This window comes from Pogona vitticeps, chromosome 4 (genome assembly GCF_051106095.1).
Source record: "Pogona vitticeps strain Pit_001003342236 chromosome 4, PviZW2.1, whole genome shotgun sequence".
Lineage (NCBI taxonomy): Eukaryota > Metazoa > Chordata > Lepidosauria > Squamata > Agamidae > Pogona > Pogona vitticeps.
In genome coordinates this window covers 190,732,787-190,876,965 of record NC_135786.1, presented here as the reverse complement: position 1 = coordinate 190,876,965, position 144,179 = coordinate 190,732,787, and the positions used below count along the sequence as shown (strand labels likewise).

The 144,179-nt window shown below is 39.9% G+C and overlaps 1 protein-coding gene and 2 long non-coding RNA genes across 3 annotated transcripts; 1 reads left to right on the top strand and 2 right to left on the bottom strand.

Moving 5' to 3' along the window:
• Window positions 1–27,356: 27,356 nt before the first annotated feature.
• LOC144589318 (uncharacterized) lies at window positions 27,357–32,819 on the bottom strand. The gene is made up of 2 exons (XR_013545372.1): window positions 32,712–32,819; window positions 27,357–27,724 (listed from the first exon to the last, which is right to left on the bottom strand). It is a non-coding gene; the product is annotated as an uncharacterized LOC144589318 (long non-coding RNA).
• A 9,750-nt stretch (window positions 32,820–42,569) lies between these two features.
• On the bottom strand, window positions 42,570–47,458 carry LOC140706926 (uncharacterized). The gene is made up of 3 exons (XR_012086857.2): window positions 47,399–47,458; window positions 45,334–45,762; window positions 42,570–42,683 (listed from the first exon to the last, which is right to left on the bottom strand). It is a non-coding gene; the product is annotated as an uncharacterized LOC140706926 (long non-coding RNA).
• Window positions 47,459–47,901: 443 nt separating this feature from the next.
• KLHL14 (kelch like family member 14) lies at window positions 47,902–143,005 on the top strand. Its single transcript, XM_072998891.2, has 8 exons — window positions 47,902–49,110; window positions 72,137–72,258; window positions 112,904–112,993; window positions 120,268–120,346; window positions 135,017–135,207; window positions 135,316–135,474; window positions 140,329–140,486; window positions 141,614–143,005. The coding sequence occupies exons 1-8, from the start codon at window positions 48,131–48,133 to the stop codon at window positions 141,752–141,754; spliced, it is 1,920 nt and encodes a 639-aa protein (XP_072854992.2). The 5' UTR covers window positions 47,902–48,130; the 3' UTR covers window positions 141,755–143,005.
• The last annotated feature ends 1,174 nt before the right edge of the window (window positions 143,006–144,179 follow it).

The following is a 144,179-nucleotide window of genomic DNA, read 5'->3' as shown; positions in this document are numbered from 1 at the left end:
ACCTAACTCAGTGGCCAGTATCCCGATTGATATTTATGTGCATGCAGAGCTCCAACTATGAAGCTGCCACAGTGATCTGAGAAGCTGCTACTTGTATGAGACCAGGCACATTAATTGGCACCCTTTCAGATCCCCCTGGCAGCTTCCACAAATGAATGGGATATAGTCCAATGTTGCAATATGTGACCAGCACTGGCTCTCTAGGGTTTCTGGCAGAAGTCTTTCTGGCTCCATCTGGAGACTCCTAGTGTTATCCGACAGTCTTCCCTCCAAGCACAAGTAGGCCCAATATTGCTTGGCTTCAAAAAGCAGACAAGATTGGTGTGGACAGAGGACTGCCAAAGCGCGTAAAATTATTACAGTGAAAAGAATCCAATTCTTTGTATCCTGATTTCCAGGCCCATATCAATCTACCTGGCTTTTCTCTGTGTGAAAAAACTGCTTCGGTTTTTTCCCCCAAGTGTATGAACTGCAACATTTTTAGTAGGAAGGCACAAGATGCATTCCATTCAGAAGTTTCCTGGTCAGCATTGATAGTAGAAGAACTTCCAATTCTAAGTGAAAGGAAGTAAAAACAATGCTCAGCTAGGCAACAGATCACTCACTTGCCAGTATTTAGAGGAGTGGAATAGGACAGAGGTTGAAGGAAGCAGCCTGAACAGGAGCCTGAAATCTGTGTTCTTGTTTGAAAAACAGGACCCAGGTACAACTCTGGTGGAATGTCAAGTGCCTAAGGAGTAGAAGTGGCCCCAACAAAACTTTGTCTTATTTCTATTTACAGTAGGAGCGCACACACATACACACACACATCCATGGGATCCACTGATTCACATATCCATTGCCTGAAAATCTTAAATAAAAACCCCCAGAAATATGTATTTATACATATTTCCAGGGTGTACTTACCAGAACTGGCCACTAGATAGACCATGCAATGTTTAGTGTTTGATATCTCTGTGGTTTATTTATTTATTTATTTATTTTGCCATCCATAGGGTTCGAAGGAGAGAGCTTAAAACTGATCCCCTGTAGATAACTGCATCCCTACTGTAATGCAAGCCTCTTTGAAAAGCTGGATGGGTGGAGAGAGAGATTTACTTGCAGCGCCAGCTCTAAAAATCAATTACATGCAGTCAGATATGTTATCTTGTGACTCCCATTCATATGAGTCTGCATCTCTTGTGTTGTTCAGCATTGTTTTACCACAGAAAAGCAGCAATGTAGGAAGTAGTTTCCTCTATGTTTCTGATTGTTCTAACAATGTCACTGCAAGCTTCCTAAAACTAGGGCTTCTGATGACACATTCAAAATTACTGCAAACATGCTGGAAATCCATTAAGTAGTCCACTAGGGGAATCATCCATAGGTATTTAAAAACTTTGACATTATTTTGTCAAAGTCCAGGCTTTAAACAGGCAGCATTTTAAACAATACTGAGATTTCAAATGGTATCAAGTTCTGCTGATGTTAATAGCATTTGTTTCCATACAGTTTGAGGCCTTGGAAAGTGAGGACTATCTAATCTACATTCTTCGTTTGGGTTGTTTTTTTTTTTCAAAAAGAAAAGAAAAGAAAGATCTGTGTTTATGGACATTTTGCGCTGCATCCTCTCTAATCTCATTTTTATGCTTTGTGTAGTAAGTTTAGCTGAATTGACACCCACTGCACAGAAGTTTGTCCCTTCCATTCAAGCTATCTTGGATGATATCAAGAGGAGAATGAGAAAGGAGTGTAGCTGGAAAGACAGTGATTCCAAAAACATAGAAAAGTATGCCAGAGGAAATAGCTATCAACATAAAGTGAACAAGCACCCAGACTATTGATTACATGCTGCTCACAGAACACTGGGCATTTCTGCCAACTTCTTTCTACTTGTACACAGAGCTACAGGCAGCATGTGGTACTTTGCATCATCAGTTTTGATGAATAATGCACTGATAAACACTGCAGCCAATATTCTGCTAGAGCTGAGAAGCCAGATGTCATCTGGACCTCCAATAGTTTTAACTCTGGGCCAGAAACAGAGAGTGAAACAAACACTAAACTGCACCGCAAAATGCACAAATCCTAAATGCAAGATTATATGTAATACTATTTTTGAGTTAAAAGTATGGGAAATTAAGAGCCATTTCAACTTCTCCCCCAATACATAAATATAATGACGTAGCTTTCCTTCCCAAGCACAAATCTGCCAAAGCAGGTTGCTCCTGAGTCCTGATCTCCAATACTGTCCATTCATCCCCTATATTTGACAGATAGGGTCTCATTTTAAATCGTGATGCTTAGGAGAGCTAATATCTAATGTGAGAAAAAAATGAAGTCAGGCACTGAGCGTAAATCATGGTTTTTACTGCTCTAAAGAAAGCAACTGTAAAAGATCCTGGGATGTAATATGTCCCCCTCAGAGGGGATCGCCACAACAACTACATTGGTAATGTGAACTGAAGTGACCCACCTTTGTTGCAGCTTAATTTGCAGCCTATTTTACACTTTTGGTAGTTTGATATTTTTTTAAAAAAAAAAACTTCAAGGTAACTAGGGAGAAAAACATAGGGATGGGTGTTTCTGCTGTCCAAAACATCACACTCTTCTTACCAGGATGCCACCGACAAAATGCCCACCCTCTCCTTTTAGAGAATGAAAGAACTAATCTAATGGTGAAAATGCTGTTTTAATCATTCTGGCTTTTAAAAATGTAGAAATCCCCAGGGGCAGGGGGGGAAACTCTGCATATGAAATGAAACAAAACAGAACGGCTGGCCTGATTTGTATTGGCCATTGCATCATGTAATCAGTTCTAAAAGTTTGAACTCCTCTGTTCTACTTCCCCGGCAAATCCCATGCTCTTTACCAGTGTAGTTACAGCCTGATGGAACCTGGCTCTAAAATACAAAGATTATACTACTACTTCTTCCAACTAGTTCCAAGACTTACCCATGGCAACTGTCTGATAAAGGTCTATAAGTTTTCTAGGGATAGACAAGAAATATTCAAATAAATCTCATGGTTTTAGAGGTATGATAATCTGTCTGAGTGCTTGAAAACAAATAACAGACCAGACAGTCAGGAAACAGACATACTGCATTATCGGAAACCACAATTTTTAAAAAAAACAATGTTATTGTTCAGGCACTCATGAAAATGGACAGGCTGGCATTCCTGGATACCCACCAGAAGTCTCTGTCCATGCCTTATTAATTTGTTCAAGATCAAACTTTCTCCTTTGTCCTCTCTCCTATTTCTAAGCCTCTCTTTCTATCATCTTTGTATTTCTATTTTGCTCTCTTTTTTTAGGGAGATAGGTAACACTCAGGAGCCTACCACTGACATTTCCCCTTTGCCAGGCCAGCTACTTACTAGTCTAGGGAAAAGTAAGGGGCAAAGGATTGTATAGTTGCCTAGCAACTACCCATGAATACAAACAAACAGAACCCGGTTGTTAAAATTGACATACAGTGCATCACAACCTGATTTTTCTCTTTTGCCACCAATGACATAACCATTAGGACCAGGGCTAGATTCAAATATGTTGGGTGTCTACGTATGTTACGCTTAAGAGCATTCAATTAAATATATTAAAATGTAAAAAAAAATAATACAAAAGCCCTTCACAATCTAAGTCCCTGAGATAAAGTTTACTTAGCTTTTGTATAAGTAATTTTATGTATAGCACCTAATGTCTCTTGCTTCAAACAGAGAACACCTTCCAACAAGCAGTGTACCTTGTAAAGTTGGACATACAGCATCTTAAAAAGTACTGTAGGTGATTTAGGACATCACAAACCCCCAAAGTGCCCCTGAGGAGGACAGTTATTCAAAACATTCTGAACTAAATAACCCTTTACTCGTGTTGTTGGATGTTTCTTCTCTTCCCTTCCCAGTTAAGGTAATAATAAGTTTAATATATTGAGCTAGACTGATGCAGGTGTAAGTGTTAAAGATCAAAGGCCTGCTGGCCCTGTTAGATTCTACTTGAGCCTGTTAAGTCAAATGCATTGCTCAAAAATAGCTAATGTACTTGAAAATATCTTGCACACATACACACACCTTATAATGCTTGCAAGTGAAGTGAACATTTGATGCTCTGCACAGCATTTGGGGAATTTTAAATGGCATATTAGGTTACCATGAGTACACTCGAAAAGTGAAATGTATGGGAATGCCATCTTCCTCTCACAGCAGTGGTGAACCTTTGGTGCTTCAGGTGCTTTGGGCTACAGCTTTCACAGTCCTTTATCATTGGCAGTATAGGCTTTGGATTCTAAGAGTTGTAATGCAAAACATGTGGAGTGTCATAACAGTGCATGAAACCCTCAAATTCTCTGACTCTATCTCTGATCCTAATATGGTAAATAGGAAAGCCAATTAACATTGCATACACCTGGGAGGCAGGAAAGTTTTAAGGGTTGGATCATAGTTCCGCACTATTAGAGAGCAGGCCGGGTAGGTGGGGCTTCTCAGCCATGGAAGGCAGCCCATCTAGGAGAAGGGAAACTTCAAATTCAAACCTCCACTGCCTTGTGGCTATATCCACTCATGGAAAAGGCTTCAGGAGTTAACCTAGAGGCAAAATCCGGAGCTGGAGTCCTGAAGGCAGTTCGTGTCGTTCTGCCAACTCCTGCAACGTTGCTGGAACCAGTTGTATTGGCTCTTGCCTTTCCATTGGACCATTTCAGCAATGTGGAGAGGAGGGATTTGCTGCTTGGGCAACAGCCTATCCTCCATAATCCTTTACCCAGGCCTCATGCTCTGGAGAGGACACTTCTCGATACAGAGTATGTTACAATGGTCTCTCGAGACTGAAGGATGCCTATGAGGATGAGGAGTGTCAAAGGTTCACAACCTCTACAGAAGGGTAATGTAAAGTGGCCCATGTAACTGACAATGGCACTCAGCAGTGCAGTCCTTTGGCACATCCTTACATCCTGTTCTCTAAATATCCAGGTTAATTCATTTCATAGAATCATGAAACATGAAGTTGAAAGGAACCTATAATGCCATTGAGTCCAACTCCCTGCTCAGTGATTATAGCTCAGTGGTTTCGGTCTCTGGTTGCAGAACCAGAGGTTAGGAGTTTGATTGCCCACTGTGCCTCCTTTGGAGAGGCTGGATTTTATGGTTCATAGGGTCCCTTCCAGCTCTGCAGTTCTAAGATTATGATGAAATATATTTCATGCAGTAGACCCAGCAAAGTTATTTATTTATTTAGTTAGTTATTACATTTCTATCCCACCCATCTAGTCATTTTGACTGGCTGCTAAGTGTACTATAATGTCTCAGGTGCACACAAGCCTGGAACCATAGATTAAAATGAAGGGAATAGTGAGGGCCTTCTATGTCATACATACAGTTTTCCTGGAGCTCCTTGCTTGCATTTTTATTTAATTCCCTTGTCCAAATAGAGATACCCCCTCTGTTGAAGTAAATGAAGCAGCCTTAGCAAGAGAAGGTGTTGTGCACTGGATTTTCGATAACAAATTGTGCAATTAATGTTCTCAATGGTTTGTTGACAAAGGAAAGAAGTAAAAGCACTGCTATAAAGACAAAGAGAGAGAAAACCTAAATGGGGAACCTAGCATAAGAGGATGTTTTGACACTTTTTAAAATTGTGAAGCTCCTCTTCAAGGGATAAGTGGTTTGGTCAATTCAAGCAATTGCAAAAGCATGGTTGCATACTATCTCATAGTGCTGTTTACTATTTATTTCTGACCTTGCTAAACTCTACATTTTCAGATTATTATTAACTTGTTAACTGAACGGTAACTCATTCATTCATTTGACCATGTTTCTGAAGTCAGTTTATAGAGGAGAAAACAAGGCCTGGTGGAATGAAGCTTTTGGCTATTTCATCCCGGAGAGACAGGCAAACTGGCGAGTCCCCTACATCTCTGAGTGGTAAATGCATTTCCACCGAAACTGATGAGTTAGGACTTGTGGCCTTTAAGTACTAATTGCTCTCCTAAATTCTGAAGGAAAGAAAGCAGACAAGTGAAATGGGAGCTGAAGCACAACATCCAAGGTCAATCAGCTAATCTGTCATGAAGCAAGGAAGCTTAGCATGCTAAACTCAGAATCAGGCTTCTCTTCAACTTCACTTGAGGGGTGCTTCTTCTCATTAAACCCTTCTTGAGAGTGTTCTGTTTGTCCCAATGGCCATGTTTTGCTTTGTTGAACAGTGTCCTCAAACATGCCTCTTACTGTGAAACTTAACAGGAGAAAGCAAGCATCAAGTAACTTGAGATTCATAACAATTGTGCCTGCATTTGATTACCAAAAGGCCAATGAAAGCAGAGCAAGGAGCATCACCCTTTAAAAGGGTGTAAGACAATTAGGGATAAAGTGGCATTAAGCATAGAATGCACAGGACAAAATGGCAGGAGAAAAAAATTATATAAATAAGGAATAAGCTGTAAAGAGATACAGAGGCAGTGACTATAGTGGAATTTCAATTACCCTGACACTGATGGGTATAGCAGCAATAGAGTCATTAGAAACTGGATGCATGTTCCTCAATGTAATATAGGGCTATTTCTTCTGTTTGAAGAGCAATCAACAGGACCAGGGGCTATTCTGGACTTAGTCCAAGGAAATGAAAGTAGGTGAAATGAATAGCATGATACTAATAAACCCTTAGGGCTGTGTGATCATAATATCACCAGATTGGAAACATTTCTTCGAATATTTGTATGTGAGTGAAAGTACAACACTGTGAGTGGAATGGGTTGGAGTAAGTTGATTGGAATCAACATTTTGTGTGTTGTAATGAGTGGGGGGAAGAGTGCATTAGTTTAAAAATGGAAAGCCCATGACATTTCTATTCTCTTTTGGTTTAATCAAAGCTGAAATGATAAGGGAGAGAAACCAATGTGAACCCATAAAAACATAATAAAGGTATCAAAACATTTTCCTATTCAAAAGGAGGAATGCCCTTGAGACACAGAGAGATTTGGCAGTCTCAGAATGAATAGGGGCACATTACGAGCATACCAACAAAGAACAACACGCATGGAATATTTCAATCAAAACTGAAGCCAAGTTGTTCATGTATATGTTATCAGTGTGAAAGGTTTTGGATAGCAGGTTGGGAGGTGGTGGCAGTGAGATAAGGAAGAAAGCCAAAAATGTAGTGGCTGTATATAAGAAACAAAAACAAATTGTCAGTCCTTTAATCATACCAATACCTCTGTCAAAGTTTGACATTTTATATGTATAGAGAGAGATAATAATTAGAGGGGCATACTAGAAAAAGCAGTTCTGAAAATGAAAGTGGTTTTAAAATTGAATCTTGAACAAGAGTTTACTATAATCATTTCAAAATAATTAGCCAGCTCTCCAGCTGAGCAAGCTCACCCAACAGTAACAATCCTGACCACTGAACTGTTTAGGGGTATGTTACAATATGTCAGTTTGGTGTTTCCTGTAACTTACACTCTTTGTAGTTCCAGTTCCTTGGAGCTATTATATCCTGGCAATCCAGGATCCTGTTGCAACAAGCTTTTATTTTCTGCAAAAATGTTAGTCATAACAATGATGTTATCATCATAGTGGCAGCTTGCCAGAAGTTACAGAACTCAGGAGTTACAGGTAGGTGCAACAATTAAGAACCCCATTAAGCTCAAGACCCCTGGATATCCAGGCCCCTGAAAAAGATATTGTTTACAGATGGGGAGTTGTAAACAACTAAAAGAATTATAAATATAGAGAGATAAGATGCATCCACAGGCATTCAGGAATTCAACTGATCGTCCCTAGGCAGCTGCATGCCATGTCACACACATTGGATACCAACAATAATCATCATGGATTTTCCCTCCATAGATGTAACCTTACAACCTAAGGCTGGCTTGACTGGGTGAGAACATTATTTAAAATATTTTTCTGTATGATATTAATATGCTTAAAAGCTAAAGATTACTTCATTACAGTGTTTTTTTACTTTTTACTTATGGAGACGTATCCTCTTTTGGTTCAAGATGCCTCTTCTAGGCTATTAGTGCCTTTATTTCTGAATTCGGATATGATTTGATTTAATTTCTCCCTACAACTTAAGTTTTATTTTTGGATTATTTCTTATTTCCAATTCCAATTCATTTCCCAGCATGTGTTTTCAACATGTTAACTTTTTACTTTATGAAATATTTTTGTGCATCTGGAACACAGAAGTAATGTAGAAATAAACCGCAGAAGCCTGTGCTGCAGGGTCAGAAGACCAAGCAGTCGTAAGATCGAATGCACGCGACGGAGTGAGCACCCGTTGCTTGTCCCAGCTCCCGCCAACCTAGCGGTTCGAAAGCATGCAAATGCGAGGAGATAAATAGGTACCATCTCGGTGGGAAGGTAAACAGCGTTCCGTGTCTAAATCACACTGGCCATGTGACCACAGAAAGATTGTCTTAGGACAAACCCTGGCTCTATGGCTTGAAGAGCGGGATGAGCGCCGCCCCCTAGAGTCGGACATGACTGGACAAAAATTGTCAAGGGGAACCTTTGCCTTAATTACCAAGCTGATGTTGCCTGGAATCATTACAATAATGAAAAGACTTATATCTTGACAATCAGATGAATTTTGAATGTGTGTCAATGATTGTTGGTTTCATTCTGAAATTAGCCCTTTTACGCCAGCTGTGATGAACAAAAGGTTCTGATTTTTCCCTAGAGGTTGATAAAGTACTGTAGGTCTCTTAGGGGTATCATCAGGCACCAGAATCACTAACCTGATACCCCCGGTGATTATATTGGCTTACAAAAATAATTCTCATCTCACTAAAAGATTTTAGAGATACATCACTTCAAGATCAATCAGAAAAATTCCTACTTGATGAGCTAAAAACCAAAAACTATTAGACAGAAATAGTAGCCTTTTATTAAATATAAGAATTTGCCATTTCTTTTTTACCCATCCTAAACAATCTATGAGGGTTAACCTTTTAATTTATTTTATTAGTTAGCCTTGCTTTGCACTGTATTTCAGTGGCTAGAATTTAGCAGTGTCACTTACACTATGTAAGGTTGATGATGACATCAGCCATGGAAGTTTTTTCAAATTTAAATGGTCAGGGTCCCAAAGGTCCTGAGGTTCCCTTGGGACCTTTCATTATGAGGAGGCTGTTGGGGATTGTAGGGTGGGGAGGGGAAGTCTTTAATTTCTGAAATGTTGATGACAGTAGAGTCATCCTAGCCAGAAAGGTGAACTAGTGGGTCTTGGATCAAATCAAGCCTGAACTACCTCTGGAGACAAACGTGTTGGAACTGAGGCTGTCCTACTTTGGGCACATCATGAGAAGGCAGGATTCACTGGAAAATACAACAGTGCTGGAAAAGGCGGAATGCAGCAGGAAAAGAGGAAACCCGAATACAAGATAGATTGACTCCCTAAAATAAGCCACAAGTTTCAGTTTGCAAGAACTGAGTAGGGCTGTTGAGGACATGACATTTTGGAGATAACTCACTCATAGGGTCAACATACGAGGCAACTTGATGACGCATAACAACAAGTATGTCATTACATCACAAAGGAACTGTATGCCTTTGGCTGCTACAAATTGCTAACTTTAGCATGTTTCCTAACCAGAAAGTTGCGGGGGGGGGGGCTAAGCAAGCCTGACTGACTAATCAATAGTATATCTCATACCCCCTTAGGAATGTATTGTCTAACTGGCAGGTCCAAAATGCTTTGCTACCTATTAAGAATAATATCCTGTCCCATGGCATGTGAGAGCCACCCTCTCAGCCTCTTCTCCAAGCAGATAAGACAACTCTTCAGTAGTGAAATCTTGTCCCTGACTTTCCCTATAGTTTGAAAATATTTGGTATTCCACTAAAGATATCTTGTAATGCAGATCTATCTCCTTAATATCCCCAAGAGTTGAATCAATAATCTGTATGATAAAGAAGGGCAGATTTGGGCATAATATACCTAGATTTCTGACAGGACCTGATTACAGCTTCATCCCCGGAAAATTACATGGGCAGTTAATTCTGATTTAATATTGCTATGTACATGCACTTGAAAGATCATCCTGCGAACATCAGACATTGTATAAAAAGCGGCTTTGAGCAATAACGTTATTTCAATTTCATCCTTTATAAAAGAAGAGAGGAGGTATATCTTTTCCACTGGATTCCACTGCTGATGACTGCTCAGGAGAACAGGGTTTAAATTCCTGCTTGGCCATGGAAGCACTGGAGGGTGTGAAGCCATTCCTTAAATCTCACATACCTTGAAACATCTGTTATGATTACCACAATAATAATAATAATAATAATAATAATAATAATAATAATAATAATAATAATAATAATAATAATAATAATAATAATAATAATAATAATAATAATAATAATAATAATAATAATAATAATAAAGGTAAAGGTGAAGGTAAAGGTAAAGGTAAAGGTTCCCCTTGACAATTTTTGTCCAGTCGTGTTCGACTCTAGGGGGCGGTGCTCATCCCCGTTTCCAAGCCATAGAGCTAGCGTTTGTTCAAAGACAATCTTCCGTGGTCACGTGGCCAGTGCGACTTAGACACGGAACGCTGTTACCTTCCCACCGAGGTGGTCCCTATTTATCTAATTGCATTTGCATGCTTTCGAACCGCTAGGTTGGCGAGAGCTGGGACAAGTGACAGGAGCTCACTCCGTCGCATGGATTCGATCTTACGACTGCTTGGTCTTCTGGCCCTGCAGCACAGGCTTCTGTGGTTTAGCCCACAGCGCCACCACATCCCTTTATAATAATAATAATAATAATAATAATAATAATAATAATAATAATAATAATAATAATAATAATAATAATAATAATAATAATAACAACAACAACAACAACAACAACAACAACAACAACAACAACAACAATCATCATCATCATCATCATCATCATCTTAGAACTGCAGAGCTGGAAGGGACCTCATGGGTCCCTGAGTCCAGCCCATGTCGAGGAGACACAATGGAGAATCAAATCCCCAGCCTCTGGCTCCACAGCCAGATACTTAAACTACCGACCCTGCAGTGGATAGATGTGATGTGACAACATATAACAACAAATAAATAAACAATAACAAGAATATCCAATTGTGGATCTCATACAACAGTGATGGTTTTGCTCTGAGACTTGGAGTTTAAATCCAGATTTGCTCCATCACATCACAGGCAAAATATCTATGTATAAAATCATAAAAACTCCTCCTGATTTTATATTTTATGACTGCACTTCTTAACCAACTGGACTATAATCCCTCTGATTTCAGCTGACCAGAAAAAATATTGGAGAACAGGGTTTCAGAAAAGTAAGCAGCCTCCATGGGAAAGGTTCAACAATCTTCTCTCAGTACCAGTACAGTAGAATCATAGAGATTGCCTCAAAGGACATCTAGTTGGACTCTCTTCTGAGGCAGGAAGCCCATTCCTGATACAAACCCATCCAACTTCTGCTTGAAAACCTCTAATGAAGGACAGTTCATCACTTTCTACAGCAGTCTGTTCCATTGTTGAGAGATATTTTCCTAACATATTTTTGATATCCCTATTCTTGTAAGGTCAACCTTCTGGTTTGGGTATTGTCTTCAGGAGCAACACAGAAAATTTTGCTCCATCATTTACTGTATGACATACATGTTTATACATGTGCAAATAAGTAGTAATATATTCAATGTCATGCACTCACCAAAAGTCACCGAGACCTTCACACATTTACCATGAAGATTTGAAGAGGTACCTGTAAGTGCATTCATCATCATGGGAGTGTTGCAAGCATAATAAATAGACCTGTAGACAACTATAACACTTCAGATTTTTGCACTAAACAGGACAAGGACTGGCTAATTTCTCAGAGGAGGATATTGGGGCGGAATTGACTTGCTTCCTGCATCCCAAAGATGCTCAAAGCCCTAAATGATCTAAGTTTGTAACTCCTGAATAGAGCTTTAGTATCCATAGTCCATGCAAACATTGTCATCCTCTTCTGGACACAGTCCTGTTAGTCAACATCCATCTAAACTCTAGTGCCCAGGACTAAACTCTAGGTGAGGACTGACCAAAGCAGTATAGCATGGTGATGGTACCATTATTCCTTATCATCTGCATATCTGGACGTGCCTGGAACTGCACTAGCCTTTCCAGTTGTGGCAACACATTTTTAATGCCTAAATTGCCTATTTTTTTTTAATCACCACAGTTTAATGACTAAATAAATCCCTAGATGCATGATGAGGGATGAAACTGAAGGACCTGCTACTGATCTGAGGAGCCTGAGACTAGCTACTTTACATATAAAGAATGAAAAACATACACAGTTATCCTCATTGTGTGCCTGATTATGAGTTTCATGAAAGCTTTTAAAAGGAAGAAGTAAATGTAGCTAGAGTATACAATTTAAGGTTTTGTTTCATTTATAAACTGGAATGTACCACTTCAGATTTGGGTGGAGGGCTGGCTAGAAAGCATTTTGGAATTTGACTTGCAACCCTCACCTGCCCCCCCAAAAAAATTATATCCTGCACATAAGAATTATATTGAAAGGGAAAGGGACTCCAGCAGTTTCACGCACTGTCTGCTATGCCCTTGGTTTGCTTCTAGACTAGGCTTTTCTACTGTAATCCACATAGTTCACTCACAAAAATTTTGGGGCTGGAGTCCAGACTTTGTTGTATTCTGCTTGAAACCCTCCTGTGTTTTCCATCCTGTGTGCTTCTTTCATTCTTTGCATTGAACATACATAGACAAATATAAATCTGTTCAAGAAAAATGTGGGATGGCTGTGCCTGTGTGAGCTTTCACTGGGTAGTGCTAACAGTGGTTTGCCCAAAATAATTCCACTTGATTAATAAACATGAACACATGAGCAAAGCATTTTGTTAATAGACATTATTTGTCTGAAATGACTCAAAATAAATTCTGTTTCTTCATCTCTGTGTCCAACCTGGCAAGAGTCATCTATCATGCTAAAATTGATATAGCCATCAAGGTCTTTGGGACAGCATCAAAAGGATTAATGCTCACAATTTAAAGAGAGGAATCAGTATAGAAATGGGAGAAAGCTGCTTCAGAATTTCACAGCCTTCTGGCAGGGTTCATGCTGTTTTGCAAAACCAATCAACCAAAACAAACTAACAAAAATTAGTTAGTTCCTGAGGGAGATCTATGTGGTGATAACGGCAGCTTCAGGCTGGATAGAACAATGTATTGCAAACTGCAACAGGATGTACATATAGTTATAAATAGTAAGCTAAAACCTTGATAAATGACAAAGCTATGTCACCATTCTTTGAAGAAGCCTGAAAGCTGGTTATAGATTTCAACCCTTTCTGCTGCTAAAGCCAGGTTGTTTATCCATTGAGATGCTGCATAACCAATTTATGTGGCCTGTTGGAGCTTAGACACTCCTTAGCGGGCATTACTGTGAAAGGGCTTGAGGAGTTAGCTTTCACCATGTCCACAGACTCATGAAACCCTGTGGAAATTACAGACTTGTGATAACGATCCAAATTTCCATGAAGCTTAACTCACAAACAGCTTTGAAAATGTGTGTTCTTGGTTGGAAGAGTTGGAAGGAGGAGGGGGAAAGCAAGACCATGCATACCTGTGCAGTATTATGTATTTACTATGCACGGTATGAGAGAAGAGAATTTAAAGAAGTAGGCACAAATATCACAACACAGTCTCAGCTACATTTCTCTTTGGATTTCAAAGCCGAAGAGGCAGAGACATCTGCTTTCACATGCCCTGTGTGTCTGCATATGAGCGGATAGAAATCTCTTGAAAACTGGACTGTTTTACTAGGAAAAGGCAAATAATAAAACTGTGATCCTGTTGAGCATCCTTCACCATCCTGTTCTGTGTGAAAACATGAAAGAGTAACAACAGAAATAAAATTAAAAGGGTTTTGTTGTTGTTCATTTGCTTTTTTGTTTGTTTCAAATCAAGAGTTACAGCATAACCCATATCAGACTGAAAGATTTTCGACTAGCTTTATGACTTCAGAGTAAACTACGTATTTGTTCTAAGTAGCAAGCTCAGAGGAGAGGTTTAAAAGACTTTGTATTGTTCATAGAGTCTCTCAAGCATACTGAGGGTGGAATTCCATCTGTTCAATCCAGTTCAGTTCAGTGAACTGGTTCACTTTCAGTGGTTCACTGGGCTGTGACACTTTGTAGAAATTAGGCTAAATTAGAAAAAAGGCTTTACATTATCATTTAAGAGGCTGCATAGCAAGATAACCAAAAGGTACCATTGCCTCAGTTTTCTCTCCTTTATGGTAAAGGCAATTTAGCACATACCATTAAGGATGAAGGATGTGCCCATTTGTCTGCTGCCTTAAACCCCCATATTGAAACAAAGTTCCATTGAAATTAATAGGATTCGCTTCAGTGTAGTATGTTTGGGAGTGAGGTACAAGTTTGATTTGATCTCTCTCTCTCTCTCTCTCTCTCTCTCTCTCTCTCTCTCTCTCTCTCTCAATCTCCCTCCCTCCTCTCCATTCTTTCTCTCACACACACCATAATGAATGTGGTTCTCTCTCAGTCCTCTTCCTCTCTCCTGTATGGATTTCCACACAGTATGAGAGATTTAGCAGCAGCACAACCGTTTTGGCAACTTGAATAGGAAGTATGTTCTCTAGCTGATTGACCAGAATTCCATTTTGTTTCACTGAATGCCCTTTTTAATCAAGCAATTCAGCATAATCCAAATTCTTTATCTGACTAGCAAAGCACTACTGAGGCGGAGGGGACAGGGATGAAGTGCCAAATATGAAAAGTACATATTTTTCTAATTGCCGTAGTTCAATCCTAAATGTAATTGCACAACTGTAAATCCTGTTGATCCCAATGGAATTCATAGTCATGGGAATATCAGTGAAACACAGTGATTTAAGCCCTTTATGCTTAAAAGCAATCCCCAAGAGTTTATAAGGCAGGAAGAAGATACACTGGAACCTGAGGCAAAAGACAGGAGAGGAGCTGTCTCGTAGATGGGCACTTGAACCTTACCTCAACACTGGAGGTAGGCAGGAGGAGAATACATCCAGGAGATGGGGTCCTTTGCCATATCTGAAAACTGTAAGCTAGGTTAGGAAGTGAAAGATGGACTGTGTACACATAACTCTGTTCTCCATTAGAGTAGCCAGAAGGTCCTAGGGGAAATGGCTGAGTGACCATCACTGCATCTCCCTGAATCTGCTGCCTGAGGGAGTAGCCTCACTCTGCTTAATGATAGCGCTGATCCTGAGAGTTCCACAGCCAGTGCTATGCACATGTAATGGGGAATTTTCAAGGGATGAGGTGCACCTGTGCTATGCAAACTTCTCTGTAGATTCCACTAATAATTGTATGTCTTTTATGATTATATTCCATTAAATATTCCAAGTTTTGTCTTTTTTTCAGAAGGGGCAAAAGAACAAATAATTCTAGTACAGTCTTCATCGGCACGTCTATGTATCTGAATGGGTTTTATATTCTGAACATTCAAAGCACAGTATTTGGAGCTTTCTTTATGAAAACAGCTAGAGCAGGGTTTTCAAACCTTTGAGGAATGGTGGGCACAGGAAGGATTTTTACAGAATGCTGGAGACACTCTTACAAAAATATCTATCATGGTGAACATGCCCGGTAGTGAAAATACACATTTCCTAGAAGGGAAAGGGAAAGGGAAAGAAAGGGAAGAAAAGACACCTTTCCTAAAGGAAAAGAGACTGCCTAAGAAATTTAAGTACAAAGCAGAATTGGGATATGGGCAGCACATTGGGCACTCAAGGCCTAGAACAAAACTATTCTACATCCATAAGGTATTATGAGCAGTAGTGATTTTCCATTTCTGTGTATGACCCCAGACACTAGGAAGAGAAATAAGCAGTGATGAATTCTCTTTTCACTGTACAGCAGGCATCACAGTTTATATAAATATAATTTCCCAAGACTTCACCATACAAAAGACTTCTGTGTTCCATCTTCTTATTTCTCTTGAGCCTTTTGATTTCTTCCTAATTTCCTTCTTAGAGCAAACCGAAGGAGGGGTGTTTCTTTTCTTTTCTTTTCTTTTATTCCATCTGAATAGAGCCAAAATACAATTTGGAGAATTCTTGAGACCTCCCCAACCCTAACCTCAGATCAGAGGCTGATATAATGGCTTGATTTTACTCTTTGGTTTGGAGGCAAAACATTTATCAAGGTATGCTAGGAGAAACAAGATGAGAAAACACAAAAAGAAGAGATGAATTATAAACATGCAATATGCTCTTTATGAACCAAACCATAGTTTGGAGGAAAAGGAACATTCTGGTTAAATCAATCCAATGGATCTAAGTTCTCACCACCTTCAACCCCATCAAAAGTTGAGAATTCCTCCAGCACTGATACGTTCAACACAATAACAATTCTTTTTAGTTTCTCTTGTCGGTGGCTAGAGTCCCATTTACAACCCCAAATCTCATATTTCCACACAGTGATTCGATCCTTTTTTTTTTCACCAGTAAAGTTGCCTGAAGATGAAAATGTAGTAGGTTGCAGATGGGTTTGCAAGCTGAGGGCACAGACAGATAATACTGTACCCTGCAAATAAGGCACTCAAGATTTTACATTGTAGCAAGAGTGAAACATTATAAGTCAGAATGCCGCAAAACCCTTGCTAAAGCAGTGGAATGGTGTGAAAAGAATGTTAAGATATTTGAAGGGAGCCATAGGTTGCAAGTTGAAGTTATATGCATCTAACAATCTGAAATTAGAATGTTATGCAGATTCAGATTGGGGTTCATGTGAAATTGATAGGAAGTCAATTTCAGGAATGGGCTTTAGGAGGGGCTTTAATAAGCTAGAAGTCTAGAAAGCAAGGTTTAGTTGCCACAAGCACAGCGGAAGCTGAGTATGCGTCATTGAGTGATTTATGTGGAGAAATCACATGGTTTGTTCATTTAATTAAAGATGTAAACATGAAAGTTGTTTTACCTGTCACACCGCAACTTGCATTCAGTTGGCAACTGAGGGTCAAATGAAAAGTAGAAGCAAGCATATTTGCATAAAGTAGTGCAATGTAAAGGGTGCTGTGGATCAAAAACTGATAGGTTTACATTATTGTCCAAGTGAAAATAATATTGCAGATATTTTCACAAAGCCATTTACCGTACACAAACATGTTTATCTATGTCATAAGATTGGTCTATACAACAATTAATTTAAGGAGGGGTGTTGAGATTTTGATCTCAAAACATATTAAATATAAATGTTGCATAATGAAAGTAAAATGGCTGATTTTACCTAAGTCATGTACTGAGTGTATTCAGGTGTGGGTACCAAGGTTAAGGATTTGATGTTGTAGAGCTGCTGTACATGATATAATGTTATGTAAATAGAAAATGAAGTAATGTATTTTCTGATTGGTCCAAAGAATGTATATAAGTCATGTGTAAAGGGGATATTTTGTCTGCTGTAGATCAGATTACTTTTTTCCTATGCTATGTATGATGCTATGTAATGTTATGCTGCCAGATGAATGTCTATTCTCTCTTTATATATGTTAACAGACTAAGTTGGTATTTTAGTCTCTCAGTGTTATAGCGTCTTTGCAACCTGATATCTCCTAACTCTGCTTATTTAACCAAAATTCTCAACAAACTATTCTCCGTGCTGCTCTTCCCAGCTACACTGGGCTCCTTTCTCTCTGTAAATGGAGGCCATTGAGAACAACTTCCCAGTGAAGAACAGCAGGGTCATCAATAGCTGGAGGGGGCAGTCTTGTCTGTGCTCCCTGAACCTGACCTGCAATGATGGATAAGAAGCCAACTGGTTCCAAGTAGCCCTCAGAAGACTGACTGCTTCTTGTACAAACAAGAACTTCAAGCATCCCTGGAATAAACCAGAAGAGAGGCAGTGAATTAAGTATCTAGTTATGGAGCTGGAGAAGAGTCAGCAGGTGAAGCCTTCAGCAAGGACCACCATCTCAGAGTGTCCCTAGAAGAAGGAAATGGTGAACCATTTCTGAGTACTCTCTACCTAGAAAAACCTGGAAAAAGTCACCGTAAGCCAGGACTGGAGTGACAAGACATGATAGTAATTATTATTAGGATCTTCCAGCCCAGGGCTGCTTCTGAGGAATCAGACTCCATTTGGTGCTCTATAGTCAAATCCTGAAAGGGATATCACAACCTTAGTGATTCCCTTGCAGCCTTCCCCCAACACGGCACCCTTCAGATGTATTAGATTACAATGCCCATCATCCTCAGCCAACAAAGCCAGCAGTCAGAGCTACCCACTGTTACCCATGTTACCTTTGCCAGTCTGATACCCCCCAGATGTGCAACCAGATAGTTTCAGACTAGAGAAGACTACCTGAAGCTGAGTGGACAAGTGCTCTTAACAGACAGGTAAAGCATTGCTTTCAGAAGCTACAGTAACTGAAGAGACACAGTAAGTATATGTATACTGTCAAAAATATCTTGCTTGCGAATTGTCATAGTTTCCCCCAAATAATACTCAGAATCGTTAAGTGTAAATGTGGACAATTTCCTTTACTAGCCAAGAATCAATGGCAAACAACCATTAACCAATTTACAGAGTTGACATACTTTTTGTGTACTGTAAAAAGACCTGCAACCAAGGACACTGGAATAAGCCAGGAGACTGAGGGAATAACATTTTGTTTGGCACTGCAGATACATATCCCCAAAATGAAGATGGGCATGAAGTAAAAACTTAATTATTAAATTTGACTCATTCATCCATTCGTATTCATATGAATCAATGACCTTGACAAATACAAATCAGTGAATATTTAGGGATTTCTGATTCATTGATTTGTTTGGCTATAAAACAAGGGGGAAGGCATCTAGAGGTGCTAAATCTTCAGGGAAACTTCCTTTGACTCTTCTCTACAATCCCACCAAGACTGGTGAAGATAAGATTTCAGATGTCCATGTTATACACCCACAAAGCGGGTCCCCCAGGAACGTTTCCTCCAGGCACCTAGAGATGCCAAAATCACAGAGAAGCTTCTACTGACTCTCCTGTACAATCCATCCTAGTTTGGTGACAATTGGGTTTCCCCAAGCCAGTCATTAAATGGCACTTTCCTGGGGTGACCCAATTTGTGGATGTATAACCTGGATGTCTGAAACCCAAACCTCACCAAACTTGGTGGGATTCTAAAGGAGAGTCAGAGGAAGCTTGCCCTGTGAATCTGGTGTCTCTAGGTCCTGGTGGGGCATTTTACAGGATTTTAAAGTTAAAAAAATGAATTGATAAATCAATTCATTGATTTGTCAGAAAAAAATCATACATTAATAATTTGTGATTTGTCAACCTTGACCAATCATGAATCAAAATGAATCATGATTTTTCTGATTCATGCTCATCTCTACCCCAAGACTTCATTTTCTGAGATAATGCAAAGTGAGCAAGAAAATGAGCAGCAAACTGAGAGCAATCAGGCTGGGGTACTTAGTTCTTTCCAGTGCTCCTAAGGGCTGTTTTTGAAAAGCTAGACTTACTTCCTGAGCCTGGCTGGGAGAAATCCTTTAAAAAAAAAAAACTCTGAGTGAAGAGATGTGCAGGGGGAAATATTTCTTTACAGGAATAGTTAAACACTGATTAATTCTCTCCCTACTCTCCAAAAAGGAGAATTCTCACAGAAACATCCCTTAGCAGGAAGAAAGTAATGCTGTTTGCATGGTCAAACTGCTGGACAGAAGGACCCTCTAGGTTTCAATAAATTCTGTATTTTCTCTACAGTTTCAAATATTTAACCCACCTCCTCTAAAAGATAAAGAGGGACATCATTTTTAAGAGTTGGATGTGAATGTTCAGTTAGAGTAAGACATGATTGAATGTTCTAGGGTATCCCAGAACCAATTCCTAAAATCAGTTTTAGGAATTGTTCCAAATATATACCCTAAGCCCTGATTAGTTTGGGATGTTGGGATAATGTCCTGTGGGATTAGAAGTGAGAATTGCTGGATAGCTCAGTGGTAACAGCTGCCAATAACTGCAATTCTATATTATGGTTACAAGAGTAATCTCTCTCATGGGAACACGCTTTACAAAATGAAAAGAATTTACAGAAAGAGAAAAGATTATTGCCATCATAAAACTGATCCTTAAATTATGGCACACTGCCACAAACAACTGCTAATGCAAATAAAAACAAATGAACAAACAATATATGGGAAGAACTGCCAGAATAAATGTCTCCAACCATGTAAATAGGCTTGTAGGTCTGCATAAATCCACATGAAGAAAGCATATATGCTGTGTATTTTCAGCAAAACATAAAAAGCTGCCTCAGACCAAGTCAGACCAATAGTACTTCTTGTTCCAAACTGTCTGCACTGCCTTGAGTCGTTCTCCGTGATTTTAGACAGGGGACTTTAAGCAGCTCTACTTAGCGATGCTATGATTTTTAACAGAGGATCAAACAATATGTTCTACCACCATGCTAGAGGCCATCTTCCTGAAGTCAGGAAAGTTGAACTTGGGGTTTTACTAAACCAGAACAAGCCCTGGAGTAGATAAGTAGACCCAAGCTATGGAATCATAGAGTCGTAGAAGCATAGAAAAGTGAAGATGGAAGTGGCCTACAATTGGTCCAGCCCCCTGCTCAATGCAGAAATACAATCAAAGCATATCTGCCAGGTGATTATCAAAGTTTTTCTTGAATGCCTCCAGTGTCAGAGTACTCACCAACTTCTGAGGTAACTGGTCCCATTGTCATACGGCTCTAACAGTTAGGACATTTTTCCTGATATTCAACCGAAATCTGGCTTCCTTTAACTTCAGCCCATTGTTGTTTATCCTGCACTCTGGTATGACCAAGAACAGATCCTGCCCCTCCTCTGTATGACAGCCTTTCAAATATTTGAAAAGTGCTAACATATCACCCCTCAGTCTTCTTTTCTCAAGGCTAAACATGCCCGATTCTTTTAACCTTTCCTCATAGGGCTTGGTTTCCAGCCCCCTGATCATCCTTGTTGTCCTCCTCTGAACTTACTCCAATTTGCTAGCATCCTTCTTGAAGTGTGGTGTCCAGAACTGGACACAATACTCAAGGTGAGGCTAAATAGAGGGGGACTAGCACCTCATGGGATTTGGAAAGTATACTTCTATTAATGCAGGCTAAAATAGCATTAGCCTTTTTTATAGCCACATCACACTGTTGGCTCATATTTGTATTAAGCCTTTAAGTATAGTATATACTTGATTGGGGCTGTACACTTCATGCATTTTTTTGATATTTCTCTCAATGGAAATCATGGTTGTTATTACATGTCCTCAAATTGCTTGTGACTTACATTGACCTTATGAATGAATGATCTCCAAAATGTCCTGTCCTCAACCACCCTGCTCAATCCTTGCAAACTACACTTGTGGTTCTTTTAGGAAGTCAATCTATCTCATATTTGGTCTTCTTCTTTTCCTGCTGCTTTCAACCTTTCTCAGTATTGTTGTCTTTTCCAGCAAATCTTGCCTTCTCATGAAGTGCCCAGCATCAGTTTCATCATTTTTGCTTTGAGAGATAGAGGCCAGGCTTGATTTGCTCCAAGACGCACTTGTTCATGTTTCTGGCATTTCCAGGTATCTGCAAAGTTCTCCTCCAACACCACATTTCAAACAGATCAATTTTTTATTGATAGCTTTCTTTACTGTCCAGCTTTTTCACCCATATATGGTGGTTGGAAATATAAGAGTAGGGATCATAGTATCATAGAATCGTCGTAGGGTTGGAAGGGACCTTGGATGTCTTCTAGTCCAACTCCCTGCCCAAGGCAGGAGACCTCATACCATCCTGGACCTCATACCATCCCGGACAGAAGGCTGTCCAATTTTTTATTGAAAACCTCCAGCGATGGGGCACCCACAACATCAGGAGGCAAGCTGTTCCACTGTTTAATGGTTCTCACCTTCAGGAAATTCCTCTTTATTTCCAGGTTGGATCTCCCTCTAACACGTTTCCACCCATTGGTTCTTATCCTACCCTCAGGCACAATGGAGAATAAATTAATGCCCTCTTCCCTGTGGCAAACCTTCAGATATTGGAAGATTGCTATCATGTCTCCCTTCAGTCTTCTCTTTGTTAAGCTAAACATACCCAGTTCTTTTAGTCATTCTTCATAGGATTTAGGTTCCAATCCCTTTATCGTTTCTGTTGCCCTTTTCTGCACCCCTTCCAGGGCCTCAGAGTCTTTTTTGTATTGTGGTGACCAGAACTGGACACAGCACTCCCATTCTGGTCACCAGAATCCAAATCTTGATCCTTGTCTGTAGTGTCACATTGTTACACTTGATGATCTTTTCTAACTCTTTCATTGCTGCCCTTACCAGTCTTCTTCTGATTTCTTGGCTGCAGTCTGAATTTGAATTGAGGAGAGTATGGTACTTGGTGGAAAATTTAGTATCTTAAAACCCACAGGTTTTTCTTTTTCTTTTTCCTTTTCAGACAAATTTCAAACAATAAGGATGATGAGATCAGTTAGAAAATGTGCATATATTTCAGTTATGTTTTTAAACATCACTTTATTAGCTACTTCAAATGTATTTGAGAGGCATGATCTAAATATTTTACTTCAAATGAATAAATAAAAAATTGGGAGATAGTTTCTGTGTATTCTGCACTTAGAAAAACCTGAAAGGGTCACCCTTAGTCGACAACATATTTAAATATTAATGTATGTTGAAATCTCGCAGCCAGACAGGGGATGATGGAGACTAGGTGGTTAGGAGAATGGAACCTTTTCATAACGTATGGAGTCCTTGAGTGCCAGTATAGTATACAAGGTAAAATGTCACATTAGGACTCAGCAGACTTGTGTTCAAATCCCCAGTCACCCACAGACACTATGGGTTGGCAATGATAAATTATTACTTGAGCATCTCCCATATGCCAAAATCTTGTTTAGTTTGCTACAAGTCAGAAGTTACTTGATAACATGTAAAACCAAACTGTGCTGCTTATATACCACCCAATAAGGCTTAAAGGACTCTCTGCAGGGTTTACAGTTTTTAATTATGTTGGCTGCACATTGCGCGTGACACACACACACACACACACACACACACACACACACACACACACACACACACACACACACACACACACACACACAAGCTGCATATTCAACTTACTGATCTCAGAAAGATGGAAGGCTGAGTGGACCTCAAGCCAGCTATCTGGAATTAAACCCAGGTTGTCAGCAGAGTTTTGGCTACAGTATTGCAGTTTAACCACTATGCCACAAGAACAGAGCTCCTTGGCTATTTACCGACACTTGCTTTATATAAATATACTTATCCCCAATCTTCATATTTCTCTTTCCTTGATTTAAAATGCAAAGGTATCTTGCATTTAGCTGCAAAATGGTATGCAGAATACTATTGTGCAAATAAGAAACAACTTTAGTGTACATTGAACATTGTACATTTACATTGAACTTTTATTTTTTATTTTTTTAAAAAAATCTGAACTTAGAATCTGGACTTTCATAATGTAGAGTGTTGGTTTTTATTTGCATTTGTTGATGCAAAGCCTTGACTACATGTAAGAGTCTTCTAATAACTCTAATCAAAGGCAGGCTCCTTCTTAAAATATATTGTCAAAACTTTTCATACTGAGAAAGCTGTGGTTTCTTTGTGTACAAACCTTTCTCATATAAAACAATTTGGGACAAAGAGTTTTGCATATCAGGATACAACTTATTTAGCTAAATTGTGCACCTGAAAAATGTAAATGTCCTGAATAAGTATCTGATGTGCAACAAAATTATCCATTCCATTGCTTTTGAATAAAAATGAGCAAAAGCCCGATGACAGTAATAAGCCAAAAATGTGATTAATAGAGAAAGTGAGTTGCTGCCATTTTATTTCCTATCTTCTCCTGTGACTCCTCTTTAACATTCAGGTAACTGTCAGAAATGGACCTAGCCATTATGGATGACAAGGGGTAAATGCCTTCATGTTGTCCTCCAAAGGTTAAAGTTTACCAGCCTCAGTTGGAAGTCACAATCTCCAATAACCATTAATCCACTAAACTCCAGTAGAAGCGAACATATTTATTGCTGCAGTCACTAAAGGGTGAAATAAAGATTAGTTTTTAGTTAGGAACGCAAAGCTTTTTAGATCAATAGAGACCCACTGCTGGAATCAATCTAAAGTTTGAAATTTTCAGGTAAAGATTTACAGAGCTTTGTTTTACACAGTTAATATTCCAAGTTGGGTGGGGGAAGCTAATGGTTTCTGCTACATTACCTACTACTCAAACAGAGTAAACTCGAGTCCGTTCATAAACTGACCTCAGCTATGCACACAGCAGTTGACTGTATGGTGATTTTAAATACTGTACAGTAAATAAATACCCATAACATGGATTGTAAATTTGCCAATAAACAGGAAAAGTTTTGTTTTTAAATGCATACACAGAATAACATGATAAAATTGTTGTTGCAATAATACCAATCTTGCATGCTTTTATAACACTGGGTATCAGTAGGAAAAAGACTTTTAGGACTTAAAGGGGTTTTCTCCTTTCTCACTAGCCTGCATAACTATAGATCGCAACTGTAAGAAACATAACTTATTTCCTACTTTAAATGCTTCTACAATGATTTTATACCGACAAAGTGCTGGTCTGTGCGGGGGCTGGGGGAGTGATGAGACTGGGTTGACCTCTCCACATTTCTTGCTCAGCTAATGAAAAGGAAATAACTAAAATAATTTTCCCACAGGGGTCAACCATCTCCCCAATGTTGTTTAATAGCTACATGAGGCCATTGGGGGAGGTCTTCAGAAGTTTTGGAGCTTCATGTCACCAATATGTGGATGACACCCAGCTCTATCTGTCCTTCCATCCTTCTGCAGGTGATGTCATCCCATCCCTTGAGGGCTGCTTGGATACCGTGGTGGGGTGGATGAGGGAAAATAGACCAAGGCTGAACCTGGACAAGATGAAAGTCCTATGGTTGGGTGCCCTTAGTGTTTGCGGTCTGGGTGTCTCTCTCTCTCCTTGGGAGGTCACTCTGTTAAGGATGAGGCTCACCACTTGGGTGTACTTCTGGACCCAACATTATCAATGGAGTCCCAGAAAGCATCTGTAGCCCACTCTGCCTATTTCCATCTAAGGTGGATTGCCCAGCTGCGTCCCTACCTTGACACTGGGTTCCTCATGACACTGATCCATGCATTGGTAGTCTCAAGAGTAGACTACTGCAATGCTCCCTACAAGGGGCTGCCCATGAAACTGCTACAGAAACTTCAGCAGGTGCAGAACATGGTGGCCAGACTACTGAGTGGTGTAAAGAAATATCAACACATTTCTCCTACTCTGGCCGTCTGCACTCGTTACCTGTGCATTTCTGTGCCAGCTTCAAGGTGATGATGTTAACCTATAAGGCCCTAAACAGTTTGGGACATTGATACCTGGCAGAACGCCTCCTCCCGACTAGATATGCCTGTCCTATATGATCCTCCCAGGCCAGGCGGTTGAGAGTATTGACCTCGAGAGAAGCTCAGAAAGCAAGGACTAGAAACCAGGCCTTCTTAGCGGTCACCCCTCAACTTTAGAACAGCTGCCCAGCCGAAATTCACTTTGCCCCCTACACTGGGAACTTTTAAACAATTGTTAAAAACATAGTTTTTAAGACAGGCTTTTCCGAACCTTTAAAATATTAATATAGTGGTGCTCTTAACACATATAGTATCTATCCTGCTCCTTCATTTATTCATTTTAGTTATTATTAGTTAAATTTGTTGATATGTTTATTCTTAATTCTGATTTATTTTATTACATTTTTCTTTTAAGCGTTGTTAGTGATATGTGGCTCAGCCATGTAAACCACCCAGAGTGACCTTGGTAGCCAGATGGACGGCATAAAAATCAAATAAATAAATAAACAAACATTATTAGCTATAGGTGCCTGTTTGAAAACATAAATAATCAATGGTCATCAATACAGAAGTTGTTATTACATTACATCATTACTGTGCATATTAAGCATGCCAGCTATTTCTGGTTAGTCTGACAGATAAACAAAGACACAAGTTTTGTGTAAGACTTGTAAGAGCATTGGGGTTGCTTTTGAAAACAGAAGCAATAGATGAAAAAATCAGTGGGCTGGAAATACATAATGTGTTATGCCAGTCTGTAATTCACGTTTGACACATGTATACAACTTATAATGTAATTTCTTCAGATTTGATAAAGTAATTGTCTGCCAAACCACACAAAAGTTCTGAAAATGGAGCAGCAAAATGACTTTTTAGATCAGTGTTCACAAATGGTATTAAAGATATATAAGAACATACATACATACAAACTTTATTGTTTCTGGCCATAGACCTTTACAATATTTTGACTACTGTAGCATATAAAATCCAATTAAAACAGGTAATTACCTTAAAACCATTAAAACCAATAAAACCAATATAAGAACATAAGAACATTGGAAGGGCCTTGTTGGATCAGGCCAAGGGCCCATCTAGTCCAGCTTCCTGCATCTCGCAGTGGGCGCACAAGAGGCAAATAGATACCTGTCTCCTGATACCACTCCCCTGCATCTGGCATTTTGAGGTAGCTTCCTTTTAAGCCTGGAGATTACAGGTCCTCATCATGACTTGGAACCTGCAGTGGACTTTTCCTCCAGGAATCTGTCCAATCCCCGTTTAAAGTGATATAGGCCAGATGCCATCACCACATCCTGTGGCAAGGAGTTCCACAAACTAACAACACACTGGGTAAATATATCTTTTCCTTTGTCTCTTCTCACTCTCCCAACACTCAACGTAAATGGATGTCCCATGGTTCTGGTATTGCATGAGAGGGAAAAGAGCTTCTGTCTATCCCCTTTATCCATCCCCTGTATAATTTTATACATCTCAATCATGTCCCTGCTCAGGCGCCTTTTCTCTAGACTAAAAAGCCCCAAACACTGTAGCCTTTCCTCATAACGGAGGTGCCCAGCCCAGTCATCATTTTAGTTGCTCTCTTCTGCACCTTTTCCAGTTCCACTATTTATTTGTTTGTTTATTTGTTTTGCTGCAGCAAACAGAACTGTACGCAATACTCCAGGTATGGCCTTACTAGAATTATAGTCTTTTCCTATGAATCTTAACTTCTTATTATGTGCCCAAAGTATGATAGCCTCCATTTAGTGATTTTTGCTTCTGGAGAGATTTCAGGCTTTATTTGATTTAGCACCTACTTATTTGATTTTTCTGAAGATCTGTGGGGGCTGTAAAACACCATATTTTAAATGCATTGACTCCTGCCCCCCCCCCCGTTTGCTTTCTTCACTGTCTAGCTTTTTCATCTGTACCTAGTAACTGGAAATGCCAAAATGCCAGATCATGGCCTTGGTCTCTAGTGACACATTTTTTTACTTTAGGATATTTTCTATTTCCTTCACAGCTGCACTTCTGAATCTCGTCTTCTTCTCATTTTTTGGCTGCAGCATCTATTTGGATTGATGATTGATGCAAGGTACAGAAAAACTTTCTTCACTGTCAGCATTAAAGTCAAAGATAATTCTGTAGTAACTATCTTTGTCTTAATATTCCACTGCAAGTTTGTTTTTCCACTTTCTTTTTTCATCTTCATCAGAAGATATTTCAACACATTGCTGCTTTCTACCGGAATATGGTATCATCTGCATATCTTAAATTATTGTGCTTCTTCCACCAGTTCTTACTCCTACTTCATCTGAGTTTAAGCCACTTTTCTGTATGATATTTTCTGTGTGATATGTTCTGTATACGTTCTGCATATGGATTGAAAAGATAGGGAGATAAAAGTACACCTTGACACCATTACCTGTGGAAAAGCAATCTGTTTCTCTAGATTCAGTCCTAGCAGTAGCCTGTTATCTGGAACATAGGTAATGCATCCAGACAATCAAATGTTGTGGTACACTAATTTCTTTTAAAGCAATCCACAGCTTTTCAAAATTCACAGTCAACAGCTTTGCTGTAATCTAAGAAGCACACAGTGATTTGCTTCTGGTCTGTGTCACAGTCTGCTGCTCATCTTGTTTTGACAGAAAGAATACAACTTCTCCACACCTACTTCTAATAATGTAGGCTATTTCATCTTTATAGTGGCCATCAGTTGACATCCATATATACAGCTGTCTGTTTGGTTGCCTGAAGCATGTATTTGCAATTAACAGATTACTGGTGTAAAAGAATTCTATAAGTCAATATCCTACTTCATTTCTCACTCCTAGGCCAGATTTTACAACAATGTGTGGTTCTGCTTTATCCCCTACTTTTGTGTTGCTTTTTCCTCAGCCTCTATAGTTGGAGCATAAATTTTAAATATGGCTATGTTGATAAGTTTTCCAAAAAGTCTGATTGATATTATTTGGTCAGACTTTGTATTATAATTCCTAAATGCTTCTGTTACATTGTGCCCCAGTAGTAGAGGCATACTGTTTCTTCTGAATTTCTTACTTCTCTGCACATTTTTAAAATATTACCAGCTTAAGTTCCCTCAATTGACCAGTAGAGAGGCACAACAACGGTTGTATTTTCTAAGGATTCTTAGAAAGCAACAATTGACTGAGAGTTTGTTAATCACCTTCTATCGGAGTTCAATTGAGAGTATATTATCCTACTGTCTCTGTGTATGGTTCACGAGCTGCACAGTGGCAGAGAAAAAGGCAATTCAAGGGGTGATCAAGACGGCCCAAAACATCATTGGCTGTTCACTCCCCTCTTTGGAAGAATTGTATAAGAACAGATGTAAGAGGAAGATATCTAACATACTGAAAGACTCCTCTCATCCGGGATATCAGCTCTTTAAACTATTACCATCAGGAAGGAGATTCAGGGTATTGAAAGCAAGGACAAGCAGATTCAAGAACAGTTTTTACCCAAGTGCAGTATTGAGTTTAAATGCGGGGCCATAAGTTTTTGGTGGACTTTTTAATTGCTGAGAGAAAACGGGGTATCTATATTTGGATGGTGAAAGTTGTGTATATTTTAACTTTTTTTTTGTAGTGTTGTCCAGTTTTACCTTGGGGAAGAGCACCTCATTTCGTTGCACCCACTTGTGAGCGCAATGACAAATAAATTTCTTATGTCTTATGTCTTATGTCTTATGTCTTACTTCTCTGCACATTTTTAAAATATTACCAGCTTAAGTTCCCTCAATTGACCAGTAGAGATGGGCATGAACTTCCAGTTCAGTGGTTCATGCTGGTTCGGTCAATTGCTCAATGGGTGTGCCGTGGTTTGCCACCCCATCCCCTCCAGTGGGTGCCCATTCAGAGGCAGCACTCTGGCTTCCCTGTCCTGCCTCTTCAGGGTGCTGTCACTGAGGGGGTTCCTGCTGAATGAGCACAAATTGCCAACTGGCAGTTCATGTCCATCTCTGCTCACCAGGTTTTCTGGTACTGAATGTTTCTACTTTAAATACCTTTATATTGCTATCATGGCTAGGTTTTCTTCCACTTAAGATTTTGTCCTGGCACCAGTTCTCAGTACTTTAACATATTTACTTCAAGTTGTATTACTAAATAGCAAATGAGAGCACCGGGTATGTGCAAATATGGCACTAAAAAAGAACGCCAAGAAAATGCTTTGCCTCAGATGTAATTCATGAGCTTCCATTATAAATTATTAAAACATGCTGGTGGAGACATATACAGCATACAAAGGTCGGGGGAACTTTGGCTATATGTGCCTAAATTAGGCCTGTATGTTCTGTTATCTAGATATTTTCAATATTTTCAGACCATGGATAAGTGAAACTCTGGATACTGATCTTGTGGATATGGAGTCCTACTGTATTTGAAATGGCATAGAAACAGAAAAAGTGATTTACGGAAGACTTGGTGGGCTGTTTGTTTATTTTTTTTCTTAGCATATTAAAAGTGTTGTGAGCCTATTTTAAATGCACAAGAGACTTATTGTATGATACTGATACCATCAAACACTGATTCATTAAATTTAGCTCACCTAACATTTTGGAAAAGTAGGAAAGCTTTCTCAATTCCTCATCAGCTGTATTAATGATGCCCAAACACTAGAAACAGGGAAATATGCCAACCTCATACTCATTTAAAAGGTTTAGTGTCATTATTTGAGCTAATCATCAGTTACCTGTTTGTTATTGTCATGACAATCTTGATCAACTTGGCATCCTCCAAATGTTCTGACCTACAACATCCATTACTCCAAGCTAGCATTGCTATTAGTTGATCTGGCTAAGGATTATGAAAAGTTGTAGTCCAGCACATCTAGAAGACACCAGGTTATGAAAGGTTGTTTTTAATACAGTGGCTAGAATCCTATTGCCAATGCATGCTAACATTAGGGAAACCTTATGTCTTGGTGGCATGTTGCCACTCTTTAACAAGGTGCTTCCCTGGGTAGCTGCATGCCTAACAATGCCACCAATACCTCATTAATGAGCTATTTGCTACCAAGGCTGATACGATTTCCCTTATAGAAGTATACATACATCAGTAATAGGATTCTGACTTGCTATCTGTTTAATTTTTTATATGGGATTAATGTTATGATCTGCCTTGGATGTTCTTAGGAAAAGATGGTATATGCATACTAGGCTGCCTAAATGGCAGATTTAAACCAAAATGACATTTCTGCATTTCTTTCATACCACATACACATATGTTCCTTTTGTTTGGAATGGTATGTGGACAATAATTAGTAATAATAAGGGTCAAACTTCATATTAAGGGAATGTGTTTCCCTGTAATTAACATGCTTTCTGTCCCATGATGTCCTTCGGGAATTCTAACGTAAGCCTGTGTTTATCAACTAATCATAATGACCAATTAATTTTGAAAAAGATGAAGTGAAAAATATGAAGATGAGAAAAGCAATACTTCTGACCAACAGGTGTCTTTCATCACCCATGGGGGTACCTTTTAAAAATATGTGCTAAGTATATTGTACAATTTGACCATCCACCCCCCCTCCCCTTTGTTTTTGAATTGTTTTTGCAGTATGAAGCACAACTATTGAAGCCACCAATTCATCACATCCAAGCTCACAGCTGCCATAGTTCGGTAATTATTTTCAGTCTCTCTTGACCTAAGCCTGATTTCAACTGGTGATTGGAACATGAAAGGTTCCATAAACCATTATCAATTGCCTTAGGCATCCAGTTCTTCTATTGTTTCTTTGCGTAATTTAGCTTTTTTTTTTAGAGCCCATGAAAGTTGAGCACCATAAAAAAGAAAAGAAAAAGGATAACTCCCTTTAAACAGGAGGTTTTCATAAAATGTGAAGCAAAAGAGAATCTAACATGAATCACAGATATTATTTCTCTTCTGCAATGTACATGCATCTGTTACAGGGATAATCCAAAAATAATCCAAGTTAGGTCAGGACAAAATATAGATGAATAAGCAAAGACAAAACTGCATACGGTAGGGGAAATTGTCAATTTCCCTCTATAAACATTTTATTTCTCTCACTCTCTGCTCATCAAGAGACTACACAGGTCTTAGTGGGACACATTATTCCAAACCCTTCTTCTATACAGGGATGCCTAGACACTGATCCAAAAAATGGGGGGCAGGCCGGGAGATCTCCATGGCAAATTAAAATATCAGCTTGTGCTTGTTTTCATCCTTGGCAAATCTCTTTTGCGACCAAGAGGAATTTGATAAACAGTTCTGATGTAGTTCTGATATCTGTAGCCCAACAAACTGAATTCGCTCTTTGAGTCACCATCAGCATATAGACCTTAGCATTATACTGCAGAATTTTTTAAAAATGAAGAAATACATGTTGTTAGAAAAAACTTCCAGAAAATAGTTGAGCATTCTCATAAATAACACTGGATTTTTCTGCAGTATATTATTATCATACACAGTAAAAGGGCGGTCCTTTGGAGCACTGGTTCTTAACCTTGGGTTACTCAGGAGTTTTGGACTGCAACTCCCTGAATCCTTCACCACCAACTGTGCTGGCTGGTGTTTCTGGGAGTTGCAGTTCAAAAACATCTGAGTAACAAAGGTTAAGAACCACTGCTTTGGAGTAAGGTTACATGAATTCAGGAAGACTTGCTTCTCAGCAAACATGCATAGAAAGGGGCAGGCCACATGTGGCCTGCAGGCTGCATTTGGGCTTCTGCCCATTTTAATTCCCTTTCCAGTTCTGTTTCTCAGTAGGAGAGCCCCTCTCAGGAGAATATGAATTTAATCAAGGAGAATACTGGAATTATTACCTGGGCCAGGAAATACAAAACATTTACAAAGTTAAAGATGCCAGATTTGGCTTTTACAGCCATAATACTATGGAATCATACTATCCAAAGCAGTGTTTCCCAACCACAGAAGCATGACTCCCATGGAGGTCACAAAATGTTTTCTTGGGGGGCGGGGCACGAGTCAGCCTTGCCAAATAATTTCTTCCTTGACCTTTTGGAGTGGGATACTAAAGTTAGTGTGTATGTGTATGTATAAGAAAAAGGCCCTTTGGGGGCAGAAAAAGTGAAGTGTGCTGCTTCTACAAGAAAGAAATTTTAAGTATGATGTGTTGTTTCCAGAGAGCCTAAAGAACAGAATGAAAAGGAAAAGAATACAAACAACAGCACCCCTGCAGAGGGGCACAAAAATGAATGGCCTGCCTCTTCTGGAATAGCTACAGGGAAAGCTGCAAATAGGTTTATGAGGGGGATCCACTCTGTGTGAAGGTTTTGCTCCATCCTTGGGTACCATGATGTCCTCCCATCCCCTGGCCCATCTTTGAAGTCCTTTGCCTTCTCCTTACCTTTAAACTCTCACAACGTGTTCTTTCCCCAGTTTTGAAGTGGTGGCAGCAGAGTTGGTGGCAGGAGCAGTAGGAAAGTCAGCAGCAGCAACAACAGTGTTGCCAAGTCTGGGAATGATGTAAATGGCTTATTTTTGCAAATGTGGCAGGGTTTGCAGGTTACCTGGCTATTATAAAAGGGTGTGTGTGAATCAAAAAAGGTTGGGAATCACTGATCTAAAAGATAATCTATACTACTATGAGTCTACTCAAGCGTTATGATCAACATTGAAAGACCCACCCTCTGACCCACCGGTAGAAACCATTAGGCTGGCAGATTCTAAAGAAACAGCTTTCCTGGTGGTGGTACCACACCACTGGAATTCTATCACCAGAGATAAATTAATGGACTTTTTTGATGTGTAAAACAGCACAACACACTGAAGATATATTTATTCAACTTTGCACTTGGTGCCTAAAAATTTTACCACACTAAATGTGGCAAACAATAGCAACTCCAAAATACATTGAAAGCAGTAAGGTACAGTCCATTTTAAAAACTCTACTCAGGCAGCCGATACTAAGGGGAAGCTTGCCTGAAGAGAAAGGTCTTTGTGAGCTTGTGGAAGGACGGCAAAGATAGGGTCAACCTGACTTCCTGTGGGAGGGATTTCCAAAATTGGATAGCAGCAATACAGAAGTCTCTCTCCCACATCCCCACCAAATGCACCCATGCAGGTGACTGAGGAAGATGTCTCCTGATGTTTTTAACACCTAATCAGGCTCATTAGGGAGATGCAGTCCTTGAGATAGCTTGGACCAAAGCTGTTTAGGGCTTTATAGGTTAGAACCAACAGTCTGAATTGTTCCTGGAAACGCATTGGCAGCCAGTGGAGCTGCTGTATGTATCAAACACATTTGTATGTTTGGCTTTTGAGATTTTGTAAGCTGCCTTGTAAAGTCATTATGCTCCAAGATGAGGGTTAAAAATCTTGATTGATAACTGATAAATGTGCAAATATTTGCATAGTTGATCAGCTAACAGAAAAAAGTTAAGGATAAATATTAATTAAGAACCAAAGTTAACTATGAGTAGCATTGCTGGAAAAGCTCTATTCCCTGTACAAAAACAGGAGCACGAGCAGACTGCAGGACAAACAATTAATAGTTAAAATCAAAACTTAGACATAAAGCTGAAAACTAGAATCATCATAGTCCCAAAATATAATTTAAATAACTCCTGGTGAATTTAAAGACAATGTATAGAACAGATTTTCATTAATAAGCTCAATCAACCATTAACCAGAAAAATTGTGAATTGAAACAAAACATATAGCCAGGGAACAATGCAAAAAGTCTGTTCATGTAGCCTAAACAGAAGAAATACATCAGTGGATGACTGATGAAACTATTAACATTGTTAAAGTCAAACAAGAAGGCTAAGTGACAGAAATAGGATCAGAATCCTAAATGCAACATTTTAACCAATCTCATATACAGACTAAAATAACCAATCACTGCAAAGACATGGAAGAGAATTACCAAAGAAAAAGAGATAGAAGGAAACATAGGAAAATTTAAACCAGTGGTTCTTAACCTTTGTTACTCGGATGCTTTTGAACTGCAACTCCCAGAAACCCCAGTCAGGACAGCTGGTGGTGAAGGCTTCTGGGAGTTGCAGTCCAAAACTCCTGAGTAAGCCAAGGTTAAGAACCAGTGATTTAAACCATGATTGGGGATCTTGAAAGGACAACTAGGAATATCTTATCTGATAAGGATAAACAAAACAATCTGGAAACAATGTACTGAAGATCTATGTAAAATAAATGAAAACTGACATTCTTCCAAAGCAAGATCTTTGGATGAAGAACACACAATTTTATAAAGTGACACAAAAGCTATTCTCAAAGAACCTGGAAGAAATTAATCATTAGAAGTGACTTAAGCAATGGAAACTGGATCTACCAAATCCGAACAAAAATATGCCAGCAAAAATAGAAAACAAAACAATTGCCCACAGATGGCAAATATTTCATATACATTAGAATTCCAGAGAAAGGAAAAGCCAAATCTTGCAAGAGTTGTGGGCCTGTTGCATTAATTTCCAGTGCAAACAAAGTGATATACACAATTTTACAAGGAATATTTTTACCATATATTGGCTGAAATCCTGTTGCTTAGTACAAGACAAATCATAGCTTTCAGTTTGTTCTTCCTTGGTAGACACAGCATGTTGTGTGATTCTTTGGGCATGCACATACATATCCATTTTGATTTTATAATTACTGTCATTTTAAATTGTTGTTTGAGGTAGTTTTATTTAATGCGTAAATCACCCAGAGTGGCCTTGGCAGTCAAGGGGGGGGGTATAAAAGTCAATCAATCAATCAAACAAACAAACAAACAGATAAAGCCAGTATGTGCATGCAATGTCAGGAATGACAGCAAGGTGGTTTGTTCATCCAGGATGCATGGACTGAAAAAGTTCACACAAATGGGTTTATCCTGTGCCTGTGCAGGACGTTTGGAAGATTCTAGTGCTTGGGAAAAAAGAGTCAATTAGTTCCCCCCCCACACACATACACACACACAGGGTATGAGCTCCACCTCCTCAACCTTCCTTCAGTTTCCCTGGTCCACCATTACCGTATGGAGTAGATCGATAGAACCATGACGGACAGAGAAGAGTAAGGGAGGGATGTGTGGATTCACAGAGGTCCACTAGAAGAACCATGGTTACAGGTACGTAACCTAATTTTCTTCGTAGTGGCCTCTGTGAATGTACACAAATGGGTGATTAGCAAGCTGACTCACCAGAAAGCTGACTCACCAGATGGAGGGCCGTCATGGCAAGAGGGATGACAGGATCGCCCTTCCAAATGCGGCATCATTTTTAGCCCTGACATTGAGGCGGTAGTGCCTGGCGAAGGTCAGAGGGTTGGACCAAGTGATCACTTTGCAGATGTTGTAAAGTTGAATGCCACAATGTAAAGCAGTCGATGCAGAGGCAGTTCGGGTAGAATGAGCTTTAAGATGTTCCGGTACCGGTTTGTTGGAAAGTTGGTATGCCAGCTGTATCAATTGCACTATACACCCTGATAATGTTTGTGGAGAGGCAGGTGCACCCTTGTTCATGCCATGGTAGCACAAAAAAAAAAAAAAAGACATGGGGAATGTCTGAAAGGTTTGCTTCTGTGGAGATCGAAGGCAAGGGCTCTTCTCACATCTAGAGCATGGAGCTTACACTCAATTGGTGTGGATAGAGATGGAAATAAGGTCGGAAGCACGATGGATTGGTTTACATGGAATTCTGACACCACCTTGGGCAGGAAGGACACATCTAGGTACAGCGTGACCTTTTCAGGGTGCATCTGGAGACAGGGAGAGTCTGATCTGAGAGCAGCCAGCTCACTAGCTCTCTTGGTGGATGTACTTGCCAAGAGGAATGCCACCTTCAGAGAGAGTAACTTTTCCTTACAGGTAGCCAGCGGTTTGAATGGTGGCTTCGTAAGAACCTCAAGAACGAGCTGCAGAGACCACTGAGGCACAATTCTCTGTGATGGAGGATGAACGTTCTTTAAGCCCTTAAGGAATCTCCTGAGTATTGGGTGTAGTGGAGCTAGATCCAGGAGGTTGGTGAGCAACTACTGCTGCAATGTAAACCTTAATTGTGGAGTGTGCCAGTCCAAGGTTAAAGAGATATATGATAAAGGTAAGTAGAGTCAAAAGAGACAAAGGGGTAAGGGGTAAGTCCCTTAGATGCAGTGAACGTGAGGAAAGATTTTCATTTGGAACTATACAGGTGAGAAGTGGATGGTTTCCTGGCTTGGTTTAAGATTGCACAGAATTCGGGGTTATCTTCCATGCCATCAGATGTAGGGATCGGGCATCTGGATGAAGGATTTCCCCGTTGTTCTGGGAGAGAAGAGACGGTATCAGAGGTAAGTGGAAGAGTTCTTGTGTTATATCCCTCAGGCGGGTGAACCACAGTTGTCACGGCCACCATGGGGCGATGAGAATCGCATCTGTCCAGTATTGGACAATCCTGGTTACTGTTTTGAGTAACATTGGTATTGGAGGAAAGAGGTAAGTAAGTTCCCTGGACCACAGTACCATGAGCACATCTCCGAGAGATGCTCTAGCCCTGCCTGCTCTTGAGCAGTACCTGGGGCACTTGGCATTGGTATGGGAAGCAAAAAGGTCTAATGTTGACTGACCCCATCTGCGGCACATGTCCAGGAAGAGAGTGTCATTAATGGACCATTCGTGCTTCCTGATGGGAAGTCTGCTTAGGTGGTCTGCCAGGTAGTTCTCTTCCGATGAAATGTGTTTTGCCTGTGGGGCAATACGATGGGTACGACACCACTCCCAGAGCTTTATGGTGAGATGAAGCAGAGGAAGTGATTGAGTTCCTCCTTGTCTGTTTATGTAGCACATGACCCTGGTATTGTTGGTCACGAGCTGTACTGATTTTCTCGTGATTCTGGGTAGGAAGGCCCAAAAGGCCTTTATGATGGCTAGCATTTCCAGCTGATTAATGTGGAGCAGTCTTTTGCCCCTCAACCATAGTCCATGCATCTGCAGTTCCTGACAGTGAGCTCCCCAACCAGAGGGGCTGGCATCTGTCTTCACCTGGATTGACAGGGGAGGCGGCCGGAACAGTCTGCCGATCAGCAAGTTGTGGGGGGATGCCCAGCATGCGAGTTGAGTTGCCAGTCATGGCGGTACCACAAGCTTTTTTAGGTGGGAGTCCATTTCGGGGTCAAATTGTGACAGGAACCAGGATTGGAGTGAACGGAGTTTGAGCCTGGCGTATGGGACTACCAATGCTGTGGAAGCCATAAGGCCCAGCAGATGTTGAACATTGAGAGTGGTGACAGTACTGAGGGATCAGAAAGGATGTAGTGCTCAATAGATTTTCTCTATTTGGTCGAGTGGTAGGAATGCTTTTGACCCACAGGCATCCAGTCACGCTCCTATGTAAGTCACGAGTTCTGACAGTGCTAGGCGGGATTTCTCTGAATTTATTTGTAGGCCTAATTCATGTAGGACCTGAAGGGTAGTTCTTGTGGCTATGATGGCCTCCTGATACTGTAAGTCCTAGCAACAAGGAGCCAATCATCGATATACGGGAAGAGTTTTATCCCCACAGTACGGAGGTAAGCCACAACAGGGGCCATGCATTTTGTAACTGTCCTGGGGGCTGTAGAAAGCCCGAATGGGAGAGCGGCAAATTGGTAAGTGGTATGCTGGAACCTGAACCGGAGGAATCTTTGATGGGACGGATGAATTGAAATATGAAAGTAAGCGTCCTTGAGATCGATGGTGGTGAACCAGCTTCCCTGTGACAGAAGAGGGAGAATGGAATCCAGGGTTAGCATACAGAATTTTTTGTAGAGAATGTATTCATTGAGTTGCCGGAGGTCCATAATAGGCCTGATGCCCCCATCTTTCTTAGGGACGGCAAAGTACCAGGAGAAAAAAAACTCATCTGAGTCATTAGGTGGGACTATGACTATCACTCTTGTACTGAGGAGAGCCAAAATTTCCTCTTGTAAAGGTAAGGATAATGGGGTGGGCTTGATGGAATTTGTCTGGGGAATGTGTGCAAATTCTATGGCATATCCCCTCTCAATGATAGTTAGAACCCATTTGTCTGATGTAATTTTCTTCCATGAGGGAAGGAACAGAAATAGTCAGGTGAAAATACCAGGGCAATTAAGAATAGGGCTTACCCCTGTGTTGGAATTTCCGAAAGGGTTGCCTGGAGCTTTGATATTGTTGCTGCTTAGATTGCAACACAGTGGATTGAGGCGGCTGGTAGGCATGCTCATGGTGTTGCCTGCTGTACCGAAAGGACTGGTACTGAGGGAGTTGTTGGTAGAATGGCTTCTTATAGAAAGGTTTCGGTACGGGATGTAGGATTTAGCAGTCTTTCTCATTTTGTGGATATTCTCCATTATGTCATCTGTCTTAGAATTGAATAGCCCGACCGCATCGAAAAAAAAGATCTTCGATCTTAGTCTTGGTATACTCCAGGATGTTGGCCGCTCGAAGCCACGTGTGTCTTCTGAGTGCTATTGAAGTAAGTAAAGATTTGGAGGCAGTATCATTGGTATGCTTTGCTGTGTGCCTTTGTTGTCTAGCGAGGGTATTGGCCTCTGCATAGGTGTTGAGAGCTTTGGTCTTCAATGGATCCGAAAGGGTTTGAAGCGAGGGGAGAATCCTATCCCACAAATGCTTTTGGTAGGCATCCATTGTGGCTTGGTAATTAGAAATCCTAATAAGCAAAGCAGCCAATGAGTAAAGCTTTTTACCAAAGGAGTCAGTTTTTCTGCCCTCCTTATTGATCACTGTGGTAGAAGATCTACTGCAAGACTTCTATTGAGTAGCCTCGACCACAATGGAGTTGGGAATGGGATGTTTCCATAGAAAATCTGAGTCTTAACCATGCATTTTATAATGGTGTTCAATTTTGTGCGGGATCTGGAGAGTTGAAGGAGACTTCTCCCAAAAGTCCTTAACCAAAGTAAGGAGTGCTGGTATAAGGCTCAATCTAGGAGGAGGTGTTTTATCCTGCTCATGAAAAACCAAGTCCAGTTCTTGTTGAGGAATTTGTGCATCAAATTTTAGCGTCTTTGCCATGCGCAAGATAAGTTGTGCATAGGATGTATAGTCCTTGAGAGGGGACTGCAAGATATTGCCAGTGGTATCAGCATCAACAGCTTCAGATTCGTCAGATGATGATGATTTGGCACCCCTAGACGACTGGGAAGTCAATGGTGGTGAACGTGGTACCGGGGCTGATATATAGGGTCAGCATCTGGTTTAGTAGATATGGAGAAGGGTTCTGCATCATGGTCGTGGGGACCAGAGCACATCATGGTAGCCTGTACCGAGGAATGTCCCTTATGGAGTTTGAGTCATTCAGCCCTCTGTATTGATCAAATATTCATAGTTCTGGTACAGATAGAGATGGTACCAGTCAGGGTACGGGTGACCATAAGGAGGTAAACCCTCAGGATGGTAATATTGCTCCTCAAGCCCGAACGGCTGGTATGGAGAGGCATGTTTGCATTTCTCCTTACTCTTCCTAGGAGTGCAATGAGCAGACTCCTGTTCTGACTCAGTCTCAGTATCTGCCCACCCTGAGGATTGAGGGCTAGAAGGGGCTATGGCTCGGTTGGATGGTGCAACAGCCCCAAATCGGACCGAACTTGGAGACATGCTCGGGATATCATGAGCTTGTTCAGCTAGACGTATAGTGTGTTCCTCCCTGTTGGAATGCCCAATATTGTCCCTCGAAGACTCCTGTATTTGTATAGGAGGTATAGCAAGAGGCGCGATAGCTGGTTTGGCTAAGTCCTTTTGCCTCTTAGGCTTTTCCTTGTCCTTTTTCTTATTTGCAGGATCAGTAGACCGAGGCTGAACCTTGGAAGAAGCTGGCTTAGGCATTTTTTTTAGAGTTCTTGGATTTCACAGGTAAAGAAGTCATGCTGGATAAAGACTGGGCAGCAGGGCTAGTGGTTGATTTAGCAGCCTCCTGGTGAGGAGGGTTAGAGGAAGAGAGGGCTGTAGCCTCCATAGCAGGGTTGAGAGTTTTTTCATAAAGAAAAGATTTGAGTCCTTGTAGCCGCAACTTAATAGCCTGCTTGGAAAAACTCCTGTACGCGGTGCATGACTGAGTGAGATGGGTTTCCCCCAAACAAAAAAGACAAAGATCGTGCCTCTCTGTAAGTGGAATTTGTCGAAGACAAACAGAGCATTTTAGAAACCACGAGGGGCCATAAAACAAAAGAAAAAGGGGGGGAAACCATTGAGGGAAGGGGGGAAACTACAACAGAACAGAAAAAATGCAAGTTGTAGGTTCTATCATTTGAGAAAACAAGTATAATAATAAGAATAATAAAGAACAATATAGAAAAAAGTATTAAAGATCGACTTAGCAAAGCTAAAATCACTTTCCTTAGCACTCTATCTCCTAACATCCTACTCCAATGGCGGAAAAAAGAAAACTGACAGAAGGTTGAGGAGGTGGAGCTCATACCCTACAAGGGGGGGGAAGTAATTGACTCTCCCCCCCCCAGCTCTAGAATCTTCCGAACGTCCTGTGCAGGCGCAAGCTAAACCCATTTGTGTGCATTCACAGAGGCCACTACAAAGAATTATGATTTGGTTATGCTGAGCAAGAGGATTTTAGCCATAGAATAATGTTCAAGTCAAATTCAGAAAAGGAAGTAGCAAGAGAGATCATACTGAATATATATGTTGGTTACTGGATTATACCAAAGAAATTCAAAAGAAAATCTATTCGTGCTATAGAATGTATCAAAGCCTTTGACTGTGTACAGTAAATCACAAAAATCAAGGATCATTCTAAAAATAGTTAACATTCAGATAACAAGCTACTGTTGGGTTTATTTTACCTCCCTACATGTTCAGTTTATGGTAAAGGTAAAGGTAAAGGTTCCCCTTGACAATTTTTGTCTAGTCGTGTTCGACTCTAGGGGGCGGTGCTCATCCCTGTTTCCAAGCCATAGAGCCAGCGTTTGTCCGAAGACAATCTTCCGTGGTCACATGGCCAGTGCAACTTAGACATGGAACGCTGTTACCTTCCCACCATGGTGGTCCCTATTTATCTACTTGCATTTGCATGCTTTCGAACCGCTAGGGACAAGCGACGGGCGCTCACTCCGTCGCATGGATTCGATCTTACGACTGCTTGCTCTTCTGACCCTGCAGCACAGGCTTCTGCAGTTTAGCCCACAGCGCCACCACGTCCCTTGTTCAGTTTAGCCATAGAATAATGGTTCAGTTTATGAGTAATGCATATTATAAGGAAAGTTGGATTATACTGAGATGAGGGAGGAATGAAATTTGCAGAAGGAACATCAGTAATTTAAAATTTCAAAATGATACCAGATTACTAGCAGAAAATATTCACTACTTAGAATAACTACTGAGGAAAGTTTAAAAAGTGAGCTTTGAAGTAGAATTGCAACTGAACATTAAGACAAGAATTGGGACTGAGAGACCACCAAAGGAAAGTTTTTCTAACTTGTGCCCCCCATCTGGTGGGCAGTTACTGAGCAAAAAGCACCTTCACAGATAATTTGTCTTTCAGTATATGTTTAAATTTATAACTACTGTAGAAAAGGAAGCACATACACACAACAATTCCTTATGCTGAAAGCTACTTGTTACATTTCTTCTTCCATCTATAATATGTGGCAGAGATTACGATAACATTCAGTTGAACTAAACACAAGAATCATGTTCTAGACTGAACAATGAACTGAACTGAAAGTAATCCACCACTACCATTATGGCAATGTAAGTTTCAAACAGATATGTTCTGTGCAAAACTATCCAAGCTGGCTACCTAGATTCTTAAATGTTTTAGAATATGAGTTCATGTAAATGAAGGTATTATTTATGTACATCAAAAATAATGAAACACCCTAATTCCTACTTTATACTATATACGTAAGTTGATAAACAAATGTTTTACACATATATAGCAAGTAGAACATTGTTAGGATTATGCATCCCAAAACTGCTCAGGCAGAGCATTTCACAGAATCATAGAATAACGGAGCTGGAAGGGGCCTATGAGGTCATTGAGCCGAACCATCTTCTCAATGCAAGAATCCAAATCAAAGCAGATCTTACAGATAGTTGTCAAATTTTCTCTTGAATGCCTCCAGTGTTGGAGCTCTCACCACCTCCTGATGTAATTGGTTCCATTGTTGTATTGCTCTAACAGGTAAGAATTTTTTTTCCTGATATTCAGCCTTAATCTGGCTTCCTATAACTTGTACCCGTTATTATGTACCCTGCACTCTGGGATGATCAAGAACAAATTTCATGACACAATAGTAAGTTCTATTATTTATTGATTCATTAAATGAATTTATATCTGTCTCTATCTCAATAAATTCAATGACGCATCCTTGCAGCTTGCTTCTTCCTTGCCTCATCTTCAGAAAAGACCTGTGAAGGGAAGGGGAATTACTGTCCCATGATCACCTAGCAAGTTTCATGACTCAACGAGTTAATACTTTGGTCTTTAGTACACATTCTAACCATGAGTGGCTGGTGATAATTGTGACGGAAGACACTGACCAATGGTAGGGAAAAGTAAGGGGGATAAATGGGTGTATTCACAGAGAGAGCAACATATTCATACAAACAGAAGCAGGCAGGCAAGTAAGCATTATTCACGTGTACTCAAATCCAGAGGATTTCCACCTCTAGGATAGCCAGAGGCTGAAGTGAGAAAGTATTCCACTTGCTCTAATAGATGAACTGCCTCTGATTCTTGCCATTGCAGCACAGACTAGTGGGGAATATAGATGGTCTCTGAGTGGTATGTTCCAGCACAAGTGCAGCAAGGGGGATATATGATCTATCACTCAATGTCTTGCTTTTTGCATACTGTTGTGAAACTCTTAAAACTTTATGGACCTCAACACCCCACATTCAGAACAGCTCTAATCACGACAGACTATTTACCTTGCCAGAGTCCCTTAGAATAAAACCATATTTTCAGCATTCATAGATAGCCATGAGGACATAAAATTAGACTATTTGTAGATCTACCTGGCACTGATAGATTTTACTTTCTTGAGCTCCATGATCACTGCAGATGGTGACAGCAGCCACAAAATTAAAAGACACCTGCTTCTTGGGAGGAAAGCAATGATAAACCTAGACAGCATCTTAAACAGCAGACACATCACCTTGCCGACAAAGGTCTGCATAGTGAAAGGTATGGTTTTTCCAGTAGCAATGTATGGAAGTGAGAGCTGGACCATAAAGAAGGCTGACCACCAAACAATTGATGTTTTTTAATTGTGGTGCTGGAGGAGACTCTTGAGAGTCCCCTGGACTGAAAGGAAATCAGACCTATCCATTCTGAAGGAAATCAACCCTGAGTGCTCACTGGAAGGACAGATCCTGAAGCTGAGGCTCCAATATTTTGACCATTTCATGAGAAGAGAAGACTCCCTGGAAAAGACCTTGCTGTTAGGAAAGAGTGAAGGCAAGAAGGGGACATCAGAGGATGAGATGGCTGGACAGTGTCATCGACGCTACCAACATGAATTTGACCCAACTCCAGGAGGCAGTGGAAGACAGGAGGGTCTGGCGTGCTCTGGGCCATGGGGTGATGAAGAGTTGGACATGATTTAATGACTAAACAACAAAACATCTACCTGGATAACAAACAAAATTACTATTTTCTATTAAAGTGTAGAGCACTTTGATTTCTCAACATCTAATATGCAATTGACGGTGTTTGGTAGATCTAACAAAACCATCAAAAACATCTCTCTCTGTCCTAAGAGTGGTAAAAGTGACATGTAATTTAATGAAGAACTATACAAAATGCCCTCCAGGGTTATTTACAGACATAAAAGATAGCAATACAGTGAAATCCAACATGAGTAGGAAGACAGGAAAACTGCTTTTCCTATATGCTATAGCTGTTGTTGCTGACCTATATGTGCCTGCATGTGTATAAAAATCTCACAGTATATACTTCTCTTAAAATATGTCCATCATAGGAACATTCCATGTTTCTCATCTGGCATATCTTTTAATACATACTGAATATGAACATCAGTAACAAAAAAAATCAGCTCAATGTACAGTATTATGTCCATCTAAATATCTATGGCAGATCTATGTATTGTTACCAGGATATTTGTGAAGGTTGGATGCACTAAATTTCCTGATGTAGAACATGGTTTTAAACTGTAAATGCAGAAAAACACAGAACAATGCATGAAGAAAAAAAACCATTTACAGGCAGACAATAAATTATATTACAAAAAATGTATAGTAGTCCAAAGTATTTGGCACCAACATTATATCAGCATCTGCATTAGAAGAATTTCCTCTATAATTCAATTCCAGCTGGTTTCTGCTATCAGCAGATGCCTTTGCATCTTTTTGTGAGCTATGAAAGAACAAATAAGGACTAGTAGTTGAGATGAACCCCCTGGCATGTATTTTAATTACACCAGTTGTCAATCTTAGGATTTCACTTCAGTTTCAACTTTTTCTAAAGTGTTTCTGTTCATTTGTCTTTAATGTGCCTTCTACTCAAGGTCATACTTTTCTTTTGGGCACCTGGAAATCTGGCAGAAGAAGAACTGAGCCATCAATGTGAAGGACCATGGATCATGGATCAAATAAAGAAAGCTTGTCTTCTGCCCTAGCCTTCACTGATGGTAGGAATACACAAACATTTCTTCAAAGAGCTGCGACTCAGCTTTATAACTGAGCTAAAAAATAAACTCAGTCTAAGCAACCGGTGGTGTAGTTGGCAAGTTCCTCCAGATAAGGCAAAAAGTTGAAAGGTTATTTTATTAAAGAGTAGCCACTGGCCTGCTGCTTGAGTCAGGTTTCTGCACTGCAAAATCTCTAAAGTGAAAGACAAATCTGACAATATGCTAATCTGACAATAAAGAGTGACTTCTGAACCTTTATCTGTTGAGTAGCTGTCAGTGAAGTACTGAGACGGTTGTCTAACCAGACAAAACGGCAGTGAAAATATGCTTTCAAACAAGATCATAAATTGCAGATAGTGCAGAACCATAGAAAAAGGGATGTCTATGCTACTGATACCATGCCTTACTTTTCTCTGCTTCTCCATTCCTCTCCTTCACATATGCATGAACGAAGATGTACTATGTCAAAGTTGTGTGTGTGTCTGTCTGTCTGTGTGTGTGTGTGTGTGTGTGTGAGAGAGAGAGAGAGAGAGAGAGAGAACCTCATGCACTGAGATCAGTTTCCATCACAGTGGATGGGCATGGGGGAGAAAGGCAATACAATATACTGTGACTCCAGCAGCATTTTGTACAGATACAAAAGTTAGCATATTGCACTGGGCGCTTGAAGATCATAAATCTATGCATGAAAAAGATGTAGTGGAAATTTTTGGGTGGGGATTAGAGTTTATTTTTGTCATCTCTGTGAGACAGCTACTCATTCATCCAGATCACAGCTAAGAAAAAAAGCTGGTCACAGAAATTAGCAGTTTCAGCTCAGCAGCAAAGTCGCCAGCCTGTGAAGGCAGAGAGAAATTGACTAATTAGCAATGCGCACTAAAACTTGACGGTTCTTTATAGAGAGAGAGAGAGAGGAGAGAGAAGAGAGAGGCAGAAGAGGGGAGGGGGGTCGCTTTCTCCCCTTCTTTCTTCCAAAGATGTTTGAAATCGCAGTCATTTACGCTCGACAATTTTTACAATAGCCTTGAGCCATAATTTTGCGAGTCTCTCCAGCATCCATCCCCCTGTATGGTCTCTCTCCACCGGCCATGCACGACCGTTTCTCTCCCCAACCGTGGATTTCCTATTACTCTCGTTACGACTCACTGAGCCCCAGGCCCAAGGATAATGATGTGTTGTTTCTTGGTAGCATAATTTGTCACACGTACATTTTTTCTTCTTCTTCTCTTGCAGAAAGCTCTGCGCGCGCTCTCCCTCTTTTTCTCTCTCCCCTTCTCCCTCTCGTACATTTTCTTGCTGTTGCTAATTCATGGTGATCAAATGATGTACGACAAAATAAATTGTAAAGAGTGACTGCCTGGAGTTGAGAACCAGAAGGTTTTTTTTTTTTTTGAAGGAGCGATCAAACCTTTAAAAAGGAAGGACAATTGATTTTTTGGGGGGGAGCTTAAGTGAACCTTTACTTTGGCAGCTGGTTGTGGAGCAGGTAAGTTTCTGGCCTTCGGTCTAACCGTCTTGAGTGTATTTTCTTGTGGCTTGTTTATTGTGGTGAAGATGGTGTGTGTGTGAGAGAGAGAGAGAGAGGGAGAGAGAGCGATTTCTGTGAGCTTGAAGTATGGGGGGGCACTTGTGTTACACACACGCCTTTGGAGAATAAACTCCAATTGCAAGAAATGGTCAAAGGAGGAAGAAAGAAGGGGAGGGCGAATGGGAGGTGTGTGTAAGGAGGGGGGAGGAATGACCGGGTCCACTTAAAGGGAGAGGCTCTTGGAGATTTCCTAAAGCCTCGCCGCTGCGAGGGAGGGAAAGTGGTCAGGGAAAGGGACCGCCATCCCACCCGGCCGGAGCAGGAAACGCGGATCGCAAGCGGTGTCGGAAAGAAGGGAAGCTACAATGGGAGTAGCAGCCCTCGATGCAATCCCGCAGAGAAGCAGGGACAGCGGCGGCAGCCTTGCTCGCTGCTACTGCTGTGCCAGGCTCGACTCTCCCGGAGGCGGGCTATGGCCGGCGCAGGTCCCCTTCCCCTCAGCAGAAGCAGGTGCAAACCGCAGGTTAAAGCTCTGCTTATGGCTCCCCTGCCCTCAAGAGTCCCGCTGACTTTGGCAGGGAAACCTCCGGCTCCGTTTCCGCACAGCGCGAGGACACTTTCCCGCCCGCGCCTGCCTCCTTTCTCCCCGTCGCTCGCGTGCCCTCCAAGCTCGCCCGCCTCCCCCTTGAACTTCCCAGAGTTGTTCGACTTAAAGCGCCGCCGCCTTCCGGCCGCACGAAGAGCAACCCACACAGCCGAAACCACAGACCAGACCACGGAGGCGACTCGGCCTGCCTCTGTCCCCTTCGGCCAGTGCAAGGCAGCTGGTGCCGTAGGAAAGGGGGGCAGGAGTTCGGTGCGCCCCGCTGCCCTGACTACAGACCCACCCAGTTAACGAGGACGGCCGTCAGACACCCCCCCCCCAGCTCCGGGGCTTCACATACTGTTGTTTCGAGGCGAAGCGTCTCTCGCCTCTGCAGAGCCGGTGCTCTGCGAAGGCGGGAAAGGCGCCGTTTAAGGGGGAAGAGGAGGGGCATCCGAAGGGGGCAGTTCAGTCAGAGGCTCAAGTAGTGGTCCGGCCCTGGACTTTGGCAAAGACTGGGTGGGCGCTTTTTCGGCTGTAGGTCACTCGGGACTCGCTTCGCGGGGAGTTTTTGCAGCTTGCGAAACAAGGAGCCCGAACTCTCTCTTTCTCTTTCCTCCCCCCCCCCGCCCGCCTGGTGAAAGCAGAACCCTTGCAAAGCTAAGGCAAACCACCGGCCTCCCCGCAAGTGAGGCGCACGCCTCCCTTCCCAGGCTGACAGAAAGTAGTTTGCTTGCGAGCCCACCCCACCTTGCCGCCGCCGCCGCCGCCACCCTTTGGGAGGCGAAGCTGGCTTGCGAGGGGGACAAAGCTCCATGGCGGGGGCCACTGAGAGGTCTAAGGAGCCCAAAGGTTGCTGTGATGGCAGCGAGCAAGGGGGCGGCTGAGCAGGACGCCTCTCGGCTCTTGCGACAAGAATGAGCACACCAGGCCTATAAAGCTCCTTGTTTTGTTATTGTGCAAACCTTCCCCCCCCCCCCGTTCCCAACCACTCATTTTTCCTTCTCCCTCCCCCTTCCCCCGTTCCCGGCTTGCCCCCTCTTTGCCCAGGTCGGAGGTGGGTTTCCAGCCAGGTGTGTTGAGGCTGCTCGCCATGTCAAGGTCCGGAGACAGGACGTCTACCTTCGACCCGAGCCATAGCGACAACCTGCTTCACGGCCTCAACCTTCTGTGGAGGAAGCAGCTCTTCTGCGACGTGACCCTGACGGCCCAAGGCCAGCAGTTCCATTGCCACAAGGCCGTGCTGGCCTCGTGTTCGCAGTACTTCCGATCGCTCTTTTCCAGCACTGGAGGGGGAGGGGGAGGCGGCGGCGGCGGAGGGGGGAGCGGGCACCATCACCACCCTCTGGGTGTCGGACCGGGCGCTCAGGACGGCCTTCCTCCCAAAGAGCAGCAGCAGCAACAGCAGCAGCAGCAGCAACAGCAGCAGGAGGAGCCCGGCACGCCCTCCTCCTCCCCGGAGGACAAGCTGTTGGCCAGTCCTAGGGCCATCAACAATCTGGTGCTGCAAGGCTGCTCGTCCATCGGGCTCCGTCTGGTCCTCGAGTACCTGTACACGGCCAACGTGACCCTGTCCCTGGACACGGTAGAGGAAGTGTTGTCGGTCAGCAAGATCCTGCACATCCCGCAGGTAACCAAGCTGTGCGTGCAGTTCCTTAACGACCAGATCTCGGTGCAGAACTACAAGCAAGTGTGCAAGATCGCCGCCTTGCACGGCCTCGAAGAGACCAAGAAACTGGCCAACAAGTACCTTGTGGAGGACGTGCTGCTGCTGAACTTTGAAGAGATGCGCGCCCTCCTCGACTCTTTGCCTCCCCCGGTTGAGTCGGAGCTGGCGCTCTTCCAGATGTCCGTGCTGTGGCTGGAGCACGACCGCGAGACCCGCATGCAGTATGCCCCGGACCTCATGAAGCGCCTCCGCTTCGCCCTGATCCCGGCCCCAGAGCTCGTCGAGCGGGTCCAGTCGGTGGATTTCATGCGTACCGACCCCGTATGCCAGAAGCTGCTTTTGGACGCCATGAACTACCACCTGATGCCCTTCAGGCAGCACTGCAGGCAAAGCCTGGCCAGCAGGTAAGGAGCGGGCGGGGGGGCGGCGGGTGGATCCAGGCTGAAACCTGATACTTCGCAGCCGATTAGCTCCTGTTACAGAAGCAATGAGAGATTCAAAAAGTTGATTTAAGCACTACAGAGCTGCTAACAAAACAGGGGAAATGCCTGAGAGGGACTTGCGGAAGAGGTTTAAAGAGTATTGATTAAAACATCTTCCCATAGGTACTGAATGGGGGGGGGGGGGAGAAACCCAAAAACTAAAGCCTTGGAAGAAAAAAAAATCTAGCAATACGGGTATATAAACCATTGGTTACAAAGGAGCCGCCACAATGAGACACTGTTACATCACTCCCTTTGTTAAAAAAAAAAAAAAGACTGTAATGGTTAAAATTGTCACTCTGTAGAATATCCATGGGCATTTCTAGAAAGTTTGTAGAAACTCAGTCTTCTGCAGTGCTTGTGTCCTATTGTGATTGGGCTTTTGGTATCCTTAATGCAGTGCTGCTGTTGGTAGCAGGAAAAGTTTACACAGTTCTCTGACCACACCTACCACGATGTTAACAATTCTAAAGCCCACCTTCCTTTCTAGAAATGATCAAAGACGTTTTTGTTGCTACACATGATGATGATGCTTGAAGAAAGCAATGCTTTTTTTAAAAAAAACACAAGATGTTTAATTACAGAATATTTTTTTATTTCTAGGCAGAGGGTGAAACTACAGAAACTGAAAAGAACAATGCTCTAGTAAAAAAAAAGTTAAGATGGAAAGAGAAAACAGTTCTGGTGTTCTTTAAGTTCCATATTGTTAGATGCTGTTCACCTTACAAAGATAGTTTCAGAGTACTGTGTACAGCAAGCATAACTGGTGAGAAGGGAAAGTGGAATGTGTTGGATAATTTAGTAGATGTCTTTTAAAACACAATATGGGAAGAAAATTGGATGGGCAAATAGCTATGGCTTAGTAGCATTAGTTTTAAATCCTATTATGAGCTCCCTGGGCCTCTTTCTACAGGGAGATGGTATCTTGCCAGCTTCTCATCTTTCTGCTGTGGAAGTTACCACAGTTCTGTATTACCTAACACTCTGTGCTTCCCATGATACTCCAAAGTAGTGTAAACATTAAGCTTTAACAACAAAAAGTGGAGCTTAGCATATTATTAGTCATTGTGTCTCACATTATTCCCTGTTCAGCATTTTACCATTGTTATAAAGTGATCCAAATGGTATAAGCTATTGAACTGCAATGTCTGAATGTGTATTTTTCTATGAAATTGTTTTATATGCGACCTAAAAATACAATGGCCACAAGGACAGAGTTAATGTACTGTTGTATAAGAAAAGCTGTGATGTCATACTATATTTGTGCTTATGACATCACACATGATTTTCTATGCATGAGTAGGTGAATTATAATGAAACAAAGTTAAAAGACAGATAATGAGATGTTCATGTCAGTGGGGCAAAATACGTAATCCAAATTTTTAAACTGTTGATTTAGGGAGTAAATTAAAAGACCAAATAAAATGCTTCATATTATGAATGCTTTTTGTGGAAAGTATTAATCAGCCATGTTATATGAAAGTATATAGTTGACTTATGACTTTTATTTCTCCTTTTACTATACTGAATTTACTGCAGATCTGCCATTTACAATGTTTTGAACAGGATGACGATCCTTATATAGTGCAAAAGAACTTACAAAACCTCTATATGGAATATGTGTCTTAAGGATCTAACTTTGTCTCTAAAGTTTCTCATTTTTCTTTGTACCTAGATCAGTTTTGTAAAATTTCCAAGTGCCCATCTTTTGTGTATGAGAAATATTAGAATGTAATGTAGTAGCTGCACTAAGAAATTTTAGGAACCCATCCAGCAAAATGTCTGACAAATGTCTCTAAGATAAAGCCTAAGATTTTACCTTTTCACATTGAGACTATAGTGCCTGAATTCTGTAGATCACCTGGGACATGATGAGTCTTGCATTGTGTTTGGCTGCCGAGAGACTCAGCGGTTTGGTTCAGTGCAGATACCTTCCAGCTTCATTGGTCCATGTCATTTGAAGGATATGTAGTGGTGTTCTGACCACTGAATGTTTACAGGTGTCAGAGATGCTGATATGTCTTGCTGGGAGCTGTCTTTTTCCTTTAAGCAAAAATTACAAAGAACAAACACAAAACTTACCTTGTCCTACAAGCAAAAAAACTATACTCATTTACGTTCACAACACATTCAAATCTAGATTTAGAACTGACACATTTTTTACACAGATAACATTCTCTGGCCATTTTCAAAGTATTAGCTTCCGTTGTTAAATTAAAACCTGGCTGCGAAACAATACTCATTTAACATGTACAGTATGTTTGGCTATATGTAGACATATTTAGGAAATAAAGAGGTGCTTTAAAAGAAATGAGAACATTATATGCTAGAGCTACATGAGAAGATCATATTTAAAGGCAATGGAAGAAAAGCAAATGGATCAACAGAAATTTATAAAAATAATGATTTTCAGCCATTATTATTGGTTTCCAAAGAATAATAGGAAAATTAAGATTACTTGAAACACTTTATAAAAATATTAATGGGGGCACTTATGAATATGAGTTGTTTTTTAGGAGAGAACAATTTTCTGTTGGTTTTTGTTTGTGAGATAAACAGTTGAATGGTAGGAACATCTGCTTGGTGCTCTGTAATGGAGAAATATAAAATTACTTAACACACCTGCTCTTGAAGGCTGATTAACATCCTGCTGAAGACTCCCATTTACTTTAATAGGGGCTGTATCAGGCCCTTAGCATTATTTGATAGTGCCTTTCTTATTTACTTAAAATAACAGTTTTGTTCCTAATGTGGTACTTAAAACTATAGCACACAGATGTTTTGGGATTTGCCCCAGTTGCAAACTTTAGACTAAAAAGGAAAGGGTAAATAGCCAAAAGCTTGAGTTATAATTCTGAGCTCTCTGTGTGGAAATTGGAACTTTACATATGTTCTGAATCACAGTCCTGAATTACAATAATACTCTAATTGCCAACTGAAATCCAAAGCACTTATGTGACTCTATAATCATTTTATTTGGAGTGCAGACTGTTATCAAAATTTCTTACATTTCAAATACTGTAGCTATGTACCTAGTAGTAATGTATGAGTCCCAAAGGTTCATTTTTATGTGAAATAAAACATCATCCCTGATACCTGCAAAATGTGACATTTAAAAATCCAGACAACAACAATCCTAGTATTTTGCAAACAAATTTCTCTTAAGAAGAAATTGAATGATTTCCAGCCCAGTATTTGATATGTTGATTCAGAAGTAAGGCTCGCTGAGATTAGCGGAACTTAATAAGAAGAAGACTTAAGAATGAGTTGTAGTTTTAGATCCTTTGTAAATGTCTGAACATTGTTGGTCTCTAGTCTAGTTCAGGGTTTAGTCAGATCCATAACTTTTAAGGTATGTGAATAATAGTTATATTCATTTTGTTTTTCCTTCTTAAAATGTTGTGGTAGAAGCTTTCCTTGACCACTTGGACTTCTCTGATGTGAATGGGTGTGAGACTTGCTGTTCATTTTGCTGTTAGTAAGGCTAGTATTGTACTATAGTCCAAAACTAGAGTAGGCCTGTTAATCTAGTGAGATTTACATAAGTGTGGACTTACCATTGAGCAGTTGATTTATTAGGTCTCCTCATAACTGGGACTAACGAAACGTTACTGACATTTATGTTTTCTCTAAAATTCCCAATGTAAAAATGCTGAGATAGATACATGGAGCTACATATATAGAAACCATAGTGTGTGTATATTTACTGGAGTTAATACTGAAGCATTGATGTAAGCTTTTCACTTTACTTAACTGTCAACCAGTTGTCAGTGACTTGGAAGGAAAATGGATCTTTTTACTATGTCTTAACAGTTTTCTTGATTATTGATGTTAAAGAAAGACCATTTTGGTTATTGTAGGTTTTTTGGTTTTTTGGCTGTGTTCTGAAGCTTTCCCCCCCCCCCCAAATGTTTCACCAGTCTCTGTGGCTGGCATCTGACCAGAACACAGAGTTCCAACTCCTGTCCTCTGAAGATGCCAGCCCCGGAGACTGGCAAAACGTTAGGAAGAAAAACCTTCAGAACACAGACAGTCAAACAGCCTGAAAAACCTACAACAACCATCGGATCTCAGCCGTGAAAGCCTTCAAGAATACAAAGACCATTTTCTTTCTTCCCTTTTTTATTCCATAGTCCCCAGTGTGATATACAGTAAGTCAAAATAAGAAGAGTCAGGAATAGTCAACTGGAGTAATAAAGGAGAGATCCCTCTATGTCAGGCCTCTCCCCGCCCTGCTTCTCATAAACAGAGATACATGCATTGTGTCCCATTACCATGATAGCATGTATGAGAAACTGGGTATGTGGAAATTGGTGGAGTTTTTTGTTTTGTTTTGTTTGTTTGTTTGTTTTTTGGTGTATCTAACCTTGGGTTGTCCAGAAGGCCATAACACACAGGGTCTCTTTATGGTTTGTCTATTTTTGGAACCCATTGGCATTTGTCTAGGTGGACAGAATTCTTTCACCTCTTATACCAGGATATTCAGAGTGATTATGCAAGGGCAACCCAGTAGGAATATAGTTTACAAGGTTTCCTCAAATATAATTTATTTATTTATTTATTTATTTATTTATTTATTTATTTATTTATTTATTTATTTATTTATTTATTTATTTATTGGACTTATATACCGCCCCATAGCGCTACAAGCACTCTCCGGGCGGTTTACAATTTAATTATACAGGCTACACATTGCCCCCCCAGCAAGCTGGGTACTCATTTTACCGACCTTGGAAGGATGGAAGGCTGAGTCAACCTTGAGCTGGCTACCTGGGATTTGAACCCCAGGTCGTGAGCACAGTTTTAGCTGCAGTACAGCGTTTTAACCACTGCGCCACGAGGCTCTTGTGCGTGCGTTCTCTGTACACTAGTCCTTTCCTGTCTTTAGACAGACCTAAGTTGTCTGGAGTGCAATTTGGAAGTGAGCTTCTTGACCATCTGAAATCATAGTAGTTATAGAGTCCATTGTGCAAAGAAATTTGACTGCCAAAGACTGATGAAATACATATTGTTAGAATTTGGCTCAAATAGATTTTGCCATATTGGTTTCCAAGAGGTAGGCTGTGTTTATCTATAAGTAGATTTTAGATGCAAGTGGGTGTTGTTGAAATCCCAGTTGAATTTTGTAAATGGAAGTACATTGCTCTTTGTAACCATTGCCAAATAATAAATAAGCAAGAAGAAGGACATTGCAAGTACTGCATCAATAGAGAGACAAACCAGGTTTGTGTGTTCACTTGCTGTGTGAAATAGACAAGTACCAAAGTATTAAGACTTGTGGGGAAGGATGTTGATTATTACTGTTTGTTTGTTTGTTTGTTTGTTTACCACTCATCTGGCCAGAGGCCACTCTGAGCAGTTTACAACAAAATACAACAATAATCACCAGATATGATAAAACAATATTAAATTAAATCAACATCAGACTTCAAATAATATAAAAGCAGACATTATAAGATAAAATACTGCAAGATATTGCATAAAAACATTGAGATGGCAGTGATCAAATAATTAACAGATAGTAGGTTCCCTGTGTTCTGTTGATTGATGGAATGGTCTGAAAGACCTGTCTAAATAATCAAGTTTTTAGGAGTTTCTTAAAGATCTCCAATGGACTATTCACCTGGCTACCCCCAATGGTGGGGAGTGACCAGTGAGAAAGCCTGGTTCCTAGTTCTCTCCCTCCCTCCAGGCCTCTCTCAGGGTAATCATCCTGAACTGTCTGGCCTGGGATGCAGAAGTAGGGCTGGCAGGTCCCATTAGAAGGAGGCATTCTGCCAGGTAATGAATATGAACTTTAAAAAAAAATGGAAGAGGAAAGGAAACCTTTATAAATGATGTTCTTTATTCCCCATTTAGCCGCCATGTTCAGTATACAAATACACCAATCATCTGTACTTTTATATTCCATCTCTTCTTCTCATCCCTGACTTCTTTCTCTAATCCAGCTGAAGAGATTCATGCATGGGAAAAGCCTCTATTCATAAAACACTTGCAAGATTTGTTGTTGTTTAGTTGTTTAGTCTTGTCCAACTCTTCGTGACCCCATGGACCAGAGCACGCCTGGCTCTCCTGTCTTCCACTGCCTCCCGGAGCTGGGTCAAATTCATGTTGGTAGATTCAATGACACTGTCCAACCATCTTGTCCTCTGATGTCCCCTCCTCTTCTTGCCTTCACACTTTCCCAGCATCAGGGTCTTTTCCAGGGAGTCTTCTCTTCTCATGAGATGGCCAAAGTATTGGAGCCTCAGCTTCAGGATCTGTCCTTCCAGCAAGCACAGAGAGTTGATTTCCTTCAAAATGGATAGGTTTGTTCTCTTTGCAGTCCAGGGGACTCTCAAGAGTCTCCTTCAGTGCCACAATTCAAAAGCATCAATTCTTCAGCAGTCAGCCTTCTTTATGGTCCAGCACTCACTTCCATACATCACTACTGGAAAAACCATAGCTTTGACTATGCAGAGCTTTGTTGGCAAGGTGATGTCTCTGTTTTTTAAGATGTTATCAAAGTTTGTCATCACTTGCCTCCCAAGGAGCAGGTATCGTTCATTTTCGTAGCTGCTGTCACCATCTGCAGTGATCATGGAGCCCAAGAAAGTAAAATCTGTCATAGCCTCCATTTCTTCCCCTTCTATTTGCCAGGAGATGATGGGACCAGTGGCCATGATCTTAGGGTTTTTTTATGTTGAGCTTCAGACCATTGTTTGCACTCTCCTCTTTCAATTCCTCCTCACTTTCTGCCATCAGTGTGGTAGCGTTTGCATATCTGAGGTTGCTGATATTTCTTCTGACAATCTTAATTCCGGCTTGGGATTCATTCAGTCCTGCCTTTTCCATGATGTATACTGCATATAAGTTAAATAAGCCGGGGGACAATATACAGCCTTTTCATACTCCTTTCCCAATTTGGAACCAATCAGTTGTTCCATGTCCAGTTCTAACTGTTGCTTCCTGTCCCACATATAAATTTCTCAGGAGATAGATAAGGTGGTCAGGCACTCCCATTTCTTTAAGGACTTGCCATAGTTTGTTTTGGACAACACAGTTCAAAGGCTTTTGCGTAGTCAATGAAGCAGAAGTAGATGTTTTTCTGGAACTCTCTGGCTTTCTCCATAATCCAGCGCATGTTAGCAATTTGGTCTCTAATTCCTCTGCCCCTTCGAAATCCAGCGCTTGTACTTCTGGGAGTTCTCAGTCCACATACTGCTGAAGCCTGCCTTGGAGGATTTTGAGCATAACCTTGGTAGCGTGTGAAATGAGTGCAATTGTACGGTAGTTGGAGCATTCTTTGGCACCCCCCTTCTTTTGTATTGGGATGTAGACTGATCTTTTCCAATCCCTTGGCCACTGCAGCATTTTCTAATCTTGCTGGCATATTGAATGTAGCACTTTAACAGCGTTGTCTTTTAAGATTTTAAATAATTCGACTGGAATGCCACCACCTCCACTGGCCTTGTTGTTAGCCATGCTTTCTAAGACCCACTTGACTTCACTCTCCAGGATATCTGGCTCAATTATGATTGCTAGATTAGGACATCATAAATGAAGTTTTCGTCTGAGACAGGATTTTTCCTGTCCACATTGCACTGCTTTCAGTCCCCAGTAAGGATACTTATTTGTGTATATATTTCTCTTTTATTACATTTTTGTCCTGCCTTTCCTCCAAGGAACCAAGCAGCATGTATGGTTTATGCTCCGTATTTTATGTTCACAACAGCTCTGTGAGGCAGGTTAGGCTGAGAAAAAGTGATTATTTTAAGATTATCCAATAAGCTTTGGGGTTGAATGGGGATTTGAGCCTGAGTCACCCAGCTGCAATTCTAATCTGACACTATAAACACCACACCATGCTGTCAATGTGCAACTGAGCTGGTATTCAGTCAAAAATGAGAGGATGCAAATAGTTAGCATATGCAGTTAGATGTATATCTGATTAACCACCACTCCAACAAGTGATAACAACCCTTCCTCTCCCTATACAGATCTTAGCTACACTGGGAAACTGGTTCCATGATACTGCCCAGGAGGCAAGAGAACTGTAGACCTCATGCTCCAGCAAGCATGCGCTTACTTGAAATGATAGGCTTGCTTGAAATGAGCTGGTCTTATCTGGCAAGCAGAATGTAGCTTGGCCTTGAAGGCATGGATTCATGAAAGCCAGCACCCATGTGATAGTTCAGCATATGAGAGTGACATGCTCCCTCTCGGTTCAAATGATCTTATAGGAAAGATTTTCCTCTAGGAAGAAATATAACTGAGGATTTGTTTCAGGGTAATCTAGTTCTATTTCTCCTTTGAAGCTATAGTTCAAAGGGGGGAGCAAATAGCAATAACAAGGTGTATCCGCACACCTGAAGAATGTGCTGTTCTAGACAGTTTTGGGTTGGGGAAACAGAATTTTCCTGTATACCTGTTTAAAGGGGGAAAAAATAAAAACAAACAAAACCTCAGGTTAAACTCACTAAGTGCAAATAAATCCCTCTGCACATCTTTTTAGTTACTTCCCTGTGATACTTTCATATTACTGAATCCACAAATTCATCTCAGAGACATGGCACCCTGCCAGATACACTAATTTAAAGGCAGTTTTTCCTGTATGAATAAGGGACCATGAGAAAACACCCATCTTCTGTGGTCAGGCATTATGAATATGTCACAATAGGTCACAGAGTATTCTGATTATTCCAAGCTTGACACTGGAGTCTGTGATCTGGCAAAACCTTGCAGGCATTGTGATCTCATTCTGTATCTAAGTGATGTCATTAGAGTCATCCACTGAACCGATCTGGATGATCTTGTATCTGTGAGTCTGTCTGCAGTGTTTGCACACATTTCAAATGATTAAGGTTGATGTCTCTACCTAAAGAGAAGGAGCATGTTTGTTTGTTTGTTTGTTTGTTTGTCTCTGGATCATGTATACATCCCATCCTTTCTCCTTGAGTATCTAAGAGTAAGTGATTCAGCTTTATTATTTAAAACTATCCTTTGAAGTGGCTTTGCTTGAGATATGGTGAAACTGGTTCCAGTATTACCAATTAATATAATGGTTGTGCAATGTTTGAACAGACAACTCTATTTACTTCTCATCACATTGAAAACACAATAGCTATTATCAATCATTAGGTACTTAGCTTTCATGTAAATTGACTAATCTGGTGTTTTTTTGTATGTGCAAGTGTACTATTTAAGTGTTCCTTTCCAGGTAGTGCACAGGCTATATGTAGTTGTGACTCAACTTATTTTAATAGCTTATGAATCAAGTGGTGTGTGGTTTTCTTTCATAACATCTGATACACAAATAGAAAACAAATAAAACAGTTATTTAAATGGGTCTTTTTCTTTTAGGCAGGAATTCTGCACAAGGGTCAGTTGTATAAATAGTGGGAGACTTTACTGACAATTAAATAGCTTAACTCTGTACATGATTGTAGCCTCAGTGATTAGTAATTGAAATCAGTCAATTCTGCTTCCTAAAAGATGGTCAGTCCACCTGCCGTTAAGCTTAGTAGATTAAATACTGTTCCCTGGTGACTGTGTCCCCACCATCAGGTAAACTTTGGAATCAGAAAATACTTGCCTCCAAAAATGCATCCCCCCCCCGCCCCCAAATATCCAGTATTATTTGGCACCAATCTTCAGGAACCACCTGCTGAAAAGTTTGCACAGGATAGGTCTCGGTCTCAGAATTATAATAGATCCCAACCACCTTGTGGCTGGCAAATGTCCTAAAAAGAGTGATGCCCCTTAAAGATAATCAAATATGCAAATAAATTGAGAAAGGGCCCCATAGGAATATTATCATCAGTTCAGTAAGTAGTATCATTATACATCACTGGCTTTTGGAGCCAGGAGCTGCTTTGAAGAACAAGAAACATTTCTTGGCATTAGCTTTTATACCTGAGTTATGTATTACTCTACAACATATTTAGGAATACCATGGCTTCCAGGATTACTAGTAGCATATTTCTCTTACTATGCCACTAGAAGCAAGGCAATTGATCTGGCTCAAATAAATTCTCCCAAGATTAACAGAAACAGACTGATCAGAGTTGGGGTTGGGGGTGAAAGCAAGGGATGAAATAGTAAACTATTGTTGTTGTTGTTCCCATCTTTTAAAAGTTTCAGAGGAGAAAAGATAGCTGGCATGAATAAAAGAACAAGTATTTCTTTTAGAGTTCCTGTCAGACACAGATAAACCTAAGAAGGGACTTTGGGTGCAACATATAGTGTCTAGAATGAGCAAATGAAGGAGATACCGGTAAATTGGGACTACCACATCATTTCTGATCAAATACAAAATGAATCTGTTTGGTCAGGTCAGCTCCTTTCATATAGCAAATAAAACATAGCAAGGGAGGAAAGAAGATATATCTTCAAACAATATTCTGCATGGTGTCGTATTCAAACACTCTGATCAAAGACTGGCAGCTTGTGTTCTCAGAAACACTGAGGATTTTCTGTGCAAATGTGAAATAATAGTAAAAAGAGCTGTCCCAGCAAGAATTTGGATGTTATGCTATGGAGAAAAAAATATGTTGGAGGTTAATATTTGTATTAAGTTGATAATAGCTTTTTGAATATTAATCCATATTAAAAAAGTTTTGAGATCATGAATTACCAAAAATGGTTAAAAGTTCAACAGTGTTACTAGTGTTGTCATAGTCCTTCTTCCCGACTCATACCTATTGGAGCATGGTCTAACATGATGCAGCTACCTTTATGAAGCTGAATAGGTCTGGTTCTGGTTGGTGCCTGGATAGTAGAACTTGAGGATAGGTGGCAGAGCACAGACAAACACAAACAATTATTTTGTCATTGTGATCAAGGTGAAGAGATATTATATTAAAAACATCATTCCACATGCACAGTGCAGGTCATCTGAGTCTTTCTGACTCCTTCACAAGAACCTTGCAGGTCAGTTTTGGATAGTTTGCTGTAAATAATTCATATTATGCTTTTATGGAAAATTATATGTATTCACGACGAGTTGGGTCAGTGAATCAAAGTTAGTGATAACTAATTCACTGTCTACTGGATACAACACAGTGCCTTTGAGTTTGTTGGTCCAAAAATGCAGATATGTTGTCAGTTTGCAACGTTCTATTTGCCCTTTGGAGTCTTGTCCATCATGGTTGCTAAAAAATTTCAGATTGGGACATCTAAGATCAGGTTACTGAAATAACTTATTTCATTGAAAACAGCCTGCTTGTATGCTTTGGTCCTAATTAGATGTGTATGTGTCTACCAGTTCCTGGTTAGGAGTGTATAAGCAGCAGGGGTTTGTTAAGAGTGACTACTCAGTTATGGAAATTGTTTTCTATTGCTTTGCATATCCACTTTCAGTGCAGGCATTTAAGAAAGCTTTTTAAAAAGTATTTGTTTCAACTGTTCTTGTTTTGTTTGTTTGCTGAGTCCTGGTTTGTTGAAAATTAATGAGAGAAAGTGGATTTGAAAAATTGTAAGGAACATAGTTTCATATATGCCTGGGAAAGATTCTACCTATAAGGAAGACCATTTTAAAAGTCACAAATGAGTATGAGAAGAAACAAGAGTGGTAGAGGAGATAAGCTTCAAAAAAAAGTACAAATAATTGTAAAGACCTAACAATTTTGGGATTTCATTTATAAAAAACAAACTCAAGAAGTATAGGAGCAGTGGGTAGAAGAGCCTCATGGCACAGTGGTTAAACTGCTCTACTGCAGCCAAAACTGTGCTCACGACCTGGGGTTCAATCCCAGGTAGCCGGCTCAAGGTTGACTCAGCCTTCTATCCTTCTGAGGTCAGTAAAATGAGTACCGAGCTTGCGGAGGGGGGATTGTGTAGCCTGCATAATTAACTTGTAAACCGCCCAGAGAGTGCTTGAAGCGCTATGGAGTGGTATATAAGCAGCATGTTTTGCTTTGTTTTGCTTTCATCTACAGTATTGTTCTCTCTCTCTCTCTCTCTCTCTCTCTCTCTCTCTCTCTCTCTCTCTCTCTCTGTGTGTGTGTGTGTGTGTGTGTGTGTTCAAAATCTCTCCTCCTGCAGCTGCATTTCTTCTGGAAGGGTTCCAAATGCCAGTATTTACAAGACAGTGTTATCCAGGAAAACATTTCTGGGGGTCATTTGAATGGAAGAACAGCCAACAGAAAGGATTAAACAATCCTTCATCATTTTGATACTCAGAATACAATACTCAAAACACAACATTATATGTGACACACAGTTTACTTTGTTAAATTCCTGTTTTACACTGACAGAAAAACAATATTATAACTCATGGTGGCAAATGGAAATAAGGAGTGTTGTTTTTAAAATTGTGTTTTGGGTGAGTTTGTTAATATTTTAAATGCATCCTATTTTTTAAAAAAAGAAATAAGGGATAGCATAACTCATGTCATTGCTAATTTAACAAGTCACTGCTTGAATTCTGGATCATGTGCCAAGCCATCTGACTGGTACACAATGAGGAATCCAAGTGGTGTCTCATTAACTAGCAGTAATTTGACACTGTGAGTTATATTGTTGTCCTCCCACTAGCCCCACAACAGGATATTTGGCCTCTATGTAACATGTAGTTTTCTTAGAGAATTTAAGGACAATACCACTAGGACTTCCTAATTATTGTATGCAAGAAAATGTGGTATCCAATGAAATGCCTTTTAAAAGGATAACATGATCAGACTGACCATGAGAACAATTATTTCGGCCATGGCTTTTCAAATTCATCAGAGAAAGGAAAAGAGGGATAAAACATGCAATCTTCTTGGCAGCCTCAGCAGCTGAATAACTGAATAACCAACAACAGAAGCAGTAGTGGGGAAAAAGAGTGAAATATGAGGAATGACAAAGTACTGAATATTGTTTTGCCTCAACCATTAAAATCCCATGTTTTATCGAAGTAAAACAGATACATGATGAAAGTTTTGTCAGAATTTATCCTAAGATTCAAATTATACGTTTTGTCGTAGGAACAGAGGTGAGAAGAATGCTTTCCTTGCAGATCTGGAAAAAAAATCAGCAGAAATTTGAAAAAAGTTTTTAAGGATATTATGGAATTTAAATCAATTGACTACCTTGAGGAGCAAACCTAAGTGATAATATATTCTGAGCTTTAGGAGTTCAGTTTCAGAATCCCTGCATAAACGTAAGTATTAGAGGTGGGCACTTGCCATGATTTGGTGCAGTTTGGCAGATTGGGCTGACAGATATTGAGTGGGCACCATGGATTCTACACTCAGCCTCTTCTGACAAGTGCCCACTCAGAGGAGAAGGCAGGACAGAGAAGTCCATGGCACTGCTTCTGATCAGGTGCCCATGGGAGGAGGCAGGCATGGAATCCAGGGTGCCCACACAACATTTGTGGACCCAGTCCACCAAACCATGCTGAAGCACCAAACCATAGTAAGTGCACATCGCTAGTAAGCACTGCAAAATTTGCTTTTCCAATTTAGTATCATAGATTAATAAAGGTGGAAGGGGCCTATAAGGCAATTGAGTCTTACCCACTGATTAATGCAGAAATCAAAACCAAGTCAGATTGTTGTCCAATTTTCTTTTGGATGCCTCCAAGCATTGGAGCACTCACCACTTCCAACGTAATTGGTTCCACCACTGTTAAGAAGTTTTTCTGCATATTCAGTTGAAATTTGGCTTCCTGTAACTTATATATCCTACACTCTGGGATCATTGAGAACAGATCCTGCCCCTTCTCTATATGACTTATTTTTGAGTAGTCTTGGTTTATCAAGGTAAAACACGTCCAGTTCTTTCAGCCTTTCCTCGTAGGGCTTGGTTTCCAGTTCCCTGGCGATCCTTCTCACCCTCCTCTGAACTTGTTCCAATTTGTTGGCATCCTTCTTAAAATGCAGTGTCCAGGACTGGACACAGTACTTTAGATGAGGCCTTGATACCTTGGCACAAAGCTGGGTTCCTTCTTCCTTTTAGCTGCTAACATAGCTTGTTTGCAAGATGCTTTAGAAATGATTGTCAGTAATCTTTCAAATGTTCTTTGTGTATGATCTTCAGGTTTCTTTCTCTTAGTGAAAGTGGGGATGGCGTAAAACAGGATTTGAAATTGTATTCAGAGGTTAGATCGCCTCATGGAATATTCTTGGAAACTCAAACACCTTCCCCCAAGCTCTCTCATTAATGAATTCATGTATTCAATTCTAAAGACAGATTATCTTTCTGTAGTGCTCTTGGGTCATCGCTTTCCACCCAGATCAAAATGATAAGAGAGAAAAGCTGGGATCTCCACAAAGACAGCCCCTTTTGATGCACTGAGATAGGGAAATCTTAACTCTCTACCTCCATCGCTGATCAGAAAAGATAGTCATCTTGCACTTCAGTTTTTCTCTTAAATTTTGGAAACCCGAACTCTTTTCTCTCAAATGTGATTGGAAATAAAGGTGGGATTCCCAGTTCAACACTGTATAAAAGAGGTTCCCAAACTTTGGTCCTCAGAAGTCCTTGTGCTGCAACTTCAAGAAGCCCTTGCCAACACAGCTAGTGGTGAAGGCTTCTGGGAATTGCAGCCCAAGAACGCCAGGAGATCCAAGGTTGGGAACCACTGCTATAGAAGGACTGCCCTTTCTAAGTGCAGCCTCAGGAAACCTGCTTGGAGTGGGGCTTTGGAGGAAGGGAAATTTCTCTGAAGGGAATGCAGGGAGGGTTGGTGAGGACCTCCTATCTCATGGACGTTCTTCTTTCCTGGTATAAAACGTGAAGTTGCTATCTCAGCATTTGTAATCTTGGGGAAATTATATGTTTTTAGGCATGTTGTTGTTTAGTCATTAAGACGTGTCCGACTCTTCATGACCCTATGGACCCGAGCACGCCATGCCCTCCTGTCTTCCACTGCCTCCCATAGTTGGATCAAATTCATGTTGGTAGCTTCAATGATACTGTCCAGCCATCTCATCCTCTGTCGTCCCCTTCTCCTCTTGCCTTCACTTTTTCCCAACATCAGGGTCTTTTGCAGGGAGTCTTCTCTTCTCAGATGGCCAAAGTATTAGAGCCTCAGCTTCAGGATCTGTCCTTCCAGTGAGCACTCAGGGTTGATTTCCTTCAGAATGGATGGGTTTGATCTCCTTGCAGTCCAGGGGACTCTCAAAAGTCTCCTTCAGCACCACAATTCAAAAGCATCAATTCTTCAGCAGTCAGCCTTCTTTATAGTCAGCGCTCACTTCCATACATCACTACTGGAAAACCCATAGCTTTGACTATGCGGACCTTTGTCGGCAAAATGATGTCTCTGCTTTTAAAGATGCTTTCTAGGTTTGTCATCGCTTTCCACCTAAGAAGCAGGTGTCTTTTATTTTCGTGGCTGCTGTTTTAAGAGTTTCACAACAGTATGCAAAAAGCAAGACATGGAGCAAGTGATCATGGAGCCCAAGAAGGTAAAATCTGTCACTGTCTCCATAACTTCCATTTCTATTTGCCAGGATGTGATGAAACCAGTGGCCATGATCTTTTTTGATGTTGAGTTTCAGACCATTTTTTGCACTCTACTCTTTCATGCTCATTAAGAGGTTCTTTAATTCCTCCTCACTTTCTGCCATCAGAGTGGTATCATCTGCATATCTGAGGTTGTTGATATTTCTTCTGGCAATCTTAATTCCAGTTAGGGATTCCTCCAGTCCAGCATTTCGCATGATGTATTCTGGATATAAGTTAAATAAGCAGGGGGACAATATACAGCCTTGTCGTACTCCTTTCCCAATTTTGAACCAATCAGTTGTTCCATATCCAGTTCTGTTGCTTCCTGTCCCACATATAAATTTCTCAGGAGATTGATAAGGTGGTCAGGTACTCCCATTTCTTTAAGAACTTGCCATAGTTTGCTATGGTCCACACAGTCGAAGGCTTTCGCATATTCAGACATATATATGTCTGACTATGTGAAAAGATAGCAATAGTACATCTGGATAATCTGTACTGACTGGATAATTTGTATGACTATATTTCAGAGTGACAAGATTTAAAGGCAAGGAAGAACATACTATCGTTAGCTGTTAGCACTTTCTGAGTAATACAGACTAAAGATCCTGACCCTGCCACCCAGTCATTTCCATTTCAGTCTCAATAAAAGTTTGGGTGGGTGATGGCTTTCTTCATTATCCATAATGAGAAATAAGCCCTGCGCTTTTACATCTAGAATAAAAGAGTTGGTTCGTATTATCAATTCAGGACCTTGCTGCTGTGCTCCTGGCCAAAATGTGCCTAATGGGGAGGTCATTCACATGAATCATTAACCACACCCTGCTAGGTATGCATGGTTTCTGTTTCTATGATGGCAGTAGCACTTTTTTAGAAAGCAGCTGCCGGTGGTTCAAAATGCCCTGTATAATTAGAGATCACCCAGATGGTGTCTCTACATCAATATATCCTTGCTATGAGACCAGTGGTAGCCCAACACATTCTCAAGAGGGTCACCTTGGTACCTGCCATCATGATGATCCCAAAGGTACACATTGTTTTTCTTTTGGGAAGTTGTTAAGATTTACACTTTGATGTCTAATACTGTTTTGATCGGTCCGTTGTTAGAAAGCTCTCCTAAGTTTTCAGTTCAGATAACTTAGCCCCAGGCTTGTAGAGAAAACCAAAACCATAAAACATTTTGGCAGAACTGAATGGAAGTTCCAGGCACCAATTAGTGAGACGTCTTCTCCACATGGAATACCACAGCCCTGTACTTTGTCACTTTCGCATGCATTGTCTTCTTTGCAGATGTCCACTCTTCTCAGTTTTATTTCATTAATCCCACCCTTTATTTCTGTATTGTATATGTAATTGTTGAATACAGAAACCAACACTCTCAAAGACTAATTGGGGCAGCTCTTCAGATTTATGAAACATATAATTATATTATGTGAATTTGATTAATTTGCATAGTTTATTCCGGTTACAGAATTTGCAGACATTTACTGTATAATTTCAGAGACATTACACATATCACGCAAAACTGAACATAGGTTTGTCACTATATGTTGCAGGGAGCTGCATCCAAGCGAGGAAACACATACATTGTTTATTCTGAAACATTTTTTTTCAGACTCTCATATTTTATGTTCTTAGGTATCCATTTGAAATATCTTGGGTACATAACTATAAATATAATGTGTGAAGTATGCCAGAATAGCAAAATGGACAGGGATTCAGTGTGGGCAACCATGTCAATGCTACACAGTGACAACTATTGAGTATATAATATCTAATGTGGACAAACTACTGTTTGGTTTTCAGGATTGCATATGGGTTTTTTTTTCCTCTGCAAATGGTGGTGGTGGAGGATTTCAGTTTCACTTTTCCAAAATGTAAATCATGCTTTAAGTATGCTCTCTGTTATTGAACTGCTTCAGTGATATTGCAGAGCTAGTACCATAGCCTTACAAGCAATTCTTGTGATATGCAAGCATGCTGTCTCTTCAGTTGATCTTATGTGCTAAGTACATATTGCCTTCTTACCAAATGACTCTTCCCCCATCTTCTCCACCCCTTTTTTATATTGTCCTTTCCCTCTTGCTGTAATAATATATGTTGTACTTAATAATTTTTTTTGTTGCCTATGTTATTTGTAGTTTCCGTTGCACTTATAATGGTGAGGGCTTTTTGTAATAATTATTGCTTTTCAAGGCAAGTGTCAACAATTTGTTAGTCACAGACAGGGCACTGTGTGATGTTGTTTAGAGGGTTCCTAACCTTTGCAAGAGAAATCTTGATCTTCTGATAGCTCCATTCCATGTGAGAGGTCTTCATGGTTTCTTAAGGGCCCTTAATGAGTTTCTTGGTGAAATGCCTATCTTGAAGAATATAGCTGCCAACTCCTAGTAGAGGAAGACTCAAATTGAAATCAACTGAAGAGGGGCCAGCCCAGCTTTTCTTAACCTAGTTCCCCTCCACAGATATGTTAGATATGCTAGATTACATCTTACTCATCCCCATTTATTTATTTATTTATTTATTTATTTATTTATTTATTTATTTATTTATTTATTTATTTATTTATTCATTCATTCATTCATTCATTCATTCATTCATTCATTCATTCATTCATTCATTCATGTATTGTATTTAGACCCCACCTATCTAGTCATTTCGACCACTCTAGGCGGCTTACAACATTTACTCATCCCCTGAGATGTAGACAGAATGCCAGGATGTGTGCAGACTTATTAAATAAACAGCTCAATAGAATAGTGCTTAAGGTAGCTGGCAAACATATTTTTTAACCAGGTAAAGATCAATTAAAAGCAGGTTAAAAACACATAGAACAATAAAACAACTAAAGAGTCATAATAATCAGCCAATTAAAGCCAATACAATACTCAATAAACAGTTTTAGAAGGCCAGTTTGAAAATATGTGTTTTCTTGGCTTTGTTAAAAGCAATGAATGTGGAATTTGAATGTAACTCATATGATTTCAAGATTATATATTGGCAGTTAGATCTACGTTACCATTTTGTCTCTGGATGGAATTTAAAGAGGTGTTTTTGACTTGCAAAGCCCTCTATGACCCGAGGCCATGATATTTGAAGGACTGTTTACACATGATATTTGCATATGTTTCATTTGTCCAAAAGTCTTCAAAGAAGGAGAAGAATAAACCAATTTTTAAAATTTCAGTTAAAAAACTTAACACATGAGCATATTGTGTTAAATTCTTCAGCTGAGGTCTTAGCTCCAACCTCTCTCTACATTTGGAAGTTATTACTCTCATCTAAATAATATTCTTCAAGACCGACAGCACTGTGAATAAACAAAGAAGAATAAAAGATCACTTATCTTGAGCATAGGATGAATTACGATATTTTGATTTGAATCTGACATGCTTCCTCCATTGTCTAGTGAGATTTGTTTCTAATAATGCTCAAGATTAAACATGTTCACAAGTATGCTACTGTGTATCTCTTTAAATAGCTCAGAATCTCATTCCCAACTGGATATTGTCTAGTGGAGATGCTTGGCAGTAAACACTGGGGACTTTATAGTCTTCACTGAATAGGTAGCTAGCAAACTTGCAGCTTATTTCGAAGAGTTGCATGTACTGTATATGGCCCTGGAATCTGGGGCCCCAGTATATGCTATTAAGCCTGAGTGTATACTGCCTATTATCACTGTTTGGTAATTCAAATCAGAGTATCATCATTGATCCTACGCCCAAGAAAAGTGAACTTTTATTCTTCTTTGTCTCTTCACAGTGCTGTCAGGCTTGAAAAGTGTTGTTTAGATGAAAGTGAAATGCAAAAACTAATAAAAAATTGAAATAAGTTTCTTTATTGGCCAACCTTATCGTGGTTTTTAGAATTTTAAAATACAGTTGAAGATGATTGGGATAGAAATAGAACATGCTACACAAGAGAATTGGAATAAACAATTTACTCTCTCATTAAGGGTGACCATGCTTAAGTGACTTGTGGGTTAATGTTGCTCAGTCTCTTGTTATGTGTTTAGCCAACCTTAAGCCAAATAGGGAAAAATGGTTTATTTTTTGCACTTTTTAAGACATTGGGACAAATGAAACACATGCAAATTTTCATATATCAAAATCATGAGTTTTAAAATAGTCCAGGTTGGCAACGACAGGAGTACTGATTCTGAAACTTGTATTTCCTAAATGTACATTTAACTGACTTTATTAATGCCTGCTAGCCATTCTGTATCTGATGTCCTTTAGCCCAGGCAGTAACAGTAGTATTACTGTAAGCAACATACTTGACATGATGAGTGAAGGTAAACTGATACTAAGTACCTTTCCTGGATATAAGCTTTTGGCACTTCCATAATCATTGTCACTCCTTTTTGTAAAGGAAAAGTACTTTATATGGCAAGCCAGACTAGATTCAGATGAAGGATGAGTAAAAACTGGTGGAAGAAATATCATGAATTTAATATATGTAGATGACCCCATCCTACTAGCAGAAAGCAGCAGTGACCTAAAATGACTTTAAGAGAAAGTGAAAGAAGACTTCAGTTGAATGTTAAGAAGACAAAAATCATGACTACAGAAGGACTACACAACTTAGCATTGACAGTGAAGAACTTGAAATAATTAGAGATTTTGTATACTTGGATTCAACCATCAATCCAAATGGAAACTGCAGCCAAGAAATCAGAAGACTGAGACTCAGAAGGGTAACAATGAAGGAATTAAAAAAGATCCTCAGACGCAAGGATGTGGCACAGGAGACAACCAAAATCATCCAAACTCTTGTATTTGTGATCACCATGTATGGGTGTGAAAGCTCGGCAGTGAAGAAAGCTAACATAAAAAAATGATTCATTTGAAATGTGGTGCTGAAGGAGAGCTTTGCAGATACCCTGGACTGCCAGAAAGATGAACAAGTGGGTCCCAGATCTAATCAAGCCTGAACTGTCTCTGGAGGCAAAAATGTTGAAATGGAGACAGTCCTACTTTGGACACATCATGAGAAGGCAGGATTCTCTGGGAAAGACAATAATGCTGGGAAAAGAGGAAGACCAAAAATTAGATGGAAGAAGCCACAGGCTTGCATTTGCCAGAGCTGTGCAGGGCTGTTGAGAACAGGACATTTGGGAGATCTTTCATTCATAGGGTCGCTATAACAGCTACCATGTTCTCTAGACTCACAAAAAGAGTATGGCTTAATAAGAAGCTGGCGGCATACACCAAAATCCAGGTCTATAGAGCCTGTGTCCTGAGCAAACTCTTGTACTGCAGCAAGTCCTGGACCCTCTGTGCATGGCAGGAGAGGAAGTTGAACACTTTCCAAATGCGTTGTCTCCGACATATTTTTGGTATCACCTGGCAGGACAAAGTTCCAAATAGAGTAGTCCTAGAACAAGCTGGAATTTTTAGCATGTATACATTACTGAAACAGTGCTGTCTACATTGGCTTGGGCACGTTGTGAGAATGGCTGATGGTTGGATTCCAAAAGATCTCCTGTATGGAGAATTAGTGCAGGGAAATCGCCCCAGAGGGAGACCACATCTGCGATACAAGGACATCTGCAAGCGGCATCTGAAGGCCTTAGGAATGGATCTCAACAGATGGGAAACCTTGACGTCTGAGCATTCAGCCTGGAGGCAGGCGGTGCATCATGGCCTCTCCCAATTTGAAGAGATACTTGTCCAGCAGGCCGAGGCAAAGAGGCAGTCCCAAAACAAGCAAAACCAGGGAGTTGGGCAGGGGACAGATTGTATTTGTCTTCAATGTGGAAGAGATTGCCACTCTCGAATTGGCCTTCTCAGCCACACTAGACGCTGTTCCAAGACCTCCATACAGAGCACGCTACCATAGTCTCTCAAGACTGAAGGATGCCTACTGACTACTGACTATAAGTTGGAGGTTACTTGATGGCACATAACAACAGCAATTTCTTTTGGAGGCAACCCTTAATATCCTCTTTGCATGCTGTATTTCCAAACTTATTTAAGTTAGATTTATGTGGATCTTTTAACTATGTTGCCATGCTCATAGCGTACATGTAAATTAATCTGTCAAACAGATATTCCTAAACACAGTAAACTTTAAAAAAATCACAGAACATGGACATTAGTGATAACACTCCCTTTACTGGAGTGCTTTTTTGAAAACAGCCTATCTACATTGGAAACATCCCCCTTTTTAAAAAGTACCTGAATTTAGAGTGATTAATGCATTAATTGCCCTAATTTGTAGCAAGAATCATTATTGCTTGATACAATAAAGTATATAAGATAGTCCCAGTAATACCAAACAGATCAACAATAAGAAAACTGAAGTCATGTTGTGATGTGTCAGACATATATGATATGTGTAACATGCATATAGTTTAAACTTCCGTGAGAATAGAAAGAATTGCCTTGCCATGGTCTTTTATTTAGATTTTTATCTCTTTCCAGGCCTTGTGTAACAGATACATGTTCAATTATATGTAAAGTGACTATTAAAGCATTAGTACTCATCTAGGGGTCTAGGTCTCTTCTTTTTACCCCCTTGAAATTGTGTTAAAGCTATTAGTGTTACAAAGAAGTGTGCATTCATCAGGTATAGCAATGGAGGGCAGGGTGCATATTACATCTTTTACTGCATATGAGACGTTGCAGTCCTGTTCTTAAGAACTGCCAGGCAGACTGGGAATCACGGTCACGGTTAATAGCAGCGAATTGCCAGCTCTTGATGGGTGGGTAGTCACTCTTTTCAGTGGCTGCCCCCTGGGGGAGAAGGTAGAAAAACAGAGGGAGGGAATTAGAGTGACTTTGCACACTTGAGCAGGTTCATGCCGCTGGATCGGTGGCAAGCATTGGCAGGGCTCCACTCTGGGGAGGCTCACAACAACATCACAGTCTCATTTTTACCAATTGGTGTTGCTATAGCCAGTGGTGCTCAGAGGGAGAGCAGAGAAAGGAGGGGCGGTGGGGAAGAGGGAATCAAGAGACTAAACTAAATTAAACAACAAAAAGTATTTTGTAACAAAGTAAAGTTCAATGTTTAACTGTTAGCAGAGTGCTGCTAATTGTACAGATAAATTGGAATTTTAAGTTTTAATGTGCGATTAAAGAGTTGTCTCACCAACTGTCTGCATAACCTTAATTTTTTCAAGGTTCTTTGGGTGTAGAATGGCTTATAATAATGATTTTGACTAATACGGCTTTTGACATGCAACTTTAATGCTTAACCTTAGTACAACTCCAGAGCATTTCATGTGTATTCAGCTGTAAAGAGTGATGATTTAAAGGGATAATATGAGAAAAGGGTCATTCTAGAATGAACCTTTTACAAATTGCATAAAGGAAACTTATTATTCCACAAGTAGAGGGCTGTACAGCTTTTCTGATTATTTTTTCTGCTTGATTCAAAAAGTTGTTGAAACATGATAGGGAAAAGAAACAAAAAAAATGAAATAGAAAAGTGCAAGCAGTGAATATTCTGATGGTTATGATTTTATGCTACTAAAAATACTCTGCAGTAATGTGGTTATTCATCTTCTCTTTTCTTTTGGATGAAGAATTCGCTCCAACAAGAAAATGCTTTTATTGGTTGGAGGACTGCCTCCTGGACCTGACCGGCTACCCAGCAATTTGGTTCAGTATTATGATGATGAAAAAAAGACATGGAAAATACTGACAAGTAAGCAGTTTATTTTATGTTGAGTTACCTTGATGAATTTTAAAACACAGCTAATCAAATTAGACACTTTTATTGATTTGCTTCCCCACAGAGGCTTGTTTATATATTACAAGGGCTTCACAATTGGAAAATAAATTGAGATTGTGGGAGATGGTTACTTTTACAATGGAATAAGCCTAAATTAAAAGTGGCTTTAAATCATTTAATATGTTTTTTACTTAAACTTGCCAAGCTTTCTTAAACAAGCCCTTTTTCTCTAGATACCTTTTTATTTTTTGATATGGGACTTATTAAATAATATGGATGCAGGTCAGACAAAATAAAGCAGTAGTCTCATTGCTTTCAGTGGGAACATGTGGTTAAAGCACAGCCTTTGAAACTAGTGAGCCTTAGAAGTGCTTAGGTTGGCTAGGTTGAGCCCAGTTAATATTATACTGTAGAGTCTAATGGCACTTTGTATTGTTCCATATTTTATTGCCTTTTATTTTTCTCTGTTGTATTTATTCTGATGTTTACCTTTTCCCTACAGTCTTTCACAATTCTTGTTGACATAGGCAGGAATCACATACTATTGTAAATCACAGTGTTGGCAGGTTTTCTATCTAGATCTTTTTCACCTTCTTTCTTGAAGGGTGACTAAGTTTCTCAACAGATATTTTGCCTTGAGTTTTGGAACGTGCTGTTATATTGGTTATGGTTTCTAATCTAACTTGGTCATGGAATCAAATAATAGTGTGTGAGGGTTTGTTTTTTGTTTTGTTTTTCAATTCAGCAGGTTGTATATGTACTGGTCCCCTTGTGGGCAGACTAGCTGCATTTGGTCAATAAAACTAAATTTTTAACTGTCAGAATTGCCTAAAGCTGTTCAGATAAATTTATAAATGGGGAATTTTGATCCATAAATCAAAGCCATGCTTTAAAGTCTAGGCAACTGGTGAAATGTAGATTTTATAACATAAATATTCTTTTCCTAACAGTCGAATTCTAATAGGCAATTTTACCTGTGGTGGTGCCCAAAAAGCTTGGTTAGAAAAATATCACATGGACGAAACATATGACTTGGCTAATTGTTCATATACAAAAGTGCAAGCTATATTTATGGCACTAGGAATGGAACCTTCAGAGTTTTTGGACTCCAGCTCTCAGAATTCTTCAGGAATTCCAGAGGCAAAATTTTGGGGAAGCACAGTCCAAAAGCAGAAGTCTAGACACCAGCTTTTTAAATCTCCATGGGTGCCTTCTTCAGCCTGGTTCTCTGTGCAAAAACAGAAGTAAAGTGCCCTGGTGTTTCCTGGTTGTTGCAGGGATGCCTGGGAAGGGTAGTGTCACTGCTCTGTAGAGGGCTTCTCCCAGAGGACTACCTCTCCTGGGAAAGCCTTAGTCTTTCAACAAGCACCACCACACTTTCTGACTCTTTTCAGCCATTTTGTAATCCATGATCATTAACATGTTTAATAGGAGGGAGTGTCTAGCTTCCCTACTTGTTGGTTTGCTCATGTGTTAATTTGCACATGCCTGAACAGGAGAGGTTCCGGATTATTTCGGGTTCTTGCTACATTTAAGCAAGAACCTTAGCTCTTTACAGTTGCCAGTGCTTGTGTGAGCAAAGCGATGAGAGGAACAGGGGTAGCCACTCTGATTTAACAATATTTTTGAACATGAGTTGCAGAAGCACTGGATGTGGGTATTTATTTATGCTGACCTGACATGCTGAGATACCTCAGTGAGGAATTCTAAAGCTGTACAAGACTCCTCACATCCAGCTGAGAGTATGATGCAGAAATCTTTTTGCTCCTTGAACGTCTTTGTAGTTCACATACAGTAAACATCTCTAGTGTACTGTCCTTTGGAAAAACAGAGCATGCAGTGATCAGAGGACTAGCTAAATGTTAGGAAATATGTTGTAGTCCACATTCTTACTTAAAGGAGCACTCGTCATAATTTTGGGCAATAGGGAAGTGCACAAATTGCATGTTTTACAGTATCTTTATGCACAACTTTGTTCTCACTAAAGCAAGAACAAAGCAGCTGGAAATTCTGTCCAGGCACCAGGAAATTCATTGCTATCCTTACTGGTGAAGAGAGGAATATTGTGATTCCTCTTACACTAGGAGAAGACAACTAAGGATTTACAACCTTACTCCTCAGGTTGAATAGATGCAAAGGATGGTTGGGAGTCTGTACAGTACTTTGAATAGAATAAAGCAGAGCATCATGGCAGTTGCTGCTTCTGATAGGCAAGGTTGAATTACTATTTCTGTTCCAGAGGCCAAATTCACTTCTGAGATACACCTTGGGTACCAAAGGATGGGAGAGCCAATTCCTCCCTCATTATGCTTTGCCCACTTTCCCAAAGCTCCACTCTCTGACAAGGTCAGTTCCCAGCTCAAAACTATACACAGGTGTGCCTTCCTGTATCACTGAGCTAGGAATCCTAGTTCTTTACCCACAGATCTCCTTTATCTCTTAATCAATGATTGACGTTTTCCCAACATGGCAGTACAGAAAGTATTATCAGACGGCTCTTCTCTCTACTTAGTAGTTGGGAGATCTGAACTGGGTAAACCCATCTCTTATCTCTCATTTCCAGCTCAGGACTGCAGAAGAGCTTATGGGGGCAGGGTTTGGGGAAATTGGGCATGAGAGTTGGTAAGCAGAGATTCCACTTGCCTGTCACAGAGGAATGAAAAATCTGGGTCTTTTGGAATTTGTTTTACCACCACTGCTATTCTCATTTGTAGATGGCCATTATTTCTCTGCTTCATCTGTTTAAAAATAAATCCAAATAAAACCCAAACAACAGTGAAAGGAAAATAGTTTACATACCAATGGCATGACTGTAGCTGCGTTATTCATGACTCCCAACCCCTCAATTGAACATCAGTGAGGTGAAACATTTCTTGTCTGATGCATGCTATCAGAAATAGAACTAATAATAGTCTACAACTATAAGAAGGCTATTTTGGTAAATGGGAAAGCCAATTAGCATTGCATATACCTGGGGGTAGGAAACTTCTAAGGGTCAGATCATACTTCTGTACTATTAGAGAGCAGGCCGGGTAGGCTGGGCTCGCCAGCCTTGGCAGGCAGCCCATCTAGGATAAGGAAAACTCTGAATTCAAACCTCCACTACCTTGTGGCCATATCCACTGATGGAAAGGGCTTCAGGAGTTAACCTCGAGGCAAAATTTGGAGCCGGAGTCAGTTCGTGTCATTCTGGCAACTCCTGCGACGTCACTGGAACCAGCTGTATTGGCTCTTGCCTTTCTACTGGACTATTTCAGCGACATGGAGAGGGGGGATTTGCTGCTTGGGTAACAGCCTATCCTCCATATTATTTTACCCAGGCTTCATGCTCTGGAGATGAAACTCCAGCTTCGCATACAGCGTCGAAACAACATGGGAAGTAGCAGTTACCGGTTATAAATCTCTGCTCGATTGGCATAGAGCATGACGCCAGGGGCTACTTCTGACGGTGGGAGGGGTCATTGCACCTCACTAGGTAGATACTGCCCGTCTGAAGCAGGGCAGCCCCCAGCCAGTAAGGTGCTACCTCGCCATGGTCTGTTAATCTCACGGGGTGCATGGGGTTTAGGGTGAAAGCTGACAAGCAGATCGATAACTGTGCACCATGCAACAATCGTAAGAAACCTTCTGCCCTAAAGCTGGGCACCTGGAATGTACAGACAATGACCCCTGGCTTTTCTGACTACAGCCTTTCTGACAACCTGCAGGAAATAGACAATGTGTGCATGACAGGAGAGGAAACTGAACACCTTCCATATGCATTGCCTCCAACGCATTTTTGGTATCACCTGGTAGGACAAAGTTCCATATAGAGTAATTCTAGAACGAGCTGGAATTTTTAGCATGTATACATTACTGAAACAGTTTAGTTTATTATTATACGGTCATAGACCCGAAAATACAAAAATAAGCACATTATATAAAATATACAAAATAAGTAAATTGTTAAAATATATCAGCAGTATAAAACATGAGCCATGTACTTGTCTTATTATAACATTTTACGAATTCTTAAAACTGTGAATAAAAACTTAGCCACTGACTGTGTTATTAATTGGTTCTCTCCAGACAGCAAAAACTTCAGGTAGTCTCTGGGAGGTATACCAGTACATTTATGCATTATTGGGTAGAGATAATGGTTACGTTCAGATCTATATACAGTTGTGTTCAAAATTATTCAACCCCCACTGAAATTGAATGTTTTGGCCATTTTGACATTGATTTTGATCATTCAGTCATCTTGCTTACATTTACATGAAAGAGGCACTTGTAGGTCAGAGAAATATAACCTTAAGTTTATAATGAAATAACCACAAATGTCTTTTCTGTGCTCACATCATTATTAGTTTTTATTCAACCCCCAAGTGACATTCAATCTTAGTACTTAGTACAACATCCTTTTACAGTTAAAACAGCTTTTAAACGTGAAGCATAGCTTGACACAAGTGTCTTGCAGCGATCTACCGGTATCTTCGCCCATTCTTCATGGGCAGAAGCCTCCAGTTCAGTCAAATTCTTAGGCTTGCGCACTGCAACTGCTTTCTTTAAGTCCCACCAGAAGTTCTCAATCAGATTTAAGTCTGGTGACTGCGATGGCCACTCCAAAATGTTCCAGCCTTTCCTCTGCAACCATGCTCTAGTGGACTTGGAGGTATGCTTGGGATCATTGTCCTGTTGAAAGGTCCAACGTCTCCCAAGCCTCAGGTGTGTGACGGACTGCATCACATTTTCATCCAATATCTCCTGGTACTGAAGAGAATTCATGGTACCTTGTACACGCTGAAGCTTCCCTGTACCTGCAGAAGCAAAACAGCCCCAAAGCATTATTGACCCTCCGCCATGCTTCACAGTAGGCAAGGTGTTCTTTTAGTCATATGCCTTGTTCTTCCTCCTCCAAACATAGCGTTGATCCAGGGGCCCAAACAGTTCTAATTTTGTTTCATCAGTCCACAGAACACTATCCCACAACTTTTGTGGTTTGCCCACATGACTTTTGGCATACTGCAATCGACTCTTCTTATTCTTGGGAGACAGCAAGGGGGTGCGCCTGGGGGTTCTGGCATGGAGACCTTCATTACGCAGTGTGCGCCTTATTGTCTGAGCTGAAACTTCTATACCCACATCTGACAAATCTTTTTTCAGTTCCTCAGCAGTCACACGGGGACTTTTCACCACTCTACGCTTTAGGTAGCGCACAGCAGTCGAAGTCAGCATCTTCTTTCTTCCACGACCAGGTAGCATTTCAACAGTGCCCTTTGCCTTGAATTTGCGAATGATGCTTCCTATGGTGTCTCTTGGTATGTTTAACTTCTTTGCAATCTTCTTATAGCCATTACCCTTCCTGTGAAGACAAATCACCTCTTCTCTTGTCTTCCTGGACCATTCTCTTCACTTCACCATGTTTGTAACCACACCAGTAAATGTCTAGAAGGAGCTGAGTATCACAGTCATTTGAAAGCTGCCTAATTGGTGCTTATTATGCTTGATTGGTGCTCGGTGACATCCACAGGTGTTTTCAATACCTGATCGAAAACACCTGAATGAACCTCTCTTCTTCAGAGTGGTAGTCTTTAAGTGGTTGAATAATTGTGGCAATGAAGAAACCACAAAAGAAACATTTACTACTGTATTACATAAACAATTGATGTTATTTTAGTTGCATTTGGTTCTTTAAAACGTCCTTGTAGGATTTCATTCTGAATACAATTCCAAATGTACACTATAGTCCCTAAACCCCTTTACAGCATTGGGGGTTGAATAATTTTGAACACAACTGTAAAGTACATTCTAAAATGGTGTGTGCCAAGGACTGAAATAGCGACGCCTATGTTGGCTTGGGCATGTTGTGAGAATGGCTGATGGTCAAATTCCAAAAGATCTCCTGTATGGAGAATTAGTGCAGGGAAATCGCCCCAGACGGAGGCCACATCTGCGATACAAGGACATCTGCAAGTGGGATCTGAAGGCCTTAGGAATGGACCTCAACAGATGGGAAACCCTGACATCTGAGCATTCAGCCTGGAGGCAGGCGTTGCATCATGGCCTCTCCCAATTTGAAGAGACCCTTGTCCAGCAGGCTGAGGCAAAGAGGCCATCACAAAAGCAACAAAATCAGGGAGCTGGACAGGGGACAGATTGCATTTGTCTTCAGCGTGGAAGGGATTGTCACTCTCAAATTGGCCTTTTCAGCCACACTAGATGCTGTTCCAAGTCTTTCCATAGTCTTTCAAGACTGAAGGATGCCTAACTAATAAGAAGGCAGCTTTCAGTGTACTGCTGTGTTGACATTGTTATGTATATAGTGGTAGGCCATTATGGTGCATAAAAATAGTAACTATATGGAGAAATGACATAGAGACTACAAACCTGCAGTGATTACTCTGGGCAGGATTCTGCTGGACACTGGTGGAACAGAAAGCTGTGCTGTGATTGTAATGTAATGCATCCTCACATCCTCTTGTACTGGTGGAAGTCACAGTCAAAGCACACATGACTTCTGCTTGCATAAAAATGTATGCAATGATTCCTTGTGCAGGCAAGTCAATGCACAAGCAGTTTGGTAGAAGGATCTTGCCCTCTTTTTAAAAAGACAACCCAACAGTTGAATTTAATCTATGAACAGAAAGTGTCGTATGTATTGTACATAGTATGTATAAAATTGAGTAATATACAGTGGTGCCTCGCTATAACGACGAAATAGCATAGCGATCCGTTTTTTCGGATCGCTAATGCAATCGCTCAACGTTTTTTTAATAGGGCAAAATTTGCTTTGCGAAGACCGGTAAGCGTTTCGCTTACCGATCTTCGCAAAACGAAGCCCAACGATCAGCTGTTCGGTGGCTGAAATGGCTGCCGGAAGCCCGGAAATGGCCCAAAATGGCCGCGCACAGCGTTTTCGCGCCCTCGTTAAGCGAAGCAAGAGCGCGAAAATGGCTGCCGGCCATTAAGAAGCATCGCTGAACGGTGAGTATTTGGCCCATTTGGAACGCATTAAACCATGTTTAATGTGTTCCAATGGAATTCCCTGCCCCGTTCAACGATGCTTCAGCATAGCGAAAGTTAATCCGGAACGGATTAACCTCGCTATGCGAGGCACCACTGTATTCAGTTTAGATTTCAGGGGAGATTACCCACCCCACTCCACCACGTCTTCCCATGGTAGTTACTGTGTTCCCTCAATGTCTCTTATGAATGTTTGAGAGACATTCGAGAGAAGCATGAGAGGGAGCATATGCAGGGGAAAAGTGAGAATTGATTTTTAAAAGTCTGTATCTGCTTCTGCTGCTAGCAGAGGATTTCTACTGAATCTCAGTTTGTTCTATGATGAGAAAGTGCCCTTCCTTTCACAGAACGGCCATTCTAGATCCAACTATGTTTTGATCTTTAAAAAACACAAACTGCACACATGACAACATTATTCTGCAAACAATTCAGTTTTGTCAGGCAGAAATATGTGCTTTTGAGATTGATTGTGCAGTAGAATTATTCTCAGGCAGGAGCAAATAAAAAGAGAATTCACTGTGGAATATGTACATCAGGCATCTCACTCTCAGTACAGCCCCAAATGAAATATTATCAGATACATACTCGCTGCTTTAAGGATGTGGCTAACACTTTTAATTAACTGGCATTGGCCAAGACTGAAGCACAGTAGGATGCTTCCAGACTAGTAGCTCCCAGCATCACCCAAGTGTTGCTCCTCCGTTCTAAGCTATATGTAAAACTGTAGTTGCTTTTCCACACTTATGACATTGTATTGCTTTGCATGCATGTACGTCCTGCTGTGTACCACCTATACTAGCTGGCATGACATAGGTTTCAGAGCAGGTGGGGCAATGCACTTGAACATTACATTTTTAAATCAGTTTTTAAAAATCATTTTGTTTAATCTGCACAAAGCTATTAAAAAACTCAAGTGCTGTTAAAAAAGGATAAGAAAAGCATTAACTAAGATATTGTTCTCTATTGTATAAACAGAGAAATAAAGAGGTTCCGGAGGAAATCCAGCATGTTATTGATATTTTTAATTCATTTTAAATTTAGCCCTGAAACATTTTTTTTCATTTATGTGCAATTGTGGAAATACCTCAGTTTTTAAAAAATGGTCATAAAGCACAAAGTAAACATTACATTAAAACTGTAACAAAAATGTGTTTAATGGTTCTTTCATTTTTCAGAACTGAATCTTTTCAAAATCCAGTATAGATGTTTCATATTCATAAGATTTCTACTGACATAGATGTTGAATTTGGTAGTGTTGTATTTAATGACTACGTCTTATCTATCAAATACTTCAGAGAGGTGAATATGAGTTAGCTGATCACCTTTGCTTAGTCCTGAAATTCTTACTTCTAAATGAACACTACATCTTACTTTGAATGGAGATAAAAGGGGCTAATTGCAAACTTTTTCTCATTCATCGACAAATCTGTTGCTTTTTGTGTGAGTTCAGTTTTTTAAAAAATTTTTACTCTTTTATTTGCTTCTGAGGAGGATGTGTTGCAATTATTTACTTTAACTGTATAAGTTGAGTAGAAGAAATGTTGCTTTAATTTTTCCTTTAAAACAGGTGTTCTTGTACCACCTATAATCCTGCAGGACCTGCATTTCTACTCAGTGTAGTGTTTGTTCTAAAGGACATATGACTGGATTTGCACAAACATTATGCTGAATCACTTAAGTGTGGATGAATATAGGATGTAGGATCCTACACTACTGTGAGTGGGGTGGGACTTTTGTTAAGTAAAAACTAGAGCATAATTCTCAACCTTTTTTTTTTTAGCCACAACCATTTTAGGACCTCTTATCAGGGTCCAGGGTCCCCTGTCAAACAAGGAAAGCCCCTGGCTGCATGCAAACAAGGATACAACATGAACAGATGAATCTGTGGCTCCCTTCAAATGTGCCTGGCAACCAGGGAGGCAAGGCCCCCATTGAGTAATGGCTGAACTAGAGCAAACTCCCTCCCTCCACAATGAGAAGCTTAAGAAGAAATGGGCTTTACTTTTTCTTTCCATTTCTGCTGAGAATCTTTATGAAAAATTATTAATTTTTGAGGCTCCCTAAGTAATGTTTGGTGTAGTGGACAGAGTGTTGGCCATACTGTAGTGTATATGGTGGCTTCTTATACCATCAGGAGATATAAATGGAAAGAACACTCAGGTGATGATATCGTCATTACACTAATAGGTTGCTAACAGATTATGTGAGCCAACTTTCAACATTTTACTGCCCGTTCTATTTATTATCACGTCTCCATAAAATAAAATAAGAATGCAGGCAGAATACACCATCACTGTAGATACAGATCATGGAGCTTCTTAGTAATTATAGTGACCATAGAGTGCCTTGATGCTTTCAGTGGCTGTGATTGTTGCAGATGTGTAGAAGACCTTAATTCCTTTAGCACTCTCAGACTATTATTAGTATTGTTATTATAAGCAAGTGATCCCATACAGGTGTGATTCATAATCTATCTGGATATCCATGGAGTTGGACATAAGCAAGAGAGTCCATAAAATAATAGGAATTGGTGTATTCCCATTAAGGAGTTTATACTGCCTTGCCCATATTGGAGAGATACTCTTTCTCTAAAATGCCAGGAAGAGTGACCTCCCAGGAACTGTTTGAGCCTAGGGATAAACATTTGAAGGTTTGTGTGTTATAGGATGTAGGAGCCACAGGCAAAGCTCAAATCCCTCAAAATGTCATTGCCTAAAAGAGGCAGAAATCTTCTAGCTTTGATGCTAGAAGATACGACCGACTGCACTAGAGGAATCCCTTCAAGTAAAAGATTCTTTATCTCTTCACAAGAAAGACTTTCTTTAGAAACCTATAATATTCTGCAGCTAAACCTTCAGAGAGACTCTAGCAGCTCCTGCTTAAAAGTATCATTCTGAAGCTGGAAGAGTTAATGGAATGTTTGGATACCTCCTCCTAGTCTGCCTGGCTGACTGTCTGCTTGTGAACCTCAGTGTAATCTTAGATTGCTGTTGGTTATATATCTTCCTTGGTCTTTGGCTGCAGTGCTCTGTGAAGCCCTGTAAGTGACCTAGCACTCTGTCTGACTTACCTCTCATCTACTTTGTGCCTGTGCTGTGGAGACTTCTGGTGTCTATGACCACTGATCACCTTGATCCTGCCATTTGGCTGCTCAATCATGGTACTGACATCTGTACACCTGGCTGGCCTGCATCCTGGTCTACCATGCTCTATCCATTCTCAGTTCAAGCACAAGGGGAAGCATGTGTATATGGAGTTGGACATCGTGTTCTGCTGTACTTTAACAGAATAAGAAAAATGTATAAAAGAGACCAGTCTGACTCATGAATCATGAAGGCTCAGACAAATGAAATATTGCATGAAGGGTGTACACAAGAATTTTCTAAGGATCTGGGGAGCAAAACTGCATAATAATCTGTTACCATAATGTGTATGTGTACTTACACATCACCAGAATACAGCAGCCAGAATCCTGTTGGTACGTGTGACGTTCACCTCCTTGAGGCACCTACGTTTTGTGCCCTCACAAAGACTCCAGTCATGTTTTTCTTTCACTGCCATCAATCCACCACTACCTCAATCCACAAAATAAATGACGTTTGATCAGACACTTGTATGGTGAATGCAAAAAAACTTATTTATTAAAGTGAAGCCAATTTAATAATCACAGAAGTTCTTCAGATGTGCATACTATTCTTTTGACATATAATTTCCACCTTCTCTATTTATTTATCTTAACCAGTCTCTAATTCAATCTCTATCTCTTCCGACCCTGACTCTGACTAACTCACTGACTCACTCTCCTGACTGAGTCCTCCTCTCAGGCTCTACCTTTTAACCCTCTCTCGGCTCCGCCTCTCCACCACACTTGCATAGAACATGAATAATACATGACGCTACAGACCTTCCCCCTTAAATATGTTTGTTTGGGAGGAGAAACACGTTTTCCATCCTAAACAAGCATGCATCATTTCATGAAACTTTACTTACCCTCTGGCATCATTTCACAAGCAATAACAATATTTATTATAACAATCACAAACTCTTTTAGTCTAAACATTCCAATACAATTCAATAATATGCTTTATTGTATTCGCGAAGGCTTTCATGGCTAGGATCTAATGGTTGTTGTGGGTTTTTCGAGCTCTTTGGCCGTGTTCTGAAGGTTGTTCTTCCTAATGTTTCACCAGTCTCTGTGGCCGGCATCTTCAGAGGACAGCACTCTGTGGACATGGCCAAAGAGCCCGAAAAACTCGCAACAACGAATATACTTTACCTTAGCAGTTATACTTACTACATTTAACATTTACAACCTTACAGAAATATACCACAATCAGGAAACATTTACATAGATAAATAATCAGTAAATCAATAGTCCATTCCAGTTCGTTTTAGAAGTCCTTGAATCATTCTCCACATTTCACTTCATCAGTATTCAGTTTTTCCACACTATACACAAACAACATTTCTTACAACATTATCAGCTTGGTTTATCCCCCCTCTCCCCATCAGACATTTGGCTTTCGAGGCACAATCTAAGTCTCTTTTACTCTGTGGTTTGCAAAGTCCAAGTCTTTCACCTTCCCATTGTAGTAAGGTGTGCCGTGGACTGGTCCAGTTGTTACTGCCTCCTTCAGCTGGACACATGACTGCTGGCACTCAGGGGTCCCTCTGATGATCACTGGCTCCTTCTTCTGCATTCTCTTCCATCGACTGGAGGTCATTGGCCACTCAGTTGTCCACCGGAAGTCCTGTGCTTGTCGTTTGTTAGTGACGTCTGCTTTAAGTCTGGCTTGGGGCTTCACTTTCTCAGCTGGGGAAAGGGTAGGCAGTTCCCTCTTCTCCTCCCAAACATCTCTGGATGCATCCCTCTTCAAGACATCAGGGCTTACACCTTCCTCCTCACTCACACATTCACCCACACGTACTTTCATTACGAGGTTTTCCCTATGTGGGGAACCACTCTCATGGGTCACTTTACGATTCTCAGGCAGGTTTCTCTTAAGTGCAATCAACGATTGGTTTGCTTTAGATGCACTGAGTATGTTAGCTGATTCTATTTCTTTATCCAGTGAAACACTAGATAGGGGGTTGCCTTGCAAGGATTTAAGGACTACTTGTTCCACCCCTGCCAAAAGCAATTTTGTCCCCTTTATAGTTCTCAGTTCTACTACTTGGTCCTCAGGACAGAATACTCTTTCCTGGACCTCATACAAGCCTTTCTCTTTTTCAGGAGTACTTCCCAAGCTGGGCTCTGCCACTTCTAAGGACTGTTTTCTATATAAAAGCTCCTTATCCAGGCAAGACCTTTCAGGGCATTCAGGAGATAATAAAATGGGAGTACTGGTGGCTGCTTCAAAGCAACCTACCAAATTAATTTCCTCCTTCTGCTCCTGAGCCAAACTATTTTTATTTGGATTCTTTAGAAGCATAAGATCAGCTTCTGGACGATAATTAGGCTGACGACCAAAGAGACTTTTTCCCTCCAGGCTTCCCTCTGCTACTGTATCCATTTCTGCTGCAGTGGGTGATTCCTGGCCCCCTAGTGAGTGTGCAAGTACAAAAGCACTCTTAATATGCTCTAGCAGATGTAAACCCTCTCTATGTGTCAGGTCTTTATCAGTCATAGACCTCTCTGGGTGTTCAGGAGACAGTGGAATGGGATTCTCTCTAACTTTTGTAGTACAGTCATTCAAAGTACTATCTTCTGTCTGTTCCTCAATACAGGAAGGATCATTAGGAGTTTTCAAAATAACCTCATCAGCCATTTTGGTTATCTCATGGTTCTTTTCTAACTTGGGGCATCTGGATAGATTCAGAGGTTAGGGAATCCATTTTTCCTTCAGGAATTGTTAACTGCTCTCTCAGGGAACCTTTCACTTCACAAGCACTCTGCACACGCTTAGTGAGATCTAGCCAATTAAACAAGGTGCAGGAATTTGATCAGAAATTGCCACATCCCAATTTCCGATCCAATCTCTATAGTTTATTTTCACTTTAGCCATGGGTAAAATCACTGGAGTAGAACTTATTCCCTTGAGTTCTTTTGGAATCACCTCAGGATAATGCAGGGTGATATTAGAACAAGTATCAACCACTCCTACATAAGACTTTTCATTAATAAGAATCCTCTCACCAGGGTTATGTATGAAAATATCTTCTGCCTTTACTAGAAAACAATGCACGACCTGGGCTAGTGGCAGATCAGAATTTTCTGTCGTGTGGTTGCCATGGAGACAGAACCACTATTGTTACAACCTTCTGTAGCTTCTTCAGTTTTCAAGCAGTATACTTTCTTGGTCTGACAATCATCCTTCCCAATATTAAGTTTATTTTTCATACAATTGAACTGTATATGACCGAACTCCCCACAGTTCTAGCACTGTTTTCTTTGCTCACTCTGAGACAATGTATTAAACTTTTCCTCAGGGTTCATTCACTTCGGCAGACTAAGCCTTGGCAATTCAGGTGAGGCGCTACTCTGGCCTTCTTTTCCTGTTGTTTCACTGAGGAAATTTTTTAAGGGTTTCTTATGGTTGTCCCAGTTTTGCCTGTTAAAATTTACCTCAAAGAACCTGTGGCTTCGAATCTCCCCAGTGTTATTCACTGTTTCACTTGCTTCTAATAGATTTTTAGGATTGTTGTCGTTAACTAAATAACGCAATTCCCCAGGCAAAATAGGATAAAATTGTTCCAACCCAATCACATTTTTCATCTGCTCATGAGAAGTGACATTTTCACATTCCATCCATTTGTCGAAACACTGAAGACGTTTAGCCCTATCTGGGAATAAGATTCCTCAGGCTTTTTGGTCAGGGAATGAAATTTTCACCAATTTGGCATTGATACCAAATCTAGAAAATACCATTTTTCTATATGCTTCGAAATCACTAGCCTGCTCCAAAGGCATCTGAGAATACAGCTCAGCTAAATCTCCACTTATTTGGGGTCTCAAAAATCATCATCCTTTCATCATCCTTAACGTTAAAGTCCCAGCATGCTCATTCAAACGATATGAGGAAAGCTTCAGGGCAGTCTCCTTTTCTATACTGGGGAAAATTCTTTAAGTCAATTTTTGAGGGATTTCCCTCACTAGAGTAGTTATTGTTATTACTATTATTGTTTTGAGCAGCCAATTCTAATTGTTCTATCTGTAATTGAAATTTCATTTGTTTTAATTCCATTTGTCTGGCCTCTGTCCTCTCCTTTTCTCTGATTTGTAGTTCCCTGAGCTATAGCTCCTTAGCTCTCTCCTCAGCTCTGGCTTTTTCTCTAATTTCTTTTGTCTGGCCTCTTGCTCAGCTTTGACTTTTTCTTTTTCCAATTCTAATTCCTTAGCTCTTAGCTTGAATTCCTGTTCCAATTTCCATTTTTCTTCTGCCTCTGCCTCTGACTAACTCACTGACTCACTCTCCTGACTGACTCTTGACTGACTGACCCCGCCTCTCAGGCTCTGCCTTTTAACCTCTTGGCTCCGCCTCTCCACCATATTTGCATAAAACATGAATAATACTTGACTTATACCTAACAAAGGGTGAACACTATAGTAAGACAAAGCATAAAATCATGTAAGCAATGTCTTTCAGTCTTCCTGTCTACTGCACACTCTGAGAAGTCTGGATTACACAACTATGCACACTCATTTGTGTGTCTAGCTGTTACAGATGCTCAACAAAATAGGAAAACTGCCTGCCCAGTTGCCCTTACTTGTGTGATATAGTGTAATAGGAATTTGGCCAATGTTTCTGCCACCATATATTAAAATAATTAATTAATTTAGGATTCTGGGAGGGAAGTATCCCCTTTTACCCTATGGACACCTATTAAATTAGATAAAAATTTTGGTAGGCAATTTGGAAAGTCGGGGAAAGGTTCCTTGCTTCTTTCTAAAAATCTTTAAGAATATGAACAATATTGGATTCTCTAAGTTGGTTCTTTTTATATGGTAGGTGAATAAATCACAAATCCAGGTATGCAACATATCCAGAACAATGAAAGTAACTGCAGACTGAATGCTGATACTGCACATAGGAACTTTGAAAAGGATGTGTATATCTCCATTTGATGCTGGCCATGGATTCTGCTATTTTTACCATTTTGTTTGGTGTTGAAAATGACTCTTGATGTTTGCATTACTAAAAATCGTTACAATGACAGATATATACACCTTATAACAGAATCAGAAGAAAAAACATGGCTGCTTCAAGTTTTAAAGAGTGTATTTTGAGGATATAGTGGAGATTCTTTTTGTGTGTAATATAACCTCCTTCCTTTTGTGTCTATCTTTGAGACTATCAGGAGGGCAAGCTAATAGATCTAATTTTGAACAAGTGTTTAGCTCTGATATCCAAACCCAAATATAAAAAGTGATATTTGCAAATTAACTGAAAATATTAAATACCAAAGAAAAATATTCCATTGCTGACTTTGTTCCCACACATGTGAGTTTTCAATAAATGAAATAACATTTCCAAAAAAATTTCTACCACTAAGGCAATGATGTATTACTTTTACTTTCATTATATGTTTTTAATCAGAGCGAGACTTCACCCTAGACAAAGCGATGCTTTCTGCATGGTCTCACTTGTTTTTGCAAAAGTCTTTTGACATGATTAATTTTACTTTAATGCTTTTGTCTTGTTGCATTGGTTAAGATGATGAGGATGAACCAGGCCTAAAGCACTTGCTTTTATCTCAGTGTCACCAAGCATTCGAAAATCAGATTTCTTGGTCTCCTTGATTACACCCATACATGAGAATGAATACTGTTAAAAAGAAAATATCGCCACTGGTTGTTAGTTTTGCTATAATTTTTTTTTAAATTATACTGTCATCTGTTTAATGATTTCAGAGGAATGTCCACAGTGTCTGAAATGGTGTGTTTGGGTGTGTATATAAATAAATAATAAAGGGAGAAGAAAGGCAGAGCAGGGACATATCTAGTTTAATTGTGACTCCACTTCCTTGTAACATAAGTAGTTAAAAGCTGCTTGAGTTCAGCAGCTCCCATCATCACAGGAACATCCTGCTAATGTTGGTGTGATGTGGTGAACCTGGGCTCAACAAGCAACAGAACCAGGAAACCCATACCCCTATGCATGTCTGCAAACTCCTCTGCTATCCCCCAGCCAATACATGGTGTACCACTTATACTCCAGAATTTACATGCATAAACAGTAAATAAATTGTTCTGCAGTCAGAATAGGACAGTGGCCAAAAGACTCCACAATCAGCCAAGAGTCCTGCCTCCCCACCCCCACCCCAGACATACACAGAATACACAAATAAACAGACAAAAATGGATCTGGAACAGCTCCCACTACACAAGCAATCACTGCATGGAAGCCTATTTGGAGAAATCATAAGTTTGTCAGGATGAGGGTTTTAGGTCCACATGACTTCCATAATAGTACAAACAACATGTGCATGTCTCACAATGTGACTAAATCCTCATCTGTTAGTGGCAATTCACCACAGTTAACACAGTTAAACTTATGAACACCTAATGTTTATTTTATCTTTATTTATTTTATTTACATTCTCTCCTGCTCAGCTACTACCTAGGATACTACTCTAGGGACCAACAGAAGGACAACACTGACATAAACAATCATGATAGAAATAAATAAAACAGTAGTGAAAAAGGGGCTCTAGACATAACCACAGAAGGGATGCATAAAATTACCCAATTAGGGGCAAACTATTGAAAGCCTTGGGAAAACAACCAGGTCTTCACCAAAAAGATTCTGGCTGCTATCTTATTAAGTATTGTACATGTATAAACATACTTATGATTTTGTGAGGAGAATTGGCATTTTGCAGAGGAGTTGTGGGAAATGCACAAAGATGGCTTGGTGAGAAAGGAAGGAAGCTATATCAGTAAATACAACATTATTACACTAGTCACTATTTGTGAGCTATTCTTCAAAAAAAAGGGCAGTGTAAAGGGAGAGAGGAGAAATGTACATCTGACCTCCACAAAGCATTGAATATCTTTGAGAGTGGCTATTCTTCTACCATCATTAATGCCATACTCAAAGTTATCTCATAATTATCTCACAGCCAAAAAGAAAAAACTTGTAACGAGTTCCTTCTGGCCTTCAAGCCTATGGCACATCCTCCTTTCCTCTCTCATTCCAACCCACTTTTTTGAACTGGGTTGTAGTGATGGGGACTGGGTCCTTTGTGCACAGATGGGTTGCTGTAAAGATTGCACCCTGTGAAGCAACTCTTTCCAGCATAACTGAGCACAATTCTATATCACCGTCTGATTGCGTCCTCAGTCTTTCCCCTCCACTTCATGTTGCCATGCTTCTGGGCTCATCAGTACCCCGGTAACAACAACAAGGAACCTGCATGACATTAAGCAGTATCTTAAAATGTTGGGTTAGTACCTCAAAGAAATATGTACAGGCAATATGCAAATTCTTTTTTGGAAATAGTCTAATGATGTTTACTTTTAAAATATTTGTCAGAATTCTGTTGGTGATTTATATGTATGTAAGTTTAATTTTGTAGCTCACAATGGTGAATTGCTGCTAACTAGTGGTATTACTAGGTGCATGCCTGTTGCACAGTTGGTTGCATGTCTCACAATGTGACCAGATCCTGGTCTGTTAGTGGCAGTTCACTGCAGTAACACAGTTAAACTTATGAACACAGAAATCACCAGAAAGATTCTATGTTATCTTATCAAGGCATATACATGTGTTCCCTCCTTAAGGGAGAAGTGACTTTTTTATGGGCATTCCCAGGTTTTGGAATCCTAAGGCACAAACGTGTAGTGGTGGAGAATATAATTCACGCTTTTTACCAGTGGGTGTGCTCCTCCATAGAGAAACCTGAGTGTAATTATTGTCAGAGAGTTTGTCTGCATCTCCGTCAGCCTTTTTTTAAATAGCATCAGCTATGGAATGGAAGCATTGCAGAAGAACAAGGTTGTAATAACTGAAGTCTGAAAGATGTATAACAGATAAAGAACCAATAGGTTAAAGGATGAACAGGTTCGATTTTTCCTTAACCACGTAGATGTCTGCTGAGTAAAGCTACAGCTGTGAGATTACGGTCCTTCTTATTTTCCAGAAAATCACAGTGCAACTATAAAAAGAAAGCAGTCCCACAGAAGTGAAAACTAAATTCCCATTGGTCTCTACTGCTGTTGTATGCCTTTTACATTGTCTGCATGTCACTGGGAGTGGAGAAAATTATTTTCTTATCATTGATTTGCCTTCTGCTTACCTTTGGAAGATGAGGCAACTGAGTAGCAAAAGCACTTTTGTATTATTTGAATGCTTTGAGTATGTAGGGGGAAAGTGAGCTGTTGCCTGTATCAGATGTTGGCACAGTATATATAACCTTTGGGTCTGCAACCAGGGTCAGGTTAAATGTCTAGGACAGTGGTTCTTAACGTGTGCGATAATGCCCCCCAGGGGGCGATTTCATTTTTCAGGGGGGCGGTAGAACGAAAAGGGGCAGTGTGGGGGCGCTGGAGCAGAAGGGGGCGGTAGGGGGGCGCTGGAGAAGCCAAACCTGTGAAGATGGCTGCAGCCTTTTTACAGTGTGCATGAATATATATTTTCCTCCAATTTTAATTTAGTTTCAGACTTTTTGTCTTGAAATTTTTAGTTCCTGCATTTGTTTTTATGCCCTTTTAATATTTCTTTTTGCGTCTTAAAATTCACTTGCAACTAAATCATTAAATGTTACTTTTTGGGGGGCATTTCATTTTCTTGGAATTTAATTTTGTTTTCAGGGGTCATTGGATTTAAGTGTCTTTAATTAATTAATTAATTAATTAATTAATTAATTAATTAATTAATTAATTAATTAATTAATTAATTTTAAAAAAGATATCATCACACAGGGAGGGGGGCGATGATAACTTCCTCAATGGCTCAAGGGGGCGTTTCTTTCAAAAAGGTTAAGAACCACTGGTCTAGGGTTCTGCTATTGTGCAATTTTGACTGAAGCTTTCCAATTTTAGTGTCTGAGTGGCATAGTCGATTTGATTTTAAATCAAGTTAAAAAAATAAAATTGTTTTTTAAATTTAGATTGTCAAAAAATCTAATTTTCAAAATATAAATTGTTATTTAAATCAACCTGATTTAAATCACAATTTGTATTTTAAAAATTAGATTTTTTGACAAACTAAATTTTAAAAATAATTTTTTTTTTAAAATGATTTTTATCCATCCTGCTGAGTAGCTCCCTCCCTTAACACAAAAAACCATAGCCCAGTGCACAACACCTTGTTCCAAATTACAGTTAGGGTGAGGATTTTCTTCATTATTAGTCCTTACTAGATGTGGGGGTATTCATATATGACTATCTCTGTGCAGCTGGAGTTATGAAGGTCTGGCCCCTGGTGCCGGACCGTCCACTCACACATCTGGTGGCCGCCGCCTCACTCATCTTTCCAATCACTCCCAGAGCCCCACTGTCTTCCCACTCAGCCGGCCATGGCAGCTGTGCATGGAGAATTGTCCTCCCTCCCTCTTAACTTGTCCTCTCTCCCCCTGCCTGGAGTGGCTACCTGAGTGGGAAGAGAGTCGCGCTCCGGAGGCATTTGGAAGGATGAGTGAGGCCGCCACCACTGGCAGATGCATGAATGGACAGTCCGGTCCCAGGGGCCAGACCCTCATTAAGTTCAGTTGTGCGGGGTACCCCCATCTGTAGTCCTTATAATCATCTCAAGGAGGCAACAGGCTCTTGTCTCAGTAGGCAGTGGCAAGGCACACAATTGACCACACAGGTCTTAACAGCTTCCTGGGGCATTACTGAAGAGAGTACTAGCGGGTAGAACAGGAAAGATGTAGCGCCCTGGGTGTAGCTCAGGAAAGAATATCCAGCTCTGAGCCAATAAGAACTGCCTTGCCAGATGTGATTTCAGAGCAAAGTGATCCAGATGGAGTGTTTTCAGCTAGCAGCAAGGCAATATTTATTTCTGCTCAATCTCCTTGTTACCTAACAAAGAAGTGTGGGGAGAGAAATCTTCCCCTCTCCAACAACTTTTCTCTCTGTGCAGCTATACAACCCCTGAGGTCTAGATGTAGTTGTGCCGAATCCAGCCATACTCTGACAGAGTAAGCATACTGTCACAAAGACACAAGTAACCTAATCTTATCTTGCTCTTTAATTTATCCCAGTTGTCACAATAAAACATTGTGACTCTATGTAATATGCAAATGAGCATGATATTCTGGGTTTGAACACTAGACACTTCTTGCACTTTCCTCTCCCATCACTGGGTGGGGTGTGCCCTTTTCTCTATCATCTTACAGAGGGGCTGCATGTTGCCCTTGGAGTCATTCAGTGCCAAAGCCTCTACCAGTTCCCATAGACTACTGCCTTATGAATAATCTATTTCCCACAGCCGCCCCTTTGGAATTAGCTTATAAAAACATGTTGTTGTTGTTCAGTCGTTTAATCATGTCCAACTCTTCGTGACCCCATGGACCCGAGCACGCCAGGCTGTCCTGTCTTCCGCTGCCTCCCGGAGTTCGGTCAAATTCATGTTGGTAGCTTCGATGAACTGTCCAACCATCTCATCCTCTGTTGTCCCCTTCTCCTCTTGCCCTCACACTTCCCCAACATCAGGGGCTTTTCCAAGGAGTCTTCTTTTCTCATGATATGGCCAAAGTATCGGAGTCTCAGCTTCAGGATCTGTCCTTCCAGTGAGCACTCAGGGTTGATTTCCTTCAGAATGGGTAGGTTTGTTCTCCTTGCAGTCCAGGGGACTCTCAAGAGCCTCCTCCAGCACCACAATTCAAAAGCATCAATTCTTTGGCGGTCAGCTTTCTTTATGGTCCAGCTCTCACTTTCATACATAATGACTGGAAAAACCATAGCTTTGACTACACAGACCTTTGTCGACAAGGTGAGGTCTCTGCTTTTTAAGATGCTGTCGAGGTTTGTCATCACTTTCCTCCCAAGAAGTAGGCACCTTAATTTCATGGCTGCTGTCACCATCTGCAGTGATCACGGAGCCCAAGAAGGTAAAATCTGTCACTGCCTCCATATCTTCCCCTTCTAATTGCCAGGAGGTGATGGGATCAGTGGCCATGATCTTAGTTTCTTTGATATTGAGCTTCAGACCATTTTTTTGCACTCACCTCTTCCACCCTCATTAAGAGGTTCTTTAATTCCTCTTCACTTTCTTCCATCAAAGTGGTATAATCTGAATATTGGAGGTTGTTGATATTTCTTCCGGCAGTGTCTGGCCTTTCACATGATGTATTCTGCATATAAGTTAAATAAGCAGGGAGACAATATACAATATTGTACTCCTTTCCTAATTTTGAACCAATCAGTTGTTCCATATCCAGTTATAACTGTTGCTTCCTGTCCCACATATAGATTTCTCCCACATATAGATTTCTCAGGAGATATATAAGGTGGTCAGGCACTCCCATTTCTTTAAGGACTTGCCATAGTTTGCTGTTGTCCACACAGTCAAAGGCTTTTGCATAGTCAATGAAGCAGAAGTAGATGTTTTTCTGGAACTCTCTGGCTTTCTCCATAATCCAGCACATGTTAGTAATTTGGTCAGTAGTTCCTCTGCCCCTTCGAAATCGAGCTTGTACTTCTAGGAGCTCTCGGTCCACATACTGCTGAAGTCTGCCTTGGAGGATTTTGAGCATAACCTTGCTAGCGTGTGAAATAAGTGCAATTGTTCGATAGTTGGAGCATTCTTTGGCACTGCCCTTATTTGGGATTGGGATGTAGACATCTTTTCCAGTCCTTTGTCCACTGTTGAGTTTTCCAAACTTGCTGGCATATTGAGTGTAGCACCTTAACAGCGTCATCTTTTAAGATTTTCAATAATTCTGGTATAATTCCTATGTTTATTCTTGCCAACTCCTCTTTAAAATTCATAATACTGAATTACAAATCCTCTTCCTCCCATTTCAGTTTTATGTATACATTAGTAAACGAGAGCTTAAATATGGATTTTTATTCCTAATTCCTAAGCAAATCCATTGTGATCCATTCTAACATTTATTGTGCTTTAAAGAGTAGATTTAGGGCTTGTTTTGCCTTTAACTAGAGGATTTTTTTTGTCAGGGAATTGTTGTTTTCCAACCCCTAGAGACATTGCTTCTTCTGTTCCTAAACATTAGATTGAGCCAATGAATCTTGCATAGATATTTACTCAGAGTTAGTCTGCAAATAGGCACAGTAAAATTGCCTTGATTAGTTGTAGAATAATAGGGGCAAACTGTGAGGAAATGGGTAAATTTAATTTCTAGATATGTCCCGATTATACTTATTGAAAATTGATACTTTGCATTTGTCATATTTACACACAAACTGTGCATGTTTTGATACCCAAATTTAATTTGGTGAACAACTCTCAGTGGCCCCAATAAATTCTCTGCATCTCACTTTATTCAGTCAGCAGTTGCAAGCACCAGGGCTTCTGCTTCACTGCTGCTGAGGCTGGTATCAGGCCTGCATTGAAAAGCTTGAGCAAGCATTGGCACATTATGGAAGCAGCACTCTCAACACTCTGTACTAGACGGCTTTAATGAAGGCTTTGGATAGCTGAAGAACTAATGACTCCCCTAGAACATAACAATTGTTATACTAAAAATTCAGTATTTACATCAAACTCTTACTGTGTAAAATGTTTATTAGTAAGGTTTTAGAACCATTTCGACTGCAGAAAGTGTCCAAGCAAGTCAAAGGATAATACACTCACACAGAGAGACTTCCTTACATACACCCTTACATACAAACAACTTTACACATATACACACATACACACATACACACATACACACATACACACATACATACATACATACATACATACATACATACATACATACATACATACATACATACATACATACATACATACATACATACATACATACATACACGATAGATGAATGCCTCGGGCAATGAAAAACTCGCAAGACGAATGTGTCATGCAAGGTTTTTGGTGCCTCGCAAGACAAAGATATTTTTTGTCTTGTGAGGTACATTTTCCCATAGAAATGCACTGAAGCCTTCGGAGGATTGCCCAACACCATCGGAGGACTGGTGGGGGTCCCCTGCAACTATGATCGCCGGCTTCAGAAGCCTCTGAAGACTTCCCCAGCACCATCAAAGGACTGCCGGGGGACCTCTGAAAGCGGCGATCGTGGTTGCGGGGGACCCCCCACGAGTCCTCCGATGGTGCTTCCCCAGCTCTCTACCTGGTGACTTTTTCAGAGTTTTTTGGCCCATAGAAATGCATTAATTAAATTTCAGTGCATTCCTATGGGAAAACGTGCCTTGCAAGACAAAAATTTTGCAAGACGACAGGACTCACAGAACGAATTATTTTCGTCTTGCGAGGCACCACTGTACATGCATACATACATACATACATACATACATACATACATACATACATACATACATACATACATACATACATACATACATACATACATACATACATACATACATACATACGTAAAACAGAAGGGAACATAGGAAGCTCCTAGTTAGATAATTGATTGGTCTGCCTTAATAGGGACGTGGTGGTGCTGCGGGTTAAACCGTAAAAGCCTCTGGGCTACAAGGTCGAAAGACCAGCAGTTCTAATCCACACGACGGAGTGTGCTCCTGTTGCTTGTCCCAGCTCCTGCCAACCTAGCAGTCTGAAAGCATGTAAATGCCAGTAGATAAATAGATACCACTATGAGAAGGTAATGGTGTTCCGTGTCTAGTCGCACTGGCCACGTAACCATGGAAACTGTCTATGGACAAATCAAGAGGAAGTTTCTGAAAGGTGAGAGAGGACAGACTCTTTGTGTGTTTGTGCTGAGGTGGGTGGGTTCAGTTTAGCCAAGAGTGCCTGTGCTGAACATAATGTATGGCTGCATTTCTACTTATGATGTATGGCTGCATATCTAACCGTGGGACAGAAAAGTTCTGAAGAAGTGGAAACTCAGTAGATTGTCACAACTTATGCTATTTTTGGAATTGGAATTTTATGTTTTCCCATTTCAATTCTATATCACTAACAATCAGACCTTTTTTAAAATATGTTTTGTTATAGTATTACTAGATGCAGCCTTAATACCACTTGTCTGTGGGTGAACATGTTTTAATATATTTGATGAATCTTTCATCTTTTTCCTTATTTCAGAATACATGTAATAATCCCATTTTATTTTCCTTGAACGAACAAATATTCCAGAATAGCTAGGCATTCTCTGTTACTTTCCTGTGTCCATACCGTTTCTCCTATCTTATCATATACATTTTTTGCCAGGATATGTAGAAGAAAACTGTTTATACCTGCTTGATAAGCATTGCTTATTGACCATTCAAATACATAAGTGCTCCTGGCCAGTGACTTTTGTCCTCCAGATGTTCATCTCTGACCACCAACTGTAGTGGCTGGGCTTCCAGGAATTGAAGTCTAAAACACCTGGATGGCCAAAGGTCAGAAATCACTGCTCCAGGCTGCTTTGTCTGGTGGAGGGTTAGAAGGGCTTATTCATGAGCAGATCTAGCTGGCAGCCCACTGTTTCTAGCTTAATTGCAAGCAACCACAACGTGTCACTTGCAATGGAAGCTGAAGATCTGGCATCACAAACAGGTTTCCTTGTGAACAGAGCTTAAGCCTGCTGTGTCATCAAGTGACAGGCCAGAGTCCTATATATTCAGAATTAAATTGTTCTTACATATCCACAAATATTTTATGACTGTATATATTTAATCTATTATCACACCACAAGGAATCTCATGGTGTTAAAAGCATGACTTGGAATTGTCAGTACACTGCATAGCGAGAACATTAAGTTCACCTGAAGTTCTCATTTTTCCTGATAATCTGACCACTGTGGTAAAGACAGAGTAGAACAGAAGAGACTCAAAACAGAGAGTCAGCTGCATTTGGGCATAAAAACAAACTACCAGTGTGTTTGTAGCAGGCATCATCACAGAAGAGGCATTCTTTCATATGTGACTGGAGGGAGAATAATATATTTGCCATCTGTAGTTTAAGACACATATTTAATTGGATTAAAACTCTTCTTTAGTTAATTGCCAGAATCCCGTTTGTTGTGTATACAGTAGTGGCATAAATGGCATAGTGTAAATCACAGTGGCAACGTCCTACTAGTCACCATTTTATTTGTCATGTACCAATCATGTGAATTGGCATGCACTGAGGAATATGAGCAACAGCTCCTAAGCTAGCAGCAATTTAGCAATTTGAGTTATACCACTGCACTTGTACCTGCACAGATAAACAATTGGATTCTTACCATTATATGTAATCAATTATATAATGTTGCCTTACTGTTCCCAACCACGTTTAATGTATGTGTTCAGTACCGAGAAAATGCCTTAGAAACATTACAGGGGAAAAATGTGGCCAAGTCATGGAGAAACTCCAGGGAATTGCTCTTTGATGTAATGTGTAAAGCAGCAACAAGACAGTGAGCAAAAGCAATTCTCTTACTAGAACCAAAGGATGAAATGGAAACCAGATGTGTTTGGACTGCCAGAGGAATCACGAAGTGATTCTTATTCAGTTTGGGTTCAGGGAACTGAAACAAGAAAAGACAAAGCAGATATTACAGATTCAGTGCCAAATCTTTTGCAATCAATGGGATTTGGAGGAACTTAGTACATGACAGGATTGGCACCAAATACATTTGTTTCTGTACCATATGTTTGATTTTTTCTTTCCTGAACTGGAGGAACAAATAGAAGTTAACTGGTGGAGAGAAAACTACCTAAGTCATTCATGCTGCATTGTGCATCATTGTTTTTGGTTGGCTGCAAATTCTGATTAATACAATAATTCAAATCATCTCAAGTTGGGGCAGTGGAGGGCAGGCAGCTGTGAACCATCCAGCAGTTCGTTCTATAACAGCAATGGATGAGGCAGTGACTAGGTTTTTCAAAACAAAGAAGAGGAAATAAAAATATAGTGTAACTGCCATGATTAACCTGATATATTAACAATGTGATTCACTACATGTTTGTTCAGAAGGAAGCCCCATTAAGTTCAATGGGACTCTCTACCAAGCCAGCGTATATCGGATTCCAGTCTCAAAGTGCAATTGTGACTCAAAGGCATGCTAGCTAAAGGAAGTTAAAAATAGTCAAGAATTTTCCCTGCCAGCAGAAATCCACTTGTGCCAGTCGAACCATGGATCATCTCAGATACAGTGGGGTCTCTACTTAAGAACTTAATCCGTATTGGAAGGTGGTTCTCAAGTTGAAAAGTTCTTATGTTGAATCTGCATTTCCCATAGGAATGCATTGAAAACCATTTAATCCGTATCTGCTCTTTTCCGTCCATAGAAACTACAGTGGAACTTCTACTTAAGAACTTAATCTGTTTTGGAATGGTGTTCTTAAGTTGAAACGTTCTTAAGTTGAAGCAAAATTTCCCATAGGAATGGACTGAAAACCAATTAATCCATTCTGGCTGTTTTTTTGTTATGTAGAGGTGCGTTCGTACCATGTAAACAGCCCCGTATCTCCAAAGAGATTTATGGGGGTGCAGGAAATCGGGACGAGTAAGAAAACCCGACAAACTTCTAACTGCTGAGCAGAGCCAATTGAACTCAGCCAAGTTCTGTCTAAATTTTCTTCCTCAGAGGCCAATCTCCTTATTAAGAAAGCAACACAGTCATAACCATGAGATATACTCAGAAAGATTTGGCTCTGAAAGTTTGGTAGCAAACCCACGTGGCCAATTAGACATTCAGCTGGTCTGTTCAAGAAACAAAGCTCCTACATAGAAATCAATCATTACTGTTTTATTAAAAAGAATTACTTTAGAAAAGGTTTCAGTTGATAGTAAATTAAGTCAGTAGGTACATTTTCATTCAAGACTAACGGAACACACTACTCCCCCACTCCAGCTAAAAAAATAAAGAAATGAAACTATGCTAACTAACAAAAAGCATAAATCATCCATCTCACGTGTCTTGGGTCTTCAAAGGCTGATGCTAGATGAAAACCAGTCCATTATGGGAAAAGCACGTGTCTGCCCCTTTCTCAGGCAAACTCCATCTTTTTTCTCTCTTTCTCCTCACTCTTCTTCTTCCCAGAATGCCTCCTGGGTCTTGTTGTCCCGCCTAACTTTCTCAGGGAGCTTCAGTTGTTATCATTCTTTGTGGCAGAATTATTTTGACTACGAAACTCTCTGAGTTTAACCAAAGCTGGTTAATACGTACTCTACCACTAGGGGGAGAATTTTTTTAACCTAAGATGACCTAAGGTTAAAAAAAGAGCAGGAAATGTTTTTTTTTCCTGTTCTTATCTTGGATTTCTGTTCTCAAGTAGAATCAAAATTTAGCAAATGGAGCTGTTCTTAAGTTGGATTGTTCTTAAGTAGAGACGTTCTTAAGTAGAGACCCCACTGTATCTGCAAGCATAGGGACTTTCCCTAAAAATTGTTCTGCTAGATAAGTTGTGAATGCTGAAGAATAAAAGGGAGGCAGAGGACGGATGGGGCAAAGAAGGAGCCAGATTATGCTGTATACAAAGCTGCCCTAACCTAAGGACCCAGTCACTATGCTGGCACATAGTTGCGCCAGGCAAGGATAGTTCTATGTAATCATCCCCAGGCCAGAACACTTTTGGATTCATCAGAGCTTCAACAGGCCTAGTAATCTCCAACATCAGTTTATTGAACTCAGACATCTTGACTAGTTAAGCTTGTGCTCTGTGCTCTTTGCTGCAACATAAGAATAAATATATTTTTAAAACATCATCCATCGAACACTGCTGTCCTAACTAGTCAATATGGCCACAGGTCCAGTGATCACAAGCTGCTTCATACCATCATCAGCAACAATTTGGCGTGAGAAATAGGTTTTCCATTTTGGAAACAGATATTTTCTATTCTTTCTACCTCCTTCTGAATACATGGATAAAAGGTCTGGTTGAACTCTACATTATTTGAAACTCTCTTGAGCACTCCTTCCTGGGTTATAGAACGCAAAGCACGCTAGGGGTCATGTTTGTTTAATCTTTTAATAGGCGTGCTTATTTGGCACAAACTGAGTTTTCTTTTAAAACAAAAACAAGTACATCGGATGTCAATATTGCAGTCCTCCAGAGTTAACACTGGATCCTGTACAGACACAGGAGACTCACCCATGATGATTTTTCAGAGACATTATCGGGAAGGTTTGATTTATCATATAGTTCACCCAATCTATATGCTATAAGGAAAGCCATGAGGAAAGATAACTATATATCCACACAGAAAACCATAAGATGATTGCGAGCACTTTGAAAGGATATGCATTAGTTTCAGCAGGTGAAAAGAAAGGTCCCATGGTGAAACTAGTAGAACCCTGTGAAGAGTGGGGTTAAAAAGGAATGCTGAAGTCCCAGGCTTTTGAAGGCCTTTCATTAATATCTTGACCTCTGAAGGTTATCCTAAAATCTCACAAGTCACAAAAGTTCACAGATAGCTGTTAGATATACTTCAGTAGCTGGATGAAGCCCATCATCTTCATCAGCATTATGAATTACCTGAAATGGAACCTGATTATGCATTGCATCATTTTGAAAAAGCTTATTAATTTCTTCACAGGGTGTTGAAAAATAGGGGTGCAACCATAGCAAAAAGGACATATTGATTGATTGATTGATTATTTGATTTGATTTGATTTGATTTGATTTGATTTATATCCCACCCATCTGGTATATTCTACCACTCTGGGCGCCCATCTGGTTGTATGGTATCAAATTTAAAAAGTAACCTTTTTAGAACCTATTTATTTACCCTGTTGTGTTTTACTGCCATGTGGAAAATAGGCTGTTGGAATTCCTGAAAACAGGAAAAGCAATTATGGTGACAAATCTGAGAAAAATGCAATGATAGTAGATAAGGTAAAGGTGGCAAGCAGTGATGACTGCCACTTGTGGTATGATGCGGGTGGAATGGTTTTATGTTCTCGAGAAACTCCCTTCCCAGGTTTGCCTGGCTAACATTCCTGACAGGCACAGTGTTGGGATCTCTCTGGGAGCGGATACAAGCCATGCCACCTCCTTCATTATCTTGCTGCCAGAAGGCAGCAGCTCCCCTGCTTACCACCCCCCAACTACAGTTTGGAACTTTGCGGAGCTTAGGTCCTGTCTGTAGTGGATATGAGTGTTGAGGTGCTACCCTGTTTTTAACCATATTAGATCTAACTTTGTTAAAAAATATATGTTTTCTGATGGAGTTAACCTTTTCAATGAGAAAAAAGGTCAACTCCATCAAAAAAAAATATTTAAACTATTCTTACATTTCAGATTTGAAGCAGCTGACTGAATCTTGTGCTGTTTTAAGACACCTAACTGCCACGTACAGCTCTGTATATTGTACATTGTTTATACTGTTGGCTCAATATATTGCAGGTCTCTATAAAAAGATTTTCACCCACACTTTCATATTGTAAGTTTGATATTTCATTGGTGCAGGCATATTTTGCCCACTGGAACAATTGATCTAGGCCTGATGGATTGCAATTTGAAGAACAATGCAAGTATTACATAAACCTTACAGCCTGCAGCATGCAACTATCTACCTTCCTTTTCAGCTGATATTGTTAATGTTTTGGGTTTTATTGGGGAAGAGGTCATCATACCCAGCCATGAGGAACCAATAAAGAATTCCCACCCAACCCCAGAAAACTTCATTTGCCTTCTATACAATACAAATGTTCTGATTTGTGCAAAGTTGAACAGGCCAAAGATGAATCATCCCATTAAGCATTAACTTCTGAAGGTAAAGAAAGCAACATAGGAAGGGACATTCATATACTGTATTATTATGTCAAGTGCATCTGAAGTTACAGGCTATGTTCTCAGAAAGGAGCAGTTGTCTGAGGAATTTCTTTCAGTATCAACTCTTCCTTTATCCCTCAGAAGTAAATCTAATTACATGGACTTTGATGCTTCAAGATGTGAAATTTTGAATGTATGGAGTATTTAAATAAATAAGGGTGGGATCTAGAAAAAACAGCCCTGAAAATGTGTACTGTGTTTGAAAATTGAGCTTTGAACAGTAGTTTACTAAGTATTGTGAAACAATCAGCTAGCTCCAGCAAAGCCTGGAAGCAATAACATTGCCTTTCAAAAGAATCTCATGTCTGACAGTTTAACATATTTGTACATGATAAAAAGCCAAAACTCTCTGACCTCACAAATTATGGCCATACATTAAAACAGTCATTTTCAATGGGGGCCATATGGCCCTTGGGGGGGCCCTACCATATTTGAAGGGGGGCACAGACTGGAAACAATTCTTTACACACTGCCTTATAAGATTTGTTAGGTGATTCATACAATCCTGATTCTGCCTATATTTCTTTCATATTGTGTTTATGGCCATGGCCCAAAAAAGGTCGAGAATGGCTGCTTTAAAGTATCATGACCAAAGAAGCATCCAGCCGAAAGGGACGACACCCCTTCAGACATATGAGTACTAGGTTCTGTTACAATCTTATGTTGAGGCAAAGTCATTAGCTGCTTAGGTTTCTCAGTCTTTTTCTTCCCAGCATCAGATGAGTAAACCTTCTTTTGTTTAAGGGACTTTTTAGCTGAATCTGACAAGATGGCAGGCACTGTTGTAGCTAGAATTATAGATTCCAGATTCATAGTATTAGCACAGTTGTTCCAAGAATCAAAGGACTCAAACTCAAAACCTAGTTTCTCATGTGATTCCTTTGTTACGGGCAAAAGTTCTGGAGCCCTCCAAATAGTTGCGTCTTAAATGAGCCGACCTTGAGTTGGAAAACTTTCTTCCACAACAAGATTTCAGCCTTATTCTAGCATGCATGTTGCATAATAGACGGAGCTGAAAAGAGGCGATGCAGTGTTCTTCTAAACACAGGAGACATCTATTTCTAGAGGACACTTCGCCCCCCCCCCGCCGCCGCCAAAAGGTATCTGTGTGCAGCTACTACTTGAACAATTGAAGTAGAAATGACTAGTAGCCTTATCTTGGGGCTTGCACAATAGTGGAGAAGATCACAGTTCCCCTCAAAATGCTTTTAAGTCTAGAAAATTCCCAGAGCTGACTGGTACAGAATTCATATGTGTTTTGTACTGAAACCATGACAAAGAACTTTGGTTAATAGAAACTTCCTGGCTTTCATGAAATGAGAAATGAAGTGGCTGGGTGAGTGCCCAAAGTCTTAGTCATATTTTGGCTTACTAAACTGAAATATTGCTTAACTGAACTGGGCTAAAATCTCTGTGATAGTTATTTGCTTAGAAAATCAAACTAATAGAAGATAAGATTTGTGTGATAAAGATTTTAAAGAATTTTGTACAGTAAAACTATCTTTGTTAAAAGCTGCACACAGTGGTAGTGTTGGATTATAAGAGATTTCTTGTCCATAGCTGTTATTTTTCTTCCACTGAATTTCATGAGTATTTCCAAATTTGAGATAGACTTGTCCAGAAACACAAAGGTACTCATCATTTGATGAGCTTCACTTTAAGTGCCTCAACTTTCAGTCCAGAGATTTATCTGTTTATGACCAGAAATCCATTGTGCTTCGGATAGTTATTAATTCTTTCCAAATAGTGATTCATTTGCATTCAAAATGAATATCTTCTCAACATCTGTTATGCTGAAAATTATTGGCACGTGCTGATTGTTGAATATTGAAAAGCATATTTGGAGATGGAGTATAGACTCGTTTTAAACAGTAGAAGATAAAATTATATGGCCAAGAACAATATATATTTCTGGTAATTTGGCCACTGTAAATCATGTAATCAGCCTCAATATTCTGTTTGTTGTGGGGTGTAATTGGAAGTCAAAAGAATGAATGTTGAATATATCTATAACTTGAAAGCTGAAGGTTTAAAAATTAGAAGACTTATTTTATTTATTTATTTATTTATTTGATTTATACCCTGCCTATCTGGACTACTCATCTTAACTTAACTTTTTCAGAGCCTTGTTACTTAAATTTCTGTGAGATTAGCATGAGTCTTTCTTTTTTATATAAACTACTGAATATGGGTGTAAATATTTAATTTAACAACAATTTGGATGGATATCCTCCAGATATCAAGCTATTCTAATATTAGCCTAACATAGTAGCTTTCCTTCCTTTCAGACCTAGGACCAATCTTTGTCTTGCAAACTGAGACAGAGATTACCATATACAGTGGTGCCTCGCATTACGACGTTAATTCGTTCCAGCGAAATCGCTATAGAACAAAAATGTCGTAATGCGATTTTAAAAAGCCCATAGAAACGCATTAAAAGCAGATTAATGCATTCCTAGGGGCTTCAAACTCACCGTCCAGTGAAGATCCTCCATAGCACGGCCATTTTCACTGCCTGTGCAGCGAGGAATCCGTGCGAAAACACAGCGGGTGGCCATTTTGTTTACCCGGTGGCCATTTTGAAACCGCCGATCAGCTGTTAAAAAATCATCGCTTTGCGATGATCGGTTCCCGAAGCAGGGAACCGATCATTGCAAAGCAAAATTCCCCCATAGGGAACATGGTTTTGCGATCGCAAAAACATTGTCAAGCTATTTTGTCATCAAACGGAGCGCCCGTCTTGCGGGGCACCCCTGTATACTCAAGTATATGCCTAGTTTGTCAGCACAATTTTTTGCTGAAAAAGCACCCCCTCAGTTTATACTTGAGTCAGTGTCAAAATTACATGTTCTCCCTGCAGTGTGGGTGTTCTCTGGACTCCCCCGCTCATCTATGGGTGCCTGTAGTCTCTGTGGGTGGTCTGATGACCCGAGTTAAGTGCACTGCATTTTTCAGACTCCACAGGCAGACACTGTGCTGGGAGGATAATAGCAGTCTCTGTCCAAATGAAGGAACTGTAGATGAAAACTTTTTCCCAGCAGCGTGTCAGTACGTTTTTCAAAGACCACTCTGAACAGAGGTCACAGTGAGGGAGGGCATCTTTGTTTATGAGCCCAAGGAAGCCCATTCACCCCCCCTTCTTCCCTATCAGCTATGTCTCTTAAAGATCTTTATGGAAGTCTCCACTTCCAGGACACTCCCATCCTCGTCCCATTTTTATTTTTGAAATTTACCAGTAGCTGCTGCATTTTCCACCCTCGGCTTATACTCGAATCAATAAGTTTTCCCAGTTTTTTGCGGTAAAATTGGGTCCTTGGCTTGTATTCAGGTCGGCTTATACTTGAGTATATATGGTAACTTTTGGACAACAAAGGCAGTTCCCAACATTTTAAGAGAAAGATCATAACAGTTCAACCATGTAGAACTGTAATGTTTTAGTATATTTTTTTTACTTCACTCTCTTTCATAATTATAATTCAATCCAGAAATTCCTTGTTCTGTCCCCCTTATCAATGATGGGTTCTTCCCATTTTGGAGGGCAGTTTCATCCTATTCTTCCTCCTGCTCCCTCCTTTTTATTTCCCTCAACTTCAAGGGCAAGTGGGAGATCTTAAGAAGAAGAAAAAGAGGAAGAAAAGTGGTGATGGAAGGATTATCACCTTTGAAGTTCTCCACAGCATCCCAGAACAGTATAGCATTTCCTGGGCCTCTGTTGATGTTTAGAATGGCAGCCACCTAATTCTCTTCAAAGAAGCATGGGGGAAGTGTTCTGGCAGTGACAACAGCAAATCTGAATCTTTGGAAGAAGTCACTTGTATTTTCCATTTTTCTCTCACACACATTTCTCTCTCTTTCTATTCATCTTATTTTTAAAAAAACATTTAATCAGTGGTGTATCCTACCTTAATTCACACTCACCAGTTGAAGATCAGTGTTCTGGAGAGACAATGGGAATGTTTTCTCTCTCTATGATATAATGGCTTTTAAAATAGTTACTTTTTTCATAATCTTCTCATCCTAGTTATATTTTGCTGAGCCCATTACAATAATATGAATTAGATTTGCTCAAACTTGGAAAAAGCTTGCTAATGTTAGAGACTGGGGGAGTCGTTCATTGTTCTTGATGTTATGTGGTGACATGATTTAATTTGTTGGATTAGAGTTAATTGATTAGTCCATTTTGGACAGAGCAACTCGATTTACCGACAATGCAGTGTGGGTTGTCATTCTTGATCCACAAAGGCACATGAGTTATTGGATCCTTAAAAAAACATTCTTTTTGTTATCTTAAAGATTCCTTTCCCAATCTACCACTTTTTCCTACCACAAATCCCCTAATCCTGTTGTTGTCTGAGAATGATGGAGCCTCACATGTCTGGTAACAGTCAAGTAGGGGAAGGCTGTCTGTTCTAGAGCTTCCTGTTCAATTACATTTTCTCCCTAAACTTCACCACTTTTCTTCCTTCTTAATCATTCAGTGACTAAATCCTTTTGACTTTTTATGCTGATGTAATTCAGTTGTCATAAAATTCCCAGTGGAGAATTGCTGCAAGTTAAGAGGTCAGAATAGACATTTGCCATTGTACACCAACTCCAGCAATTCAGCACACAACAGCAAATGCTTATAATAACTTCTTAACTCGTGGAAGTTCATCACCAAGATATGCACCATTTATGTAACACCACAGGCTTCACTTACACTAATTTAGGAGCGGGAACTGCTATATTTGTAATATACATTTTTTTCTCCCATGTATCTGAAATAAATAAATAAGGGACATATTTTTCTCCTGTACCAATGAGCAGTTTAAAAAATTTGATACTTTATAAATATAATGCCATAGATTGGGATACCACAGGTAACAAATAAGAGGCATAACATGGGAGTACACAATTTTTTCCTTGAAAAGTAAGATGTTAAAAGTAATGAGAATTATCATGTACTAAAATGAGGAAAAATTGCCACTTATTTGCAATAAGAAAACCGCCCCATGGTAAAATCATATTCTAAAATGGATCTGCATGTTGCATATGCACTAATGCTGCATTTTTCTTCTTATTAGGCACCTTGAATTCTTTTTATAAACTCTGTTCCATCTCCTGGATCAAAACCTGGGTTGACTGATTTTACAAAGGATACCTTAGAGACCTAGGAATTCTCTTCTGGATTGTCTGGAAGAATAGGCTTAACTAGAAATAAAAGCTGTAATCTTACAAACAACTCATTTAAGGTTAAATCATATGTATTTCAGTGGGACATACTGTTGCAGAGTTTTAAATTTTGGTTAAATTCCTCTAGCTGTGTGGCAGGAATTCATAAAGAACTAGCTTCAAGTTCCCCAGATTAGTCCACCCTTTTTTCTCATTAACTGGTACTTACAGACTCAGTAACATACTTTAAGATATTAGCAAGAGAAAGAATTTAAAAGTTTCATTTACTTACAGTTGAACAGATTTCAGCTAGCTAAAAATGTGATTGCTTTGAACAACAGGCCTCAACAGACTGTTTCAAACAGACAAAAGAGGGAGCGGAGCCGAGCAGAGAGGCAGGGCTGTCTTTCAAATCAGAGGCAGGGGAGAGACTATTGGTTAGTGCTGTTAGTGACTTATAGTTACTCCAGCCCAGAAAGGTTCCTACCAGAGGCAGCATGTTGCAAAAAATTCCAACATATACCTCTGAGTAGATTTGTATATTACGCTGCTGCATGATCACAGAGGGTGATGTTCAGTTTGATTTGTTCTTTTAATTAAATAAATAGGAGGGCTGTGGCTTTTGTTATTTTTCTCTGAAATCAAATCTATGATTATATAGACACTGAGGCTTAAAAAATGACTAAGGAACACCATTTTATTCTGTACGAAACAGGGGGTCTTTTATCCACCACTTGAGATTTTCAACTCCAACTAATGTTTGACCTTTTCAGTCATAGATTGAGATGAGTCAATCCCCACACCACCTTTTAATTTAGATACCAGAGGAATTAGTATATCAAATGGCCTTCAACAGTGAGATAGCCAGCTTGTGGCCTCTTAGGAAGGCATAGCACTGATTAACATCAACATTACATTGTAAGTGCATTAACCAGAATTAAATATTACTGAATTAAAATTAACAAATAATTTCTGAGCGGTGGATTTGCTATAACATTCATGTATAATATGACAGAAATGTTTGCATTCCTAAATTCTGGAGCAACTGCATTTGTCTGAGGGTTCTTAGCTTTTGTCCATTGGGAACAATACATCTGTCCTTCACATCTCACTGACAAACTGATGGAACTGGTGCATAGTCTAGCTGTGTCATCTTTCTTGGTGGGAGTGCAGAAGTAATTACAAGTGGCATAATCTTGCAGGACACCGTAGCAAGCAAACTAAAGGACTCAAGATACTGCACTGGAATTGTAATATGAGTGGTATCATTGTAAACAATTATAAATTAGATGGGTGGGGCCCAGTGGAGGTAGTGAGGGAGCAAGGCACACTCATCTGTGTTTGATTTTGGCAGGAAAAAATCTTCCTAGTGTATCATTACTTGTCTGATGCTCTTCAACAAAGGATTACATCTATAACTACAATCTAAGCTGTGTGCAGTGGAAAGCAGTGGAAAGAGGGGAAGCCCACTCATATATAGCTAATGGAGGAAATGAACTCTTTAGAATATACTGAGAAAAGGTTTCTGAACCATGAATTAAGGATTAGAGAGGAGATTGCTTCTATTCCACCAGTAGTCCCATATCTTGAAATTTTTGAGCTTGAAAAAAAGAGTAAAAGACAAGAGAAACTATCTGTGCTTGTTTTTTCTAATATAACTACATATGTGTAGCTATGTTTCTTGGCCAGTACTGTACTTTGGTCCTTGTACCTGTTTTTGATACAGTATGTCAAATTTATCCTTTTATTTATTGGTCTTTTCTCCTTTCATTTAGCTCCACTAGTTTGTTTAATAAAGCTGAGAGTTCCTGCACAGAGCTGTATAAACACATGTTATTAGATTTTTAAACCTCTTTTGAAAGTGCCTCTATCCTACTTCCTCCTAGTAAAGTGACCTTTTTAAATGGAGGGAAGTGGGTTTAGATGACAGTCATGATAAATGCGGTCATGTTCACTCAATAAAATAAGGCCCAGTGCATTTGAGGATAAATCAGTGAAATGTACAGCCCCACCTGTCTGTCTCCATCATTCATTTCCACTGTCACTTTCACAGTGGCTGATGGATCACAGTTGCTGTAAAATTAGACAGCCTTTAATCTCATTTCATCCTGATTAGCTTCTCTTTACCCTTTCCCTCTAACTCACTGACTGACACGGTAAAAACTCGCACTGGACTGTGTTTGAGCGTGGCGTACAAACTTCTTTTCAAAACCTCTTTTTGAGGTGGAAGATAGGTACTCACCTGAGATGAAATGCAAATAGAAAGATGGGGGAGTCTGAAACTCATATTAAAATAAGTCAGCAAAGTAGAGGACAGTGTACAATTAATGGAAGCAATGGTCTGCATCACTACACTATACACTGGCCCATACTCTGTATGATTTACATCCACAAATTCATAGTGAATGTAGTAAAATTCCTTGAAAGGCAACTTGGGGCATGGAAAATGTGAGGTTCTCCAATGCGCAAGGTGTCACTGTCTCCTTCAGAACTCAGAAACGTGTCATATGCTTATGCTGAAAGGGTCGCATGGCCTACTGGGACTTTTTTCTTGTACTTTAACAGTCAATGTCTGTATGATAAGCTAACCGTCCAGAGTAGACATGTTCTCGTTGGGGGGGTATACAAGTCTAATAAATAAATAAATAAATAAATAAATAAATAAATAAATAAATAAATAAATAAATAAATAAATAAATAAATAAATAAATAAAGTAAGTTTTTTGGGGTGTAAATTTGGCTTATTTTCTGCTGGACAAATCTTTGTCAGAAATAGAAGTCCCCAGTTCAACTTTCTTTATCTCCATTGGCATACACATCTAGATACTGTAGACAGTTTTCTCACTTGTTAAGACACTAATAAAATTTACATTTTGCAACTGTAACCTTTTTTCTTATCTGAGTGACTTGCTTTAGACCCTTATTTCTGTTTCTTCCTTTGAAAGTTGCACCTGTGTCTGCCAATCAGATTGATAAGATCATAACACTGAGATTTTTAAATATCTTTTTAAATCTGTGATACTCTGCCATTTCTACACATCTAGGGTATATGTGGAGCTGCATGTATTTTGACATTAAACAATTAGGTCACTTCTGCTCAGATTATGTTGTCGTTAAGCTCTGAAAGCAATGTTTGCTATAATGATGAAAAAAATGGTTGCCTTATCATTATACTACACATTAAAATATATAACCAACAGTATGACAACCACTTTAATTCTATGTGGTGGTGTGCTGTAGGAGCATAAATTGTACCCATCCTGGAAATGTTTCTTTACAGATTACTTACAGAGATGGGGGTATTTGTATTTGTGCACAAATGCCCCCACACAGGTGGTGATAATGAGGCATTCCTTGCTTAGTGCATGAATCCAGATCAAAGCAGATATGACAGATGGTTATCCGCATATGTTTTATACCATCTTGTAGCCTGAGCAGCCCTCACCATTTCAGGGGGAGGCTACCCACCTACTTGGACCACTAAGCCCCAGCCAACTGGGTTGTTTGCTGAGTTTCATCTGGGAAAATACTTGAAAGTCTCCATACCTATGGTGATAGAATTGGGATGAAGTTTGTCATGAATTAAAATAGCAACAGAACTCCTTTTTGAGACCTACCTCTTGAAGGCTTTTATAGTTTATAATGCACAAAAGCAAATAAACACAAGTTTTAATTTTAACAATGGTAGCAACTGTTCATAAATATAAAAATGTATCTATCTAGAAAATTAAGCCATTCTAATAGTCTTAACCTAATTAAGCCTTTAGGTTTCCAAGGCCTATAAATGACAGATTCTGGAATATCTTATTCGCTTTTGTGGTACTAGTTATGTAGGTCATTCAAAGATTAACAGTGTCTAGGTCTGGCTGTTTAATATCTTTAGAAGACCTCCTAAAATGAGTAACATTAATTAATTAATGCACATTCACTAAACCTAGCTGCCTAACAATTGCTTTTGCTTAAACAGCTGTACAGGCAGAGACTATGAAAATAATATTTGACCTTTACAAGCAGCTAAATATGCACCTTGCTTATTCATCATTGCCTTGGCAAAAAAATAAAAATAAAATGGGGGGGGGGAAGCTACGGTAAGATGCTTAAATTAAACTACTTGATCTTTAAGAAAATATGTCCTAAACAAGAAAGCTGCACATATTTCTTATTGTTATTTGCATATGCTATACGGCTCGAGTGCATTGAGAAAAATAAAAGATAATAAAACAAATGAAATGAGAGATATATCACCAAAAATAATCCAAGTGTGAGATAGGCTGCCTCTCTTTTTTTGGCACTGGCAAAAGAGCACAGAGTAAGAGCTGGCCCTGAGTCATATTGATTTCCCACTGCACTGGTTTCCTAAGTGCTCTGTTGATCCGTGTCAAGCAATAAGTTCCCTGCCTATACATGCACATCACCTCCCCATTTGTCCTCACCTAGATTTAAGGTGCCCATATGATGAGATGAACAAGGACATTATTTTTCCTACTCGTGACACCGGGCCAGAACTACTGCATTTGATATGATAACTAAAGCTGTGTAAGTATGCATTTCAACATACGATTTTTGATAGTGTCGCATACCATCACAGAGTAATATATTTTATAGCTCTAAAATAGCATCTTCATACCACAGCTCTTGTATTGAGAAAATATATGAAACAGAAAAAAAGATTTCCTACTTCTCTCCCCTCCCCAATAATAATCCTGTCCCCACAAACATTAATAAGGATGTTGCAACTCAAGTTTTGCTCTTTCCACAAAGAGACTTCTGATTAGATGAATGGAAATGTCTGATTGTGCTGCTAATGACATTGTAGAGGGAATTAAACATATACATTTGGAGAAAGCATTAAATCAGCAGGACCTTAATTTAAAAATTTAAAACTGTGTGGAAATGCAGCTTCCTTATTGCTATGTAAGAGGAACATACTGAATACTCTTTTGAGTCTTGCAGAAATGTGGCAAAACAGAACAAAGATGTGTTTTTGCAATTCTTTGTTATATTGCTTCTTGCTGTTTACGACAGGTTTACTGTTAGAGATGCAGTGTTTGCAGTGTCTCCTTTTTTCAAGGGCATAGTTCACAGACCTGCCATAAGGTTTTGTTGTTGTTGTTGTTGTTGTTGTTTGCCCTCTCAGCCCCAGCAGAAACTGTGACTGGCTGGCGAAGTCACAGTCAGCTCCCAGTCTGGATCTGTAGGCCTGCAGGAGCTGTATGACATCTCCTACAGGTCACAAACAGTGCCAGAAATTGCTAGATATCCTCAAGTCTGTATGGTTTGCAGTTACATTTAAAATTTGTTGTGCTCAGTACAAGTGGTGGTTATAAGTTTGTATCAGTACAAAACAGCCCAGCTATAGATAGTGCACTAAGCGCGTTAAGAAAAACAGCAAGTGGTTATGTTGGAGAAATTACTGATTATTTCATCTTGTTATTTTTTCAGTAATTTAGAAATAGAGAACTAGAATTGAGTATACCTTTAATTTCACTGGATCTATGTCTAGGAACTGAAGAAAAGTTTCATCATCTCTGAAATGTCTAGCAACTGAAGGAGAGTTTCATCATCTCTGAAATGCCTAGAGCTTTTCTAAAGTAAATGGCTTGAAATAATCATGGTACTAAGATGGAACTTGATAAAGAATATCTGTTTTATTCACAGTTATGCCGTATAATAGTGCCCATCATTGTGTTGTCGAAGTAGAAAATTTTTTGTTCGTATTGGGAGGAGAAGACCAGTGGAATCCTAATGGTATGTATAACTAACAGAACTTTGAATACAGATTGTGTGAAAAAAGCAACACCTACAAGAGTTCCTGTTATTATTTGCCTTTGTTTCTATAACTGCAGCTGAAGATCTTACATACACATAACAAGCCACCCTCATGGCAGCATGGCAAGTAAAGGGACTCAAGGCTAAACTCCAAGAGGAATGCTCAGCATAACACAACAATCCTGATTAGAACAGATTACTGACTGGATCTGCTGTATTTTTATTTATTTACAGTATTGATATGCCACCTTTTTTTCCTCAAGGATCCAGGGTGGTTTACAGTATTGAGACAAAGTTAAGAACCAAATAATAAATTATTACAATATTTAAAAACCATTTAACAAATATCATATTAACTCATAAGAACAAGTAAAAAGAGTAAAATCTTCCCTTTGAAAAATCCCTTTGGTCAACCCGTTATTGAAAGGAAAGCTTGCCTGAAGAGATAGGTCTTCATCTGCTTGTGGAAGGACAGCAAATATGGGGCCATTCTGCCTTCCCATGGGAGGAAGTCCTAGAGTCTGGAAGCAGCAACAGAGAAGACCCTTTCCCATGTACCCACCAAATATACCTGTGGGAGTGGTGGGACTGAGAGAGAAGCCTCTCTTGATTATCTTAATACTTGCATAGTCTCATGAAGGAAAATACAGTCTTTTAAATAGCTTAAAAGATTTACAACATGATCCTGTATCTGGCCATTCAGATGTAGGTTCCATTTATTTCAGTGGGTGCTACTCCCAGTTAAGTAGATAAGGGGTAAAGAAGACAGCATATTTTAAGGTTCCACTGCAGCTATTTCACAGAATTGAATTTACACAATATCTCCACATACCTAAAGAATATTTCATGTATTTTGTGTAGGGCTTTGAAAGCAAAACTGCTTTGATGCTCTGTTTCAGAGTTCATTTTCAGTTATTGTTTCAACTTATATACTGCTCTGTAATGCTTGGAGCACTCTCTGGGTGGTTTGCAACAGAATTATGCAAACAACAACAACAACAACACACACACACACATGAGCTGAGTATTTTTCCATCGTCAGAAGGATGGAAAGCCTAGTTGACCTTCAGCCAGCTACCTGAACCCATTGGGATCGAATTCTGGTTATGAACAGATGCTTTGTATGTAGGACTGCAGTTTTTAAACATTATGCTATGAACAATCATAAGCAGCTTTCTAGGATTGTAGCCTGAATCACTAGTCACCTATCCGCATTCCTGTCTAATATTAATATTAGTGAATGGTCTAGGGCAGCGATGGCGAACCTACGGCACACGGGCCACAGCTGGCACACAGAGCCCTTTCTGCAGGCATGCTAGCCATAAGTTGCCGGATCACTCTCCCCCCCCCCAGCCAAACCTTAGGAGGTGGCTGCAGCTGCAATGCTGCAGCTTTGACAGGTGGCAGGCCAGAATCCAGAGCAGCTAGTGCTGGCGACGGATCCGGAGTGGGGTCTCAAGGCACCTCCGTGCCTGGGATTCCTCCTTCTGCTGCCACTTCCAGTTCCACCGCCATCACTTCTGGTTCTGCTGCCACCCGCTGGGTTTTTTTTTTTTTTCTTTTCCAGTTTGGGTATTTGGGCCCAAAAAGGTTCGCTGCCACTGAACTAGGCAATTAAGTACTATATTGTGTCACTGTGATAACCATTTTCTTCAGTTGCAACAAAGCCATACAGATAATAGGAAGTTTTATAGAGTGGAATAAGAATTCAGTGTACACCTTCTAACTCCATTCTGTGTACAGCCAGACTACTAATATGAGATACTGGTATCTATCATTTGCCAGTTGTCACATTGTCTGAGGTGTCTGTATAATCTCCAAATCAAGAAATTTGGTGACAGTTGTAATGAAATTTCAGCCATCATTTCATGTTCCTCTGTATTTTTAAATGCAGTAAAGCACTGTTTGCAATAGATGTTCCTTTTCTCCCCATGCAAACTCTGTTCCTTCCAGGAAAAATTGTTATGTATACATCCTGAATAGTCTTGTTATTACTGAACTACTGTTTTATTTCCAGTCTTTTATGGGGGATTCATATAGACTATCTTGATAGTAATTTTTTTAAAAAAAAATGATTACTGTACTTCATAAATTTTCTACAGAGTGAAATCAAACAATTTAACAGACTTCTGAACAAAGCAAAATGAGAAGAGTATGCCTTGCAAAATTTCGGATATTGTCAAGATATTGTTGAAAAGCTTGCACATGAAGGCAGAGTTGCAGTTGTAGCAGTCTGTGTAACAGAGATAATTATGACTAGGAAGCTATAAAACAGCTTGCAGGTACACATTTTCACTTCAACATGCCAGAAGACCCAGCTGAAATTACATATACTGCATATATTTTATTGTGAAAGGACTATTTCAGCATCTGCACTAAACCAAATTATATAAAAGCATTACATCTGTTCATTGTCTTAACAACTGAGCTTAAAAAAAATCTACTATAAAAAGCCTATTTCCAGTAGAAATTTTTAAGTAATTAATTAGTTAATGAATTGATCACATGGTTCTAGAATAATAATTAAGAGGTGTAATAAACAACTCTTTGCAGAAAGGTAGGCTGATGCCATGTTTATTAAAGGAGGCAGTTATAAAACCTCTACTATAAACACCGTCTTTGAACTCTAATGTATTAGTTAATTAACCAGCCAGTCTCCAGTATTCCATTTTTGGGCAAGGTATTAGAGTGGGTGGTGGCTTCTCAATTCCTGGAATTCCTAGATGAAATGGATGATCTAGATCCATTCCAATCTAGCTTCAGGCCTTTTTATGTATCCCCATTGATTTTGTTGGCTCTCGCAAGGGATTTTGGTACCATCAAAAAGCAAAGTGTGCTGCTTATATATTGCCCCATAGCGCTTCAAGCACTCTCTGGGCGGTTTACGAGTTAATTATGCAGGCTACACATTGACCCCCCCCCCAGCAAGCTGGGTACTCATTTTACCGACCTCGGAAGGATAGAAAGCTGAGTCAACCTTGAGCCATCTACCTGGGATTGAACCCCGGGTTGTGAGCACAGTTTTGGCAGTAGTATAGCAGTTTAACTACTGTGCCACGAGGCTCAACTCATCAACCATGGTATCCTGCATCATCTCTCTGGGATGAGACTTGGAGGCACTGTTTTGCAGTGGCTCTGATCCTTCCTGGACAAGCAAAGTCAGAAGGTGGTGTCAGGGGGCTTCTGTTCAATGCCTTGGCCTGGTGTCCCACAATATTCTCTTTTGTCCCCCATGCTATTTAATATTTACATGAAACCATGGGTTTTCTGGAGTCTTTGCATTTGGTGTCACAACTATATGAATGATTCCCAAATCTTAATCTCCTTTCCACCTAAGGAAGCTGCTCCTGTTCAAAATCAGGGTCTTGCCATCAGTAATGGACTGGATGAGGGTGAACAGAGTGAAATCTAATCCAGACAAGGTAGAGGTTTTCTGTTCAAGTGAAAGGCATATCAGAGAATAAGGATTCACCCTGTGCTTGATGGGGTTATAATTTCCCTGAAAAACCAGGCTTGCAATTTGAAAGTGTTTCTTGACTCATTTCTGGAAGCCCAAGTCTTGTCAGGAGCCAAGAGTGCATTTGCACAGTTAAAGTTAGTGCACCAGCTGTGCCCATCCTTGAAATATCTGAGTTCACTCATGTCTTAGTTCCATTCTGTTTGGATTATTGCAGCACACTGTACGTGCAGCTTCCTTTTGAAGAACTGCTTGGAAACTTCACCTGGTACAAAATGCTGTAGCCAGACTATTGACGGTGTCTAGGGAGCATTTAACTCTCCTGTGACAACAGCTTCACTGACTATTGGTCTGTTTCCAGACCAAATTCAAAGTGCTGGTTATCTTATAAAGCCCTATAGAGCTTGGTTCTACGCTGTCTGTTAGACTGCATCCCCTTCCTCCCATATAACCTTCCTTAGGTCTTCAGATCATCTGGGAAGGCCGTTCCCTCAGTGCTGTCACCTTTATAGGTATGTGTGTCAGTGACCCAAAAGTGAGCCTTTTTGGTGATTGTCCCCTGGTTATGCCTCCCCTGCGAGGCTAGGCTGGCCCTCTCTTTTCAGCAGCACTTTAAAACATTTTTAATTCCAAAAGGCTTTTCATATTTAATACCTGATTTAAACATAGCTCGTTGGCCTATGTTTGCTTGCCAACGTAACTGTTTTCATGTGTCTTTAAATGCTTTTCTTAATTTGTTCATATATGATTTTACTTTTTCCTTGTTTAATAATTTTAATTACTTTTTATGTTGTTTTTAGTTCTTGTCTTTTTTAATGATTTGTGAGCCACTTTGAGTCCCACTGCTGGGAGAAAGGTGGCATAAATGTGTAATTACATGTTTTCCCGTCTATTCCTGAAATGATGTTGCACAATGGATTAGGCTGTAAACAAAAACATAGCCCTTCTGCTTCTCCCACATCTCAGTTTCACCTATGAAGTACAGAGGAGGAAACCTCTGAGCTGAACTGGTGATATTCTGGGTTTCCCTTAAGACTGTACCAAACTCACAATAATAATTTCTTAGTCATTTCCACACCTCTCAGGTATATTTCAAGGACAAAGCTAAATTCTGTGTGGTAAGGGGGAGATTTGAAGCAGCTGCCCTGTTCTTTCTACTGGGAAGCTCTGTTCTAAAGTGTGTTTAGAATTCTGGAAAATTCAGAGGGACAGGTAATGTGAAAAAGATGTGGCATCCTTTGCCACCTTCAGTTTTACAGAGTGGGCAGGTCCTTCTATAACTGCAAGCGGTGAGGTATTAAACACTTCTTTAAAAAAAACAGCAGTGATTGAAGCAGGCTTGGACAAAGATACACTCCTACTTTTAAACTTAAATTATTAGGATGAAAGATTTGTACATTTAGATATACATAGATATAAATTGTTATTAAGCATTCCCTGGATGCTCATTTGAAATTTGATCCAATGGTTTCAAAAGTGTCCCATACATTTGCAAGCAGAATCCAAAATTAACTGTGCAGTCCTATGCACATGTGATTAAAAGTGTTATTGAACTCAGTGGGACTTCCTCCATAGTAAATGTGATCAGCTGAAGATCTAGTAAAATGATTTGGAAACATGAAGTTGGGAAAGGGACCATTTCTTGAAACAGGGTCTTCTCCAAAAAAATATTGGGTCAGATTAGTGGGTTGTTGTTTTATTAATCATATTACTAGTCTGCCCAGTTTAAGGTCCCAGTCTTGTTCAGTCCATATAGGATCGCTGTGCTGAAGAACCACAGCAGTTGATGCACATGCTTATTGGCTACCTCCTCCTCCTTTTTCTTTTTTCCCCTAATTTTTAAGGAGAAGCAAGGAGGAGTTGATCATTTGCTTGGTAGGAAAGCTTTTTTTGTGGAAAAAATAGTCTGTTTAATACTGCCTCCTTAGATGTGTAGCATTTATATGGATACTCAGTCAATTTCATAATTAATAAATACTTAATTCCAAAAAATCTGTGGCAGCTGATTGCATCATCAGCCTTATGTGGTGTAAAGTTGTGCAACAGGATTTCAGACACAAGGGTGCAAAATATATTTTATACTGCTCTTGCAGTGTTTGTTTTCCTAATTAGAACAGACCCTCATAGTTGTCATTTATTCATCTCCAAAATATAAATAGTTCTATTACATTATTCAGTGGTTAACTAGAAGGGGAGGAGGAATACAGAGAACAATTTCCATGAAAAAAAGAGGTGAATTAGGGTTTAAGAGATCAGAGTCAGAGTAACAGGATACAAGTAAGTTTGAGCAAAAGGGAGGCATAGATGGAAGGTGAAAAGTGGGAAGGAAAGTCATAACTGAGGCCAGATGCAAGGAATAAGTGTATATGAAAGGCACTAAGGTGGTTTGTTTTAGAAAAGAGATTTGGCTGAACTTAGAATGCTGATAGGTATGATATAGTGAACAGAGCCTGTAGGCAAGTACTATTTTTTTAAAGTATGATGAGAAACTCATACAGAGTCACAAGTAGGGCTATAAGGGATATAAATAATACTCTTTACCTGCTTATTTATGTAGCTTAATTAGACACCTTGTTTTTGTTAAAGTGTTATGAGGGCATTTTGCTTACTTTCTGCAAAAAAAGTTCCTTTTTATTCTCTTCTCATGAGCACCACAAAATACTGTGCCCCCTCTCAGCCAATGGAGGATAATTCTTTGTTCCTTCATCTTTGCATAAAAGGACAAAACAAGTGAGGATTTATATTTAAGGTAGACAGATAACTTAAATCTCATTGATTTCAGCATGTCTACTATAATCAGGACTAATTTTGAATATAGCCTAAGTGTGGAATATCATACACTGGTGGTCCCCAAATATTTTAACACCAGGGACTGGTTTAGTTGAAGACCATTTGCCCAAGGACCGGTGTGTGTGTGTGTGTGTGTGTGTGTGTGTGTGTGTGTGTGTGTGTGTGTGTGTGTGTGTGTGTGTGTGTGTGTGTGTGTGTGTGTGTGTGTGTGTGTGTGTGTGTGTGTGTGTGTGTGTGTGTGTGTACTTATTATGCAGTAGGTTGTTGGAGGATAACTTTGAATCAAGCTCATAAAGAAAATGGCAAGCAGGAGCAAGAGGTGAGCTGCAATTGAATCTCTGTCTCCTGCTAGATCTGCAGCAGCTTAGAACCTAATAGGAGTGCAGGTTCCTATTAGATTCTAATGCCACAGGCATAGCTGATCTAGCAGCAGCAGGAGGGGAGCGGGGCGTGAAGCTCTGCCTCTTGTCAAATCAGCAGTGGCATTAGAACCTAATAGGAGCACAATGACAGGAGGCAGAGTTTTTCTTGCTGCTCATCTGTTCCGGCAGCCCAGTCCTTCCAGGGCCACAGACCAGCACCAGTCCGTGGCCTAAGGGTTGGGGACCACTGTCATACATGATCCTGGATCACACTTTGAGGGCCTAACTTAGGTCAAAAGGTAGGTCAGAAATAAATTTGATAAAACAAATGGATACAACCGATTTTGCACTTATTAATGCAGATTTAGTGCATGAAGGGGGGGGGGGAATGAAAGCATCTAATTTCCAGCAAATCATTCATAATCTATATATATAGCCAGAATAATTTATTTGTAGTTTTACTATTATTGTAGATAACTGTTGAAAGCTGCAATTCTTGTTTCCTTCTTTCTTTTTTTCTAAAAATGCAATGATATAAAAGATAAACTGCCTTGGTTATCAAGAACAGAAAGGAGTATAGTAGAAAACTGTGGTTTTTAATGATAAAAAACAAAGAGCTAAACATGAAACTAATCTTTTTACAGGAAAGCACAGTACAAACTTTGTCAGCCGGTATGATCCTAGGTTTAACAGCTGGATACAACTTCCCCCCATGCAGGAGAGGTAAAAATATTTGGGGGTGGGACTGTGGTATTATTGGGATGGATGTTGCTGTTTTCTGGAGGGCGGGCTGTGTCTTACAGTTATGAAAGAAAAGAAATGAGCAAAGTTGGCAAAAATGTGACTGAGGTCTTGCCTTTATTCTGTACATCCACTATCCATTATAAATATTTGTCCCCTCCTGTTCTGTTTATTAAATTATAGCATTTGTAGCCAAGCTTGCTATATACAAAATGGTAAGGGAAATTCACAGCTCAAATCAGGAGTGATGTATTCAGAGGTATTATTAAATAATATTAAAAGAAGTGAATTATTTTAAAAAATTAAGTAATTTATAAAATGGCTGGCAGACCTTTCTCAAGGAAAAGAAGGAGAAACATTGGCATACAATAAGAAGAGCATTATAAAAGGTTGACATTTTGTGATTGGGTTCTGTGTTCTCTTTGGGCAACTCCTCACTTTTGGTGGGAAATAAAACAGGAGATGTCTTAATAACTTTCAAACTGTCGTTTTTATTGTCACTTATCTCCTCCAGCACATTGTTCATAGGGTCAAAGATTTTTAACTCTGGCAACAGGCCTCAACTAAAGGAACCCAAACTCTTCCCATACTCCCACAGACTCAGTGGGCGGTTCTCCCACACCATTCCCGGTACACTGGCCTTCAGGGAGGAGTACTTCTCAGGGCACAGATTGTCCCACAACACGCATGCCTCATCCAACCTCGCTCATCCAGTCTGTCATAAAAACAATTATGGGCTATCTCAACCTCTCTTTGTAATTCCAGCTCGCGCGGTGCCACTATCACAGTCCATTCCTTGGTTAGGAACTGGGTCAGCTTGTCTTCCTTCGGCTTGAGTTCAAGCAACAGTCCTCCCACCTTCAAGTGGGGAAAATCTCTCAGAAGTCCTTGAGTCCTTACATACTCAACTTCTCTCCTCCGCACTTCTTCCCTCTTTCTCTCATAATCCCCCAACACTGAACTAAACCAATGTACACCTTCTTCGCTTATATCCTCCTCCCACACTGTCACTTCTTGCTCTGCTTTCTTTCCTATTATGTCATCCTTGACTAAACAAACCTCCACCTTTCCCGCCTTTTCCTTTAATTCAACTTCTCTCGCCTCTTTCGTAACTGTCACTTCTTCAGTCCCCTGCTCTTCCTCACTCCTCCCATCTTCTCTTTCTTCTATGGCCTCTATCACTACGGATGGCTCACTCTCACATACTCCTCCTTCACACATCTGTTCTTTAAACTCCATCAAAGAAGGACACTTTATTAGGGATTCCTTAGATTTTAGCAAGAGGGATGGGTGACTAATTAGAAATGCACTGTTATTATGAAAACCATTATCCTTGTCTTAAGGTATACATGAATAGTATATAAAGCATTTGGGGATACCCTTTAGCTAGGACATCCATAAAATTTGAAGATTTCAGCTCATTATCCAGTTGAACAAATCTACTTGTCACAGTCTCACTGCTAGTCAGATTGAGTGTGGAGAGCTGCTACCTTAGTTTTTTTTAATTGAGCAACCTCAGCATTTTCTCAAAAGCCTCTGTCATATTCAAAATACACTTTAAAGTACCGAGAATTCCAAAATCTGTTTGAATATTGTGTTCTAATTATCAGAGTTCTTTTTTTCCCCTGGGCCTTTACAGTAAAATAATTAACATTAACCCACCCCCTCAGCTGAATCTACATAAGTTATAGAGAGATCAATTATTTCAGTGTGGTACAAGCCTCTGAGGGTAGACAGCATTGCTGAAAACATGTTACACATTTAAAAATATGTGAATTGTTTACTGACTAGTCCCTTGTGACTTCCTTAGAGACTTAAAATTTATTAAGTCAAATGCCTTTCAAGACAGATTTTAGCAGTTTATATACTTTAACGAAAAGCCTTTATGAAAAAAGAAATAGAGGGACAACTCCCTTTCTTAGATGTCATGGTCATACGCAAAACTGACCTCCTACTGGGACACAAGGTCTATAAAAAATCCACTCACACAGACTGGTACCTACACAAAAACTCTAACCAACAACAACAACAAAAAAAGAGGCATAATCAAAACAGTGGTAGACCGTGCAAATCAGAACTGTGGAGCTCAATTTCTCAGCACGAAACTCAACCATCTGAATTGGGCCCTACAGGCAAATGGCTATTCCAAGAATGAAATCACAAGAGCCATCAAACTAAGAAAACAACACCAAACTGAAGAGGAAAAACAGCCACCCACAAATAAAGTATTTCTGCCATACATCAAAGGGGTCACGGACCGCATGGGGAAACTTTTGAAAAAACACAACCTACAAACAGTATTCAGGCTCACCACAAAAATATAACAGATGTTATGGTCAGCAAAGGACAGAATGGACCCCTCACCAGTGCAGGAGTATACCTAATACCTTGCAGTTGTAGCCAGGTATATATTGGAACCACAAAATGCAGCATTCACACCAGAATCAAAGAACATGAGAAATCGGAAAAATTGGCAGTAGCTGAACATGCCGTAAAACAAGCAGGACATGAAATTCTGTTTCAAAATACTGAAGTACTGGACAACACCAGCAATCATTGTTAGACTGCATAGGGAAGCCATTGAAATCCACAAACACCAGCAGAGCTTCAACAAAAAGAAGAAAGTTTAAAACTCAACAAAGTCTGGCTGCCAGCACTGAAAAATACAGCCTGCAAAAGGTCAACGAACTCTACCCGGTCACAAGGACCTGTGATCACTGCACACAAAAGACTAGCTAATGATACCCATCAATCACAGTGACAGATCATCTCTCCCCCTTATCACAATACACCCACAACAAAAACACGCTGATCACCATGATCACCCAATTTCCTGAAAAGGACAAAAGCTGATCCCACAGCTATAAATACTGAACTATCCAACAAACTACACCAGAGAACAGACAGATTTCTGACTCCTGTCCTCTGAAGATGCCAGCCACAAATATTGGCAAAATGTTAGGAAGAAAAACCTTAAGAACACAGCCAAACAGTCTGGAAAACCCACAACAACCTTTATGAATTCCTGCCATTTTTATCTGAAAATATCTATTGACCCGAACATGCATCTCCCCCATCCCTGAAGCAAAACTGATTTATAGTATTTATGGGCTCACCAAAATTTTTCAGAATAATCCTCAAGATAGAAAAGAATTTAAAATTTAGTAAGTTTTTAAAAAAGGATGTGGAGTGGAACACCATGAACCCAACCAAGGGCTGCAGGATGAATCATTTGTTGGAGGGGGAAGAAACTGTATTCAGATCTTTTTCAATAAGTGGACAGCCAGCCATCTAATGAAGATTTTATCCAAGGCTCTCCAGATTTTGGCAACCTATGGGCATGTCAGAAACATTGACAGAATATAATGATGAGAATTACACAGTAGTTGCCATAGAAGGCAAACTGATCTGGCTAGAAGTAAATTAGAAAGAGTGATATATATGTGTGTTATGTGTTTGTTGCAGGATTGCGTTATGCATGTTTTTCATTTGTGCATTTCTCTATGTTTGCCTCACATATGTCTTCTGTCTGGCTATGTTCATACCTGTGCTTTGCTAGAAGTGTGCCTGCTTTTTTGGTGTTTTTGTATTTTGCTTGTATTTAGGTATATATGTGCATGCTTCTGAGCATCATCAGATTGTTTTCTGTGAAAGCGATATATATATATATATATATATATATATATATATATATATATATATATATATATATATATATATATATATATATATATATATATATATATATATATATATATATATATATATATATATATATATATATATATATATATATATATATATATATATATATATATATATATATATATATATATAGCTAGACAGAAGACATATGTGAGGCAAACATAGAGAAATGCACAAATGAAAAACATGCATAACGCAATCCTGCAACAAACACATAAAATCCGTAGCACAAAACCCAGGCAAAATACACACATGTAGCACACAGGTATGACATCCTCTCAGCTCTGTTACCTCCTTTAAACTATTGACCTGCAGCTACCCACTGTATTTATTTTTTCAGAGCATTTGTGGCACCCAGAGGCATTCTTGGAAATAAAGAAGGAACTAAAGGCCAAACCTTCTCTTTTCAGCACACCAGTTTTTCTCTTCTTCATTCAAAGGGCAGGGTGGGTGGCAAATAGTAAAGAAAGTATCTTTGGATACACTACTACCCACAAGTACCACATTGGGGATCCTGGGTTTTTGTGTGTGCATTTGTGTGTATGTTTTCTATGCAGGGATGTACATGTGTTCTATTCCTGAAGTATACTTATATTTCCGGGGGTGCAGTTGGTGGATGTTTGCCTGTTGTATGTGTTCTGTGCATGCAAGACCACTGCTCAGCGATGCTGGATTTTTTAAAATCAATACGTAATTATGCATACATCAGTATCTATTATCTGAAAGAAGTAAAGGGTTTAATCCTTTTATTTCCTAGTTATTTCAAAGAGAAAGATGAGCACGTATTACCAGTAGGAGCATTATATGGAGACACAGGAAAGGGATATTTTTGCTCTGTTGTGGAATATTATCTTCTTGGAGGTCTGATTGAGATTGATGTTGGCCTCATTTTGGTGAGAAACAAAAATTTGGTTCTTTACCAAAGCCTTCTAAGGGTTGGCATGACTAGGGAGTGAAGTTCTGATATAGGTATGCTCTTTCCACTGACTTTTATAACCTGTTTGGAAGTGCTTTGTTGCTTGTATCCTGGCCCGAAGACTTTAGATGGAAAGTTGGAATGGAAATGTTTGAAAAAATAGTACAAATAGTAAATTGTTTTGCTATGCCCATCGGCTGTACAACTACTGACATAAGGCACAGGACCTCAAGGATTCTGCTGTGATGGCAGGAATGAGTGGGATGGCTATTCCCAAACTATTTACTGTATAGCCTTAAAGTTGATGACTGGCACTTGAGCTCATCTTGGAAGTAAATGGACAACCAAACAAAAACCCAATGGTCGCATGTTACTGCTTTTTTAAAAAAACACCTTCTGTTTAAACTCTTGCTGTCATATTTTGCATCAGCCAGAATTTCTGAATATAGTAATCTGGTCTAGATGGGAGCAAGGCATGTCTTACAGCATTATTACTGTTATTAATATCAGCCAACAGACACTCCATGCTCTTTTTAAAAAAAGCCATGCTTTCTCCAGGAGATGTGAGATGTGCATTTGAGAAGATGGAAGCATAAAGGGAGAGTGTTTAAAGATGTGTCTGGTCTAGGGGGTTATAAATGGTTCCTTTCTCAGGAAGGCACTAGCATTAAAAAGTACATTTTTCTCAGGAGGGCATTTCTAAAAGGGACATAAGTCTTATGAAATCACCAATATATAAATATGGGGCCCAGTATTACTGTCTTCTTCAGGTGGGCAACAGCTGTAGGAAGGCACATGGGTCACTTAGTTTTCTTGCAGGGATACCATGTTGTTGATTAGTCTCACTGACACCAGCAGCCAGCAGCATTTTCACCCCTGGATTATTTATCCATGTGTTGGTGAGGTGCTAGTTCTTTCCCAAGTACATATTATATTAAACTCTGTCTGCAATCTGGATACTACTGGCAAGAAGGATTCTACAGTTCTGGTTTCCAGAGCACTCCAATTTTGAAAGAGAAAAAGAGAATATGAAATAAATGACCTGGATGAGGGAATTGAAGGAGCACTCATCAAATTTGCGGATGACACAAAGCTGGGGGAAATTGCTAATACATAGGAAGACAGACTCAACAGTCAGAAGCATCTAGACAGAATTGGACATTGAGCCCTATCCAATAAGATGCAGTTCAGTGGTGGGAAATGTACGGTCCTGCACTTAGGCAGGATGCACAGGTACAGGATAGGTGGTTCCTGGCTCAACAGTAGTACCCATGAGAAGGATTTAGGTGTCCTGGTGGACCACTACCTAAGGATGAGTCAGCAGTGTACTGCAGCTGCCAAGAAAGCCAACACAGTCCTAGGCTGCATCAATAGGGGAATAGCACCAGGATCACAGGAAGTGATAGTACATCTCTATACCGGACTGGTGAGGCCGCACTTGGAGTGCTGTGTCCAGTTCTGGTCACCACAATACAACAAAGACGCTGAAGACCCTGGAAGGGGTGCGGAGAAAAGCAATAAAGATGATAAGGGGATTGGAGGTTAAATCCTATGAAGAACAACTAAAAGAACTAGGTATGTTTAGCTTAAGAGAAGACTGAGGGGAGACATGATAGCAGTCTTCCAATATCTGAAGGGCTGCCACAGGGAAGAGGACACTGATTTATTCTCCAATGCACCAGAGGGTAGGATAAGAAGCAATGGGTGGAAACTCGTCAGAGGGAAATCCAACCTGGAAATAAGGAGGAATTTCCTGACTGTGAGAACCATTAAGCAGTGGAACAGCTTGCCTCCCAATGTTCTGGGGTGCCCCATCATTGGAGGTTTTAAAGAAAATATTGGACAGCTATCCATACAGGAAAGTATGAGGTCTCCTGACTTGGGCAGGGGGTTGGACTAGAAGATGACCAAGGTCCTTTCTAACCCTATGACAATTCTATGAAATATTTTCCCCTTCTTGAATGTTGTAAATGTGCAGGGCAAAGTGAGCTTCTCTTTCAAGGATCTTTGGCACCTAAGGAAAACTGACAACTAGGCTGTCTCCTAACTAGACAGTTCTCAGGGGTAGATACTCAGCCCCACTCAATACCAACAATAATTAACAATTTGTTTACTACATTTTGGGAAAATTGATGTTTCTGGACATTTTTCAAAGGCACAGAATACATTACAGAACTCAAACATAATCTGAATACAGTATGTATCATCGTAGGCAGATGTACAGTCTCCAAAGAACAGACATACTTGGTGCATTAATCTAAAGTGGACAAAGCCACACTTGGCCAAAGCTCTTATCTAAGTATCCAGGGCTATGATAGTCCCTTCCTAATTGTGTTGTATAAGTTGTAAGAATCTTGCAGATTGTGGTATATAAGCTGTAAGATCTTGCAGTTTGGTTTCAGCCAAGTGGTCTCCTTTCATTTAAGAATATGACTATGGTCTGTCTGCTCCAAAAAGCTTCAGTGCATGATTCTGACTCAGTGTAGTGGTCACAGAACAGTGTCACTGTTACTACCACTACAGAGTTGCCTCTAAAATGGTCTCTAGCTTTGTTCAATCAGATCCACTGTGTCTTCTGCTGCCACCTATTTTTTCATTCCCAGCCTTCTCAGGCCACTGTGAAGCTAGCTTTTCTCCCCTGCTAGCTTGTCTGTACCAAGTGAGATTGTTCAGGAGAAATAAAAGTTACTTACTGTTATATGTTGTTTGGACCTTTTTCTCATTCTACTGGTCATCTATGGTTTCAACAGCTAAGGTGACTGGGAAGCCATTAGGAAAAGCATTTCAGATCTAGCCATCTCCTTGAGTGGACAACTGTAATGGATTCTCGGGTTCTATAGAAGTTTATGTTCTTGCTTCCTTTCTATCCAGTGTAAACCCTCCAAATGACAGCTTCACGTATGAAAGAAAAATCCAGTAAGAATTTCCTATCTGTGTAAAGTTTTCTCATGGAACACGTGAAGATTGCAAACCCCCATAGTTCCAAGGCAGCTTTGATAATTACAGCTGCAAAACGTTATGGGGAAGTCTCCCTTGAAAAGATACAAATGTATCCTCCATAGGGGGATGACCCACAGTAGTTCTCATATATACAACTTGCTGTTGCTTTGTTTAATTTTCTTTTTGATTCATGTACAACCCAGTGGAGCAGCACAACATAACCAAAGCTGAGGAGAGGGCTGATGGCCCTGTTCCGTGCGTAGGTATTCCATTTAATCACACACCCTGCTTTCTGACCCTATTGTAGAGCTCAGCTTGGCTCTTAGAAACCACCAGCGGACTGGATGGAGTTTAAATCGGTGGCTCTCTCATTCAGCACTTACAACCATTTGTTCCTGATCTTTATGTGGTTTTATGAAATTTCCACCAGCAGTCTATCCAGGTGTTTACAAAATATCACAGAATGCCCAAACAACAGCTACAGGTGACCAACTCTGATGAATTTAATGAGGAATTAACATTTCAGTTACAACTTTTTCTGCCCCGAGATGAAGTGCTAACAGAACAATGTCATTTGAAATACTTCTAAATATTCAAGTAATGTGCAAATTCATCAATCTGGATATATCTTAAGGAATTAGTTAATTTTATTGTTCACTCTAAAAGAAAAGAAAGAAAAAGATGTATAATTACAAAACCATCAGAATGCATGATTAATTACTTCAGATGATAGGTTCCTTTTTAAATGATCTTGGTATTAGTATGATAAGTAATAACTCATAGCTATTCAATCTAAGGTTAGTCATCAAACTTCTGGATTCAGGGCATAAATTCATTGTCTGTGGGGATCAAGAAAGATTTTCTTTTACCTTTCCCAGGTAACCACATTGTAAAATGTGGCTCAGTTCATTACGGGAGGTTTCACAAGTCACTGCAAGACTTGTGGCTGGACCAATATCCTGATCCACAAGAATAATTTGATGTCATTTCTTTCAGCAGAGGAGGCAGTATATTTCTAGAGACCAGATGTATATGAGGGAAGAATTTCTTTTCTGAACTGAATTTTTAGTGCATATTTTAGCATAGAGGATTTTTTATAGCAATTAAATTTTACATTAATTAACTAGATTTCTATGGCTCAAGTGTAATTTATTTAGTGGAAAAGAAGGATAAGGGAAACTTAAAATCTTTACTATTGGGAGTTTGCCCATAAAAATACACAGTTAAGCTGAAGAATGAAGCAGACTGTTACATTTTAGCTCCTAAGAGTGACACTATGTGGATGAAGTCAAGAATGCACACAGATGTGTATTAGGATAGGAAGCTAGTTTCTGGATATAACAGGAGCTGCTGAGAAACTGAAAACAAAGCTCCATTAAGCTTATGGGAGGGAAATAAGCAGGACATGGAACAGAATGTTGCTATATATTTTTATTTTCTCTTAAAAAGAGCATTCCTGTTCAGTACTCCAGACAGACTTTCCTTGATCAGGATACTTTGCTACAATCATTTCTAGTTTTCCTTTTCAGCTCTTACTCTATATCCTACGAGACTCACCCAGTTGTCATTCATTTGCTTTTGGGGAGTGGGCTTCCCTGGTTTAGTTTTTTTTAAAAAAAAAAATTGTACTGCTGCAAACACCAGGGTTCTCCAAGCACAGTGAAATTTCCTTGTATGTCAGTGACTCCCTTTCTGGCTATAGTCCTGGCAACACCCATGATCTAAGTTCACTATTAGAATGGGGGAATTGCCTAAAACACCCTTCCCCCAACCCCAGTACTCTCCCAAGAGTTTTGGATTACTACTCACATCAGCTGCACGGCCAGTGGTCAAGAATGCTGGAAGTTCTGGTCTTAAACACGTGGTTCTTGGTTAAACCAGAATTGGAAATGAGTTCAACTTCCTTTCCTGTCATTATCAGTGTTCAAAAACATGTACAGAGAAACTTGAGGGTCCTTTCAGCATCAGGTGTGAAACGCTCTTCTAAAGTGCTTCCCATTACATTTTGAGAAATGGAAGTGCCTTTGTGGAATACTGAAAATGACTTGAACAAGTCACATGGCAAGATCTTCTTTGTCAATACCAAATGTTGACCAAAATTATAAATTTTCTTTTTGCATGGAACCAAGGAGATGGATAAGGCTTTGTTGTGAGTCAGCTAGATAAAGCTTTGATGGAGGGCAAGAATGTTATACAAGGAAAAGTTTTTCTATTTGCAGTAGTGCAGAAAGAAGAAGAAAAAAATTATAATTGAAGAAAAAAATCTGATGATGTAGTTCTCTTAGTAAATTGGGAACAATGACCCTTGAAGGACCATAAAGAAAGTGAATGTCACGATAATTTATTATTGTTACATTATCTATCCTTTTTCCCTACTTCATCTTACTGAATTGTTATATCCTTCTGTAGTACCAAATGCCCCAAACATTAATGATTTCTTTTTAAATGAACGTCCAGTACATTCAGGTCACCACTTCTAAGGTAAAGTTTTACCTTCCATGATGTGTTCATGTCAATTGGCACCACTACAAAGATGTTATTCTTTTCAGAGGATCACACAGGAACACTCAGAAGACAGTGGTTTCACAGTCCAGTCACACACACACAACTTGCCAGCTGATCTGGTGGACACATGTGGGTTACAGTGGCAGGAGATGTTCAGTTCCCTTCCGCTTCAGTAGCACTAACAAAGAGAGTAAAGCATATGTTTCTTATAGGAGCTTCCCAGGTATGCACTTCCCATATATACCTAAGTAAATCTCACTTGATCTGATCAAACAGCTCTGATAAGCAGTTGCCTGAGAAAGCACATTAATAGCTAGCAGATGTAGCAGGTATAGTGCATGATCCATGAGATCTACGCCAGAATCCTTGGAGACATTACAGAGGGGGACGACTCTCATAGCATTCACACTAGGAAAGATGTGTCTCAAGTATCACAGCAAGCTTCTTCACAGTAGTCTTCAGTGAAATGCCATCACACGAGACTTTTTGCACAATAGCAGGTATCTTGTAAGTGCATTTCTCATACAGAACATTGGTTTGGGAAACAGAATGTGTCAGCCTTTGCCAGTTTACCTAGCTTTCTATAGTAGACAACTAGAAATTTCTGTTTATCCATGAGAAAGGTAAATCCAGACAACAAGAAAAGAACATAGTTATCTAGGTGTTCTTTTCCCTAACACTGCTAGTTTCAGTCTTCACAGTACCAGACCTCCCTGCAATGGATAATCACTCATTCTTACTGAGAGACCTCATCTACCTTCTTCTTCTGTATAGGAAGTGTATGCCTCCACATATCTCCAAAGCAGAACAATAGTGCTTTGTTAGTTTGTATCTAAAGATACAGTTCTTACTACTAAGAATATGACTGTGAAAGATCTATCTAAATTAGTATCTTTTGACCAGAACATGGTATGTTGACTGTGTAAAAAATAATTACCACACTTACATTTCCAGGCATTGCTGTTGTTGTGTCCCATCAAGTCACTTCTGACTCATGGCAATCCTATGAATGAGTACTCTCCAAAATGTCCTGTTCTCAGCCATCCTGATCAGCTCTTGCAGACAAGCCTGTCACCCTCTTTTTGAGAGTCAGTCCATCTCATATTTAGTCTTCCTCTTTTCCTGCTGCCTTCCACCTATCCCAGCATTATTGTCTTTTCCAGAGAATCCTGGCTTCTCATGACGTGCCAAAAGTAAGATAGGTAAGCATACCACTCAAGAATACTTAGCTGCTCTTTAAACATTTTTAAAGTAACTCTATTGCCTTTCTCAAAATTACCTAGAGTAGTTGTATTTTTATTTACTTTTTAAGTCATCTAGATTTTGCAAGCAGTCTTCTCCTTTTTTGCTCCTCATCACCTCAATACACAGAACACAGCGTGAAGCACGACATTTGAGCCTTGAGGCGTTCCTCCTTACCTATTTAATGAACCTATTTGTTGTTGTTATGTGCCATCAAGTTGCCTCCAATTTATGGTGGGCCTATGAATGAGTGACCTCCACAATGTCCTGTTCTCAACAGTCTTCTTGTTTTCCTGCGCTCTTCAAATTTTCTTGCCTTTCTTGCCTTTCATTATTGCCTTTTCCTGTGAATCTTGGCTTTTCAAGATGTGCTAAAGTTTGACAGATTCAGTTTTGTCATTTTTGCCTCCAGAAATAGTTCAAGCTTGATCTAATCTAGGAGCCACTTGTTCTTTTATCTGGCAGTCCAGGGTATCTGAAAGCTTTCTAGCAGCATCATATTTTAAAGACATCAATTTTTTTCGCATCACCTTTCTTCGATGTCCAGCTTTCATACTCATACACAGTAATCAGGAATACAATAGTCTGAATGACCTTGGCCATGGTCTCTGGTGACACACCCTTCCACTTTATGATCTTTTCTAAATTCCTTCATTGCTTCCCTTCTCAGCGTCAGTCTTCTTCTGATTTCTTGGCTGCAGTCTCCCTTTGGATGTATGATTGAACTAAGGTATACAAACTCTTCATTGACTATGCAAAAGCCTTTGACTATGTGGACCACAGCAAACTATGGCAAGTCCTTAAAGAAATGGGCGTGCCTGACCACCTTATCTATCTCCTGAGAAACCTATATGTGGGACAGGAAGCAACAGTTAGAACTGGATATGGAACAACTGATTGGTTCAAAATTGGGAAATGAGTATGACAAGATTGTATATTGTCCCCTGGCTTATTTAACTTATATGCAGAATACATCATGTGGAAGGCTGGACTGGAGGAATCCCAACACTGGAATTAAGATTGCCGGAAGAAATATCAACAACCTCCGATATGCAGATGATACCACTCTGATGGCAGAAAGTGGGGAGGAACTAAAGAACCTTGTAATGAGGGTGAAAGAGGAGAGTGCAAAAAACGGTCTGAAACTCAACATCAAAAAAACTAAGATCATGGCCACAACAACCTCCTGGGAAATAGAAGAGGAAGATATGGAGGCAGTGACAGGTTTTACTTTCTTGGTGTCCATGATCACTGCAGATGAAGACAGCAGGCACAAAATTAAAACATGCCTGCTTCTTGAGAGGAAAGCGATGACAAACCTAGACAGCATCTTAAAAAGCAGAGACATCACCTTGCCAAAAAAAAAGTCCGAAAAGTCAAAGCTATGGTTTTTCCTGTAGTGATGTATGGAAGTGAGAGCTGGACCATAAAGAAAGCTGACCACTGAAGAATTGATGCCTTTGAATTGTACTGCTGGAGGAGGCTCTTGAGAGTCCCCTGGACTGCAAGGAGAACAAACCTATCAATTCTAAAGGAAATCAACCCTGAGTGCTCACTGGAAGGACAGATCCTGAAGCTGAGGCTCCAGTACTTTGGCCATTTCATGAGAAGAGAAGGCTCCTTGGAAAAGACCTTGATGTTGGGAAAGTGTGAAGGCAAGAGGAGAAGGGTACGACAGAGGATGAGATGGTTGGACAGTGTCATCAAAGCAACTAACATGAATTTGACACAACTCTGGGAGACAGTGGAAGATAGGAGGGCCTGGAGTGCTCTGGTCCATGGGGTCACGAAGAGTCGGACACGTCTAAATGACTAAACGACGACGATACAAACTCTTTAACAATTTCATTGTCAACATTAAAGTTATGCAGTTTCTCTAAAGTCAAGATTTTTGTTTTCTTAATATTCAACTGCAGTCCTGCTTTGGCAATTGTTTCTTGCACTTTCACAAGAAGTCAGTTTCAAGTGATTGCTGCTTTCTGCCAGTAAGACTGTGTCATCTGCATATCTTAAATTATTGATGTTTCTTCAACTAATATTCACTCCTCCTTCATCTGAATCTAATCCAGATTTCCTTACTATACATTCTATGTACAAATTGAACAAAAAACAAGATAAAATGCACCTTTGTCCAATGCCTTTGCCTATAGGAACTCATTCTGTCTCTCCATATTCTGTCCTATGACTAGCTTATTGTTTACAGTACAGATTATGCATCAGGACAATCAAGTGCTGAGGCACACCCATTTCTTTCAGAACAAGCCATTCCTTCCCTTGATCCACACAGAGAAATGGTTTGCTGTAAAGCATGGACATATCCTCTAATACCTCATAAATATAGGCACAGTCTATAAAGCATAGACCTACAGTCATGGCCAAATATATTGGCACCCTTGCAATTTGTCAGAAAATGGAACCATTCTCTTTTAAGGAGAAGGGTGGTGTGTGTGTGTGTGTGTGTGTGTGTGTGTGTGTGTGTGTGTGTGTGTGTGTGTGTGTGTGTGTGTGTGTGTGTGTGTGTACACATACTGTGTGAAGTACTTCCTTTTGACTGTCTTGAATCTGCATAGGATGAGTCTAGTATTAAATGAGAGAAAATTATTTCATTATCTCTTTCCTTTACACCATGATCAATAAACTTTTATCATGTCTCTACTCTTGTTACTCTTTTTTTTTCCTTAACTGAAATGCCCCAACAATAATCCTAAACATTTGGTAGCCTATCTTGGCATCTTTTGTTTGTCCTGTATCCTCTTGTAGTTGTGGTAACCAGAGTTGTACACAGTAGGGTTGTATTGCAGATGTGTATAAATGGGGGCATTGTGATACTAGGTTTTTTATTTTTAATCCTTTCCTAACAGTCCCCTTCCTTACTAACAACAATACAAAAATAGCCTTTAAAAGTAGTGAATTTATTTCAGTGTGAGATTTCATGTATGTCAACTCACTTATTCCAGTACATGTCAACTGGATTATCATCCACAAAGACTCATGCTGAAATAAATTTGTTAGTCTCTCTAAAAGATGCCTGATGACTTTTCTTTGTTTTCATTTTACTTTTGTTGCTGAAACAGGGAGCGGGGGGGGGGGGACTACTACCTCTTAAAAAACTTTTCCAACCAAGGAATTGCATCAGAAAGACCTGTCATTACAAATTAGCAATTTTTGAACATTCAGATAGCAACATTGAGAGAAGGATAGGAATGCAAAAATTGAAAATAATCTATATTGTCAAGAATAAATGAGTGAATGCTGTTAGTACAGCAGCTGGTTTATTCTGTTAGACAGAAAAATAAAACCAATTCTAGTTACTATGAATTAACCACATTTGTTTTTTGCTGTAGGAGAGCCAGCTTTTATGCTTGTCGGCTTGACAAAAATTTGTATGTGATTGGTGGGAGAAATGAAACCGGCTACTTGTCAAGTGTGGAATGCTATAATTTAGAGACAAATGAATGGCGCTATGTATCTTCCCTACCACAGCCCTTGGCAGCACATGCAGGAGCGGTACATAATGGCAAAATTTATATTTCAGGTAAGTTTCCTAAATTCTCCTTGGTCTCACAACAATCCCTGTATACCAAATTCTCCTTTTCAAGGATGCGCCCTCAGTTGAACTAATTAAAATGTATTTGATTTGCAGGAGGTGTCCACAATGGTGAATATGTCCCTTGGCTGTACTGCTACGACCCCGTAATGGATGTCTGGGCTAGAAAACAAGACATGAACACAAAGAGAGCTATCCATACATTGGCTGTAATGAATGATCGACTGTATGCAATTGGAGGAAATCATCTGAAAGGTCACATTTTTATTAGCAAAATAACGTAACATCCTGGCTTTTGATAGAAACAGTTTTTGTTGGATTAGTCATAGTTAACCAAGTTAAAAACCCTGCTGCCCTGATGCTTGAGCTAGCTTTAAAAAAATTATAACAGTATATTAAATAAATGAGTAATGAATGCTTTAGATAATAAAAAATAGGAACATCCATTACTCAGAAGCATGGATGATTTGTCATCACTATAAATTCATTGTAACAAACAGATTATTTTTGACCCAAATTGCCAGCAGTATTTGCCTCCATAAATCATTAGTCCGAATTATGCAGTTGCAGAAGAAGCTGTATTAGGGATCTGCAGAGAAACACTTGCTATTTTTATTTATTTATAACATTTCTATCCTGCCAAAAAGCTAGTGAGGCAGGTCAAACTGAGACTGACTGACTCAAGGCTGTGCAGTTGTTAGCTTCATGGTTGAATAGGGGTCCAAATCCGTGTCTCCTAAGTCCTAGGCCAGCACACTTAACAACTACACTGCACTGCTCTGCCTGTTTAAGGTCAAAAGTATCAGACTGCAGGCTCCTGTTGAATTAGACTCATGGGGAGCTGAATGAATGGTTGAATAAAATGAAGTGATTGATTCAGACCTTACCATAGTAACTCAACAAATCAAATATGGTAGAACAAAACAATAACATCAACAAGAAATTCCATGAACTTACAATAAATCTCAAAATAACTTTATTTTAATTAGATAAGATTAATTTATTTCTGAGTAGGCGTGCATAGGATTTTGCAGGTGAAACTAACATCTTGCCCATAACCACTGCTCACAAATATTACTAATATAACTATTCCTTATAGTTTTTTTTCAGACTTACTTCCTACAGGGAGAGAGGGAGATCCTTGCAATAGTTTGTCCCTTCCACTCATACTGGTAAGCAAGAGCTGATGACCAATCTTTTTTGAACTGCCAGCTCCCTCTAGTGGTGAGGACAACTTGGAGCTCCAGACACGTTCCTACCTCTACCAGCATAGGAAACGTAATCCTTGTCTCCTTCACTCACCTCTTTCCTTTGCCTATTGAAAAAAAATATTTTAGCTTCTATTTTCATTATCAGTTCTTCCTCTCTCTGTTCCTTGTCTGTTTATCTTCTCAGTCATCATGTCAGACCAGAAGGACAGCCAGGGGTTCTCAGCAGATTTGCTGACCCCCCCACAAGGCATCAAGTGGTTGAACCAGAGGCAGAGCCTTGGTCTGCCACCCAAGAGGGAATGGGAGCCATTTCTCCCTGTGCAAGGAGAGGGCTCGCATAGCAGATCTACCCTATGTGTTTCTTGATGTCCCAACAGGGCCTGAGGAGAGATTTGAAGACCCAGCAGGGGTGAATACCTGATGTCAGGCTTCCTTATCACCACCGTGACCGTAGAGGGAAATATGCCTTGCATCTAGTTCCACTCCTGGATCAATAGCAGAGTAAGCAGGCAGATGGAAGAAACCTGTCCTGCCACTTCCAATCCAGAAAATACCCAGGGCTTGTTTAGGATGCAGTCTGGATACACCCCTTCCATCCCACTCCCATTGCTGCAGCCTGCTTCGAGGAGTCTATGTGTCCCATCAGCAGTCTGTTGTATGCCTTACTTCTCATAGCTCTGATAAGAATGGTGCTTCAAAGGGTAAAGGCAAATGGGCACAAGGTCAGACTAATAGCTCCTTGCTGGCCAAGATGGGCTTGATTTCCCACTTCAGTAGAGCTAAGTCTCAGCAAGTTAAAATTCCCAGGGACCTTCTCAGTTGGGGGGGGCAGTCTTTCCCCTCAGCCCCAGAATGGCTACAGCTTCATTTCTAGCTATTCCACCCAAGCAAGGGCTAGTTGGAATAAATGGTCTTGACTATGTCTTGACTATGTTAGCATCCTGCCAGGAACCTTGCAATAAAATTTATGGGGTCACAATCAAGGCCTTCTCTGGCTGGTACAGTAGTAAAGGCAGACAGACACAGAAATCCTTGATTTCTGATATTTCAGATTTTCTGCAGGAGGTCATGGACAGTGGTCTCACTTCTAGTACCTTAAAGAAATGGGTAGCAATATTACAATCTTGAAAAGCCAGTTCCATATACATGCATAAGGACATCAAGAGATTTCTTTGGGGTGTATATCTAAAAGATGCCCCTGTCCTTCACAGGTTTCCTTCCTAGAATCTTAACATTGTCCTCAAAGCCCTTAGAAAGGAATCTCTTTGAACTACTAAGGAAGGTGTCCTTAGAGCATTTTTCAGAAAAGGTTCTGTTCTTGACCACAATTACCTTTGCTAGGTGGGTTTCTGAATTTGGTGCTCTTTCAGGCAGGCCAGATTTAGGCATAATCCAGAGTCAACAATACTCCAAGTGGATCGCTCGTTTGTTCTGAAAGTAAATTGCATCTCTTCCACCAGACCTAATTTCCTTCTGTCCAAACCCATATACTCCTTTATAAAAAGAATGCCATATCTTGAACATCTGGATGGTCATTAAGATTTCCCTAAAAAGAGCTGGAGCTTTTGGATTTTCTGATTCTCTGTTTCATTTCAGCCTAGAAATATGGAAAAAGAAGCGCATAGTGGCTTGCTATATGAACTCTGGAAAGACAATGCCATCTGTTTTAACTGCGTACTCTGCTTGAAGTACAGCAACTTAGGCAGCCTTTGGTACTCGGGCCTCTCTCCTGGACCTTTGTAAGGGAGGCTACTTTGAGGGTTCAGTCTTCATTTGTAAGGGGGAAAGCAAAGTCCACTGCTTATATACTGCCCCATAGTGTTTAAAGCACTCTCCGGATGATATACAATTTAAATTATCCAGGCTACACATCCCCCCCCCCCCACCGGCAAGCTAGGTACTCAATTTACCAACCTTGGAAGGATGGAAGGGAAAGTCAACTTTGAGCCAGCTATCTGAGCCTGGGATCGAACTCAGATCATGAGCAGAGTCTTGGCTGCAGTACTCCAGGTTAACCACTGTGTCACAAGGCTCCTAGGCTAAACCATTTTGCCTATGCAGAGGCATCCCTTGGGTTGTTCCACAGTGTGGGGGTGGGGTGTTTAGCCATGGACAGGGACCTTGACTAGGCTGCTTCACCCCCCGGGACTGTTGGCTTGGGTAAGTTGCTACTACAAGAATGTCCTTCTTCCCATATAGGAAAATATAACATTGGCACTTACCTTGTGCTGATCCTTTTCTGTAGGGGAAGGACATCTTTCCCCACCGAGGCTGATCACTACCAGACGCTGTTGGGGTTTGGTGGCTGAGCTGAGTCCGAAGGAGAAGGGAGGGGTAACTATCCTTCTGATGCAACATTCTCTATTCCGCTGTTATCTATTCCATGTCCTGTTCATTTGTTCTCAAGAAGAGGCTTGGAGATAGGACTGAAGCTTCTGATTATCCTCACCACTAGAGGGAGCAGGCAGCTCAAAAAAGATTGGTTGTCATCTCCTGCCTATCAAAGTGAGTAGGAGGGATAACAAATTGCAAGGATCTCCTTCCCCCCCACACACACACAAAAGGGATGTCTCACAGTAAGCGCAACATTACTTTTAGCAGGCATAGGACTGAGACAGTTCTGCTGACGTGTGGTGATAGGAAACAAAATGACCTTTCAATCTAGTTTTCTCTGTGCTGCTGCTCTTCAGGGTTTAAGACCTTTCCTGTGAATTTGCTGGAGAAAGGGGCTGGGTGAAGATTTCTTGAGGTGATCTATAAGTGCAGATTGTAATTATTATATGATCAATGTTGCTCTGGAAAACTACTTTCCTGAAGAGGGTTAATGACATAAGTGAGTGAGCAAGTGAGCAAATAGATAAATAAATAAGACAGATAATCTTAGAATTATTGGCCTGTTTATTGTCAAAAGGAGAAATGTGTCATGCTATCTGGCTATGCTGTCTGGTGAGTACTGTGTATTAGAGTCTTAAAAACACAAATATGGTCATGTTAAATTAAAAGTAAGCTAAAATAAAGCCATCATCAAACACAATTTCTGGAATGCAAATCTAAGCTGTATTGTGATGGCTTTAAGAATGTATGCTTTTTAGTTTCTCCCTATTTATTTCAGTGCATTCCATTTCATTTTATGCAGAAAAGAAACTTGATTAGCTAGATTATGTTTTTTACAACTTATTTTTGGGAGAAATGACATGCTGTTTGCCATTCTCATGAAGGCATTCCTTTTATATCAAAATAATGGATCCACAAGAAAGAGATCAGAGGGACTAGCAAGTCTGGGGAACCTCTGCCTCACAGAGCCTGAGGGGTTCCCCTTTCAGCCGGGCAGCCTCCTACTTCCCATCATTGCTGTCCAGTGGTTGAAGAGATTGGTTTCTGTTATTCCGTCTCTCACTGCAGTGAACAACACCCCCTTTGCTATCAATAGAGGATTTTTAAAAAAACTGTTTTCCATATAAGAGGCAAATTTTAGGGGTGATTGATGCTGGAGAAGGAAGAGAGAGCCCTTTCCAGTATACACCTTAAAAAAACACTACAGTTAAGTTGTTTAAAAGTCTCCACTGGAGGCAGTGGAGGCTTTAAAAAGCTCAACTGTAGCAATGGGGGTATTTTCAGGAATTGATGCAGTTGGGAAGGGAGAAAACTATCTCCAATACTGCAGCTCTCCTACAGTATTGGAGATAGTTTTCTCCAACGGGAGAAACGGAAAAAGTGAGTATTGCAGTTTCCTATTTAAACAAGTTTGTCCTTAGATCTTACAGTTTAGTTTTAAAAGACGACATTCCTTTAATTAATCTGTTTTTTTTATAAAAAATGACATAGAACTTTTAATAATGACTGTAGGCATTGTCTTCTAAAAAGTGGATTAAAATTATTTTATGCATGTGTGCTGCAGGTTTTTCACACCTTGATGTCATGCTTGTGGAATGCTATGACCCAAAAGGTGATCAGTGGAATATTTTGCAGACTCCTATTTTAGAGGGCCGCAGTGGACCTGGATGTGCTGTTCTTGATGACAGCATTTACCTAGTAGGAGGCTACAGCTGGAGTATGGTATGTATTTGTTGTCCAAAAATGGTTGCTGTAGCCATCAATGGATTGTGCACCATGACCACCTTGTTCAGGAAAAAGAGGCATTTAAGCACATAGCTGTCTTTTAAAAAAAAACATATGGAAAGTTTCTGGTTAGTTGTACTGTAATATGCTTTCAAAAATTAGTAATAATTATTTTAAAGATTTCACTATAATGATTATGAAATCTAGGACTCAGGATCAAACTATGATAAAGATCACACCCATGTTCTGTTGGAGCAGTACAGCAATAGAACCAATTACCCCAGGAGGTGATCAGCGCTACAAAGTTGAAGGTATTCAAGAGAAAATTGGACAGCCATCTGTCAGATCTGCTTTGGGTTTTCAGTGTGTTTCAATGCATTTTTTAGTTTCGTTTGACAATATTTTCACTCTACAGTGATTTCGCTGGAACGAATTAATGTCGTCAAGTGAGGCACCACTGTATTCAAAAAAGTTTGAGTTACTGCATTGTTGTATTCATTATCTATTCTAAAAAATCATTTTCAGAATTGTCTCAATTGAGAAGGTGGAATATTTCCCCTTCCAGTGGTAGCATATATCCCTAAGATATGGACAGGAGAGATACCAGAGAGTACCATAGCCACTCTCAGGTTGACTTCATCAGGCAGCTCCCAATGTCTCAGTATTTTGGAGTGGCCCATTGCTCACTCTTGAGGATATGAAGTAGTCACCACCGTTGCTGTTGACCTCTTGCAGGAGAGAAAAAAAACAGTGGTGCCTGGTTTTTTGTTTGTTTGTTTGTTTGTTTGTTTGTTTGTTTGTTTGTTTGTTTGTTTGTTATCAATGCTTACTTTCAGGATCCAGACCCCCTTACCTAGTGATTGTCAGGCATTCAGGTTTCCTTTGCCTCTCTATTTGCCTGCTCCAAACTCTGCTTTCTAAAAGCCTTTGTCTTTGAGTTGTTTTAAATATAGGAAATTGTTTCAGAACATTGATAGCTTCAGTGCACGTTTGTGTAAGGAGGGTGAATATATTCCAGTTCCATGAAGGATTGAGGATTAATTCTTTTCCATTTGAAGATATCAAGATATTTTCCTCAGGATGTTACTTACTGACTAGTTCAACAAGATTCTGTTGTATTACAGGGGGCCTACAAATCTTCTACTATTTGTTACAGTCCTGAGAAAGGAACCTGGACAGAACTCGAAGGAGATGTAGCTGAGCCACTTGCAGGCCCTGCTTGCTCCACGGTCATACTACCTGCATGTGTGCCATATAATAAATAACATCCTGGAAATACTGAGAAGGACACTGCTCCATTATGGGAAGCTATCATAGGTGGTATAAATGTTTTACAGAACCAAGTTCCTAATGCTACATACAAAAAGATCCTACCCCTACCCTGACATTTATTATTTGAAAACCAAACTAAATGTAGCTCCTGACTCACACAGACTAGTATGTTGTTGGACAAATTTGGACCCATGGAATATTGCGCACATTGACAGACAGCCATTTCAGGTTGATCGTAACTTTTCCCTTCTAAAGATCCTTATATTGATTCTAAATTTAAAGCAAAGGAAAAAGGGGAAAAAAAGAATGCTAAACATCCAAATACTGCCTGGATAAACAAGATTATTATTGTGCTTTGTATTTTACCTGCATGGGATCTCTACTGAAATCATAATGATTATGTTCATGAGTAATTCAAAATTATGATAATGAAAAGAATTGAATTGCAAAATTGTCACTTCCATTTTAACTCAAATCTGTGTGTGCTTTCATGTTCTGCGAACAGCACAAAATGAAAAGGAAAATCATAAGAGGTAATGTCATAATAAACCTCCTGTTTCACCGAAGTGGCCCCTTGTGCATCGTGCTCTTAAATTCCTATGCTTATGTATAGTAAATAAGGGGAAGTTTTCAAAATTATTTGTGAAATTGCCAGTCACTGCTCTTATTTGCACCAGTGCAGATCCAGAATCATTATTCCTGAAGTCCACAGAATCTGACTTTATTTCTCTCCATAATTAATAAAACTTTTTGGCCTTTAAAGACATTTGGTTAAGCTTTGTATTGCTCCTGTAATTAATTTACAACTAGCAGCATCTATTTAAAACATCACATGTATAATATTCCAGTCATTTAATCAGTTAGATTTCTTTTTTCCTGCCTGTCTGTAAAGACAAGAGGGCAGGCTTCAAATTTAGTAATGCTTTTGTAAGATTTGGATCATGTGCTATTCACAAACAACTATAATTCTTTGATCTTGTTTACTTACAAATACTTGTAGCTTTGTGTCTTTGGATTAAAAGAAATACAGACCTATATCTTCATTGACATGTAACAGCCTGGGTGGCTAAACAGAAAATAGAAATGAGAATGAGAACCAACATGTATGTGAAACCTTGGAGGGGGAAATGTAACAAAGGAAAATATGGAAGAACAAAACAAAACAAGTGGTTGCAGAAAGAATTATCACACATTTTTACATTGCAATGCTCCCTCTGGAAGTTATTTATTCTTTTTTTTTTCAAGTTCTATTCGAGTTCAGTTACATGTCCATACATTTAATGTTGCTTTAGCTCACTTCATAGACATTAGTCTGTGTAATGCAAGCATATCAGTGAATCTCCCAGACATACCTTAACTCTTGTCACATAATACAGTTGGACCCCCTTGTCCACAGTATCAGTATTCATTGATTCACTTACCCATGGTCTGAAAATATTAAAAGAAAACATCTAAAAAAAACAAAACAATTTTCACACCTGTTACCAGAACCAGTCACTAGATGGTGACAGAAACCATGCTATGAATACTTGTTGGGTCCTACTGTATAACACATGAGGGTGCAAGTCAATGAAAAATTCAGAACTTTTGCTGTGCTTTTCATTCTGTTAACAATTGTGCATTAAGTTTAACCATACCACCTTAGAATATTTACATCTGTGCACAATAATATTACATTCAGCCTGATCTACAGCAAGCTAATTTCAGTTGGACTAAATTCTCATAGCAGAGTTGATATAAATCAGTGGACTGGAGCACTTAGCAATGGAGTCAGAGTGCAGAGGTTCATATACCCACTGGCACTCCTGTGAGAGCGACTAGCCGAGATCATACAGAATATTTGTGGTTGATGGAGATAAATACCTTGGCAGCTGTTTGGCCCTGTACAAGCTGCACAATCCCAGACCATCACCAGAAGAGGAACTGGTAAACCACCTTTGGTAATTTATACCTAGAAACCCCTGTGAAGGTCACTCACTGTAAGTCAGAACCAGTGACACCTAAGTATAATTAAATTCTCATAAACATATCTATTCCAATGTGGTGACATCTAAAATGAAGACATACAAAAATGTGATCCCTGAACCAGGTGATGTCCTTGATTTTTTTTTAACTTTGCAAATTGAGAAACAGAAGCACAAACCAATAAATCAAATTTAGGTTCAGTAGTTTTGCCCCCTTCTTTTGAAAAATGGACTGCCTGTCCCTTCATAAATTGCATTTTTCCCCCACAAGTGTGTGAAAAGTACTCCACAACTGGAACAGCTTCCAGCTTGTCATAATAAGGACATTTTAGATCAGTGAGGTGAGTTCAGGGTGTGGCCAGGAGAGATCCCAATCTTTGTCTATGCTCTGCCTGGAGCATACAACATATACAAAGTTGTCTTTCTAGAAAGTCAGACAAGTATTGTCTAGAGG

Coding starts and splice junctions, on each gene's coding strand:
- KLHL14 (XM_072998891.2), top strand. CDS start 48,131: ATGTCAAGGTCCGGAGACAGGACGTCTACCTTCGACCCGAGCCATAGC. Junction 120,347..135,016: donor CTTCCCCCCATGCAGGAGAG/GTAAAAATATTT, acceptor TTTTTGCTGTAG/GAGAGCCAGCTTTTATGCTT. Junction 135,475..140,328: donor TGGAGGAAATCATCTGAAAG/GTCACATTTTTA, acceptor TGTGTGCTGCAG/GTTTTTCACACCTTGATGTC.